Source organism: Struthio camelus, chromosome 1, assembly GCF_040807025.1.
Source record: "Struthio camelus isolate bStrCam1 chromosome 1, bStrCam1.hap1, whole genome shotgun sequence".
Classification (NCBI taxonomy): Eukaryota; Metazoa; Chordata; class Aves; order Struthioniformes; family Struthionidae; genus Struthio; species Struthio camelus.
The window spans coordinates 209137946-209282124 of record NC_090942.1 but is presented as its reverse complement, the minus strand read 5'-3'; the positions used below and the strand labels follow the sequence as shown (position 1 = coordinate 209282124).

Here is a 144179-nt window from a genome sequence, read left to right as displayed (position 1 = left end):
TGCTCGTCTGTATTTCACTGAGGTCCTGTAAAGCACTCCTCAAGAGGTAAAGAACGAAATCAGTGCCATACCTACTTCCACAGATTTTTTTAGAATTTGTTCAGATTTGATCACTGATATCAAAACCAGTATTATGAAGTCGATTATTCTTGCTTGGCTGCCTGTGGCTCTGATGTCAAGAATTAAGTGACCCTGTTGGATCTTCAGTTGGTAGATTCAGCTCTGTAAGGCACAAATTATGTAATATTTAACTTTATCTAAAAAAGTTCTTAGGCCATAGCTTAAATTTATGAATCTTATATCAGTTTAAAGGTAAGGCGATGTACATCGGTGAGCTATATGGCATTGTATAAGGAATAGGTATATTGTTTCTGAGCCCCATCCATACACAAATCCATGCATAACAGCTTTTTCATTCATTAAAACAGCAAAAATTGCCAGTTTTCCTGTAGCATTATTTAAGCCTTTCAAATTCCTATCTGAAGTTTGCAGTCATGAGAAAAGTCATGCCTCACAACCCACTTTTGTGGTTTCAAGTACTATACTGCTGTTTTTGTCAGTCTAACTTCTAAGAGCTTCCTAAGTATCTTTTATAGTAGCTGATCTGTACATATTTTTTTCTGATATTCAGAAACCATGTCAAGCTGACCTAATCAAGTATGAAGCTGGATTCTTCGCAATAGTACTCTGTTAAGAAGGTGTGCTAAAATTTTCAATAGATAGGGTTACAACCTCTTTTGCCCTCAAATAAATTAAAGTGCTTTTTAACATTTACGCAGTGTCCCATGCTATTGGGGCAGATCGCTATATAATATGTGCTCCTTCTATCTATCCATCTGTCAACTTTTATCTCCATTATCATAGTAACTGAGTTCTTCACAACCACTGAAGAGTGTATTGTTCCTCAGAACACTGTGTGGCTTTGAAGTATTCACTTCATTATTTCTGTGGGGAGTGAATGGACAAAGAGATTAAGGGCTAAATCCTTAAGGTACTTAAGACTTGCAACACTGAGATGAACAACACCCAGCAATGTTGAACCCAGCGTATTTTCCTCTCCAGTCAGTTGCCCATGGGAGATTAGGAGCCTGTGGAACTCATCCTGAAAAATCTGTCCTATCCAGGATTTAAAAACAGAAGAAGGAGGTAGAACTTAAGGGCCCCAGAGGGTCCTGCTGCTTCAAATCCTCAGCTTTGAATCCCTTCCTAAAAATGAAGGAAGTCTGCGTGAGTTACCTGCACAACTCATACCCAGGTGCGAGTTCCCACTCTGGTCGGTATCTATATTTGATGAGAAAAAAATAATGTAAGTGATTAGGAGAGCTTTGTCTCAAATACCTGAAAAATTAGACCATGCTTTATGGAGGGTGGAAATCTGGGTTTAAACTCAGACAGAGCAGGGATCAGACAGAGCAGGGATCTGAATCAGGTTTCCTACATACCACAGGTCTATCTTAGCTACAAGAAGACCCTTGTTTCTCCCCCACTGCTTGCTATGCAAGGCCTGTACTAGACCCTCTGCTTCTTAGGATTTTCAGTTAAATATTTCTAAAGCTCATAGTAGCTCATTGGCTGTAGGACTCCATCAGTGCAGCAGTGGCTTTGTACGATCTCAACTATGTGGATGCTCAGACAACTAAGCGGCTAGGGGACTAGCCTACAAGTGCTTCCTGAGATTATGAGTAGCTTCTGGGCTGTGGCTAAAAGAGATATCAGATGCTCCCTGGTCTACTGCTTATCAACTCGCTTCTAAATTATAATGGAAGTAATATAATGGCTAAATTATAATGGTCAGATGCAGTAACTGAGCCAAGTCCTGCCTTAAGCCTGAGCACATCTATCTAGTGATCAGTGCCAGCAAAGGTCATGAAACGGAGAATACCTTTTCCTTGAACTTCTAATAGTCTTTTCCAGTCTTCACTGGAGTCCCTTTCTAGTAAAATGGGGACTATACAGTTAAGGTCCTCCTAAGAAATGCAGGGATTTTTTTTAAATGAGACAGCTTTTGAATTATTTTTTTCTTTCTAGACAGCCAAGTAGTTTTCATTGATGCCAAGGATTTAATGGGGAAAGAACTCAAAATCCAAGAGATGTAATTGCAAGGCATGCCTGAACTTGAAGGAGAACAACCAGAGAAATAGGATAGTTAATTGTAGAATTAGTGACCAGAGAATTGATCGGAAAACTAGCAAAACAAAAATGACAAAGAGGTATATGGAAGGACCAGCTGGTTGCTCACTCCATTCTAACATTTCACAACATACAGGCTAATGGTGTGCCTTCAGCAAGAAATGTTCCCTTTACAATATTGCACACTTTACTTTTGCTGAGATGTATTATTGATGGAGTTGGCAAAAAAATGTAATTGGGAAATGAGAGAGGATAGAGAGAGGGTACTTTTGGAAACAGTGCTTACAACATTTGTGATACTCAGAGAAAAATGTATTGAAGTTGCTGATCTTTTATTCAAAGAAGCGCACAGGCTGTATGTTTAATAAATCTGATTTCAAACTAAACAATTTGTGCAATTTTCTTTAATCAGACAACTAGCTAAAGCATCCACCTAAAAGCTGGGTTTCACACATATCATTTCCCCAGGAAGTTATTCAAATGGAGACCATAAGAATCTTCTTGATTTTTCTCTGCTGTGTGGCAGTGGCCTTTTAAGTGAGTCAGAAACAGTAGCAGAAGCAGCAACAGCAGCACTGAATGTTCCTGAAGAACTTCGCATGTACATGCAAAGTCGCACAAGAAACTTCAGGTCTGCCAGTCATCTTTTGACTACTTGATCCTACAGCTTTAATCTTACTTTAACAGCAACTTTAGAGACCAAATAGGACAGTTGGAGCACATGGCAGAAATGAGAGCAGAGTGCCCAGCTGCGCTCAGGGTGCTGAGGTAGGACCTGAGTAGCCCCTCTAGCTGCTTCTCCAGGCACTCCAGCACAGGAGCACAAAGTCACTCTGATTCCCGACTCTCTTGGGTAAGAATACAAGGTAGGCAGCTCATTATGTTTGTGGGACTGATCTGCTAACACTTCTTTCAGCACATGCATTTTCAGCACAAAGTACAGCGCGGTCTGTTGCTAAACCTTCCACTGTAAAAGTTTTCTCCTGCCCTTTTCGCCAGACAAAGCAGGATTGGGTGTGATAACAGAGAATATAAAATGGATAAATAGCACAGAATGCAGGGTTTCTAGTATTACTGCAGGCCAGGACGCTAACATGAAATAACCTCTAAAATCTTATCCATATTTTTTTTTTTTTTTACAGCAAGGCTTTATGAGCCTGTTACCATTACAAGCTTCATTTACCTTCAACTTTCTCATTCATTTAACTGATTTCGGCCACCAGTGAAGTGACACATCATAAACAGAAGTTTCTGCTGAAACCAGACTCAGGTATGCGAGCAATAATTTATTTAATTTCTTTCAGAAAAGAAAGTAACAAAAAAAAAAGATGACTCCTGCACATCTTACAAGGTTTATTTGTGCTGGCTCGCCTGCCAACTTAAGCAGGGAAAGACCCTATTTTCAGCCTATTCCTTTTGCTTCTTCTGAGGCCTCATGGGAATGCTGTATAATAAACAGAAGGTTTCATCTGCAAGAAATCAGAAGAAACACCTATTTCTTTTATATGACTTCATGCAATGAAAAACACTGGGGTGAAACTTGGAAGGTTTTTCCATGTAAAGAGGATGTTTAATTGCTTATAAACTTGATTAAGCTAAATAATGTTTGCTGCCATTAGCACTTAATTTTACTTTCACTAAAATAATTTTACTTTCACTAATATTTTTACTTTAACTGATTTAGTCATATGACAATAGCAAATGCAGCTTTTGCAATACTTCCCCAGTCGGCTGACTAGACAGCTCTGTGGAGGGAATATTACCCTGAAAACTCCCTCTTTCTACTGAGAGCGCTTGGGTTAGGACACCCCCTGCTACCAGTAATACCAGAATTATGGAGGAATCTAGATGTTCTCAAGGAAGCTGCTAAACATGTACACCTTCTAGAGTCTAAGTTTATTCAGAAATACTAGTATTAAAGACCAAGCATAGGGAAACCTAGTTATCTCATAGAAAAACCTAGCTGTCTCCTACTTACAACCCTAAAGGCAAAACACCAGCTCCACTCCTGAAAGAACTGCACACTTTCTTTTGCCACACACGTGTCTAGCAGTTTTCCCAGTTACTTTGAAAAGATGTCAATTATGGGGAAGAATGAGAACAGAAACACAGATATCTGTGTCAATTTTCCTCCTCTGTAATTTATACAGCATTTACATGAGAATAGACATTTACATCTGTATTCATGTCACTTCATTACCTGATGATTCTCACATATGTTTCTGAGCAGTAAAGTATGACAGTGTTATGACCACTCTTAGTTCCCAGCCGATTCCAAATATGATACTTTTCCTGTTCACTCCCTCCTCTATTTTTGTGGAACAGTGCTTCAGCTGGCATCAGTCATGCCCATTTTGGCCAGCTGGTTGGTTCCTAAGAAAATTAAATGAACCTCTCAACTCAAAGATTATTATCATGTCTGGCTGGAGGAATCTCTAATCAAGCCCCTTAAATGAAATATTCATTGACAGCTAGGAAATGTTACATCCAGGACTTATTACTTGTAATAGTTATGCAAAATTTACACATCATCATGATCATTTACCAAAGCATTCATCTTTTTCAAAGAGGCAGATAGTTAAAGCTGAGTTACTTATAATCCATAAAAAATAAATGGAGAAAACACATATAACACATAGCGCTAACACTTAGCTCATGCAAAATCCATATCAAAAGTAACATACAAATCTCTAGAGAAACCCTGCCAAACCAACAAACTAAAGTAGAGAGGCCACAGAGACAAGTGTCAGGCTTCCGCTCTGATAATATAACCACTTCCCATCAAAATGAAGCATGAAAATCCTGAAGGACTTTCAACTCTGAGAGACTGCTGTAGGTCTCTCAGACAGCTGGAGAAACAGCATAAATTTATTAGAGATCATCTGTGCAACCACAATAACAGAAAAAGTGAACTATTTTAGAATTCTTTTTTTCAAAAAATATGAGAGAATGTGAGGAAAATGCTTCCTCGTGTCATCAGAACGATAACAAACATTTTTCAAGAAGAGTGAAGAAAACCAAGTCACAACCCTTGAACAAAGATAAAAAGATTCTTAGGTTCTTACATGGATCACTATCTGCTGCCAAATCAGGAGTCCTCAAAGATGGGTGAAAAAAATCCAGAATGGCTGCTAAGATTTTTCCTCAGTAAATGTATCAGTAGGCTATACTTAGCTCTTTTTGAGGGATATGATGACTTTAATCATCTTTTTATTTTCTGTAGCAATAGCAATGGTCTTATAGACCATTCTGCCAGTAAACTGTTGGGAATTAGAAAGAGTTACCCATACTAGAACTTTAATAACTTAATAGGGCTTCAGGCCTAAGTTCCGGACACGCAGAAGGGCAAAGCAGCTTAAAGAGCTGGTGAAAGAGATGAGCATCTTGTGCTAGTTCCCTTCAAGTCAAGTTGAATTGAGTGCACAGAGAAATAGTTTAGAAAATGGTGGAATAATGGCTCTAAATTTAGCTTCAAGGAGAGCCTAGACAATATTGAAGATTATGAAATGTATTTTAGCAAGAAAGCAGCTCAGTGATAGAGAATTCCGCAGAGATGGAGGGATGCATGCACCAGCCTTTATCACCCACTGTGAAAAGTCACTGTCGCACCAGGAAGAAGCCACTTACTGATGTCCATGTCGCTGTAAAATACAGACATTGCATTGCAGGAAAGCCACAAAGACCACAGAAGATGAGAAGGGAGGATACTACACACCACTAGACAAATATAAAGAGAGCTCACTTAAGCAATTTCTGGTGAGGAAATTGTTAAACTAACACTGATATCACTGTTTCTTTTTGGGAGAGGACATTTCAGCATTATTACTTCATCAGCAAACTATACTGTATGCTACATGCCCAACAGTGAAAGACACAAGGTATTACATTTTGTCATCTGCTGGCTGCACATGAAAATTGTCTCTCCTAGAGACCACAGGAAGATAAAGAAGATGACAGAGGCAGAGTCTAAAGCTATTTTGCAGCTGCAGTAAGCATCACTCCTGGGAAATCTCCTGCAGCCCTTCTTGTGGTCACCCAACCCACCTGGAGGAGGGCTTGGTGGCAGCAGGCAGCTGTCCTCCACAAAAGCCCTACAGTCCTTCCGCCTTTGCTTGGGCACTGAATACTCTAATTCAGACAAGAATCTGCATTCAAACTGTGCAAAAACTTTGCGTTGCCATTACCATCAGTATGAATTTCACAGCTGGTTAGCTCATCTGCTGCTGTTATAAGTGACCCCTAAAATAATTAGAATAGAAACGTATGAGTAGGACAAGAGCAAAACCTCACACTTTTGTTTATTTATAGATTTAGCAATAGTCTGACCTTCTTACTCCAGTCAAGATGGAATTAGTCACCAAAAAAATCAACAAAATCTAATTTCAGTAGAACTACTCCATGTGTAAATAACCACACGTCAATGAGATAACACAATCTAGCCTTGGACCACAGTCAGTCTCCCCAGGAACTTGTGTGCATTTCCGACACAGCAAGAAAGGCAGGAAAACATTCTCTTTGAAAGGAGCAAAAACTTGTGAAAACCTCAAGCAGCAGGCGTCAGCATTCAAAACCACGCAAAATCGTTATATCAATATATGCAAACTGCTGCTGTCCCTTTAACTTTGCACCAAATAATTCACCCATCTCAAATGCTGGATTAGGAGTGTGGCCAACAGCAGATCTTCCTTCAGATGGCTCGAACAACAGTGGCTTGCTCCAGCCTTGTAAGGGAACAGAGGAATTCCTTGGGCAAGTGGGAAGGGCTGTCATAAGACCTCTTACAAAACCTGATTTATATACAGCAAGCTGCAAGTCTGACAACATGAAGAACAGCAGGCCTCAGCTGAAGTTAGGGGTGTTACACAAAGGCAGAGCTTTACCCAGAGTCAAAACAGTCCTCAGACATAAACTCTCTAAAAAAGCAGAATGTTCAATTCGATGCAGTCCTCTCCAAGAGTTGGCAGTGATTGCAGGTATGTTGGAAGGCAGATTGAATACAAAACAATAGCGACAAATTGGAGAAATGATCTGGGGAAAACCCCATATAGAAGATAATTCAATGAAGATATGAGCAGAAATCTGCATTTATCTGCAGATTCAAGATGGGAAGTAGATAGGAATTCTGCAAAAAGGATCCAGAGTTTACAGTAGCTCAGGAATGAAAAGAAAGCCAACTGTGTCATGCTCTTACGAACAAGAAGAAGATAAGCTGAAGGTCAACTTGTAAGAAAAAGACAGATTACAAAACAGAGACAAGAAAAATCTGCTCATAGAGACAGCAAAGCATTAGTAGAGACTGTGGAGTCACCAGCATCTGAGATCTTTAAAATAGACAGAGATACCCATAAAGTTGATGCTGGTAGGAGGAGTCGACTTCTGAGTTCTATTTCAGGCTTATGAATATATGGGTTTCTGAAGGAGTAGGCTGACTCCCAGCTGCTTTTGTTGATACATCAATGGGGATAATATATTGAAATAGGTGCAAGTTCTTTTCTACCAGAAAGCACTATTTTAAAGCAAAACTGACCAGTACATAACAACTGGGTGAGAGCCTGTTTTGCAGGCAGTTTTTTTGAAAAAGCAGTTTTGCAGTTTTGCATTTCAGAGGTTTTACCAGTTGTATTCTCACTGAGCCCTGCAGGAGCTTGTGCATGCCTTGACAGATTTTACAAAAAAGGTAATGCTTATTTATATTCGTGTAGATAGAGGCAAGAACCGGTAAGGATTGTAACTGAAATCTAGGGTTCTGAAAAATAACATTTTATTTTAAACACGGACTTTTCAAATCTTCTCTTGTAAAGCCCAAAGGAAATACATGAACAGAAAGCAAATTACAGTCAGAAAAACAAACCTCCTTCCCTCTGGCTTATGAGTTATTTGACCAGGTCTTGACAAGAATTGCTAGTGCAGCTGTCAATGATTTCCTCATTCTAGCCCCAGCAAATAGTTTGGAAGACAAAAGATTACCAGAAAGGGAAAAACATTGAAGAAGTCTTTTTGGCCAGATCATTGACTTGTAACAGTGTTGTCCTTCATAACTATTACTACTTTTGTTGTTGTTGCTTGTGTTATGCCAGCCCTATAGACTTCCACTTGCGACAGACCTGTGAAAACACAAAATAAAACCTTCACCGATGAATTTATAAGCTAAAGAGATAAGACAGGGGAGAGAAACAAATTGCTTATCTCTCTCTTAGTGACAAGAATAGGCACAGAAACATTAAGGCTCTGCAATTTTCCACATGAAACACTCCTAGCACTTTCCTACGAGTAATCAGACGTCTGCAGTATGGAGGGGATCTACAGTGATATAACTTCATTTTAAGTTAATTGCAGCGTGAAGGCATTCACTGCTTGTGTGAGATACAACCACACCTACACCTGCAGGTGTACAAAGTTTAATTTTATGCTGCCTAGTTTGGAAACTGCTAATAGCACAGTTATAGCAAGTGGTATGGCGTGTAAAGCCCTCCCACAGAAGTATGGGAATTAGTCCATGGTAATGTCTGTGGCAGCCCCTCTGCCTTGAAATCTGTGTCTACATCAGCCAAATCAGCCCTAAACCTTAAGGCTGTGCTGCATCAGCTCCTCCGCGATGCAGATGTGGTCTAACATGACACAGGAAGTCTATGCTAGCACTGCATATAAACCTAGCTTTGTCTCCTCCACATCTTGCAGTGTAATCACAAGAGCCTCTCTGCCTTTTTTATTTTTGACTTTACTGTCCCATTAAATTATCTGTACTTTGAAAGCAATAAGAAATATAAAATATGATTGTAAGGCAATTTAAAAGAATCTTAAATAGCTAAAGAACTGAAATGTTCTTACCCACTCAGTCTATTTTCATTGCAAATATAATCAGAGCCCTTTCTTCTTCTTCTATTTTGAAAATAAGGTTTTTGAAACCATTTCCTTAAAAAAAACTAGAGGTACTTGTCAATAAATAATTTTTTTACCCTGTGCTGGGAGAAGTAAACTCCTTGCATGTTTTTGACCAAGATTTCTCTAAACACTTCCAACTTTGAGGGTAACTTGTAGAATTTCATTGGGTATGGCAAAGTGATGCCACTGTTTTCAGTCGGATCTGACTGGGGAAAGCTTTTTAAGACATTTTAACAGATTATAGAATTTAAGCTTCAGACCAGAAGAAAGTTTCAATGTTCAATAGTCAGTTGTAATTTACTACAGTTGTATTAAAGTGAGCTCAAAGTGTCACCTTTTTCTACCCAAAACATAGAAGCTATGTCTGTTTTTGAAAGGTTAAGGCCAATTTATCTGACGGCTTATACTATTTCACATCCTGTGGGTCAAAACAATTTTTACTAATACCTTCATCCAGAAAAAAATATGACTCATTTCAGCTGATGAGGAATCTTGGAATTTGTCTCTGGACTTGTGATTTATAGCGATGGACTGAAAAAATTCCAGAGTCCTGTAAGCCAGATATCTTGGTGACATTTCAGGTCTAAACGGGAGATAAATTTTGCCAAACGCCTTACTTAGGAAGATTGCACCCTTATTCATACTAAAACAGAAAATGCATTCTTTTCCTGGCTTTGGATTTATTATGAACTGAAAATTCTGCTAATTTGGCATTGAAAACCATTGAGACAAGTCCTGTGATTTTAAATCACACTATTATGCCCTAATATTTTAAGTGGTGTCGACATTTGTTTAAATTAAGTGTGTATGTACATGTGTGGAAGTACATATATGTATATAAAATGCACATCTTTTTTGCATTGCTTTTATAAATATATGGAGGTCTAAATATATAGACAAATACGTTGCATAGATACATATGTACATAGACTATATAGAGAGGGTATGTTATATGCTCACACTATATTACATATATATATATTGCATGTGTATGTTTCTGTATATACAGTGTATGGATAAGGGAAGGTTAAGAAGGTTTGGAAAAAAAGTAGATTTTATCCAATACGGAAAGAAAAGGTTTAATTAAGACTGTGCTGCCATTCAGAGGGACCTGGACAGGCTGGAGAGCTGGGTGGAGAGGAAACTCCTGAAGTTCAACAAAGCCAAGTGCAGGGTCCTGCACCTAGGCAGGAATAATCCCATGCACCAAGACAGGCTGGGGGTTGACCTGCTGGAAAGCAGCTCTGCAGAGAAGGACCTGGGAGTGCTGGTGGACAACAAGTGAAGCATGAGGCAGCAGTGTACCCTTGTGGCCAAGAAGGCCAATGGTCTCCTGGGCTGCATGAGGAAAAATATTGCCATCAGGTGGAGGGAGGTGATCCTGGTCCTCTCCTCAGCCCTGGGGAGGCCTCACCTGGAGGACCGTGTCCAGTTCTGGGCTCCCCAGTCCAAGAGAGACATGGCGCTCCTGGAGAGAGTCCAGCGGAGGGCTACAAAGAGGATGAGGGGACTGGAGCATCTCTCCTCTGAAGAAAGGCTGAGAGAGCTGGGCCTGTCCAGCCTGGAGAAGAGAAAACTGAGGAGGAGATCTCATCAATGTGTACAAGTATCTGAAGGGGAGGGTGTCGAGAGGATGGGGCTAGACTCTTCTCCGTGGTGCCCCGCGACAGGACAAGGGGCAAGGGGCAGAAACTGAACCACAGGAAGTTCCACCTGAACCGGAGAAAAAAACTTCTTCACTGTGAGGGTGACGCAGCATTGGAACAGGTTGCCCAGAGCGGTTGTGGAGTCTCCTTCGCTGGAGATATTCAAAACCCATCTGGATGTGATCCTGGGAAATATGCTCTAGAGGACCCTGCTTGAGCAGGGAGGTTGGACTAGATGATCTCCAGAGGTCCCTTCCAACCTAAATGATTCTGTGATTCTGTAATTCTGAAGAGAGAGAGAGAAGAAGCCTTTACTCTCCCATTTCAGTCTACTTTATCCACTTTCAGGGTAAAATCACCCTGAGTACTTCTGGAGCATTGGTAGCTTGACATTTCAACCCCAGCTTGTCATTTTGATGCTTTCTGAGGTCAAACCCCCCCAGAAAGTTTATGTAAAAGTCTGGTAAAACACCATGTAGTGAATAACAATAACATAGAGGATATTAGAAAATGTGAATGAACACTACGAGATTATAAGCGAGAGTAAATGATATTAAGTGTTACCATAAGAAAAGGTAGGACTGTGATATGTCTTTCTTTTTTTTTCCCCTGAATATATACCAATTTTTTGCCTTTATATCCTGCCCAGAACAAGAAAGTTTGGTGTGTCCAGGCATTTGAAATCCAGGGCCAGACTGGAGGCTCCTGTTGAGGTAGAGACTTGGGTCAGCGTCTTGGAGGAAGTGGCTGAAGATTGAGTGGAGAAATGCGGGTGCAAGTAAGAGCTGGATGTGTTAAAGATTCATGTGGAAGCAGCTACAAAGCCAGTTTAGGAACCAAGGCTGAGCAGGTGGTGGTACAAAGACAGGAGTTACAGGGTGGGAGAGAGTTTGAAGACAAGGGGTGGGATTTAGGACCTCTAGGTGGGGAAATGCATAGGGTCTGAGGGCAGGACATGGGAGGGGAAGCGGAGCTCTGAGGCAGACAGTATTGGGTGGCATTCCATGGACTTCTGTAACTGGGATCCTGTTTGGAGGTAGGGACACGCACAGACCCCTTCCCAATCCATCCCCAGCGCTCTTTTTGTTGCTGGAAATATGATTGCCATATATACACTAATTATGGTAGAGTTTTCTACTCTTCTGTTCCAAAGTAGAAAGCTATCTTTTGTGCCCTAGTGCCGACGCCTTTCCAGCATCCCTTATTGTGCTCATCATACAGTACTAACACTAAACACATACAAGTAGGCCCTATTTCTGAGTTAAAAGATAGAGATGCTATAGCGTTACTATTTTTAGCTGGGGAGTTGCTTTTGTTTTTTTCTGAATGAGCATTGGTGTTGTTCAGAACATACAGTAATGAGTAATTCACACCTTGTTCTATTTGATGCACATTGCAGAAGGTTTTTATGCCAAAACTCAATCAGATGAACTTTGGTCTTATTTTTTTGGTGGGAGCACAAATCCTTCATCATGTGTTCCATTAAGCCCCCAACCCCCTTTTTTGTGACTTGGAAAGCAACTGTGCAGACCTTTCAGAAAATATTATTGCGTACCCATCTTCCACAAATAACCCTGTCGAAACAACAGTTTCTGATCATAAATAGGGAATTGTATTTACTTAATTCTTCTGAGTCCTCTTTAGATTCTATATAATTTCACCAACCTTCTAGTCTGCAGCCAGATAAAAACTTCTGGGGAATAATATAAGCTATTTGTATATGTATATAAGCTATATATACAAAGTTTGCCAAAAGCCCACCTGGTTGAGTGAACAATTATCACTAAAACTGTGAAAAGTCCCTGTTCCTTCTTTTCTGAACTAGAGTGTGCAAACGGCACACTGGTTTTGTTGAAAATTACTTATAAAAAAAATGTAATATGGCAGTAAATTACCATGACTTTTCCAAGTAGCCAGAGATTTCACCTTAGCTTCTACAAGGCACAGAGAAATTGTGGTCAAATTTACCCACATCATTGCTTAGATTGTCAAGGCTTAAGAGCAAGGGAAGGAAGCACATAGGCACAAAGCCATGTCAGCTAAACACTTTCTGCAGAGTAAAACTCAGAGACTGAAGTAACTCAACCCTTATGACCCTTCTAGGATTGGAGTCATGCCAGCCCCAAAAGAAGAAATTAGACATGAGATCTATAAACATAAGTCATAAGGACTAGAAACCTTAAAATGAGAGTTCATATTTACAAGTGAGGCAATAGACAGTAAACTAGCAGATATGGAATTCCAGGGAAGAAAAATGTAAAAATACAGTGTGTCAGTGCTGCAGTTTTCAGCATTTGATATTGAAGCAAAACTCAAGGCAGTATACCTAGCCCAAAAACAGTCCATTTAAACTGTTCTAAAATGATCCTGGGAGCCATTAAAATAGGTCCATCGTAGGAGATCAAAAACAAAGGCACTTAGGGATATATTCTCACACATCTCTGCAGGTTCAGTCATGGTAAAATCAGAGCAGGTGGGAACCATGGTCAGGAGGAGCAGATGCTGGTGTGTACAGAACTAGAGTGAGCACGGCCTCATGCTCTCTCTTGGCCTGGAAACGCAGACGTATTGGCTGCATGAAGCTGAAGCCGGGGCTGAGTCCTGTCCCTGGGCTAGATTTGAAAGCCAGACCTGCAGGTGGAGATTCCATCCTCTGTTTTCCAAGCTAACGCTAGCCTGAGGGAGCCCATTTACTCAGGGGCATCCATGAGAGACCCGCCATTCTGTGCTTTTTATGTGAGAAAAAATAGCGCAAGACCTGTGTTGGTTTTTGTGCTACAAAATTGTCTGGCTGTTTGAATTTGGCAATATTTGCACTGATGAAGAAATAATGAATGAAAATAGAGATCTTACAGGCCTTTCTTCTTTTTGCAAAATCTAAATAAGTCTAGTACAGCTTCAGAGAGGAAGGAAGGAAAGAAAGGAGGAAGAAAGGAAGAGAAATATATTGCATATTTATTTATAGCCTATGAAAGCTGACCCATGGCATTTAAAATACAATAAAATCCAAATCAAAAATACAATAAATTCCACATCAGTTGACCTTCTACTGTAAATCCAGAGTGTTTCCTTTACTTCTCTGTCTCTTGATTCCTACATCCAGAAGTAGTTCCATCAGACTCCCACCTTCACCTAACTAATTCAGAATTTACATCAAACATTGATAAACAATATTTATTGCAAAATTCTGGCACAAGATAGAAAACAAGAGGAAAGAGTTTCAGAATCATGTTTCCAGAAGCAGAATATGAAAATAGCTGAAGTACGCTGAACACTGCATATTTCATGCTTGGAGTGTTAGCCTCAAGAGTGACAGCAGATATATTTTAAGATTTGAAAATTTCTGCGTTCAGAGATTTAAAATGTTTATATTGAGCTAAACTTAAGGTATAACTTCTTTTATAGAACTTCCTTTTGATGATACTATTGAGAAATGATATAATACTTTTCTAAAGAATTGTTAGACAATTTTCTAGGCAACTTTTAAACTCTGTTATATCAGGTTAGAATAATATTTTTACACTAGATATAAATGTTAGGTTCTGCATTCTTCAGCCTGCCCAAAAAGGGATGGGGCTCATGTTTGTTGGCCTCTATTGTTTTGTATTTTTCTGTCAGCTTTTGCTTGGCTACTTGTTCCCTGTTTATTTTCCTTTGCTAGGAAAATAAAGTAAATACTGAAAAACTTCTGTGCTTAGATGGGAGAGAAGTGGTTAATCATAGGTATGGAAGCCATGTATAAAAATTCATACATTTTCCAGACCCAATAAGGAACAAGTGAAATGTTGAAATCTCAGAAAATTTCTTACATCCCTTCTATTATCAGAATACAAACCAGAGTCTGACGAAGGGATGGATTAGGTCAGCTTTGCAAATCTGATGAGCCAGGATCACAAATAGTTATTCTAGATAAAAACAGATAACACACTAAGTCAATGATTATTCTAAATGTATATAAAGGTATCCAAAATATAATCAGAGAACTACAGAATCATAGAATAATTTAGTTTTGAAGGAATCTCAGCAGGTCATCTTGCTCATCCTCCTGGTTAAAGTAGATCCAGCCCTGATCAGGTTGCTCAGGGCCTTGTCCAGTCAAATTTTGTACATCACCAAGGACTGAGACTATACAGCCTCTGTGGATGACCTGTGCCAATGTTTGAGCATACTCAGTGGGAAAATTCATTTCCTAATACCTAATCAGAATTTCACTTGTTGCAAATGTTTGATCCAGGTCTGGTAGCTCATATGCAGTCTATTTTATGTCCTTTTGCCTATGACTGTAATTTCTCAAACTTAATATTTGAAAAGAAGGATTATTTATACGCCCCGTTTTGTCACTATACTACAATTGCTGTTCAATATCTGAATGTAGCTCATAAGATCCATAAAGGATTCATTATTACATAGCAGGTTCTCAGATCTGAGGAACCTGATATAATTCTGAGTTTGTGCAGAACGTCTTTAGAATTTCATTTGAATACAAAGAATCTTATTAAAATATACCCTTACCTTTTTCATTCTAGACTTTTGCTGAGGAAATGATTTTAAGTAGTGTTTAATCAGTTTTATATATATGTGTATATGAAATCAAAACTCTTCTATTTTCAGTCAAATCTACATAATGACACTCCTGTTAGCTAAAGGAAATTCAGTATTTTCTCATAGGATAAGGAGCCTTACCTTTTTTAGCATGAAAATCAGAATTTCATCCTTGCTGTCCATGCTACTAATAGCTATTCAGCTGTAGATTTCACATAGAAGTTCCATCTTTAACTATTACAAACATTTCACTACTCTGACACTGATTGATACATTTATTCATGGATTGCAGACTGATATTTTTTTCAGTAGAAGTTTTCTGCATTAGTGGCATTGTCAAACTGTAATGCCTGAAAGGCAGAGCTTGATTATGATGTGTGGTTAAATTTTAAACTTTTCTGTTTACGTTACATTTATCATCTTTGATTCTGACCAGAGCAAGGTCAATTGGATTATATTTCCAACCAACTTAAAATTCCTCCTTTATGTGTAACTGATATCCAAGATGGACTTTGACAATAGACTTGTTTGTTTACAAGTTATTAATAATGTTATTCCAGAACACTAATTTTGCTTACACATTGAATCTGGAAATCAATTGGCTAGAAGTAATTTGGCAACTTCTGGAAATTTTCCTTTCTCGTTTGGAGAAAGAGACTCAGTTTTCTGGATATCGAATTTTTCAATTGAAAAAGTATGAATATAGAAATGTGTCTTAAATAATGGACTAGATAAGCGGTCAGTGAAGATGGATTGAAAACTGACTCAACTGTCTTATCTCAGAGGGTTGTGATCGGTGGCGTGAACTTCAGGATCACAAATAGTTATTCTAGATAAAAATAGATAACACACTAAATCAATGATTATTCTAAATGTATATAAAGGTATCCAAAATATAATCAGAGAACTACAGAATCATAGAATAATTTAGTATTATTCCCCAGGTGGTCGATACTGGAGTCCATACTCTGACATCTTCATTAGTGACCTGGATGATGGGACAGTGTGCCCCCTCAGCACATTTGCAGACAACATAAAATTGGGAGGAGTGGTTACTACACCAAAGGGTTGTGCTGCTATTCAGAGGGATGTCGACAGAATGGAGAAATTCCTTGACAGGAACCTCCTGAAGTTCAACAAAGGGAAATGCCAAGTCCTGCCTCTGGGCAAGAGTAACCTCATGCACCAGTACAGGCTGGGGGCTGACCTGCTGGAAAGCAGCTCTGCAGAGAAGGAAGGACCTGGCAGTCCTGGTCGTCAACAGGTTGACCATGAGCCAGCAGTGTGCCCTTCTGGTCAAGAAGGCCAACAGTATCCTGTGCTGCATGAGGCAGAGTGTTGCCATCAGGTGGAGGGAGGTGATCCTGGTCCTCTCCTCAGCCCTGAGGAGGCCACATCTGGAGTACTGTGTCCAATTCTAGGCTCCTCAGTACAGGGGAGATATAGAGCTACTGGAGAAAGTCCAGCAAAGGGCCACAAAAATAATTTAGGAACTGGAGCATCTTTTATATGACTGTTGAGCCTGGAGAAGAGAAGGCTCAAGGGAATGTTTTGCCTGAACATAAGAAAAAACTTATTTTCCTGTGAAGGTGATTGAACACTGGAACAGGTTGCCCGGAGAAGTTGTAGAGTCTCCATCCTTGGAGATGTTTAGAACCCAACTGGGCATGACCCTGGGCAACCTGCTCCAGCTGACACTGCTGGGGCAGCGGGTTGGATTAGAGAATCTCCAGAGGTCTCTTCCCACCTCAGCAAATCCGTGATTGTGTGAAATTTAATCAATATAGTATTATAACAATAATTATTGTTTGCTGGAAGTATGTGTTATTGACAGAGTGCTATCTTTAACTTTTCCTGTTCCTGGTTTCATTTCTAAGGTTTTTATAGATGTATACTTCTGGGCATGTGTTGTTTGCTTCTTGGTACGTCTTGTATGTATATATGTACACACACACACACACACACACACACACAAAATACATATATGTATATATTACATATGTGCACATATGTTTTATTTATTTATGTATATATATTTTTTTTTATTTATTTATTCGTGTGTGTATATTGCAATCACTGGTCAATAAGACCAGATTTCAGATGTTTGAAAGGCTTATGTATGGTTAGCTGATTGCTTACTTTTTAAGTAATAATGGGGAATTACTGCCCCAATGTGGTCAATTTTGTTCTTGCACATTCCTTTAAAATTGCAGGTATTTAATTCACTAAGCTTTTTTGTCACTTTTATTTTTAAAGTATTTGCATATTGATACAGACTCAAATAAAGCCTTGGTTTCCTTTGTACTTGCAATTTACCAGACTCTTAGATAATAGGTTTTCCTTCTAGCTAATCCACAGGAAGCAGCTTCTACAGTGCCAAACTTCGCTTGTTTAAGAAGTCATGCAAATGGAAGTGTCAGTTTATACTGCAAATGAAATAGAAACAGCTCAACATAAATTTTCAGAAAGCTTGTTGGAACTGAAGTATTTATTTGTGATTTTCAGCAGTTTGACCATTCAGTCACTGTATGTCTGAGATATCTCACTGAGACATTATTTCCATTCAACACTGTATTGTTTTTTGTTGATTTTTTTGAAGTATGGTTCTCCTGAGTAACCAGTATCACAGAACATATCACTTAAAGCATGTGCATTGGCACATTCTGTGTATCATTACTGGCCTTATATGTCTATAGTCGTTACATCTCTGTAACTAATAAAACCTTGTTGCACGTAACTGAGGCTTTTTGCCCAGTTTATCTGCCCTGAGCCATGTGCAGTCAAATAAAGGCACTGTGGGCATTACAACAGTGAACTCAAGCCAAGGAAACAGCATTGCTACATCAGGTCCCTCCATGCTACAGCTAGAAACATTCTTCAGCTTACTCTGAAGGTATGTGCACCTGGCTTTTTCTTGACACCTGCATGCAGATAATCTGAATGAGAGGCAGGTTTGAGCTTGAGTTATGGCTCGTGTTCATGCTTGGAAGGCAGTCTACCTGTACGCTCGGATGCCTGGTCTTAGGAAAAGAGAGCTCATGGTTCAAGGGGTATAGAGACACCCATCAGTCCATCAGTGAATGATCTGTTGTGTTAACACTGATGCCTAGCCAAGTCATTCCATTGTTAGCATTGCTGTTACAGCCTAAGAATGCAAGTGAAATATGAACCTGGCTATTAGGTTTGATTTCTATAGAAGTGGAATTGTCAAAACGGAAGATGAGCAACCTAAAGAGCGAGCTTTGGTGTCCTCACAGTCCTGGGTGCTCCCAGCATTTAAAGAAACACCCCTTGAAAATTTGACTGTGGTGTGGGACCCTCTGTATTACAGTAGCATTTATGGACTTCTTCCCTTAAGTCCTTTTTACATTGTAAATAAGTACAAATAAGAATGAGCCCATTAGTTCAAGTTTCCAGAATTTAGTTTGCTCAGACAAACTTTTTTTTTTCCTTTTTTTATAGCAAGATTTCTGGAAAGCTGATGCACTTAAAGTATTTAGCCATGACCCTGATACTGTACTGCAGAAAGAGAAATAGATTTTACTATAATCATTACCCAAACAATACATCTATTTCCTAACTGGACTTGTTAATTTAGACCTCTGGCCATGGTATAATGATTTTATGTTGGCAGGGACAAGACACTGCTGTTGGAAATTATTGTTATTCAAATTCATTGTTACTTAGGAAAAGAATAGATGGAAGAACACAGAAATGCATTAGGGAAAATAAAATTGTTAAAATGTTTACTTTATTGGAAATAGAATAATATTTTATGTATTTATGTACCCAATTGTGACATTTATGGGGATGAGCTTAGCAGAAGATAGACTTTAGTGGAAATGAAGTAGAGAGTGTTAGAGCGCCTAACAATGGAGAACGTAATTCCCATCAACTGGAAAAAAAACATGTAATATTGTGGAAACCATATATGTTCCTAGGTTACTTCAAATCCTTTCTTTATTCCAGACAGAAAATACGTTTAGTTTGGATTACAGAACAAAAGAAAAAGTGTTGTTGAGGCTCCATAATTAACGGTGAGTCATCAATGCTTTCATTTCCTGTCATCCAATGCAGACACACACTGCCATATATTTTTTGGCAAAGAGGCAAATTATGCATCTATGTCTCTCCTGAGACGTCTCATGGCTCATATGCTTCTGAGAGGTTGTTTGAATTTGTCTTTCATTTGGACAGCCACTATTACTTCAGTCATAGCTGAACTATACTTAGTTTTTTCTTCATAATTTTTAGGACTAGAAATTTAAAATAGTCATTAAACCATGTCTTTAGAGATTCCAGAAACATTTAGTTCTGGGCTCTAAAAGCCTACCCATATAGCCCTGCAGAGACTTTGTCTTAATTCAACACGGATTTTAACATTTCCTCTGCATTCCTCTTACCCACAAAATCACCTGGATTGAGAAATATCTTCCCAATACCTGAGACTGCATTTGAAGACTACATTCCCAGGTTGCTTTCACATTTCCTATTAGACTGAATTTACTTTAGACAAACAACTAAAGGCTTGTGTGGCAGAGAACAGCACACACAAAGATCATTTTCAGTCCCATTAGAAAGCTTAATTTAAATTGTCTAGGTACACAGGAAGGCAAATTAATTCTTTGTATAATGCCATTGAAGTCACTGTGATGGATTAATTTGACTTATGGTCTGTGAAGTCTAGAGAAGTAAGAGTGCCCTAATGAATTTAATCATAATTTACCTACCTGAAAGTTCAGGCTGTCTTTGCTATGGCTCCATTAAATAAGATGGATCTCTACCACCATCTGTCTTCTTCTGGCATGCGTGCTGTGGTCTCCAGGTAGACAGAGGGCATTACCTATCATTATATGAACTTTGTGATGTTATTTATTGTTCATGGGAAAAGCTTAGTGTGACAAACTATTGGCCAGCAGCTGCTGGCTATGCTACTACAGCACTATAAAATTTATAGATAATGAAAATGAGGACTCAAAATATATTTATTTCAATCAAATGGAGTTGAATTCCTGCGTAAACCAAGTATGTAAACTAACAAAGCTAAAAATAAACAGGTGGGTTTAATGATTTATGTTTCAAAAGAAGTATAAGAATAATAGAAAAGGGTTTCAGCAGAAACAGTTTACTGGAGAGGCATATATATATCAACCTTGCTGTGCCCAAGACTACTTGTAAATTGTTCAAGTCTTTAGTTTGATAGAGTTAGGGCAGGGCTGGGATTATTTGTGGCAGAGCTCATGCAGTAGAACAACTGTAGGCCTTTGGCTTCGATCCAGTTCACTGTATAGAAAAAGTGAAAGAAATAGATGTATTTGAAGTAATTCCAAGTGAGCCTGATAGCAACAGTATTTGTAAAAATAAATATTCATTTATTTTAAATTACGTATAGTTTTCTTCTTTCCTATCCTTGAGCTCCTGAGGAAACTCCTGAAGACCATGACACACAGCCATTCTATGACATATTGTTAGGACACAGAGGTGAGGATACCTCACTGGGACTGACACACTTCACATTCCCTCCGCCATCTCCTTCAAATTAAATTTTGGCTAGTAACTAGAAATTTTACTCAGATGAAGAAAAAACATTTTAGCGCTTGGTTAGTGCAGCAATTGAATAATTGAGGTTGAATGACCAACTAGTAAGTCAACTGGAACTGCTGGCTTTTCTAGTGTAAAGCCAGTATAGTGGGGATTAATTTGTAAGAGATACAATCAATTACCTAATATAGGTATTTGAGTCTTTACTAAAGTGTGTTGTTTGAAGCTATGAAATCATCTACCCAGAAGAGTGCTCAGCATAACTCGATGTATAACTGCAAGTAATTCTTGTCTAGGCCATGCCTAGGCCAAAGCCCTGAGGTAGACCTCACTGGTGACTGAAAAAAAGTATTCCCGTTTTCACGAGATATTCATCTACAAATAGACTGGGCCAAAACTATGTCTCTGTAAAAGCAAGTGTAGGCCACCAGCACCTTCTATTTCAGGATCTTGACACAGATTTTTATAATCTGAATCATGCTTCAGAGGTAAACCTTGGCTTAGAACAGAGACATTCATAGTTAAGGTTTTGTGACAGTGGATAGGACTTAGCTGACCAGCAGAGAGAGATTTTGAAAGTACGATTTCTGGAATATTTTAGATATTTAAAATTGTGCCCTAGAATTTTTGTTTTCTTTTCAGAGACTAGAAGAGGAACCTAGACGGCTTGTTGAGATATAGATGTCTACACTGTGGATATCTAAAATAGAAAAGACAAAATCATCAGACATATGAAACATTCATTGGTGATTATAGGCAACTGCTGTTAGTAAAAGAACTTTAAGCTCTATGGGAATAATTTTCTCTTTGTTTTCTCCTACTTTGCTACCCAGAAACCTTTTATAATTACCAGCTGTCTTTTTTCATCCAATCAGGCTTTGGCTTTAACACTTTTGATGGTATTACAGTCACTGGGCCTCCTTTAGGGTCAGAGAGAAGTCACTACTAAAGTGATACAGCTGTATTAGTAAGCCTTGTCTCCTCAAGTAAAGTGCAAAGCAAAGTGTGAGATCCATTACAGAGGGAAGAAGCTCACAGCATTCTTAAATGATGCTGATATTTCTTAAATAATCTTACAGTTTCTGAATTAGAGCTAACAGTGCTGTCTGGGACAAATATTTTCATATGAAAAATATGTCACTCATTCTCCAGAGAAATCATAAGTGCTTTAGCATCCAAAGAAATCTTGAACACTTTTACTACCAAGATGATTTGATAGCTACATGATACAGACCTTATTTTCCATTCACCAGAAGGACTGCTGTTTCTGATAGATAACATTTTAAAATATTTACTGCATTAGTGATTTTTCTCCACTCAAAAGTGAGTATGTCATGAGCCAGCTGCAGAGCTCTAACCTTTGACGAGGAGGTGAGCCTTGAACACTTGGTCTACAAACTGGACAGAGTCAGTGAATATTTTAACTGGAATTTTTAGAGTTCTCATGAACATTTGCATAGGAATGGCTTGTGCCGTAAAGATATTTATTTCATTAAATTTTCTGTGTTTTTTTCTCTATTTCAGTGGATTAAATCATTCAGGTTCTGCGTATAGCTGTTCAAAGTGTTTTCTGAAAGCAAGAAGATAACTCCCTTTAAGAAAGTACTAGTTTTCTCTTTCATCAGTTCCTTAGACTATGTAGTCTAAGGAAGCATTCAAGCACGTTTGACAACAGAGAGAACAGTATTAAGCACTATACATCAGTTAGTATCATTCTATCCTGGCATGAATGGGGAAGCTGAGGAGCAGAGAGTTGAAATGGTTTGAACAAGGTCATGGGAAAATACATTTATTTGTATAAAACCATTCACTAGTTGAAAGTAAGTCGGCTTCTCCTACGATGGAAAAGGTTTGGGAATGATTACCCTTTTATTCGTGCCCTTTTTGATTGGCCGCCTTTTTGATAGCTCAGAGATGGCTCATCTCTTCTTTCCCTTCTGCTCCTGGCTGCTCACTTCATAGAAAAGCTTCATCTCAACTCAGTCTGTCCTCTTCATAGATCTTTTCTCCTATTTCATTAATAGTTTTAAATATCAGATATTAGCTATCATGTTTGTATACATTTGCTTCATGATAGTGTTAGAAATATAACTTTCCTGTGAATGTGACCACGATAATTTATTTGTGCCTCTTAAAGGAAGACATTAGCTGTTGAACTTGCAAACTGCTGCAGAAAGCTTGTTTAGGACTTTGTGAAGTTGGGGTCATGTTCCTGCACCTCAGCCAAGAGATGCCTCTAATAGCAGTGCCACACCTTCCCTGAGTTTATAACTCTTGCTAACCACACATATAGATCCTTCTCAGTAGTGATGTGTTCCACGTGGACCTAAAGACAGTTTTTAAAATATGCTTACTAGAAGTGGCCATGACAGGACTGCCCTATGTCGTCCCTCACATAAAGGAGAAGTAAAATCAGAGATGGGTATGAACCACTAAGTTTGGATAGAATTGTCCCAACCGGGGACAATGGAGGATTGAAACTTTAAAACTCAGATTATAAAATTTTTTTTTGCTAAGTCAGCATTGCAATAAAATGAATCTTTTGCTTTGTTTTGAAAAGATTTATACCTTTATGCCTATATACCACAATAGCTTATAAAGACATGTAAACATTAACTGTTTAGCGCTAGATTCCTTGTGATTTTGCCCACAGTAATAAGTCATTGTCCATGAGTAACCTCAGAGAAATCAGGAGAGACAGTTATTATTCACTGCGTGCAAGCCTAACACAATATACTCCTTGTTGTTTATAAAGCACAATGAAATATCAAAGCAGTATAACAGTGTTTATATGTAAAAGTGTATAAAAGTATTGCTGTTAATACTAAAATGATTCATGTCCTGAACTCTGCTTGCACACTATACAACCTGACCTTTTCCAATTACTTTGATTGGAGGTGCATTGATTAGAGGAGCAAAGAGTAAATGTCATGGAGCTGAATCACAGAATATTGAAAAGGTTAAAGCAAAACACGATGCTACTAAAATACAGTTGCCTGGACATAGAAAGCACTCCAAGATTGTACCTTGTGATCACTCCTACACTGTGACATTAAAGATGGTGACAAGAACAGAAAGAGGAGTCTGCTGGGTTTTTCAACAATGGAATCAAAAAAGCCCAAACCACATATTTTCAGCTGTTCAAGGCCCTGTACACCAGAGAAGAGCAATGTATCATATGGGATTCCTTACCCTTCTAAGATGGTGGAGCCTGGGGGTCATTCCTCACTTTCACCCTAACTTTTCTTTCGATTCAAGAACCCGGAGTGCAAGCATTTTTCCATATAGAAACTTTCTAATTTAAAAGTTCTATTTTCCACAGGCCAAATTAAAATTTAAGCAGGAACATGGGCACTTAGAAACAAGAAATATTATTCACACCAGGCATTTTCTAATGAGTTAAACAAAATTAAATATTTACATGAAAAATGAGCAATTTTCAACATAAGGAAGATTTATACTATTCTGCAAATGAGTACAGTTGCACATTATGTGGTCTATAGCGTGTTAATTACAATACTTAGCTACAAATTTCAAGCTTGAGGGTAATCTACGAGAGACAAATGCAAAACTTCATTGGACTAAACTGTGTTTTGGGACAATGCAGTCATGAGAACATGTTCTTAGCAAATTATTTGACACAGCTGCTACAGCTAAGGTACTGCCAAGATCAAACTGTATATTGTAAACCTTACTTGGAAGACTAAGTATTGAAAATACATGCTCACCACAATGTACTAAAGCATGGGATATGAATTTCACTTTTTCATAAAGCTCCTGGCTCTTCAATGAGCATTTAGTTGCCAAGTGCACAGTAAGTTACAGTTTTTCTCATGTTGGGGAAGATGCAGTATGGGTATTTTCATTTATACCTACCCCTAGTTACACTAATGAAGGAAGAAAAAATGTAATATTGCCTCAAAGTTAAGAAGAAACTTTCTTGTATATCATCCCTGGGGAATGGGTTGGATTCTTCTCGAGATGAGTGGGATCCTGCCCCTCTTAAGGACTAGCCTAGCTGGCTCTAGCTCTTCCAAGCAGATGTATATTTGTGATAATTCATGGCTCTGTAGCGTTTTGCAGTGCTAATTTCTGTCAGGTGTGGGGGATTTCTCACACTTCATTATAGATATCTGTAAGAGAGCTTCAGTGGCTTCTTTAGAGTAATTGGAGAGAATTGATCACTTCTGGCATATGACTTATCTGGCCTACTTTAGTTGCCTACCTTCAGATGAAACAAAATCATGCCTTCAGTTCTTTCTATCCACTGAATATAAACAAAGTATAGATGACCTCAGACATAAATGTGGTCAGCATGCTGCATGGTCAGCATTTAAAATAAGATGAGCCTGTAGATCTCACTTCCAAAATCAGTGGCTTTGCCTAGCAGTGCTCTGAAATAGGGTGAAATACAGCAGATTTTAACCTGGAATACCTGAATCTGCATGTGAAACCCTGTAGCTCTTGCCCGGGACCTGTTTCTGTAAATCTTAAGAACCTTAAACTTATATTGCAGTATTACTGTTTAGTATCTGCAGTACTCCATGATGCATAAGGCTCCTTCACAATAATGAGGCCTTATTTGGTTTCATCCAGAACATTGTGAGAAACCCTTGTGCAAAGCTTTGCTAGTTTGGGGATCTTCTTATTGCATTTTCTTCTATTCAGAATTTCTTAGGCCCTCCCATATTTTTAAGTGAAATACCTTAGTAAGAACAGAAGAGAATGGAGAGGGAGAATGGATCTCTGATCCTACCAGGGGTCAGTACTGGGTCTAGTCTTGTTCAATATATTCTTCAATGACCTGGAGGAAGGGACAGAGTGCACCCTCTGCAGGTTTGCTGATGATACAAAACTGGGAGGAATGGCTGACACTAGAGGGCTGGGCTGCCCTTCAGAGGGACCTGGACAGGCTGGAGAGCTGGCCAGAGAGGAACCTCCTGAAGTTCAACAAAGGCAAGTGCAGGGTCCTGCACCTAGGCAGGAATAATCCCAAGCACCAGGACAGGTTGGGGGTTGACCTGCTGGAAAGCAGCTCTGCCGAGAAGGACCTGGGAGTGCTGGTGGACAAGAAGTTAAGCATGAGGCAGCAGTGTGCCCTTGTGGCCAAGAAGGCCAATGGTTTCCTGGGCTGCATGAGGAAAAATATTGCCATCAGGTGGAGGGAGGTGATCCTGGTCCTCTCCTCAGCCCTGGGGAGGCCTCACCTGGAGGACCGTGTCCAGTTCTGGGCTCCCCAGTCCAAGAGAGACATGGCACTCCTGGAGAGAGTCCAGCGGAGGGCTACAAAGAGGATGAGGGGACTGGAGCATCTCTCCTCTGAAGAAAGGTTGAGAGAGCTGGGGCTGTTTAGGGTGGAGAAGAGAGGACTGAGAGGAGATCTCATCAATGTGTACAAGTATCTGAAGGGGAGGGTGTCGAGAGGATGGGGGCCAGCCTTGTCTCCGTGGTGCCCAGCGACAGGACAAGAGGCAAGGGGCACAAACTGAACCACAGGAAGTTCCACCTGGACCTGAGAAAAAACTTCTTCACTGTGAGGGTGACTGAGCATTGGACCAGGTTGCCCAGAGCGGTTGTGGAGTCTCCTTCGCTGGAGATATTCAAAACCCATCTGGATGTGATCCTGGGAAATATGCTCTAGGTGACCCTGCTTGAGCAGGGAGGTTGGACTAGATGATCTCCAGAGGTCCCTTCCAACCTTGGCCATTCTGTGATTCTATGATTCTGTGGCTGGGGAGAATGTCTAAGAGATGACTGGTTCTACTCACACTGTGATAATACAAGATTAAGAGATATTCAGAAAAAAATAATTGATAAAAACTAATAATTTTTCACACTAGGTCGTCTTTGGATGCTAAAGCTGCTACTGCAGAAACTCTGAATTGCTGAGAGCCCAAGAGTTTAACGAGATTTAAAGGAAAAGTTAAGTAAATAGCAAAATTATCTTATTATCCTAATAATTCACAAAAAAAATTCTAGAAACACTTCTTCATCAAGGCTAATGTGAACCTTTGTTATTAGAAACAAGTGGGAGATCTATGTAGAACACAAATTACCTTTTGCCTACTACAGGGTTCTTCAGACACATCAGACAAGATATTTGACCTTGAGTCTAATCTAATCTACATGTCTTACTGATACTTTTCAAGTAAGAGTAGCCAAAGTTTCCCAGGAGTGAAGGAAAAACATATTCATACAATGAATACAAGGTATTCTAAGTTTCATACATTTAATTTTTTATCAGAATAATATATTTGGTATAGTGCTCATTGTAAATACTACATTGTTTGTCACACTACATTTGGCATTAGACCTCTTCAAATATATTTAACAAATTGTTCCATAAGTAATAACTACATATAAAATATCTTCATTGAATTAAAAAAATCCATATGTATTATCTTCATGAAATACAATATATACATTACGATCCTATAGTTTTAAAGTAAGTCAAAATTGGGGCTAAAACAAATTCACAGTGTCCATTTTACCTCTGTAATAAAAATCTTAACTATAAAAGTTCCTGGATCCAAACTGTGTTTACTTACCTTGAGTGCTATTTCCTCACATTAGGCTTATGGAGATCTTTTACTCTGACCTAGCACTAGACTGTGTATCCAAATTGTACATTACAACGATCAAAAATAAAGACTTCCTTCTATAGAAAGCGAGTTTTGAGTATAATTTTTACCTTGAAATTCTGGCCAACAGATTTTCAAAAGAGCTTGTCAAAGCTGAACAACTAGTTTTGAGCAGTATGATCTGTTATGTGGTCTTTCACTGAGCTGTGGGTGCTCACTGCTTCAGAAAATCAGAGCCTAAATATTTCAAGAGGAAACTCAAAATCAGAGGCCAATTATGGCCTAGAGAGATAGGTGGGAACTTTCTAAGAGTCCAAAGTTAGCTTCACTTTGACCTCCAATGTGAGATAACCCCCAACTGCCTTCATTTTCTACGCTACGGCTAACACAAAAAGCAGAGAATTTCTGCTTTCTGCTAAGACCAACCAGTAAGGTCATCTCAGAGTCTGCAGTACTCCCTGTTTATCCCTATAGGAAATACTGCAGGTTATGAGGTAATGCTTTTTAATAATCAAAGGCAAGTTATTAAGTTGGCTAGTCTGTAGCCCACAGTTTTCCAGCCTAATACATTGTGGTTTTTAATAGACACTGTTCTAGTACCTTTGAAAATCTCTTTTTTTTCCTCCCTCAGAGGAAACGTCCTTAAAAGTTTCTAAACCCTGAGTTCATTATGCCTGAGGCCCACAGTACACGGATTGTCCCACATGCTCCATTAGTGGCTGAACTAATAGGCTAAGCATAAGGCTAAGAAGTTCCCCAGAATCATGACAAATATCTTCTGGGAAGGCCGACCTTCACAATAAATTAGACTGCACTCCAGGCAGGACAGAACCCCTCCCTTCTATCTATTTATACGTTATCGCGTTTCAAATAGAGTTTTAACAAACTTTTTTTTCCCTGAAAATATGCAATGCTTCACCAACAATTTTTAAAAAGGACCGTCAGTTAATTCTGCTAGAAACTAAACTAAATACTTTAAAAAATGATCTTCTTATACCTCTAGCCTAAAAGGGAGAGGTGGAAACATTCTGATACATTCCACAACAAATAAGTTTCACAAAGCTAATTTAAAAGCAAGTACTGACAAGCCATCTTTAGCCTTGTTTCCTACACATAAGGCTTTGACGCATGTGTTACACATCTTGAAGTTCCTGTTAAAAAACCTCAGAGCCTTTTCATTAATTTTAAGTAAATTTAAAGAAGAGGAGAGATCCCCAAAATAATATGTGCTAGGAAATACAGCAAAGACATTGAGACTTCTCTAAAAAAAGGTCAAGGACTGCAATTCAGTACAAGAGTAGCTTTCGTAGCTCCCACTGCTGTGGAACAACCTGTTTTCTTTTGCGAAGGACAGATTTGATCAAATTTCAACTATTTAAACAAGTTTTCTGTTTAATTGTCCCAAATGCACAATGTTCCTGGAATTTAGAGAAAGGGTTTCCATCTCACAGTTTAGTTTCTTTCAACTTCAGTAAAAAAATTAACAGATTTACGTTCAAAATTCCTTGCATCTTGAAGGTTTTAGTTCACAGCATAAAAGCTGGAGACATCTGGAATTCTGAAACAGATGAGAACTTCAAGGATAAATTATATTTGGATTAAAGGAGTTCTCTTCAGGCCTCAGCAAGAGCTTTTCAATAAACTTTGTGAAAAATATTTCTTTCTTAATGCACTACCTCCCAATATAAATTAGGTATCTGATAGGACAGTTCAGCGATGACAGAGAGAAGTAGGGAAGAGTATAACACAGTACTCTGAGTATCCAACTACCTATCTCTTCAAGGAAACATTCAAATAAGGTTTTTTTTTTTTTTTTTTTTTTTTGCTCATTGGGAATGATTTCTTTTGGAAAACTAAATTTTGATACAAATATCTAAAAGCCTGGAATTTTCCTCTTTTGCTTCATTAAACTAAATGTATGAATGTTTACAAAAGGAAATTTGCAAAAATGACAGGTTAATGCAGGAAAAGTTTAGTTTTATGCTTTTAATCTCTAATGACTGGGCTTGTTAAGATTCCACTGGCATTCTAAAAGAGGTAAGCTGAATATTAGAATGAGCTAAAACTAACTCTTCTTGAGCAGGTAAAGAACAAGTAGACACCTTTCCTCAAGTGATATTTCTTCTCTACCATAAACACAGAGGATTTGCCACTGTGGTTTTTCAATAAAGAGCTGGAATGATTTAATTTCTTAAATCGGTTGTAGAAATGTGAGCTAGACTTGAGAAAAACAGAAATATGGCTTTCAGTGAATTGTTAACATGTTGTTGCATTTCCTAAATGTTTAGGCTATCTCTTGCTTTCTTCTTCCTTAGAGTCAATCGACAGTTTTTCCCCAAGCTTCCTTATAAGCTCTGCCAGGTCTTCTGAATTTTGAGTTTTTTCTTCAAGGAGTTCATAACGGAGACTCGAGATGTCCTGTTTAATTTCCTTCAGTTCACCTGTAGGAGACATTAGGTCACACTGTTAAGGAACGAAAGTAAAAATAGCATATCCAGTCTCAGTTACCATAGGCTACTTCTGTATTTCTCTACTGAACCAGAAAAAGTGGGATGTTCTGTGGCCTGTTGGTGAATGGTGCCTTGTGGACTGGACTATGAAGATGCAATACAGGACATAGACATGTCTGAAGGCTTGGCCGAAGGTTCAAGATCACACCAGTTCACCAAGCTGCTTGTGAGAGGGTGAGGAGCCAGCCCACAGGTGCCTGAGCCCCTCTGGCCAACAGCAAGGCCTCGCATTGCTGGGAAGAGAGCTTTCCCCTCCTCTTTCTGCTGCACTCAGTGTTTCTCCAGCATTGGAAGGACGCAAACAAAAGAGAATATTTCTGTGAAGTGCATTCACCGGGGAACTGTGAATGGTACCATTCTGTGTTTCCAGCTGACAAATCACACCAAAAAGAAGCCTAAAGTATGTGAATGCTTCCCTTATAAGCACACCTGTCCACACAAGCGAGAATTCATTTGAGAGTGCCTCCAAAAAGCCCTCAAAAGCCAAAAAGACTGCAGTAAATATAGCTCTACTACAGGATATGCATGGGTATTACTTGAAGGGGCTACACTCTTGACATGTGGGCACTAGGCTGGTGATAGCATCTGCTGGGGCAGCAGAGATCCATAGCCATATATCTTCTTTAATTTCAGTTTCACATTAATTTTACATCTTATAATTACAAATATGTCAAGCATATTTACAATCAAGTATTTTGAAAGCATGTTTTCAGGCGGCATATGTAACCATTTTAAGTAGCTTGTTTTGATTCTCTGATTAGAGATAAACTTGCAATCATCAACAAACTCACCTTCATTGACTTCATCACTTTCTTTATCTATCTGAGCTTTCAGTACGTATCTTTTAATGAGACGCTTCATTATTTTCTGTGAAGAAGAAAGAGAAAAAAAAAGAAAGAAAAAGATTTTCTTAGCTGGACTTTATAGTATCGCTATGAAATTTCAATATATGAGCTCTGTAATCTTCTCTTGCATTCAGATATTTCAGTCTAGCATTTGCCCAGGGAAAGGGATATTGTCTAAAAATCTCTGCTTTCATCTACACTAGATATTTAAACTTTATTATCCAAAATATATACATGTAAATAAGCTAGAGAACTAAATATATCTTACGATGATTAGCATTCATAAGTTCAATTTAGACCACTACTGGAGTCTATGAAGATGATTAATATCAGTTGCAGCTTGGCTCTCCATGGAGGTGAAAATATCTAGTCTTTATTGTTAGCAGAGGATGATAATGACCTTCATCAGCGGTGCTAATTACTAAATCTTTTTGCAACCAGTTTATTTGAATTTTTTTATTCAATAAGTTATTTTTTCCCAACATGAGACACAGAGAAAATGGGACCCACATTCTAAGAGTCATTTAGGCACCTCAGCTGGGACTCATCTGACCAAATATAGATACTTTATAATGTAAATATCCAACTGCCTTTGAGGTTCTATCTCTGGTTTTAATAATTTCATATGATGTAACCCATAACAACACAATATTTTTTGTTTTTCACTACGAGATAGAAAATACGCATAGGTTTATGTGTCTGCTTTTGTCTCCACAGTAATAGACCTGACCAGAGGTCCTTGTGAGGTGAATCATCTTAGATTAGTGGTTCCAGAGCATCATTACAGTCGTGTTTGCAAGGTCAATAGCTGTGCTGTTTACTGTAATAATCTGACAGTGTTTCAAATACAAAGCCACATGTTCTCATGTTTATGGGATAACTCTGTAATCTTAATATCTATCACTGCACCATAAGGTAATTGCCTACAAAAAGGTCAGTTTTTGGAATAGACCTGTACAGACACCACAACGTAAGAGCGGTGCAGGGCTATCCTGCCCAAGGAGGCAAACTTTTTTTTTTATCCTAAAGTTAAAAAAGACATTGATACTTAAGTCCAGGCTTTTTTCTATAGCTTTCTGCAGGATTCAGATGGCCCTATTGTACTGACCAAGTAGCTCTTGCTTGTTCCTTCCTACCTGCTTTGTAGTACTGAGAGGAAGGACAGAAGTAGCCTCTGGGCCAGAGTAGCTGGCCTTTCTGCAGGCTGTGCTGGATCTCTTTACAAGCTCACGCATAACTGTGCAAAGGCACCTTGCAGTCATTTGTGAGTCAAAGAATAAGCAGAATGTACCAGTATCGTAAAGGACTGTAGAGAAACCAGGCTGCAAGTTAGCTGTAATTTGGGGCTGTTAGTACAGAAATGTGGCACAAGAAGCTAAGTGGCTTTACCAAACTGACCAGGAAAAGATTTTTCATCTGTTTTTGGTTTTCTTAATTTGCACTGTGCAGTTGAGGACTGAGCCTATGAAAGTAAAACACTTTTTTCAAGCTCTTTAAACACTGCATTATGAGGGTGGCATTTAGGAAACAATCAAGAAACAAAAAAACAAAATTACACTGTAAATACCTAAGTCGTTGCATTTATTTTTGACATACATAAGATCTGGGCATTCATTCTCAGTTCACATTGTTTAACATAAATTCAAAACTATCCTACTGCTGTCAGTCTGACCTGCCAGTTGTATTACTTCTTTATGTTGTTTAAAAACAAACTACATTTTACCTGATACTGTCTTGGAGGATTGTTTAAACTGTTTAAGTGGATTTCATCTGAGCTTCTTATACTTGACTGCTCCCTTTGACCAAGCTGAAATAGAAACATTACTCATAATAAGAAATAAATATAGGAATAATACATTTAAATTACCTCATGCAAATATCACAAATGTGATAAAACATTAACTTTTTTTTTTGAAGTATTCAATTATGGTTCTAAAGTTTTGTACCTTTGCAGTCAGAATTTCATCACATGAGCTCAAATGAACTCCTTCGAAGACTACGGTGTAGGAAAATCAGGAAACGGGAAGCTTTCTTGCTCTGCACGACACTCACTGCTGCTTGCATCCATGCCCAGAAGAGCAAGAGCGAGCCCTACCGCGCCTCGTGGCCATGCTGGCCATGCCACGCTCCTCCAGTGCTGCTGCGGCGCAGCCTGCTGCAGCTGCAGAAGACGGGGTCAGCACAGGGAGTGAGAGAAACCAGGAAAGAGAAGGAGAAGTGGCAAAATTGCCCCTTTACCTTCTTCCTTGGTACTTACCTGTAACTAATGAAACCTCCCCTACCACCAAATACATGAGCTAGCTTCTCCCCCTCACCTGCACTGATGACTGAAGGTTAGTGCAGTTCATGTCAGGAAGCGCCAAATCATCAGCAGATATTTTTGAACAGCATTTTCTTTACTAACCATGCTGAAAGAAGGGACATCACTCTGAGCTGGAGCACAGTGCTTGCAGTAGCTCGGACTCACATTACTGATTTATGCCTTTGAGAAGGACTACAGCACCATGAAATTATGAACTGACACTCAACTTGAATGGTTTGACTGCAATAAGAGTCAATAGTAACTGTCAAAATGAAATGCGTCATATTGCAAGAAATAAAAAAAAAAGATGAAATATAAATCATGACTGATCTAGATGAGGAATAAGTGGGACTGTTATCAAAAAGTCAGTTCTCTGCAATTGTACATGGTACAAGAAAATTATTACTTTTTAAAAAAATAAGGTTATCCTTGCAGTGTCTCAAATCCTGTGGAATCATCTTGTACTTCCAGTGAGATTTTCTATATTGATTATCTTTGTGTTTTACTGTATTGAGCACTTAGAGCCAAGCAAACTGAAGCACTTGAGAGCGTGGTAGGTAGTAGCAGGGATACACTAGGATATGGCTGGGAAGTGAAAGTAGGGGAGGGTGAGATCTTCATGCAGCTGTTCATGTCACACGATGTGGGAGCCAGCACTACAATCCCTAAAGTTAATGAAGTCTGAAGCTTCCCTGCAGCCATTCCTCCTACAACCCTACAATCATTATATCCTCCTGAGGTATAATGGGAATTTCTGGCTGTGGTTGAGCTTTGAGAAGAAATTGAAATAGGAATATGGAACATGCGATAAATATTCACCTGACGTCATTTAGAAAAGGATAAAAATAAATGCCTCAGCAGAGGACTTTATTAGGGCTTAGTTCTAACTTGCATTACGTGTACCAACACAAGCCAAAGCTAAAATCACAGATTTGAGAATTGTATAGGTCCAAAGCTGCTGAATGAGCCATCAGATGCAGTGGCTTAATCAGCAATGAGGACATAATTAAAATTCTCCGCTCTTCTAGGTCCTGTGGACAGTCCAGGTTAGAAGTTTTCTGGTTTTCTAGAATTCTAATGACTTTGGAAATTCTTGTTCATTAGAAAAAACATTTACAACTTCTATATAAATACACTTTAAAAAATATTATTTATCTATTCATGCTACATTTATTTGAAATATGCAAAAATAATAACTGAAGATATACACTACCTGATTAATATTTATTCCTGATATATTAAACTGAATTTGGATGAAAATTTAATTAAAGACGTATTAAAAGAGCAATTTATTATTGCTTTTTGTTGCTTGAATAAAGCTACCTTAAATGTTTTCAATCAGTACTGGAAAATATAATTTTATTTAAGCATGCTTTCTAACTTAAACTACGTTTCTGATTTATTTTAAAAAAAATAGTGAGTAGTGAGTTTACATGACTGTGTAACCACTAAGCCTTGCAGTATTTCACAACTAATAAATATCACTCTTTTGGGTCTCCTGCTTTTTTAAGCTCCTGGTGTCTTAACTGTAAGTGCTCTACTTTTGGAAATAACGTGGTAGAATAAAATTAAGACTACGCTTCCTCTGCAAAGGCAGAGGAAAATCTTCTTGTCCAAAGCTGCTCTAGGAGGTAAACTCTGACTCCAGCAGCACAGCCAGTGACCCAACTGGTCTGGAGCTCTAACTTTCTTTGCAACAGTGATACTGTTCAATAACACATTACTTATCAGTTTACACATAATCTGCAAATGCAAGTGTAATCTGTACTGCTGGTTACCAGTTTCAAATTTATTTTAAGTTAGATCATTTTAAAAGTTTAAGTTTAACTAATTTAAATCAGATGATGTTTGGTGGAATGAGTAAAATGAGAAATGGTAAACTCGCAAATGCATATTGTACCACAAAGACATATTGTAACACCCTTATCTTAACCCTGACACTTCAGAAGTCTGAATTTTTTTGAACCGCATAATGTACTTTTAGTTAACTAAGGAGACCGCAATTTGAAAGGAGGCAGGTAAATCGAAAGTGTGTTACTATATTAAATCTGCCTATGTATAACTATAAAAGGAGAGATCATTTATTGGACAGTACTGAATGACCACTTGGTGGCAGGAACTGCCAAGATTTCATTATAACTTTGTTTCTATATAGAATTTGTAAAATCTCTCTAAGCTTTGTGCCTATGGCTTTTCCTCTCCAGAAAACTACTACAGGACTAAACTAAGTTTGCTATATTAACGGCTGAACTAGTATTCATATTTTTAAGTTAATATCTATTGAAAATCAGCATATAAGAAACTGAAGGGGAAAAAAAGATAATTTAAATATTCTAGTGATATAAACCCCAACAAAAATAAATCTCCTTCAGGAGTACTGTGAGAAAGGAGAAATGCAGTATGCATGGACCATTGCTCGTAGAAAAAAGCTTTATTGTTTCAACTTGCTTCTTATTAGGTCAATCTCTAATACTACTCGAAAATCAATGCAATCACTTAGAACAGTCATCTGTAATTACTGTAGCCGTTTTGTGTTGCACTTTGTTAACATTTCAGATCCAATTGTCAGAAGCAGCTGCTGACTTCGAATGCCAGTAAATCGTATGGACTCAGACGAGAAGTGTGGATTCCCAGAAAATGACTCAGTTTGAACTCCCAGAACCAGAGGTCACTTGTGAAAATTTCAGCAATTGTGTTGTACATTAGGAAAGTAAGAATAACAATTTTTGCATTGTTTGAGTGAGGGTTTAGAGTGAGGATTTGAGTAAGGGATTTTTAATAATTAATTGTTCCTTATTTTTTTCTGAAGGGTGATGTTTCAAGAAAATGGCTTCTATAGAATATCTGCCACTGCTGATTTTTTGCTCAGGAGGATGAACAAGTTCTGCAACTCTCAGACCAAAAACCTTCTCCTTTACAAAGTTATTTTTCCATTTAGAATGAGACTCTAAATAGATTTCTTTAAATAAACTTTTCTTTCTTTCATTTATACCTCCTCTATTCTATTTTAGTTTCTTGTTCACTTGATGTGCAAAACAATAATTCTAGCACAAAAAAGAAGAAAGCTCAAGGTTTCAAAAATCAGCCTGTAAGAAAACATCTTCAAAATCTTTCTGCAGATACGTAGATATGTCTCCACAGACGAGATTCTGGTGAGTTACCTTCTGAGCCTAGCCGTGTAAATCGCTTGCCACTTGGCATTTTCAGCATCTGGCTTTGTTTTCTGCCTGTGGAAATCAGGGCAGATCTGGCTCCAGACGCAGAATTTCCACCATTCCTCCATTAACTTGACTTTTTACAGTCACGCCGGTGCTGCTGCTGCTTCTGCACTGAGGAGTTGCGGGCTCTGCAGCAGAGATGCTCACTGGCTGGGTCTGTGTCCGTGCATTAACATTTCTGGCACTGCAATGACATTACTTCTCCTGGTAAGCTGTTACAGGCATCCCGAGTATGACTTTGGCCAGAACAACCAGCTCCTTCACTAAATGCTCCTACACACTGTTTGGCAACTGGGATGCTCTGGAGACCACTGCATGCAGCAACCCTAATTTGGGGGTAAAACTGTTTGAATAGGGATGAGCCATTCCCAAGTTGGCCTCAGTGCCCAGAAATGCTCCCAAGAACTTTTAATTTACTAACACTGACAAAGCCACCAAGTCTTGGGTCTGATCTTGCCAGATCTTGTATGATCTTCACACAGGTCATTTTGCTTGGAGTCGCTCCTCACATGAGTATGGCCAACTCAGAAGTCACAGCAGGATCAATCCACTTAGCGCTGTGGTGAGCCCAAAGTCAAAAAACAGGAAGCCTGATAATGTCTTTGAGAAGATGTTATGAAAACCCCACAACAGCAATAAATCATCAATAGCAGGTCAAAATGTAACACAAAGAGATTTCATTTGTTTTTCAGAAGTGCAAAGGATTGCATATAATAGATTCAGGTAAGGTCAGCTTCACAGTGTGTGCCGCTCCAAAATGTAAATAAAAATGCAATCATCTGGTAACTCTGCTGGAAAAGCTGAGAAAAGAATAGATGTGAGTCCAGCTTCTTTTCTGATTTGCAAACTAAGAGTTTGTTTAATTTGATTTGGAATTTTACAGCTACTTTGGTTGGGAAGTAAACATATTTCATTTAGCGTTTGATATTCTAGAATCTGCAGCTAGCGGAAAGCATTAATATTTGAACTAAAAACTACTAAAAACTAATGCAGGGTTAGAAAAAAATCTGATAAACCAAGGCAGCATCCTCACAGCACTCTTCCCCAGATGCTCCTTCAAAACTAGACATAAACCTTACTTAGGGTACCATCTAGAATTGGTTATTATTGCAATTTGCACCTTTTTAGCCACCTGAATTGTTAGATTTGAATAAGTTTGGGGGAGGAATGATAATAACCCAGCTTCTTTTTTTAGGGTGCAAGAATGGAATCTCAAGAGTATCTCAGTTATGTAGGAACATAAGTTTTATTTAAAAGACTCATTAATAATGAGGTTCTTACTTATGTATGTCTTTAAAAAGTCATAAGTGAGATGAATAAGAAAAAGTAAATCCATTGATTTGTCATTTCTATCACCCAATTTGAAGTTTACATGTGTCTCCTTAAAGTCATGACTTTTCAGTGACATCCTTCTCACCCACTGAAGTTGTGAAATCAATTTACATCAAGCAGCTTGAAAAAAATGTTTTGCAAATGTTGCAGTCATTAAAAACTCGATGAAATGAAGCATCACCTCTGATGGGTATTAATACATTACTGGGATGAGATTTCACAAATAAAATGACGTGAGATTTGTGAAATGCTAGAAGAATTACCAGCAGCATACAAGAGACATCCGAAGTCAATAAAAAGCTTGATTTTGGTGGCAGTATTCATATTGTCTGTGTGTGTTTTTATAATCTATTAAGTATTTCACCAAAGGCAGAAGTCTGTAACAGGCACAGACTTCTACTGTTTTTCCATATAGCTCCATTTTTTTTTTCTTCTAAGATTACAACTACTTTTTTTTCTCTTTTAGTCTTCAACTGGGAACATTAATATACAACGTGATGAGGACAGGGAAGGCCAAACAGCAAGAATGTAGAGAAAACATAGAAAGAAAATGAGCAATGACAATGGAAGGAGGAGAGCTAAACAGAAGAGATATGGCAGGGAAGGGACAATCTGGACCATATCTGTCATGGAAAAACTTGTTTGTCACATTTGTAACAAAAAGCTGACGCAAGTGCCTAATTTCTTTACTGGCCCCCCAATCAAGTGCCTAGAGCCACAGAAACAAAAATTATTAACCTGGAACAGGACTTTGTTTAGTCTACTGGCTCTTTTAACAACTACCCGCTCAAAAAATTTCCAGAAATGACGTTTGATTCTGCCATCTGTTTGTTTTTTTGTTTTTTTTTGACAACTTGTAATTCTTTTTCTTGTGAATATTATGGTACCATATGCTCACTTATCTACTTACTAAGAATGATTAGTCAGTCAGCTTGTAAAACTTGTTTACATTCTTCCCCTATGTGTTATAATGCCAGTCTGCACACTTCTAAAATCACCTAATGCGATGTGCATTGCCCTATGTTCTCATAAAGTAATTAATTTAATTTATACCAAGACACTGCAAGGTAAAGACACTGAGTATAAACTCTTTAAATATGCCTATTAGATACAGTAATGAATCAACTCCAGTGCTTTTCACTGTACGTGTCATGTCAATAAAACAGATTACAGAATGCTCTAGAATAAAAGCTGCTGCATTCTTGGTGGAAACAGAGACGGCCTACAAGGGGGGAATTTACAGACATTCCCCAGGCAGGTAGGGGTGGTGGTAGAAAAACCAAAACTCACCTAAAGCTGACCTTTAGGAGGGATATGAGGGCAAAAAGAACTTTTACTGTTACACTAGTAGCAAACGACTGAACAAGGAAAATGCAGGCCCGCTGCTGAATGGGGCATTTAATGCAGTGACAGGTGACAGGTACAACTGAGGTACTCAATGACTTGTCTGTCTCAGTCTTCAGAGATAAAGCCTACCAGGCCTCTGTGCTTAGTGAAGGGGCTCAAGGAGGAGGATGTGGACCAGCAGTGGATGAGGGTTGAGTCAGGGGTTACTTGAGGAAACCTGACCCTTGCAAATCCATAGGACCCGACAGGCTGCATCCAAGGGTGCTAAGAGGGCTGCCTGATGTCCTCACAATACTGCCATCTATCATCTTTGAAAGATCATAGAGACTGGGAGATGTTCCCAATAGCTGAAGAATGATGAATGTCAATCTCATCTTCAAAAAAGGCCAAAATGATGAACTACAGGCTGCTCAACCTCACTTTGGTACCTTGGAAAATAATGGAATGATTCCTCTTGGAGCACACTTCTGGGGACATGGAGAAGAAGGTGACTAGGAACAGCTGGCATGGATTTACCAAGGGTAATCCTGCTTGACCACCTTGATTGCCTTCTTTGACAAAATGAGTGCATTGGTGGATGAGGGAGAGTAGGAGAAGTCATTTACTTTGATTTATCAGGGCTTTTAGCGCTATCTTGCACAATACTCATGTATCCACATTAGGTGGTTACAGTCTGGATGGGTGGACAACAACATGGGTAAAATACTGGCTGGACAGTTGGGCTCAGAGGGTAGCTGCTAATCAGTCATCTCTACCTAGAGGCTGGTAATATGGGGAACACCACAGGGGTCCATCCTGGGACCTGTCCTCTTTAACCTCAATGACTGGGAGAGGTGTCAAAGCTCCTGTCAAGTTTAGGGACAATATCAAATTGGCAGGGGATCAGCTGATAGGCTTGAGGGCAGGGCTGCCATCCAAACTGGAAGATGGGGCTGAAAGGAACCTTCTGAAATTCAACAAGAACCAATGCAAAGTCCTGCACTGCGGAAGGAAGAAATCCCTGCAACAACACTGACCGGAGACCGGCTGGCTGGGGAGCAGCTCTGCGACAAAGGCCCTGGGTGACTTGGGGGAGAGCAAGAAAGATGTTCAGAAACCGCAATGAGTTTAGTGGAGGGCCACCAAGATGGTTGGGGCTGGAGCACTTTCCCTGTGAGGAGAGGCTGTGGGAGCTGGACTTGCTCGAACTGGAGCAGAAGCAGCTTTGAGGGAACCTGACAGTAGCCTCCAGTGCCTACGGGAAGGTCATCAAGGAGAGGGAGCCAGGCTCTTCACAGCAGTGCATGGTGGGACAACAAGACACACCAGGCAGAAGTTGAAATACAAGAATCACACAGAATCACAGAATCACAGAATGGTTGAGGTTGGAAGGGACCTCTGGAGACCACCTAATCCAACCCCCCCTGCTCAAGCTGGGTCCTCTAGAGCACATTACCCAGGCAGGTATTGAATATCTCCAGAGAGGGAGACTCCACTACCTCTCTGAGCAACCTGTGTCAGTATACTGTTATCCTCACCGTAAGTTATTCCTCATGTTCAGATGGAACTTCCTGTGTTTCAGTTTGTGCCCGTTGCCTCTTGACCTGTCACTAGGCACCACGGAGAAGAGACTGGCCCCATCCTCTTGACACCCTCCCTTCAGATAATTATACACGTTGATAAGATCCTCTCTAAGTCTTCTCTTCTGCAGGCTAAACAGGCCCAGCTCCCTCAGCCTTTCCTCCAGTCCCTTCATCATTTTTGTAGCCCTCCACTGGACTCGGAGAAGTTGAGATTGGATATAAGGAGAAACTTTTCCCCATGAGGATGGTCCAGCAGTGGCATAGGTTGCCCAGAGAGGTTGTGCAGTCTCTGTCCTTGCAGGTTTTCAAGATCCAACTGGAAAAAACCCTGAGCAACCTCGTCAGATTTCAGAGCTGACTCTCTTGTGAGGAGGAGGTGGAACTAGACAACTCCAGCTTTAATTATTCTGTGATAGGAAGCAGGAAGAACTCTAAATTTAGAACAATTTTTTTTTAATTTAAGTGATTATAAATGTGGAAAAGTGGTCACATTAAAAAAAAAGTAAGAATTTCATTCTGTTTCTACTGACTGACTTCAGAAGTGTCACTTTGGACTGAGTAGATTGGGAAATTCATTAGAAAAACAGGTCAACATCAACAATGAAAAGTGAAAATTGTTTTTGTCTTTTAAAATCAGTATACACACTATAAAGTTACCTTGTTCATCTCTGCATCCTCCTGAAAACTTTTCTTTTGGCACAGAAATGGTTTAGAGATCCATTTTTTGATTCTTAGTAAGAGGTACAGCAAAGATTTTGGGCTTGGCACTAAGTTGAAGGGTACAGGAAGAGTCCTCCCTTCTTCGAAGTAAGAAAACCAAAGTTTAGCCCTTGCAAATTTCCACTCTACATCAGCATCATCCTGTAAAACCAAAATATTGCTATTAATACAATATTCATACCATTTTGACTATTGAAGAAGTTGCAGGTAAATTTTATGTGTGTTTTGAATGTAACTGGTTGAAGTTAATCTCAAAGAGATCAAGAGCTTGTTTATAATCTAGGAAAACCAAACTTCAAAGAATGGAACTTTTTTATTAATCCATATAAAGTATTGTAATTGCAGTAGAAAAAAGAGGTTTTGATGCAAACATCCGTAACTCCTCAGTGAGTGTTATTAGCCTGCAACACAGGGTCACAAAGTGAGACTTTTTGTTTAGTGCCCTTTGTAGGCAGACGGATAAGAACTAAGGCTCTAACTTAAAAGCACACAATTCAGTGCCTGATTTAAACCTTGATGGCAACACTCAAACACATTGTCTAGTGCTTGTCTGACAAGTCACTTGCTTGACAAGTCACTATCTTGTTCAGTAAAGAATATGGAACAATTATTTGTTAACATAACAAACATGTAAACAGCTCCTTGAGACTACAAGTTCTGATTTCTTATCTCTTCTCTTTCTTGTCTCTTCTGCCATAATTCATATCCTCCATTATCTTCTTTACGAAGAAGACACAGCATCAGAATTTAAATAAGAATTTTGATCTAATATTTTGAATATGAAGTAAAAAAAGAATGAAAAAAAATGATGATTCCTATCTAATTCTTTTCACTTGCTGAAATATATGATTAAACCAGGCATACTGTAATCACAGTGTTTTATCTTAGGCACTTACAATGGCCAAAACACTGATTTTATTCCTCTCTGTAAAGCTCAAGTGGGTTTTCTGAGGAAAGGCTTGAGGTCATGCTCAAGGACATGACTCAATATTAGTGCAACTGTTTTTAGAAGCCGTTTGTATTCAGTTATTAGATTTTTTGGCTAATAGCCTGGTTTTTAGAGCCCTGAACCTGGTTGCTTGTTCTGTGGCCTCCTTGGTCAGAAGAATCCGAATGTCCCTGCAGAACACGCTGCTCTTACTTAAGCTGGATGGCTCTGTGGTCCCGCACTGGAGCCCAGAAGCTGGGACCTGAGCTGTATCACCCAACCATAAACCCCATTCTGCTGCTGCGTGGTAAAGACATGTCCTAGGAAAGGCTGGGATGGCCTGAGGTTCTGGAGATCATGACAATGACATGATTTAGCCCTTTTTTTTCCCCATGGCATGCAAAAGTTCATGCTGATTACTACTTTGTTAGATAAAGTTTTATTTGCTGTAGAGGACCAGAGCAATAGTTGTTTAAGTGGAAAAAAAAAAAAAGAAAACACCATGTTTAAGATTTGCTTACAAGGTCAAGACATAAGAACAACATCATCCTTGTAGCAAGAAGGACATTACTCAAATAATAACTACAAATAACGTACAGGAAAGAGTCACAAAGTCATTACAGCATATACCTATCAGGAACATAATATAGTTCCACAGCAGTCTCTTACTCAAGTCTAGTTCTTTTGCAAGCATGTGCAGCTAAGTTTCCATTTAATTTACTATTCTAGAGCTTACTGACAGTTCCAGCTAGTTTTTGTATTTTGTAACAAAAATGGACAGAGGAATTAACATTTTTTGCTAATCTACTCCAAAAGCTTGTGGTGTTTTTCTCAAAAAGTACATTCATAAGACAACAATTAAAAATATTTTTTCCAGGAGATTTAGTCAATTAGATGTAATAGTAAGTGCCGTGTTATTTCATCACAAATGGAATTTTTACCTCAATTTCCTGGAATGAACTGTTGATCATTGCGATGAGCATGTTCAGTAAGACAATGACCATAGTAACATTATAGACTCCATAAAGGACATAACCGATATTTTCAATAAATTTGTGTTTATAATTGATGACAACTGATTTAACTTCTGAGAGTCCAAATATAGCCCAGAACAACGTCTTGAAACTTTCTTCAACACTAAATGGAGAAATTGAAAATATGCATATGTTACTGAGCAAAAGCTGCATATTATTATTGTATAAATTGCCAGTTACCATTTGTATATAGTATACAAATTTTTGTTGTATCATAATGTTGAACTTTATCACAATGATATTGTGCAGAGTGAGTATATTACTTTGCTTCACACATACTGGCTATTTCATGATATAAGACTCGAAACATTTAGAACAGACAATAAAAGCACCTCATTCAGTTTAGGAATTACACTGTACATCCTCAAAAGAACATTACAATGATTCACTTATTAATTACTTTAAACTGCATCCTACATGCTTACCTGCAATGTGAATGTAAATTACAAAAATAACTAACCTGTAAATACTTTATTATAATTGCACTATTAGCTTACTTAGTGTGAACTATTTTACCATTAGTATGAAATAACATTCTGAAATTGTGAAGGAGACAAGATTTCTGAGATTCAATAAGCATTTTGCAAAAAATCAATCTCCCAGAAACCAATCCTCTGGCTGAGTATTCACTATTCCCACATCAATCCAGGGTAAAGATAATGGGCCGTGGTGTGGTGATACTGATTTTTTTTCAGGTTATTTTCTTTAAATATATAAAAAAGAAATATGTATTTCTTCTTTATCATTTTATACAGATAACATCTGAGATATCTTTTCCAATTTCCACCCACTTGCAGGCATATTTTCTTTTGCTTTGATGAACAGGCCTCAATTCCCCATGATCCAAATGCAGTAGCATTGCAAAGTGCATTTTTGATTTTATTGCATTTATTACACTATTGCATTACTGCATTATTGTTAAAAAATATTAAAAGAAATTTGTCATTTTTCAGTTGTGAAGCTACCCCTTTGATTATAATTTATTCATAGTCCATCAATGAATTGCAGTTTTAGGTACTTTATATATTATAAGAACTAATAATAATAAAGAAAGCAATAATTATTTTTTTCCCTCTTGGCAAAGTTTATTTTCCTGGCTGACTATGCTTCATAAAAACTGCTGCTTGAACACCTTGACAGCCAGAAATTAAGCGGGTAAGGACTGTAGGGCATAGAACAGGGTGAGTTTCCGCTCAAATGATTTATCTTAAAATCACAGCTAAAAAGGCGAGGCATAACAAAATATACCAAATGACTGCTAATAGATAGAGAGAGTAGATTCAGAACTTCTGTTATGGTGGGAGAAGAAAGAACAATAAATGCAATTAAGAGTAAAAAAGTAAAAAAAAAGATAAAAAGGAAATACATTTTCTCCTCACAAGGTGTAACAGGTCCTTGTCATAGTAAATTATAGAGTCCCAGAGCTTAAAACAGGTCTTAGACATTTTTTTTGCTAGTAAGAATATACAGAGTTGTCTTAAATGAAACATTTTAAATGAGATTTTGTCCCTTATAATATGGTGTTTAAGCCTGCTTCAATTATATATAAAAATGGCACTTCATGAAGAAATCAGACTTGCTCCCACATGCTGCTGGGGAGCCAGTATGCTGCTGTGCTGTGCCCGATGCAGACTGCCCTCGCTGGCCGGATGCCATCCTGCAGGGCTTGACCCAGCCTATGTCTCCAAATCCCTGAACAGCTCCTTACCCATGGAGTGCTATATTACATTTAAAATTAAAATATGAAAAAAGTAAAATGTTTATGTTTCAGAGTCATCTGACATATGTACAGTGCTGTGCAAGCGTTTGGAAATATATCTTTTTTATAAGCCTCTCCAATACAAATATCTTGACATCAGACTGTGGTATCCTTTAGGAGCTGTAAAAAAAAAGTCTCCTTATTCCTCTGCCTAAAAAAAGCATAGCTTATAAATCTAACATTGAGACTTGAGTCTTACGAATCTCACTGGCTGCTTCTTCCCTATCCCACTGGAACTCCAGATTCTTTATAGAATCACTGAATTTTTGGCTTTATTTCTCCTAATCATGTCCTTTTACACTTGGACAATGTCTCTGTATTCTTCCATGGTCACCTGTCCCTGCTTCCACTTTTTATATGCTTCCTTTTCATACTTGAGTTTAGTTGGGAGCTTCTTACTCATCCATGCAGATATTCTGCCACCTTTGCTTGATTTCCTGCACATCAGGCTGGACCAATCTTGAGCTTGGAGAAGGCGGTTCTTGAAAATCAATCAGCTCTCTTGCATCCCCCTTTCCTCAGGTCCATATCTCATGGGATTTTTCCAAGCAGGTCCCTGAACAAGCCACAGTCTGTTCTGCTAAAGTCTAAGGTTGTGATCCTGCTATTTGCTTTGGTCTCTTCTCTCAGGATCCTGAACCCCATCTCATGGTCACTGCAGCCAAGAGTACCCCTCATCTTCACATCCCCAATTGGTTCTTCTTTGTTTGTAGATGTCATGTCTAGCAAAGCGCCTCTCCTTGTCAGCTCCTCAGTCACCTGTGTCAAGAAGTTATGAACTCCAGAAACCTCCTGGACTGCTTGTGCCCTGCTGTGTTGTCCCTCCAGCAGATACTGGGGTGGTTAACATTCGCCATGAGGACCAAGGCTTGTGACTGTGAGGCTTCTTCCAGTTGTCTGAAGAAGGCCTCACCCACTTCTTCCTGATCAGACGGTCTGTAGCAGACACCCACCACAAAATCACCAACATTGATCTGCCCTAGTCCCGACCCATAAGCTCTCAACTGGCTCATTGTCCATCCCAAGGCAGAGTTTCCTGCATTCCTGCTGCTCCTTCACATGAAGGGCAACTCCTTCTTGCCTTCCCAGCCCGTCCTTTCTGATTTATCAATGTTATTGGGATCAAGAGCTGATTCTCTGACTTCAAAAATATCTTGTCAGCACCAGACCAAGAGAGAAAATTACCACTCAGTCTAATAGGAGATTTTATAAAACATGCAAGCCTTATACAACAATTAGTAACTGAATACGTACAATGCAAGCAACCGACTTTCCATAAAAATAGCCCACAATCATTACAGTTGTACTTACGTTGTGAATGCTTCATTTTTTTTTGCTCCCAGATAGTAGGAATAGAGATTAAACATCCCTATCATGAAAGCCACAAATACCATGATAAATATGACCATGAACTTGAAGATGTCTTTCACAGTTCTGCCAAGCGATATCTGCAGGGGTCCAAAGCTTTCATTAGCTGGCAGGATGTAGGCTATTCTGGAGAAACTTAATACTACTGCAATTGCATACAGGCCTTCAGATATGATCTGAGGATCAGACGGATCCCAGTTTATTCTGGCTAGAAACAAAAGATGAGAATTTCTGTCAGATTTTCATGCCCACCTTAGGTTGCTCACTTAATTACTCCCTTTTGGTGAGTAACAGAAGAGTAAACCAGAGTCAGTGTAAATTGAAAGCGATGGAGCTATGGAAATTCGAAACAGTTGAGGTACCATCTTCACAGCTTTTCTTTTTTCCTTTAATTGCACTTTGCATTGTGTATTTTCAATAATTTTCACAAGAAGACAAATTATAAGGCTTTGCTGTCTAAAAGTAAGGAGAAGCTAGGCTTTACCCTTTGGAAGTTAAGAAACATAGAAAACCTACTTCCTCCTTTAAGTGAAATCACTAAGAGCTGTGAATACTCAGATTCTTATTAACTTGAGCTTCCATGTGCCAAGTATGACCGCTCAAACAGTGCCAGCAGTGAATGGCCACTGCTTCACAGTGCTCAGCAAATGTTTTACATGAAGATGCTGTCAGAAATATAGTGAGAGAAAGGAAGAGAATTTGATAAGACTGACACAAAAGTGATATGCTATTGCATCTACTGATGAGAGATGAGAGAGAGAGATGGGAGGGAAGGAGGGAAAAAGAGAAGCCTAGGGTATCTGAGATAGCTGAACAGGTCTGGATCTATGAGAGGTCTTTTTGGAGAAGCTGCTGGAGGCCAGGGAGAAGACCTTTGGCTACTCAAATGGCCCTAGTCACTTATCCTTGGCCAACTGAATTGAGCCACGGTATATCTAAATCCTTTTCACAGCTCCACTGACTGTATTGATTAGATCTCCACAGATTATAAAGGAAATGCAGACAACTAAAACATCCAGAAAGGCAGCTGAAGTAATTTTTTGGAGTTGAATCCTGACTAGTTTAAGTAAAATTCAGCTTATAGTGTCAAGTGAAGAAAAGTGAACAGAGCAAATTAGAAATATGTATCTAATTTGTTTATGTTATCCAGAATGAACTGTTTAGATGTAGGGAGCTGAAATCAAAAAGTGTCATTCACAAACTCAGAGGATGGTGGGAACTATGATGCTTCTCCAGTTTTTCCATCTATTCCATCTTTTATTTACAGTGAAATGATGGCAATCTTTTCCTGACCTACAACAAACACCCATTTCTATCACTCTTTCACGCATCAACATGTCCTTACATATAACAGAAAATGATATTCTTTGAGGAACTTAACTGCCAAGCCAATATTCATATGACATGACAAACAAATGAAAGACTATGTGATTTAAAGTGTAACAAAGGTTCAACTAGTATTTATGCATTGCCTTGTTAGCTGTTGTTCATTTCTTGCAGACGTGCATATTCTTTAGTTTATTGAGCCTGAGTTTGTCATACGTCTCACTGTAAAGCCTGCTACACACTGAATTCAAATGAGCAAAATGCTTATATAGCAAAATACTGTGTATTTTAGCATCACTAGACATGCCTACGCTAGGTTTATCTATCACATGGACAACTAAAAGCAAAGATGCGATGGCAGGTGTTTCAGTACGGGCTATGAGACACACGTCTTTCAGGTCTCCAGAAGAGCTGCACTGTGTTTACAAGCCTATGATAAAACCTAGCCACTAATTATTTGCTATGAATATTATCCATGCTAGTATTAACACACATAGATGTGCTACAAGCAGACTGTGATGTACATGCACACACTGAAAAAAAGCTCAAGTCTGCTTAACTGCAAAAGAGAGTCAGTACTCATGACTAATGCCAACAGAAACCGCCATGCTAGGTAATACAATATTGTGTCGCTTAAATGAGATAAAAGACTAGCGCTTGTCATGTCCAGAAACTGTGAACATAAACAGCAATCCCTGTTTGCAAGTTTTTCAAGGGAATATCATTTAAAACTGAACTAATATTTAACTAGATGCTTTATAACTTTCTATCTGTATTTTTTAACTGGAAAGAAAAATTTAGAAAATTACAATTTAATAGGCTTTGGAACATTTATTAATTGCTCTGCTTTTTCTACACTCTGGATAATGAATACTATCAGAAATAGTATTTGAGGTATTGATATACATCAATGTAATTCAATATCTAGAGAAAAATATCGGAAGAGAGATGTGTCCGTCTGAGCACATATAAACAGAGCTCAACCTTTTCTAATTTGGGCTATATAGCTTCTACTCATTTCTCCTATATGCCAAGCAAGTTTATTAACATTTTTTATCTCCTACTGGCACAGAGAATAGTTTGAGAAATATGAAAATAGTATAATGGAGTCTCTAAGTAAAGAATTAGGCTGTAGTTAAAAAATACATTGGCTCTGTTGGCAAAGACAGTTTACAATGTTTCTAAATTTCATTGTTTAGGTTTATCTCTGGATTACAGTACACCACGATCTCAGCTCTGCTAACACAAATGTTTGCAGGATAGGTTTGTGACTGAATCAATGAAATGACCTGGATTAAAATACCTTTAAAAGGGTATGGGGTGAGGATGGGGGTAATTTTAACCTACATCATTCCAGTGCTCTAGTCTCTAGAATAGCCCCCCAAAAGAAATGCATGAGCATAGAAAAGGGAACAGTGATCATATAATTGGGATGAGAAAGAGAAACAGGGGTGGGAATCTTCTAAGCAACACGTTACGGAAATAAACTGTTGGAGACTTACGAACAGCAGAGCAGCAGAGCAGTTTTTCTTGGTTCAAGAAGTAAATCTTAATTGTGTGCAATAAACTCACCCAAAGTGTAGTATTTTATGTTGGGCTCCAGTGTGGGACTTGTCAGATCTTTCATATTTGCATCAACAAAGTTCTGGGCTCTGGAAGCATGCCAAAACGCCATAAACCTTGCTATGAATGATGCTGCAAAAATTGCTAACATACCAAAATCAAGCATATTCCATAACTCAAAAAGGTATTCCTTTGGACCTTGAGACCAAATTTCTTTACATTCAGACCATATCATACCTGTGTAACACAGAACAGAGAAAACTGTGTGTTCTTTTTAGCTTCGCATTCATTTTATTTGATATTTTATTATTTATGGGGTACGCTCCTGGTTGCAGTCATGCTCAAAACCATTTTGATCAGTGGGAGTTCGAATGCACATTACAATCCTTGGACCAGCAAGTTCATATACATGCCAGTACTTCTTTCTCATGTGAGGAGTAATAACAATCTTTCATAGTGTTTTTTCCTGTATAACTCCAAAAGTTTTTGAATAGAAGAATGGCACGTCAGTATTCCCCATCCATTACAGACATGGAAAGAGACTGAAATGCTCTAGCATGGTCATATAACACTGGCAGAACAAATAGCAGAACCAGCATTTCTTCACTTGCAGCATACCGTGGCTATAGTCTGTCTTACTGAAATTGCAAGTATATGTGACAAATGAGCATGTAAGAATCAGACCCATTGCTTCTCCAATAAGGCAAAGGTTGCATTTGATTCCTAACTCTCTTGCGTTAATAATCAAATATAGGAATATAATATTTATTTATTATATCCTTTCTATTGAGCAAATAATTTTCCTTTTGAAGACAAAACTTTCTTAATCATGAACTGAATTCCTAGGATTCTAAAGAGAGTTAATAAAAAAAAAAAATGGAATAATGTCACCATTTTTTACAATACTTAAAGAAATTGTCTGGAGGCCCTTTTAGTCACTTTCCTGGTAAGACCAATTACAACATTAACTACAGTAATTAAAATGCAATGCTACATTAGCATGCACTGAGTCCCTTTTCCAAAAAACTCTACCTGCTTATGTATGACATTGAAACAAATATCAATTAAATCAGCAAGCTAAAACTCCTCAAGTTGAAAGATCATTATTTACTCCCTTATTAACAGATAAAATCATTGAAATTTATAGAATATTTGGAAATCTAAGGGCTACGTTATTCCCAAAATACACAACCATATTCATTTATATTCAGCCAAGTGATAAAATAAAGCCTGTCAATGTCTTTTAAAGCTATAAGAATCAGTTTATGTACAAATGGCTTCAATTTCAATCATAGAAAGTTCATAAATTAAAAGGTTTTATATGCATAAATTCTTGAATGGAAAAAGATGTTACTTAGCTTGTTTTTAACTCTCTCACTTAACTAATAATCAGAACTCAGGTCCTCAAAATATTTAGGTGCCTAAACCCTACTGGAATACATGGAATTAGACCTGTAAATAGCAATGAGATAGCTAAAACATTTCTGAGGGTCTGTGCTCAGGTTCTTACACTAATCAGCATTGAATGGGTCAATACTCTTCGCACCATTCATTTCATGCCTACTTTGGGATAGAAAAATCTAACAATGAATATTCAGGGACCTAGATTCTGCTTCTCTTTTGTCAAATAACAATGCTTTCACCTGTATTCTACTAATTCTGAGGGAATATCTATAAAACAAGGGAATCTTGGCAGAAAGGGACAACTGGACACAAAAAATCTTGGCCCATGATGTGGAAATCTTTCCCCTTGGGAACTGACACTCAGCCAGAATCATATTAACAAAGAAGTTGTAGACATTTCTCTTTTATATTCATAAAACTGTATTCATTCATATTCAGCTGTTGTAGATTTCACCTACGTCCTTGACCTGAACATATCTTATTAGCTAGGCACGCTTGAAGGTCTGCAGGAAGAAACTGTAGGCCAGGGAATGCAGCCAGTTGAACAAACCGCCTTTGTTGCAATTTTTACACATAATATCATTAACAGCAATGGATTAAATAGAACCCTGGTTTCACTGATATCATGGTAAGATAAATTTAAGTAAAAATTAATCTTTACCTATTACCCAAGAAATAATTAGCATCTCCATCCATGAGAAACAGGATGTTTTCATCCTAAATAGCTGTTTTACATTGCCTGTTGTTTCATTGGGTCGGAGTTTGGTGCCATCAAATCTGTCAGCTGCATTCATGACTAGTAGACCAAGAAAAATGGTGAAAGAGGCTGCATGGGCCACAAACTTCATAAATGGTCCACGCATGATCCTCCCCAGCTGCAACACAGGTTATAAAAACAAAGATATTGTATCACCTCCTTCCAAAATATGCAGGTATAAAAAGAGCAGTAACACAGAGAAATATATATTTAGAAGAAGTATGTGCACTATGATGCCATGCTGATAGTTACCTTTAAAATAAATATGCTAATTTCAGGAAGATATTTTTGTTACTCAGTTTCACCATATATTTTTTTAACTCAATGTTTTCAAATTATTCTATTATTCCTTTGGCACAACTTTATGTTTATTTTAGATAATGAAGAAAAATATTTCTTTTTATTGTTAAAATTCTTTTAATTTACATTCTAATGACCTTTGTGATGCAGCAAAGAAAATGGGATTTTGACACTTATTAAAAACATTAAATTACCACCAGCAGTAAATTATAACTGAAGTATTCTGCCTCCTAATTGACAGGATACACAGTTTAGTGCGTCTATTGTGCCGTTTTTCCAACCTGTCCTCACTTAAAGAAAACATCAGTAGGCCTCAAAAGGTTTTGTTTATAACTCTGTAGTATCTTGCATTCCTCTCTGAGTCTTTCAGTGGAAACGTCCTCAGCGTTGTGGTGACTAAATAGAACTTCGTGATGGTTTAGCGTGACGCTTAAAAACCCGCAACGTTCCATGTAAACTCACATGAGGCTGAACTTCTAGAAATTATTTACTACAGGGAATGTTTTGAGAATGCCTATATTTTTAGTAAAAATCTTAGCTAATTCACTTAGTTGGCAGCTGCAGAAAAATGTTCCTCTGTTATTTTAGATGAAGACAATAGCTGCATGTGACAAAAATGCCATGTAAAGAAGTCAAAGCAAGTGTCACGGATCCCCAGTAAAACAGAAAACAATTTGCGTTCTTTTGAAAAGGGAGGGGAAGGCAGAAAAATAATTTATTGCTGTAAATATTTTTGCTACAATTGTTTCAATATCAAAGTCAGAATTTTGTTGACTTTACAGACAGCTTTTACAGAAGCAAAGAGCAGGATGCAGCAGAGGATGCAGTAGTAAAGTCTTAAACACGGACAACATTAAAAAACCTAGACAAATACAAAAATAAATACTACTAAAGGAACACTGTCAAGGTTAGCAGGCCCAAAATTTGAGCTGCCTCCTCTTTTACATATTATTTTGCAAACCCATGCCATTCATCATATTTCCTCCATTTAATAAAATGAATGTTTTATTTTGTAAGAAAGAATTCCTTCAGCCTCATGAGATGATCTTTAATAACAAATTGTTGTGTGAACTACAAGGAGAACACGTGTTTGTCACGGGAGATTTTATTTCAAGCTAGCAATGGGTAGTCATAAACAACAGAAAATAAAGCAGAGCTGGAAAATGATACCTTGACACCTTGACAGTGTCCTTTTAAATGCGTTATGCTTGTGTTCATAAACGAAGATGGGTTAGAAGATAGATATCAGAAAGAGACACAGCCAGAAAAGAAGAAAATATACTGAAGGAAGAAATGTTAATATATCAGTTATAAAAAATATTAAATTTATAAGAATTAAATCCTACCCCCCACACCTCAAAAAAGACAGGAAAGTCTTTACTCTATATAATAAAAACTTCATAGAAACAGAACTGATTACAGCTGAACTGATTACACAGATGCTGGAAGTTATGATGACACCGATATATAAAAATGACCCAAGAAAATCTTAAAACGGCAGTTTTGTAATTTTGAACCTCTTTATGGAGAAGATAAAGGTCAGAAAATATGAAATCAGGGAAAGAAAGAGGAAAATGTAAAGATGAGGCATGATTTTGCAAGCTGTTGAGAGTTTTCTGTAAGCTAGAGTCCCTTTTTAATATGCTTTCAGTGCACATTTTGACATAATAAATTCCCTCCCGCTACAGAGACCAAGGACATGAAGTTCTGCATGTCCTCAACCTCTTTCTGTAACATGTTCTTTTTTTTATTTTTAAATTGTTTCTGATCTTTTGTGCTTTAGGTTGCTATAGAGTTTTGGGCAGTGTTTTATAAGTTGTGTTGTTAGGAAGGACAAGACACAGAACAGTTGTTCTGTGAATTATTTTATGTACATTAGTCTATTATAGGATCACCTGAAATTGCAGGGGACTGGAATCAGTGATTTACGTTATTGCCCCTCATGTGATTCTGCAGAAATATTCAGTACTGTAAAATTATGGAGAATTGTGTTGATATAAAATAGATAAAATATGACCCTAGGTGACACATCTGTCAAGAAGGTAAAAAAAGGCCTATTAACAAAATGGGTTAACGTACATACTTTTCAAGCAAGAACAGTTCCCCAGATCCTCACATATTGGACATCACGGTCAATCTCATTTCCTCTGTCACAGTGCAAAAGAGGAATGTATATAACCCCGAGAACACTGCTCCTGGAACTATGGAGGGACTGATCAAATTGTTTCTTTAGCAGTCCCAACCCCAATCCCCTGTTTGAAACAGGGAAAAAACACTGAATTTCAAATTCAGATTCCTTGTCTTGCCCATAAGCTGATCAAATTACTTAGAAGTTCAGAAAGCCCAAAAATCTGAATTCTATTACTAATTATAGCTAAACAGCTCTGCCAAAGGTATTAAAGATTCTCGGAGATAACAGAAAATAAATTTTACTCTTTCAAAATGCCATGTAACAAAACAGTATTCTAAATGTTTGGGATTAATTATGTTTGGAGTTACACTGAATTATCTTCTAGAAGAAAAAAGCAAAGAGTTGGCAATCGTCAGAGTGCCTCCAAGTGGAACGCTGGCCGAAACTCAAAGCAGGGGCAGCCTTTGGTCCTTCCAACATCCATCACTAGCAAATTCCTGCCAAATCGACTGGATTCTGCCCAGAGAATGCTACCAAATTTCTTCATGACGTGAAACTCCCCATTCAACATCTGTGGTCCAAGCTCAGATTGACTAACTTTTTCCTAAACAGGAAACTGTTTAGCTAAACAGGTAAATGACTGAGATGCTGCAAACGCTCTTGTGAAGACAATAAGGCTGCTCCTTGTTTGCCTTTTGTAGAGCCATAGCATGAGAATTTAAAGAGAGACGTCAGAATAATTCCACTGTTATTTTCACCATTAATACTTTCTCTCAATATTTTAGCTCTCCTCCACAACTGTGGCCTTTAGTGCCAAAGCTGGAAAAACAAAGGGCACTTTATCTCGGTAAGAGATAGAAATAATTACAAAATTCCACTAATTCATATATTGGTTGGCCTATGTTGCTCCAGAAAATGTTTTGCATTGGAGCCATGGAGCCATGGTTTCTTTAATTTTCGAGTCATATTAGATCCATCTTGATCAAACAGTGAACGTTTCTGTCTTCAAAAAACAAAAGAAACAGATTTTTAAGTATGAGTGAAGCACAAGATAACAAATTGTGACTGGTGAGGTAGATTAGTTTTCACATTTGCAGAATATAATGAAACAAAAAACATTTAACATATAGATCACAGGAAAAGAGGATTACACAGTAACAGATAATATGCCACCTTAAAGGATGCTGTCCACTGAACCTTAACAGCTTTTCCAGGATTTAAGATGTCTTTAAATGACTTTAAGATCTAATAAGTCATTGAAGAACAAAGACAAATAAATAATTCACTGCTGTATTTGAAAACCGGTAACTAAAGTATTGTGATTCTGAAGGCCTGTTTTAGACAAAAGTATTCATAAAACCCCTAGTCACCATACAGAAAAGTGAAAATGATATAACTTATTTTTATTGTCTAGATTGAAAAAAAAGAAAGAAAAATATGACCAAAAAATCCCCAACCCTAAGCCCTCTTTCTCCTCTCACAGAACAGTAAAAAGAAACACAAAGACCTCAGGTCTCTCTTTCGACTTTCCTCTTGCCCTGAACTCTGTATATGTACACAGGACTCTTCCACCTGCTTAACGCATGGAAGTTATACTGTGACCACTGACCAGTAGTACACAGAATCAGAGAATGGTTGAGGTTGGAAGGGACCTCTGGAGATCATCTAGTCCAATCCCCCTGCTCAAGTAGGGTCTTCTAGAGCACATTGCCCAGGATCGCGTCCAGGAGGGTTTTGAGCATCTCCAGGGAAGGATACTCCACAACCTCTCTGGGCACCTTTACATCCTTTATACCCTTTACAGCATCCCATTTTTTTACCTCTGATATACTCTCCAGGGAAAACTTTCATCAGTGTCCACTTAAAAAGGACAGTGACCAGCGAAAGCTGAGCTTCAATACAAAGTTCTGCAAGGTTCTCCCATCCTCAGCGGCAATGCGCTCTATTGCACATCGCTTCCAAACAGAGACACAGCGGTAGGATTCAAAACCAAGCAACAGTACATTATAAATGGATGCAGGCAAGGCTGCGTGACTGCTCCAAAAGCCTCGCGAACTATAATGAGCCTTACTGATTTTTGACAATCCAGCAGGTCATAGCTGTGAAAGATGAGATCAGATATTTGCTTTTGCATGGCTGCTAGGAACCTCATACATTGTATTTGCGGGAAATAAACAGTGTGAGTGATTTTTCTGCAGTCTTTAGAGAACTCAACAGCTGTTTTCTACTGAAGTTTTGGAAACAGACTTCAGAGAAAATAAGTTACCGAGTGGCTGCAGGGGGCAGAGTTTGCTAAAATCCAGAGCATCTAATGTTAACTTAAATTTAACTCATCGTTACTTCAGTGACTCCAGAACAACACAGTTCTCCTTGGTGGATGCATGACTTCTGGGAAACTGCTGATGATTATTTCAATTTCTGGTATTCGCATTTCAGCAACTTGTATCCATTTATTTTTAACCACCAAATAAAAGCACGGGGTCAGCTTTATTGTGTTGAAGTTTATAACCTGCCCTTTGAGCTAACCGGAATCAACTCATAGCTTACACTTAGTCTAGCTTGGAGTCAATGGGATACGAGGACTTTCAGCATTTGTTAGGATCCGGACCGGCTATCTTTCTGTTATTACTTTTCAGGTAGTAGGAGTACTCACAACAAAATACAGACCAGGGACATTCATTCAGCTTCATTATTCAGTAATAATACTGTAGGAATCCTCAAAAAGGCAATTTCTTACTTACTGGGAAACACTTACTTTTCATAATGTTCTTCCTTCAGATTTTGTGGAATTATTAATTGATTTCTTTTTGATTTAGTTAACATATATATCTTATTGATACAACAACAAAATGAGGAATAGACTAAACTCATTGTTTCCGAATTACGGTTTCTGCAAGGCAACAGTTGATAAGCCATTCATTGTATTCAATAATATTCATTGTATTTAACACAACACATTTACCTATACTAATTACAATTGCCGGAACATGTAATTCTGCAGCCGTTCCATCATCATACATCTAAAATAGCATGTATTATTGAAGAACATCAATAATTTGTACCCGTGCTTCGTCTTGGTGAGATAGGAACCTACATGCAGATGATGTAGCTGTTGTTAAAATGCCATTATGAGATTACACAGACTGACCTTACTGCAAGGAGCAATCCAGTAAGCCATTGACAGGAATGGCAGTCCCACAGCAACAGCAAGAACAACTAGAAACTTCACTGCCATCGTCTGTTGTCGTAAACCTGACAAATTCTCATACCAGATTGAGAGAAGTTGCTGCTGGCAATTTGGATGTGCCACAAACTATGACAAAGAAAAGGAAGACAACAAAAGAACATTATTATCAGAATATCACTTATTAAAATACTAGCTGTATGGAGTGCTTTAAGAATGTGGGAGTAACAACAGTTCAGCTAATATTCAAAACAGCATCAGCAAGGGTACAGGGAAAAGTTTTTTGATGAGAATAATCTCCCAGAGTACAGGCACCTTGCTATTAGCAGCAAAAAACCTTTAAGGTTAAAAAACGATGATTTCATTGACAGTGTTCCACCACAAACTAACAATTTCCAGCTAACAGTAATTACCCATCAGCTTGACTCTGGGCAAACTCCACTTGCTTCTGACACTTATAATTTTCGTGTTACTATGTCAGATGTTCTAAAACTTGAAGTCCTTCTGCTCTGCAGAGGATGCCATGTAGTCTTCAGCTACGAAAGAGAATATGCCTTGTTTTCACATGCTAACGTAGAAAATACCAGTTTTTCAGCTGACATAAGGATACAGCTGTCACTACTGCAGGAAATCAGCTGAAGGCTATTTATAACTCAGTACTTCTGGAATATTATGGACAAACACTGCAAAACTAAGAAGTCTGGCCTATAACCTCTTTTCTGTCAAAACCTCTAGAGAGTATAAGAAGCATGTTACAAAGGTAGATATTAATAGACAGTGGAATTCCTTTGCATCGCAAACTTTAAGTCTAAATCTGGAGTATTTAGACATTCCAAAATTTAACTGAAACCAGTAATTTTTTTCCAGAATAATTCCCTATGTTTTAAGGATGATTGGCTGAGGGTGAAAGAAATGTCCCTTTTACAGAACAGGCAGGAGAAAGCGTTCAAAGAAAGCTCACATTCATTAAGACTTAAACAAGGTCAATGTGATATTTTTCCTTTGAAAGTTGTTTCAGCTAATTTTAGCTTTCCAAACTTAGTTTTCCAAGTGTTTGCATTCAGTGCTGTAGCTGCTGATTCAAAATGGTTTTCTTCTTCTTTTCTTCCCCTCACAAATGCAGTAAATACTGTCCACATCTAAATATTTAATATTTCGCACAGAGATGTGAACAACTGGATTTTTGTAAAAAATCTGTAATTCTTCCCAGACAAACTGGATCTTCATATTCAGTCCACTCTGGATTTTTAAGAATTCCGATTCGCTTTGCCTCTTCTGGCTAAATACAAGCTTTTTTCTGCTTTGCTGGGAAACAGCTCAGCTCTGCATTAGGCTAATCTCCTTTTGATGTATATTCCTTTGCGGAACCCTCCTGTCCCTCATTTTTACACACTTCTTCATACAAACAATTTCTCTCTGGCTCGCTGATGCTTCACCTGCAACTCTGCAACCTCCCTTATCCAAGAGAAGCTTTCCAGGAAATTCAAACATCTTGGTGTAGCTACCAACTCAGCTAGATCCTACTCACCAAGGGCATTCCAGGTACAGACCAGAGCCTTAAACTGGCAATGGAAATATAAAGTAAATCAAAGAAGGACTAAACATAACTCATGCATTCAATGCTACCTGGAGCCCATTGCTCTTCAGACGCAAGAATCCCTGTATTGTTATATCTAGATTGTGTCTCTGGTCATTGTTGCCGAGAAATACACATTTCCTGTGAGCTAAGTTTTCTGAACTTTCTGAACAAGCCATAATAGCATGTCAAAAATGTGTGTTTATTATCATACAGTGCAGAGGACTGGTGCTCTGTCCTCTGTTTCTTATTGAATGCAGTTCTTTTCCAGGTTTCAGAAGTGGTGCAAATTTCTTCCATCTTCTTTAGAAGTAGTTTAATGCCACTAACAAGCAAATAGCTGCAAATTCTGCATCTAACTACATATTTTCTCAGAGCCATTAGCTTTCATACTCACTGCGTGCAGTAGCCTGCATGTCTGCTTCCTGTTTACATTGCAGGCTACGTGGGGCAAAAATTCTTTTGTTTGAAAAATACACTTTGCAGAAGGGCTGAAATGTTCATGCAGTGGCAGGGGCTACTGTACCATAAATGTTTAATAATGGTACAGTATAACACCCCCCTCACTACTTTACACTTCTGTTTGATCAACATATCGGCTTACTTTTTTCACTTCGTACTTAATGGCAAGTTTTAAGCGGCTAAGGCTGGGGCGGCCATGCTCTCCGTTATTATGATTCATCTCGACGTCACCATTCAAAATTGCTTCCACTTCTTCTGTGTTTCTGCACAAATCAAGGAGTCCAACCACAAAATCCTTGCATTGCATAGACAATTTCTTGTAATCATTCTAGAAAAGAAAAGAAAGAAGAAAATAACTTGCTGAGCTAACACAAGAGAAATAATTCTACATTTCCATTTTACATTTGTGAGCATCAATAGTTTTTTTGCATCTTCTTATGCTTTTGTCTGGTAAACTATCAGCACTTTGCTATCAGGCAGCTACTTCTCGTGAGTGTACACAAAGAGTAGGACTCATCTCACCTTGGTCACCTTGGACATCTGCACTGTCAACTTTTGCATGTGAGTTACTTCTCTAGACTTGCTTTATAGTCAATCAATAGCAACAAACACCTTTACTAAGATCACATGACATATTTTAACCTTTATTCCAAGTTGAGATGAACAGCACAGCAGAAGTGATTTATTTATTTGCTGACATTCACAGAAGTTTAGATAATTAGCTCAGCTATAGAAAGTTAAGCTGCAGATATCTAGAACTGTATAAGATGAATGTCTTACAGAGAGCATAACTGCACAGTTTCTTACTCTTCTTGTGAATTAGATAAACACATTGCATTTTCTTAGGCTTTGAATTATTCTTGCAGATCTTCTCTGAACTCCTTCTCATTTTCCAACATCTATTGTAGCTTGCAAACACAAGGATTTATTGCTGTTTTCCAGCAATGGAAACTAGCAATACAGATAGCATGGTAATATCACATCTCTAACTTCAAGCCAATGTTCTCATGCTCCATATCTCAGGACAGACTTTTCTGTGTTAGCCAAAATGTTGCCCTGGGACTGCAGGTTCAGTAGTTCATTGCTTTTACTACTTTCTCAGTCACTGCTTCCAAAAGGTGTGCCTCTGGCTCCTAAAGTGAGCCATATACCCCAACAAATTGAAAATACAAGTCCACATGGTCAGTTAGTATTAGACAGAGAATTGGTAAATCCTCTCCTGCTTTTTTATTATTAGATCATATGACTGAAATGTTATTAAGTGGTAAAGGATAAAACAAAAAAAAAAAGATTTTGATCGTCATAACCCATAGTTACTACACAGTTACCCACAGTAAGTACTCCTTACTTGAAGCTGTATGTGAGTCATAAAATATTTATACGGATAGACAGATGGATAGATACAGATAAGCTACAGGCTCAGATATATTGCCCCAGGCCTAGACCTTTTGAGAGAGTCACTCATACATGTATCAACCACTTTTAATATTCTTATCATCTAAATTAATTTTATTAAGTCCTAAAAGATTGATTTATTGTAAACTTTTTCCCAAACAAAAAGACGAAAAAAACAAAAAATAAACCACGCATGACTGCTTATGTAGTCTCTAAGCTCCTGTTCAAAGTAACTTTCTATGAATGCTTTTATTACAGTGACACATTTTCCCCTCATTCGGTCTGTTCTTCCAGCATTCTCCTTTCTCCCATTTTCCATCTTTGTTCAGTCCCTTCTTTTGATCACTTCCTTCCTGTCATCCAAAACACACTTTGGAAGACAAATCATTAACTTGAGTATACAGAATATACTAATTTATTTGCTGAGAGGATGCTTCATGCATGTTTGTTCTTTTTTAACCACAATAACACAGGACCAGTTTATTACCTGGACATATTAAAGGCTTGCATCTGAGTTCTACGTTTCACATCATTAGATGAATGCTAACTTTCATAGACAAATAGTTATACACAGCACAGTATGCCTACAGAAACCTGTGTGTGGTTTATTTTTTTAGTAACGTAATCTAAGTAAGCTATCTCAGAACTGTCATAAAAGCACAAGGAATTTTAATGTAGTTTCTCTACAAGGATGACACAAGCCAAATACTAAAATGAACAGTTTCATGACAAACTGAATCTTTATGTGAGTGCAAAGCACTTTCCCTGTCTTCAGAAGAATAGGTATAGAGCTAATCAAAATCCTAACTCCTTAGCACTGCAATAATTTTTTTTTTAGGTTAATATATCACCTTCTGTTTGACTTACAGTTTTGTATCGGTAGATAAGATTAGATTTAGAAATCAAGTATTTTAATACTGAAAAGTTCTCCTCAAAACTAAGGAAAACGAAGCCATTCGGGTCTTTCAGGCAAAGGAAAACAAAGAGTCAAGCTTGTACCCTTGTATAATTAAGCACTAGGAACTGTTCTAAGCTGATGTCTGACACTCAAATATTAAACAAAAAAGAAATATATTTAAATATTTCAAAGAACAAAATAATGTGGCCTTCATAAATAAGTCTTTTGTATCAGTATCAGTATATCCATATCTTCTGGTATGAGATACAGATACATGTATATATATGTGTGTGTGTGTGTGTGTGTGTGTGTGTGTGTGTGTTCATGTGTATATGTATACATATATACATGTATATATATGTATCTCATAGCAGAAGATATGAATATACTGATATCCATATATATATGCACACACATGCCTGCTCTTACACACAGTCTTTAGCACTATTTTTCAGCTCTTGTGATTGAAACATGGAATGGATTTTTAAAATAGTATATCAGGAGACTATTCATCCACAGTGGAGTCCCATGCCTTTGCGTAGTCTCAAAAAAAAAGTCAGATATGCTAATTTATTCCAGTGAAGAATATAATTTTTTCTGAGCATTCTTTTTTTCACCAACCCGAATACTGAATGGGCACTTTTAAAATTAGCCAGATACCCCTGTTCATACTTTGCAGAATCATCTCATTTGAACTTAGGCTCTGCACGTACTATCACAGTATATTTAAGCACCTAGGAAACTCATCAGTAAACTCCACCAGCTTATTTTCTCAATTGCAATCACAGTAAAAGGGCCTTCCCTCCCGCAAAAAGGGGCCGCAGCTGCGTTCTGCGGCGCAAGCGGAGCTGAAGTCCCTTCAGCAGAAGGCTTACAGCAGAGTAGCTGCGGGCAGCACCACTACCCACAGCCACAGCCTCGGTCAGAAAGGGGGCTCACCCTTTATTTTATTTATTATAGAGTCAGTAGGACACAACACACATCCTTGCTCTAGGTTACTGCTAGCTATCTTGAGCTATAGTCTGTTATGAAGAAATTATCCTCTTAGAGAAGGTCATGGAAGACAGATAGGACAGCCATGTCCTAAACCACTGCGGGAAGATTTGGCAGAGCACTAATACAGGGGAAGGCAGTGATATGGTCCAGCCTGGAAAATCAGCTTTGAAGAATGGAAGCCTCTTAGCTTGCAGACACTACTGCATGGGCCGCCTTTTGCCCTGTGTTTCCTTGGTCCACTTAAATGCACACGGATAGAAAAAATGATTAATTTTAACACACTCTTCTCGCTATCTCAGCGTCTTTCTCTCTTCCAGATAGCTTCCTCTCCTTCAGATTCCCGCGTGTCTCATCATTAAAGGGGATCAAGAGAAAATGACAGATTTGTTTGGCTTGGTATTTTTTTAAAAATTGCCAAAGGGTCACAGAAAATTGCAAGAGTTCTCTTTCACTGCAAGTTGTAAACTTCTGAATTAAAAAAAATCACTCCTAAGGGACTGGAGAAGGCAGTTTGTCATTGATACTTTCTCTGGGTGGTCTTAATTTGCTGTTTGGAAGCTCTGCAAAGAATCAGCCCTTAATTCTGCAAATAAATATTTGTGAGCTTTATATTATTCATGGGAAAAATTTGGTCCAGGGCTCCTCTGCAGTATAGGAAGAACTAAATTTTGCCATGCCAAAAATGAGGGGACAGTGCTGGCTGCTCCTGCCCTGCAAAGGGAAGTCGAGGATTTGAGGCAAGTGCTGCAGAGGATAAACAAGCAGAGGACCAAGACCTCAGTGCCAGGGGAGGGTGGAGGTGGCAGCAGTGGTTTCCGAGAGGGGTCACCTGTCCTTGGTGACAGCAATAGTGGCAGCTTGTCTCAGTGTCCCAACCAAGCTGACGATTTCTTTAATCAGCTTTTCGTCCTCCCTCCAACTGTGTCAGCTAAAGAGCTGAACCACACAGTCGAGCATGAGCAGTGCTCCAGTCATTGCCCGGCCTCTGACTAGTGAACTGCAAGGGTCAAAAGCGAAACCCGAGGTATCCATGTACGAGGATGTAGGATTTTCCTGGGCAAGATCTAAATATTGGACTTAGGCATCTTAATATGTAGGGACACACATTATTCCTCTTACAAATATCACCCTACTCCTTTCATGTCTCAGTTCTGCATCTCTAAAATGTGATGATAACTTTTCTCTAACAGAGGCAAGAATACACATAATGAAGATTTGGCCCTGATTTCTGTAATTGGGAATGTATGATAATTGCAAACAAACAGAAGAACAGAGATGATAATTCCGATTATGCTTTTCCTCACAAAAGCAAACTTGTAAGACTTACTTAGTGGTGTTAATTCACAGCAAACAGTAACATATCTACACTTATCTCTTTCCAACCCATCCCACTACGCAACAGAAGATCTGTTGCCATTAGAGCTGCAGAGGATTTGCACTAAATGCAAATCTTACGCGTTTTGGGAACAGGGCTGGGCCACAGCTGTCCCCCTCAAAACTCCAGGCCACATCTCTGCTGAACAACATTTGTCAGATGTCATCAAGATCGTTATTGACCTAGTAGAGATAATTAGCTCTAGGGTGCACAAACAGTTTAAATGAAAGAAAATATTGATGCAAGCCCAAAAAATAAAACTATTTTATACACTATCAAACCTTGCAAAATGCATATGTAGCCATGTGAAAAAAAGCTAAGACTGGCTTCCAGCAAGTCTTGCAAATTTCAAAATTATTCAACTCAGACTGAATTAGTTGTTTGATTGCTACAGAAATATTCCTATACTGTGCTTGACACATCAGCCTAGTTATTCTCCCTTCGTAAGTCATTCTCTACTTTTCCTGTATTTATTCCTAACAAAATGTCACTACCTCCAAAGCATTTATAATAAGAACAATACCTATAACCAAATGCAACAGCTATGTAATGCTAGATAACACTGCCACAGAATTTTGAAGCAAAGAAAAGTTTATTTCAGAGAACAGTGGTTTCTGCTGATTACAGTACTTTTTTCCTACTTTGCATGAAGCACAGTTTCATGCTCAGTGTTATTTCTAATATTAATTGCTGGTATAAGACAAGATAGATAAGTAATTTTTCCAGATAGTCATAATTCAACCAGAGCATAATTCAGCATCAACCCTTTTCATTGCCTCTGAGAAAGACCTGGAAATCTTCTGTATCACAGGTTGCTATATGCACTCACTAGCAAGCTCCCTTGCAATAATACTCTACCAGGACTATAACGTGTGTGTATTTTAAAACTGTATATTGTCAGCAAGTTCAGTCTTCATATAGGCAAGGCTATAAATACTTTAAATGGCTCAGGTAAACCCTAGGTGGAGCTAAAGGTTTACCATGCACCAGCCAACCTATGCATTAAAAATATCCTTTTTTTGATTACACTAACATGTGAAACATGTTTTAACCAAAACTATATTTTTACACAAGGACTACACTGTCTGCGTAATTGAAGCAAAATTCCGAAATAAGTTAAGGGTAACAATTTCCTAGATAAATTGCTGCAAGGAGGAATATGGGCTTGCAGGAGCAAAGACAAATCTGGACTCAGTAAAGACAACCATGGCCATTTCCTGCCGCCTGTAAACACAGCCTTTGTACTGCCTGCATTGAACCTAAGCCAGATATTTCTCAGTCAAGCCCCCATCCTGTCTAGACATTGTAAATGTTATCACTCATCAATAGTGTAAATGTTATCACTCGTCAACGCATATATAAATGTATGCCTGCTTTCGATATTTATCCAGAACCACCATATGTTTTTAGTGCCTACAAAAATGTTCAAGAAAAACCTTTAGGTTGTCAGCTGCATGCCCCTGATGAAATGTTAAATTAATGGAGACTTAAATTTCTGGCTATTTTTGCATTGCCGTGTGCTCCTGTTCCTCATTGTTCCTATTCAGTTTCGGTCTACTCTAAAGAGCATGTCCATCCCTAGCAGACCTTGGCTGATTTATGCTCAGTTATATGGAGCTGCCTGGTCTCTTGCCTAGTCCCCTATATCTGATGAGTGACAGTGTCTCAAAATCTCTGTTGCAATTCTTTTTATATTACTATCCTAGAAGCAGAGTTTCTAAGATAGAAGCTTCTAGGATAGAAGAAAGTAGAGATTTTAGACAAGAAAACTGAGATAAAAGAGGAACTAAAGGTCCCACAGGGATGAGCCAGCTTATGAGGGGTAAGGACTTCCTCACGGGTATGTAAGTGCAGGCTGGAGAAGCCTGTTTTCTAAGCCAGTCCATCTTTTCTCACATGTGCCCCATTTCCTATCCTGGTGACACCAGGGACAAACTACTGTGCTCCCAGTTCATCTACCCAACTGTGTACTGCAGCACACATTTGAAGGATACTTCTTGCTGACATTTGCAGTTGATGATTTTATTTATCCTTATCATAATCTTAACTTGTGTGGCTCCAATTGTGCTAAAAGGAGTTATACAGTCCCTACAGATCAGACATAGTATTTAACCCAACATTGCAGTGAACTTAACAGATTGCATTTATGAAATACAAAAAATGTTTTTCTGTTCTGTTCTATATTTACTTCCCTTTAAGTTAATCAAGTCCTTTTGTTTGTATCTTCAGCAGCTGCTAAAGAGAAGGAAACAGAATATGTGCTGTAAATACTCTTCTCTGAACTGTACATTCAAGCAGCGGATGAAATCTTGGTCTACGGAGGCCACAAGGATTTCTGCCAATGATTTCATGGTCCAGACAGCCCAAGCCTGGAGCAAGAAAGACTTAGCCTTGGTGAACTAGGATCAGATTAGGGAACTCTTTCACAAACTGGACATACGCAAGTCCGTGGGACCTGATGGGATGTACCTATGAGTGCTGAAGGAGCTGACCAATGACATCGTGAGGCCACTCTTGAATATCTTTGAAAGGTCATGGTGAGCAGAGGAGCTTCCTGAGGATTTGGAAGACAGTAAATGTCCCTCCCATCTTCAAGAAGGGCAAGAAGGAGGATCCAGAGAACTACAGGCCGGTCAGCTTCACCTTGATCCTTGGGAAGGTGATGGAGTAACTAAACCTGGATACTATTTCCAGATACATGAAGAAAAGGAAGGTGATCGGGAGTAGTTAGCACGGCTTTACGAAGGGGAAATCATGCTTAACCAATCTGCTAGCCTTCTGCAATGAGATATCTGCCTTGGTGATGAGGGGAAAACAGTGGATGTTGTTTGCCTCGACTTCAGTCGGCTTTTGACACTATTGCCCACAACTTCCTCATAGACAAGCTGATGGAGCACGGGCTAGATAAGTGGTCTGTGAGGTGGACTGAAAACTGGCTGAAATGCTGGGTTCAGATGGTTGTAGTCAGCAGCAGAAAGTCATGCTGGAGGCCAGTCACTAGTGATGTTCTAGGGATCAATACTGGTTCCAATACTGTCTTAACATCTTTGTTAACGACCTGGATAATGGTACTGAATGCAACCTCAGCAAGTTTGCAGATGATATAAAACTAGGAGGAGTGACTGATAAACTGGATAGTTGCGTTGCCGTTCAGAGGGACCTTGACAGGCTGGAGGGACCATTCAAAGGGACCTTCTGTCATTCAGTCCCATCACCAGGACTCAACAGGGACCTCATGAAGTTCAGCAAAGGGAAATGCCAAGTCCTGCACCTGGGAAGGAATAACCCCCTGCACCCGGACAGGCTGGGGGCCAACTGGCTGGGAAGCACCTTTGCAAAGAAGACACTGGGGGTGTTGGTGGACAACAAATTGACCATGAGCCAGCGGTGTGTCCTTGTGGCAAAGAAGGCCAATGGTATCCTGGATTTCATGAGGAAAAGCGTTTCTAGCAGACTGAGGGAGGTGATCCTTCCCCTCTCCTCAGCACTGACGACATTACCTGGAGTGCTGTGTCTAGTGCTGAGGTCTCCAGCACAACAGAGCTGGAGCAAGTACAGTGAAAGGCCACAAAGACAATTAATGGACTGGAGCGTCTCTCATATGAGGAAAAGCTGAGAGAGAGCTGAGATAGCCTGGAGAAGAGAAGGCTCAGGGGATATCTTATCAATGCATATAAATATCTGATGGGGGGAAGTAAAGAAGAGAGGGTCAGGCTCTTCTTGTGGTGCCCACTGACAGAATGAGAGACCATGGGCACACATTGAAACACAGGAAATTCCATATGAATGCAAGAAAACACTCTTCAGTCTGAGTGTGGTTGAACATTGGAACAGACTGTCTAGAGTGGTTGCAGAGTCTCCATTCTCAGAGATTCAAAACCTGACTGGACATGATCCTGGGCAACCTGTTCAAGCTAACTCTGCTTGAGCAAGGAAGTTGGACCAGATGATCTTCAGAGGTCACTTCCAACCCCAGTTATTCTGTGATTCTGTGAATTTGGCTTGCATAAGTGACCAAACTGTCTCACTTCAGTCTTCTCTGCTTCCCCCTTTGCTGAGCCAGCTTCTCCCCTAGCTGTTCAGATTGAGTTTCACTAGCCCTAGGGTTGAAATGCAAGTTCTGCGTCCTCTACTATACGGCCTGACAGGAAATGGAAAATGAATTCACTAGCACCTGCTACCTATGCAGCATGATTTACAATCAGCACACAGCACTAAGAAGTTCCTAGAGATTTAAATCCTTCGTTCATTAAGCAAATATACATTTACCCACATTATCCTCTTACCGTCCAGGGAACAGAAGAAAGACCTTTAACTGAACTTTATAACTGTGTGCCTGTCAGAGCTGGCATCCCTCTACTCACCTTAAATTCTTTTTCAATGTTGGCAAGCACCGCCAGCTCATTGCTGAGTTCTAAGGCAGTCATTACTGGGTCTTCACTGGACAAAGACAGATAAGCAGGGCTGGCCAGACCTTTGTAGGCATTGATTCTGGATCTAGAATGGCTGAAAGAGTCATGCTTTTGCTTCTGATTGCATTCACTGCACTTGCAGAAATAGTCATGTGGCCTATCGATCCGAGCCCCTTTCCTCAGCAGAGTGTGGACAATTTCGTACTCGTGGCAGTGAGCAGCTAGAATGATTGGTGTAACATCATGGGAAAATCGTGTTCCGTCTTCATCATATGCATAGAAGTCATCATGCTGGAGCTCCGACTGGCTAGGACTTAATGCAAGCCTCTTGCCTTCAGCAAATGCAGGGTGATTTAGGATGGCTTCTACTATCCGAACATAACCTTTGCTAATAGCCAAAAGCAAGGCATCCCCAACCCGAGACAGGTTCTCCTTCTTCAGCAGAAGTTCTGTGATCTCCAAGTGCTCGTTGGCAACTGCCAGCTGCAAGGCGTTCTGTCCCATATAGTCCACACAGTTTACGTTGAGTGAGGAGCATTCTTCCAGCATTTTACGAATCACTGGAATATTTCCATATTCTGCTGCATCCAAAAAGCGCTCCTCTTCAAGAGAAAGACTTGTTGAGCGGTCATTAAACATATAGGCTGGCCCTCGACTGGCCTGCCTCCTTCCCTTCTCCCGGAGAATGGTCTGTCGCCGTAGTGCTAGTCTGTTCTCATTGCCTCGGCTATGTGGAAATAGAAAATTTAGTAGAGAATTAATTTATTGTATGCAAGGGTATGTGCATTTTATATAATAATTAATAACAATATTTACAATAATTTATCTGCTGCAGATTTTTAATGTAGTACTGAGACCAGAAACCCTGAGTTTGCTGCACTTTAACTGCTGTCACTACACAGATCTGAACCAATAGTTAACTATATTTTATTTCATTAAAAAATGAGCTAAATCATAGGTTAAGACTACACTTTTTTCCTTACTTTCCTCTCTACAGCTTTTGCATAATTTGGTGAATTGAACTGGATTCTGCTTTATATTACACCAGGGTAAACAGGTTGAATAACAGTTTTAAGGGTAAGGTTCTTTCCCAGGTTTATACAGAGACCCTTCTCTATTTTTCTAGTACTCTTCTATTTATCTATACTTTTCATCTTCTTATCATCATTTCATAGCCCACACTTCCCTCTGATATGCACAGTCACTTCTTGAAAGAAGCAATTCTTACTACAACCTACAAAGGAAGATAACATTAGAAAAATGCTGAGATTGCACTTTCTGCTTAGAAAAAGAGTTATTTTAATCACAAATCACTCAGTAAAGTTTGAGAACTGCTTCAGGAACTGTGATACTACCTTTTTTTTCCGGATGAAGGTACTATTTTCTGAAAATATCTTTCCTAGATCTAACAAACATATTTTGGAGGATTTCACTGGAACAGCTGTGACATCAGATCTCAAGTTTATTTTCTAAATACAAGTTTTAAATACAAAGATGGCCTTGAAATTATGCAGTGACATGCAATGACTGCTTGGGCCAAAGACAGCCCATATCAACTGCACACAGCAATGAGAATAGCCCACATCCCCAGCTGGCAGGGGAATCTGTCTCAGTGACCCTACACTAGTGCAGCTGTCCTCAGGTGGCCCTTTTGCCCACCACCTCCTCAGGAAGTTCTTTAGTTGGTATAGTTTGGTGCTAAGTCCCTGGGATAAACCAAAGCTCAGACTGAAGACAAGTCATGGTGGGAAAGAGTCAGCATTACCTATGAGGGATGACAGATTGCACAACAGGCCACATGAACATGGAAATTCTTTAAATTCACATTTGTCTCAGGAAAGCAGGCCAGCTATTTGCTTGCTCATATCATTCTTATCACCATCACTATGCTAACCACTGTCTGACTTATGTTTTGGCTCATGTTTCTCCTCTTTCCCCTGCCGTTGTTTTTTGACATCTACAGCTAAATTTTCAGCCAGAAATTAAATCTGCACCATAAAAGCATATTTCCTACAATGGTACAACATTTGTTACCTCACCTCTCCATCACCCTTTTAATTATTACAGTTCACAGCCTTGATATCATATTAATCCTTCCACTTAGCGGCTTGCTACTAAATCTTGCCAATTCTTACTTTATGATAGCCCTGAAATGTGAACCATTCTCCTGTTTTTGCTACTGAACCCCCATTCACTTCTTACCTAACTCTTGCCTTGATTATTAAAACATAAAATGGAGCATTTCAAATAACTAAGGTTGTTCATACTAAATTTGCTGAGGACAGCTGAATTATCTACTGTGGTTTTTCAGTGTAAAATATACTACTTTCTCTTTAACAAGAAGAAAATCTAATTCATCACTCAGTCAGCTAAGATCTCAATCCTCAATAGAAACTCAATTGCAAATCATTTTCTCTCCTAGAATTACTCTGCTAAACTATGCAATATTCACTACAACTTCATCTTTTTTCTTTCTGAATGGTTGCTTAATGATTCTTTGCATACATATGCTCACATACACTTCAGTATTTTCAATATTTCCCACAAAATAATAACCAAAGGCAATATTTTATTCATTAAATAACACTTACTAATGAATATAAATTTAAGTACTTAAGTGACATTGTAAAAAAAAAAAAATAAATCCTTTGAACTGTGAATCAGAACATCTTTACAAAAAATAACAAAGTTGGTTCCCTAAACATAAATAGCTTAAATACTCAATGAAGTAAACCCTGTGGTCAAGGATTTTAATCAGGCTTCATGCTTCTTGTATCTTCCAGCTGCTTCAGAAAGAGGAGCCATGTAAAATCATAATATTTCAACAGAAAACATTTATCTAGTTGACCATCCCCAACATATTTTTCTCAACAACTTCTTTAAGCTTTCCTTATGCATAAACCACAGTCTTATGTGATCCCGGATGGAATTCTGTATACATGAGCTATGTTTCTTAACTCTTATTATAGTGAGTAGAAATTTTCTCAGAGTAGCCCTTTAGACAAAGATTCAGCTGATGAAGGTGTCTAGTTTAAAGTGAGCTGAAAAGTCCTCTTTAACCCTTTTGACTGCATTGACTTAATCTCTATTGACTATAATGGAGTTCAGATATCTGGGGTTGACTTAGGCAGCTTGAGCTTGCTAGGCTGTCACTACTGAGCTCCAGCTACTGTTCCACAAACACAGAATAATTCAGATTAGAAGAGACATCAGCAGATCTCCAGTCCAATCTCCTCACAGCAGGGTCATCCATGAGAGCAGACCAGGTTGCTCGGGGCTATATGCAGCTTCCAGGTCTTTCACAGGGCTCAGGGCTTTCAGGTCTTGAAAATCTCCAAGGACAGAGACTGCACAATCTCTCTGGGCAACCTGTGCCACTGGGGAAAATTTTTTTCCTTATATCCAGTTTCAGCTTCTCATGTTTCAGCTTATGCCTGGGGGTATCTTGTCCTTCCACTATGCATCTCTGTGAAGAACCTAGTTCTGTCTCCTCAATGACCTCCTTGTAGGCACCAGCAGGCTGCTGCTGTCAGGTGCCCCCGAAGCTATATGCGGTCCAGGATGAACAAGCCCCGCTTCCCCAGCTTCTCCTCACAGGGCAAGAGCTCCAGCCATGACCATCTTGGTGACTTTCTACTGAACTTGCTCCATTTTATCAATATCTTATATTGAGCGGATGCATTATTCCAGATGCACTCTAATGAAGACTAAACAAAGGGGGGGAAAAAAAATCACTTCCCTGGATTTACTGGCTACACTCCAGGTAATACAGGCCAGGACGTTGTTGGAAGAGCTTAAGTTTTCTGTAGATCTGGTCAGCCCTGCCTTGGATATTCCAGGGTATCTCAAATGTCAGCAAGTGTTTAGGCAATGAAATTCAGCCCCAGCTCCCCCCCACAACTGACACACTTACATGCAGATACTTACATTTAGATGTTTTAATCTAGAACAGAATATCATTCCCCATTGTCCTTGAATATTCAAATTCTACAATGCTTGAGAAAAAAAATACATTTTTTACAGTGAAATGAACTAGAGCTACTGAAAAAAAAATTCTAATTTTTTTTGTGGATCTTGGATCTTATTGGATTGGATCTTATACATCTAGTACATGTATGCTTCCATCAAATTTACTTAAACATGATTTGCTTTTAGAGTTTGATACAAATTTAAGGTTCTCTAGTGTAACAGAACAAATTTTCAAAAATCAGATATCAAAACTGAGACTGAGTGTACTGTTTTAAGACTTTTTACAAATGTGATGTTCTGACAGTTCACTGAATTGTCAATTGACACACCTTTTTAAGAGCTATTTAGAAAAGTGTACTTGGTTTAGACTTGTGAGAAAGATAATATATTAAGTAAGTTCTTTAATTATTATTTATTATTTTTGTATATAGCATTTTAATGACTGCTAATATGTTTTTTACCCTTTTCCATTCCATATTCAGCGTATAAACTCAAGAAGTTATTAAAAGCACTGTAAGAGGCAATCTTAAACAAATATGAATAATAAAGTGTGGTTTGGTCAAAAACAGCACTTCTAGATGAAATATAGACAAGAAATGTGACCATTAAAAGTGATTAAAAGGAATAGTTTTAATATCAGTTCAGACAAATATAACAAACTTTCAAGATTTAGCACTTGAATACAGGAAAATTAGGATATATATAACAATAAAGAACATACAGTTTTTTTCTGAGCTACAGTTTATAAGATCTATATGTATTGCTAATAAAATCAGCTTGCTTTCAAAATAAATTTACTCTTAAAGCTAAACACTGCCCTGCTGGCATTTTGTGTTATGTTTGACAGAAGAATAAAAGTTTCTCTGAAAACCATTTTAAAAAGCTATTTACTATAAAATAACAAATAATTAAACTTTTTACTATGTATTATAGTTACGAGTAGTTATAACTGTGCTGGCATTAGTTTTGCTTGCTTTGATATTATATAGTCAACAACTTATTTCCCATACTTCATTTTCCTACTTCTTTTGAAGTAGGAGATATAATGTCTTTTGAATTCCACAGAGCTAAGCAAGCCAGGGTAGGAAAGGGAGAAAACATCCACCTCTGTTTAGAAGTCACAGGGCAATTTGGCACTTAATGTGAATAAACTGTCTACCCAGTTTTTTTTCTGACTATCAGTTGCTCACTTTCATGTTAAATAAGTTATTTTGTATCAAATGTAAATATTACCTCAAAAACAGAATGAAAGTTTTATCACCCAAATTAAATTTATTTATTTTCCATGTTTAGCATGGAGTCATAGAATTTAGAAGTGAAACGTAAAAGCACTACAGGGATGCCTGGAGGAAGTGATGCTTCAATATTAACCAGCTCTCCTGGACCCCTCTTCCTTCTAGGGCCCTACCCCAGGAGATTCCCCTAAGTAGGTCCCTGAAGAGGCCAAAGTCAGCTCTCCTCAAGTCCAGCGTTGCAATCCTACTCATTGCCCTGCTCCCTCCTCGCAGGATCCTGAACTCCACCATCTCATGGTCTCTGCAGCCAATGCTGCCCCCAACCTTCACATCTCCAACTAGACCTTCTTTGTTTGTTACTACAAGGTCCAGCAGCACACCTCTCGTTGGCGTCTCCACCACCTGGGTCAAGAAATTATCATCAATCCTCTGCAGGAACCTCCTGGACTGTTTGTGCCTCTCTGTGCTCTCTTCCCAGCAGATGTCAGGGTGGTTGAAGTCTCCCATGAGAACCAGGGCCTGTGAGCGTGAGGCTACTTCCAGCTGTCTGTAGAAGGCCTCATTGACTACAACAGGGTCACCCATGTTAGCCTGCCCTTTAATCCTTACCCATAAGGTCTCAACTTGCTCTTCATCCACCCCGACGCAGAGCTGCATACATTCTAGTTGCTCCCTCACGTAAAGAGTAACTCCACCACCTCGCCTTCCTGGCCTGTCTATTAACTCCTTCCTTACTTCATTAAGAATTTACTCTGCTCAAATAAAAGCCATGGTAGGTGTCAATGTTTACTCAGTGTGAATTTTGCAACTGACTCAACTGGCAGCGGAAGTAGGCCATGATTAAGTTAACAAGCATCCATCATGAATTAATCTTTAATCCATTTCTTACTTTAAACAAAGGAAAGTTTTTGAGACATTATAGTTAACATCAACATATGCAGCATATAACGGCTACAAGCGCCTTATCTGTGTTTCTACTCACGCTCATCATGCTACTGCAACTTTCCTCTCGGTGGTCTCTTTAGTCTTCAAGATGTCATGACAACCACCTAATAAAAGTCACTGCAACATCTCTCACCTTCGAAATCCCCAGAGTATGCACACTCTCCATTCCCTGTGTCACCTTGATTCATTCTAAAGACCCAAACCACCCTATTTAAATAATGCTTGGTTTGCCCCAACTGGTATCATGGTCTTGTATTTGTCTCCTTCACTGCTCACTCCATCAGTTTCTCTACCCTTTTTTCCTCATGTGTTGCAGCTGTGTACATGAACGCTCTTCCTGCTAGTGTCTACTATATACAAAGCCATCTTGCATCTCCTACGTACCAAGGAAAGTTCACAAAGACTAAGTTCAGTTTAATGAGGTTAATTTCTCTAACCCCTACAGTCAGTAAAGGCAGACAGACACCATTAGGCAATGACTCAGAGCACGAACTTCATCACTTCATAGATTATATACCGACTATATGATGGTTATCATCATTAACATAACATTAGCCATTTTGTGTTTAAGTTAGACTAACATAAATAGCCTAAATTCCTTGCATCTTCCCAATTCTGGCTATAATAACACCTCTCTACTGCTTATCCATATCATTCCGATGCTGTCTTTCGGGAGCAACAGAGATGATGTCTGTGCCTGCAAGCATGGAGCTAGGTAAGTGAAAGTTCAGCTTGAGTTAAAAGTAGCGAAGGATGTGAAGGGCAGCAAGAGGGCTTCTAGCAATATACTATCAGCAAAAGGAAGTCTAAGGAAAATGTGGGCCCACTGCTCAACAGGCTAGGGGACATAGTAATCATGGGACATGGATAAGATTGAGGTACTCAGTGCTTGCTTTGTCTCGGTTTTTACTGGCAAAGCCTGTCCCTAGACCCCAAAGGTCCCCAAGCCAAGTAGCAGAGTAAACATTACCTACGTTAGAGGAGGACTAAGCCGGGCAACATGTAAGCCAACTGGATACACAGTCCCAAACCCTGCATCCAAGGTAGAGAGGGAGCTGGCAGATGTCACTGGGAGGCTGTTCTCAATCACCTTTGAAAGTGCACAGCAACTGGGAGAGGTTCCTGAAAACTACAAGAAAGGCAAATACAGCACCCATCTCCATCCCTAGGAAGGCTGTGAAGCAAATTCTCCTGGAAGACACGTCCAGTACATGAAGGACAAAAAGGCAACTGTGAACAGCCAGCATCGATTTACCCAGGGCAAATCATGCTTCACCAACCCGGTTGCCTTCTGTGAGGAGATGATGGGCTCACTGCGGTCAGAGAGAGCAGTCGATGTTCCTTACCTTGACTTTACCAAGACCTTCTGCCTGATCCCCCAAAGTGTAAGGATACGCAAATTGGCAGAATATGGTTTAGAGATGAACATGACAAGGTGGGTGGAAGATTGGCTGGAACCTTTGGGCTCAGAGGGCAGTGAGCAGTGCACAAAGTCCCACTGGCAGCCAATCACCAGTGGTGTTGCTCAGGGAACAGTACTGGGGCCAATATTGTTTAGCATCTTTATTAATGACCTGGATGATGGTTGAGCAAGTTTCCAGATATATCAACTAGGGAACAGCCGATACCACAGAAGCTGCTGTTCTGGGGACCATGGATCAGATGGGGAAATGGGCTGGTGAGAAATTCCTAAAGTCCAACAAAGTCAGATGCAAAGTCCTGAACTGGGCATGGATTAATCCAATTCAAGAGATTGAGCCGAATGGCTAGAAAGTATCTTTGCTGGCAGGGTCTGGGCATCCTCAGGTTGAACAGAAACCAGTATTGCACCCTTTCGGCAAAGGCATCCAGCCACATACTGGACTGCATTAGTCAGAGCGTTGCCAGCAGGTCGAGGGAGGTGATCCTGCCCCTCTCCTCAGCCCTGGTGAGATCACACCTGGAGTACTGTGTCCAGTTCTGGGCTCCCTAGTCCAAAAGAGACACAGAGCTACTGGAGTGTGTCCAGCAGAGGCCACCAAGCCAGTCAGGGGCTGGAGCACAGGATGTATGAGGAGGCTGAGAGAACTGGGCTTGCTCAGCCTGGAAAGCAAAGGGGAAACATTACTGTTTGCAACTGCCTGATCGGAGGGTACAGAGAAGACTAAGCCAGACTTTTCTCAAAGGTGCACGCACGGTGACAGGACGAGATGCAACAGACACAAGTTGGAACATGGGAAATTTCAAATATACTTTAAGAAAGAATCTCTTCTTCATGAAATGAAACTTTGGGCTAGCCTACCCAGAGAGGTTGTGAAAACTCTGCCGTTAAAGATTTTCAGAATTTGACTGGACAGGGACTCAGGTCACCTGATTTAAGCTGGCCCTTATGAATTTGGACCATCTGACCTACAGATGCCCCTTCCAACCTAGACTGCTCATTTAACTTGCTGATTCTAAAATCTCATTTAGCCCTAAAGAGCTGTTTTTGGTAACACTAAAGACTCTGATTTTGAATTAGGCATTTTTAGGTAGGATTGTTCTAAAAAGTGCTGAACAAGCACAATATAACAAGTTTTATTATCTCCCTAGTCAGAAAAGTAAGCACTGAACAACTGTACTGGAAAACTGCCAAGTTCAAAGGTTATATATGTATACACAACCTTCAAGTAGCATTTAAAAATGCTCACATCCATTATACTTATACTTGCAACCATTTACTTGATGTATAAAAATGATTATGATTAGTTAGTATAATACTCAGGTAAAAATCATTTAACTCAAATGATGCAAATAATCCATTTTAACTGTATTTTAAATCAATAAGTAGAAGAAAATCTTGTAGTTATAATAAGGTTTTCTTGAATGTTTTTAACGCATCTCTAAGAATCGTTCATTCTCAGTGGGGGGCAACCATCAAACCTTACTGATAAATAAGCTCAAACACTTTTTAGACTACTTAATATTTCTTTTTTTCATAAGGATTACTCTATTTGTATACCTCCGTAAGGGAAAGTTAATATACATAAACCTATTTAAAAACTAAAAATAAACAAATAAAAGTACCTGAACTACATCAGAGTCATTAAGGAATTAAAGAAGTTCATCTGAACTGGTTTGCACAGTAAATGCTTTAAACACATATATGTTGAAAGGGAATGTTATTCTTAGTTCTGGCTAAGATTTTATTCAAGGTTTTCGAGTTATTAGAACGTAGCCTCTTACAATTAATTTTAATTCACAGGAAACAGGGTTTCCCACATTTTTAGCTCCTCTTTGACCTTTCAATTTTGAATAAGCTAATCATTGAATTGCAGTAGCAGAATAATCTGAAATGCAGAAACCATCGTACTGATTAGCATTCCAAACAAACTCCAGATCCATGTATTTAGTCTTGAACTACTCCTTTCATTGCAACCTGTGCAGCAAGCATTCACTGCTAAATGTTATTTATATTTAAATATTTATATTTAAATCAAGTTATTTGAATACATAATCCATAGCAAAGTATTATAATAATTTCTAAAACTCTTTGAAAAAAAGATAGATACATTCAATATAGACCACCAGTTCTTATTTAAATTAAATAACAATAATGATATGATCAATTTAAAATACATATTGTTATCCATCCTGCAGAATTAACTCAGTATAAAATATGATTTTGCTAGCATTGGATCCTAATAAAGTAAAAGGAAAAGGAATCCTTTGAGTTCAACAGTAGCAAGGCCATTACTCTTGCCTGAGAGGCAAAGTTCAGTTTAAACTGACAAACCAGCTTTCCACAAACAAGCCAAAAACTGTAGTTCATTAAAATCTCCATCTTTCATCTTTCAAATAATATAGATCAAGTAAATTTCTATTCCACCAATGCATTCAGGATGATTTATGAAAACAAAAGAGTAATCACTGCCAGTAAAGAACAGTTAGAATTAGCTTGTTTGTCTAGTGGCATTTCCTCATTCCTTGCCTGTATTTAGAAAAAAATGATTGCTTATAATGGGAAATCAAGCTCATACATTCTCTAGACAGCAGCTCATCTTCTGGAGTAGAACTTATTACAGGCTGAAATAGAGCACTTTTGTATCGCTCGCTGGAGCGTAGCACGTCTCTGATGGAGAGCTCTAGATTTTCAATGTAATCCATTTCCAACGGATTTTCCCTGCATCGATGTATTTTATATGTGTAAAATAAATTCCCTGTTTTAATAGTTAGTTAAAGTTAAGATTCCATAATTAAAACTGATTCTTGTAGCAGAAGATTATAAATATATTTAATTGTAATAGAGGAAGCAAATTACACTGCTTTATTATTTCTACTTAATTAGGTACATGCAGTAAATATTAATTCAGGAGTTTGTTAAGCAGCATGTAAGATGTGGTTGCCTTCAAGAACAGGGAGATGAGTATGATGATCCAGAGTCCAACACTCTTAAGTTATTATTTTTATTTCACCATTAACTAAGGCCTGTTCGTTCAATTTTTTTTATCACAAAGATGCCCACGTTAGCATCTACCGACACAAATTCTGGCCATCCAATTCTTGATGTGTATTCATTCCTCTCAGGAAACATGATAAGACAGCACCATTCCCTAGAACTACTCCATGGCTATACACCAAAAAGTTTGATTTTCTGTCTTATATTTATCTGTAGTTACTTATGATGCAGACTACAAACTGAAAATAGAGACACTGTTCAGCTGTGATCAGAACATCACAGTTGTTGATAATGAAGCTATTTATGACAGATGGAACCACATTACCTATTACCTAAGAGCAGCAGGCCCCCGCCCAGCCTTGCGAGGTTACGAGGTGCAAGCCTTATAGGAGTATTAAAATTAAATCCTCCCAGAATGAAGATTTGAGTCCTTTCACACTTATAAGCATGGGAGATATGCAGAAATCATGAGATAAAATATAATTTTGCTCTCCAAAAATCTTGATTCAAGAAATAATATTTAAATCTGGATTACAGGCCTTCTTTATGAGATAAAGTCACTAGAAAAAGAGCACCTTAAAAATAATGAAGAGGACAATGAGAGTGGGGATTGGAGGGTAAATCTTCAGAAATCCTTGAAGGACATGAAGGGCCCAGAAAGGGTGATGAATGAATATGACGGACTCTCCGTAATCTATGAGAAAATAAATTCTAAGTAGCTGGATATTTCCCAGGATCATTTTTGAATGTAGTATTTCTCAAAATGGCTCATATGCTTCAGTTGAATGAGTATGATAGATTAAGTGGAACGTGGCTACAGATTTCTTCACATATGCAGTTCTCTGGAGATTCCTGAACAGTAAATACAGCATATTGTTTCTTGGGTATACTATAAATGCTGAAAGCAACAGTAGCATAAGTTTTCTTTCTTTTTGAAAATGCTCCTATCAGAGTTGCAGCATAAATGTAAAGGAAACACAACAGAAGCTATAAATTGCACGATTACTCATGGCTAACTCAGTATTGATACAAAAGAATGCTAGGTGAAACCCCAACCTTCCCTGACAAAGTGGATAAATTCATGTTGCAACAGATTATTAATGCACTTCTTTTGTGAATACAGTCTAAACAACTGTATTAGTGTCTTACTACAATCCAGTAACCAATCCAGTAAGACCAAGCCTGGAATATATGCATCATTTTGCATACCACGTTACAGGAAGGAGATCTACAAAGTAAGAAATGAAATGAAAGACAGCAGCGCGGGTTACACAGACTCCACTATATTTTTCTAATGCATATAATCATAATAACAACATATTGTAAGCAAAAGAACAGTAATAAGCATAATAATGGTAATTTTGCCAATTTTATAGGGTGGTATTCAACTCATCTCACTGCTGCCACAGGGACAGTAGGATTCTAATTGAAATTAGTCATCTTAGTTGACTCTGTGGATAGAGGAGAAGCAATTCTTCTGCCTACCATTAATATTTATTTTAGGATAGTATAACCTTTCATGTGGAGCATCTACTTTTTTCCTATTGTTTAAAAAGGACCCTAGCTGATTAAGTGAGATTAAGGCCTTGCTTTAATGTACATAATTTAGCAGGAACATAGAACAGAGAAGGATCATTGGGTCAAGCCCCTTACAAGTACAGATACCGTTTCAAATAATTCCTATAAAAATCTCAGGCTGCCTCTTAAAGGAAAAGGCTGTTGTGCTGGGATTTTATTTTGTCTCACTAATCCTACCGAAAGAGCAGTCCAGAATCTGATTGTGCTAGCAGCTAGAAACCCTTATTTAATTTTCAGACTAAATTTAATCATGGCCAGTTTATACTCATTTGTTTATGAACCAGAATTGCCTTTTAAATTAAGTAGCAGTTTCCCTGACAATGTTTACCTGCAACATGCATACAGATAGCAATCATATCCCCTCTCCACCTTCACTTTGCTGAGCTAAACGAAGCTCATCTCATTTCCTGCAGTGTCCACACAGCTAAGCGTGCTGCAGAATGAAACTCTCTCGATCAAGCATGTGTTCCTGATCTACAGAGCAATTCCCTGTGTCAATGCCTGCAGTAAGACCATTAGTAACCATTTGGTGTTAAAATGTACATCTCTGGCTATCTCACTGGCGTATTCACATCCAAGAAATCCTTTCAGCATTACTGATTCCTCTGCAAGCCCACAAAAAGTCTTTTGCCTTAGTTGACTTTCCTTAATCAGGTATCAGGAAGTCGGAGCCTGGTTTATAAGTGCGCTGTGCTTAAAGAACCTATTTGGACCCCTCACTACCTCTGAGGATACTGATTTTCACTGTGAAGAGAAGTAGAGCTGGAAAAGTTTGGGAGTGGGAAATAGCTGCGAGTTTCCATAGTGGCATAATTCAAACTCAAAAGCTTTTAGGAGAGTCTGCAATAGCAATCAGAGGCTGAATGAACCTCTATGGGGACACGACTGGCTCCTCCATTTTTTCCTTTACTCATGGAAAAGGGTTTACTATAGTCTAAACTTCAAATACTTGAAGTACTTATACTGTATAAGAGTACTCTGTTTATTCATTTAAACTTGAGGTCTGGCTTATCTTCAAATATTTATTACCTCTGGAGGAACACTAGGCAGCTTCTTAGGAAATTAGAACATATAAACTCACAAAATCAAATTACACCTCTGTCTTGGTGAGCATGCTTAAGGAAGAGAGAATCACGCTGAAGTTCTTTACTTAAGTATACTCATGCATAAACAGACATAACGTAGTTCTTCCTGGAAAAAAAAAAAAGTGCACTCAGCAATACAAATCTAGAGGCTGGAAGCAAGGCCTAGGAAAAAAGGGGGTTGAGGCTGCCAGCAGCATCTTAAAAGAAAAATACTGAAGTCATAGATACAAACGATCTCAGTGCAGTAAAGGAAACGGAGGAAGTAGAGTATGTGACCACACTGGCTTAATCACAAGCTCCTGAATGTCCTGAAGTTCAAGAAATTTGAAAATTGGCCAACTACAAAGCATGAGAATATTATAAGCATGCAAAAGAGACATCATGACAAAGGTACAAAATGAGACAGAAAATATAGGTACCAATGGTACCAAGAAAAACTTCACTGCTTGGTGAAACCCAAGTAACTGGTCAAAACAGTGCCAAAGCCATTAGTAAACACCCCTGAACATCTACACATGAAGTTACAGAAAATTTGAAAAGGTCATAGATCTTTCTTTAAAAAAAAGATAAAAGCCAGTGCAATTTAAAATAATCATTTTAAAATTAAATTTCCATAAGGTGTTGAAAAAAACATAAATTAGTAATTACCTAAGAGATCAGATAAGAAATAATACCCAATAAGACATTCAACATCAAACACCCAAGAACAAATTATCTTGAAACAATCTAATTTCCTTCTGTGACAGAATAAGAAACCTTGTGAACTTGACAAGATCTAGACATGTTATATGTCTTTAGTAAGGCAAAGGCAAAGGCAGAAGGACTACAAAGAGGGTATCAACCTCTGCTTTTGTATGTATGCCTTACTTAATGATAATGGAAGAGGTCTCTTAATAACATCCATTTTGCTCTAAAGAGTCGTGACTCCACCCTACCCTGAGAAGCCAGTGCTAAAATATAAGTGGGCTAGAGCTGAAGTGCTTCTGTAAATAACAAGTCAAAACTACCCATGGACATTCACAGAATTTTTTCTGAGTAACCAAAACCAGTGACTGCATTAGAAGTGAGAAAAGCCCATAATGAACATCCCTCAAGTGTTTCCTTTTGCACAAAAGAGTATTTCTACTTGCACAAGTCCTGGATAAACACGGTTTGTTGTCAGAAGATACACATCTGACATCAGGTATGAAATATGTTATCTTTAGGCCTGCTATTTGAAATTACGACAGAAACTGATGCGTCCTCTGGGACTGCTCTGGAGGCATTTCTGAGCGCTGGATTGTCACAGCTTTTTGTCTACGTACTGGTAGAATGAATTTTCTCCAAGCCAATTTTTTTTGTTGGGCAAATGGTTTTGTACAGAAACAGTTAAAAATGATCAAATTTTAGAGAGCATTTGCTTGTCTAAAGCTTCATGAAAGGCAGTATCTGCTGATGTGAACCTGGGTGGGATAATGGTCAAACAAACATCATCCTCAGGAAATAGCAAGATGTTTCTTTCTTCCCTGGAACATAGTTCAGGGGCTGTTTAATGGTTGGTGGAGAGAAAAAACCAATCATTTCCCAGGGTCCTCATTTCATTTATCATTCTCCCTACTTCCTACCCTGCTCTTTCTCTCCAGCAGTGAAACTTGTGGCTTGTTATTGATGAAGCAGTTGTCCACCACTGAAAAACGAATGAGATGATAGATATAAATTGAAAAGTTTAAGGAAATGATTAAGAAAATAGTATCTGCAGAAAAATGGCCCATTGAGAAAAGGCAGTCTGGAAAACCATAACTGGGTTTGCTTAAGGGGAATTTATCAGAAATAACAATAAATAAAAGGTTAGAGAACTTTGCCTGCTTGGAGCTTTTAAATAGAAAAAGGGGATTTACATTTCTCTCTAGGAGAAAAAGGAGAGAAGCAAGCACTTTTTACCAGCCCAGAATCCATTATATACAACACTTCCAAGCCAAAGAAAATGGAGCAGATTAAACAATATAGGATGGCAAGGCAAGACAGAAGTCAGTAAGAAATAGGTTGAGGCTACATAATATGGAGTGGCAAGAGACAGCTTTTTATTTGTACATTCTCTTATCTGGGGATCAGTGTATATTTTTATGATTTAGAAGACTACTATGGAACTGGGTTCTTGAGGAACTGGAGATTCTGTTGTACCTGAGTACGTACTCGATATCATGCTGGCTGCTGAAAACTTTTGAGATTAAGCCTGGACATTACATATAAGCTTAGAAGTCTAATTTTATAGCCCTTATTGAGAAACTAAATTGTTATGTTTCAGTACTTGACAACCTTGCTCAGCATGGTGTCTGTCTACATCTGCAAAATTAGGATCCTTTATATCTACACATATCTACTGAAACATTTTTTCCTCAACTGTAAAAACATGCTAAATGCATTCACTCCTTAAAACATAATATTAATTTAAGTTTTAATTGTCTAGTTTCACTGCCTATTTTGATCATCGTGATACCTTGGGGTTCCTCAGACCTGGGAAGCTGTTTCCTTCAGAAGGTGGGAAGGAACACTGGGCTGTGCCCACCAGAGGGAACTCCTCACTAAGCTTGGCACTTGGTACCACCAGTCCCCACACTATTCTTTTGCATCTTTTCAGCAAGCATTTCACAGCTCCGAAGCTCGCTAAGCGTGTTCAGGGAAGGACCTTTTGGTGCCCCAACACATAATTTTGTTAGATTCTCTGCCTCTCTGGAGACAGACCGTTCAAAGCTTATTGATTTCAGCAATACTAGAAAATAGGAAAACAAAGATTAAAATGTCTTAATTATTCAAATTAAATCTAGCATTTTAGCTATAAGACTGGAAAAAAAAAGATCAAAAGCAAATTAGATATAAAGCATGAATCTAGCTTCAATATAACAAATGGCTACTTTGCTAATTGATTTATATTTCTCACATGAAATACCTAAGGTATGTCACAGACTTCACTGCCAGGTGTTTATAGAGATTGCCACGTACAGGGGATATGCTAAATTCTGTATCTACTCCTATAGTCTTATGCATACCCATTTTTGGATGAAATATGTAACTCAGCCATTCAAAGGTGAACTATATGCCTTTGGGGGTGGGGCTTAAACAATTTGGATAGGTCTATCTGAGCTTAAAGGTTTTGCAAAATTAAATGTCCTATTCTTCATTGACTCCTAATTTTACCAGGCAGCATCTAGTTGTCTCTGTAGCTGATGGTTCTTGCTGAGATTCTTTCTGTAAGTGCTGAAAATGATTTCCCCATTGGTCCTATTCAGCATTTCGGTCAAGCACTTGCTGTCCATTTCAAACTGTGGCTTTTGCAGAGTTATCCATACTTTACAGTATGTATATGTGTATATGTATAGTTACATGCATGTGCATATACATGTTATACAGTATATATGTTATATAGTTATACAGCGTATATGTTATACAAGCACTTTGTTGTGCTTGCAAACTCTGGTGAGTTATCTGCTTCCATTACTCACCTCAAAACACATCGTGAGAAGATGACTATTAGTAGTTGTTATTAGTCTAGGTGTTAGTCTATTGAAGATATTAATTGGTAGATGCTTTGCTCCCTCAAGCAAGTTCCTTCTTTCCCTTAGCCCTTACTGGGTTTTCTGTGTTAATAAACTACTGAAGTTGTAGCTCTGCAAATTCCAAGTCTAACCTTATCTGAGATGATAATTTAGGGTCCATTTGCTTACCTAGACATGAGCACACTCAACAGTTCCACTTAGTTTGGGTTCAATCCCCCATTGAAATTCCCCAGACTCTCCTAATGTCACTTATTTATATTCCTCTTCTATTATTATTGCTATAATAATATTATTACCTATGAGTAGTAGAGTTTTGCATTAAAACTATGTAAGCGAACACGTTATGCTTCATTAAAATGAAGCTGAAGCATTATCCAATTAGAATGATCACAAATCAATATAATGGCTATAATTATTAACATAAACACGTTTTGGTTGTCTAGAAAAAAATATTTCTACAAACAGAACATTATTACATTAGTGATGAAGTAGCAGACATCAACAAGATGTCCCTTGTAATTTTCTTAGAGTTCCTTAAGAGCAAAGTGATAAGAGGTTCACTTAAATGTCTGCAACCATGTAGTATATGCGTTAGTACTAGGTCTCACTGGTTATAAATAAAAGCACTTAAAATAGAGCGTGGATACTGGTACCAATGCTAAAACTAGACACAAGTAAAGCAAACTTCTATTATATCCAAACAACTTGATCTTGGTATGTCTCTGTTGGAAACTTTTTTTTAGGAGACACAGATTATCAAAATATGAATTATGGACAAGGTTCTGTGTTTCATTTCTCCAGACAAAATCTGATACAACATAAAAAGGTGATCCCATGGAGATAGAGGAAAATATAGAATTTTTTTTTTAGCTTCAACAAGATTAAAACTGGTCTCTGTTCAACTAAAAAGGTTAATTCTTATACAGCTATAATTGATACGAAGCAGTAGTTTTTGCTAACTCCTTAGTGAATTTTGTCAGGGTGCAGTTTCACTTCCGTTCTTCCTGAAAGAAACCCTCCCACCCTCTGCTGTCCTTTGGCCACTCATTTCTACTTCCACATTAGGCCATTTGTCACGATGACCTAAGAAATGGGGCAACTCCGTGTCTATCCTAATGAAGGAACTTATCCAAATTAAAATTAATTTCAAAATAAGAATGGTTACTCTTAGTCCAGCTCCTCAATCCAGTTTATTATACAGACACAAACACTAGTGCTGACACACGGAAGGAGACAGTGTGAGGCTGGGAATACGTGGTGGGGAGTAAGGAGAGAGGGAGAACTGATTCTTTTTGTGAAAGAGGTTCTTAAAATCACCTTGAAGTTTAAGTGAATCTACAGAGTAGAGTAAGGGTAGTTAATGAAGATCTACAGTGATACTTTTCTGTGCCACTGGGACTGCTATCTATCATGCTTGGTAATGCAATTTTGTTGTTTCCGTGTACTCCCCCTCTGCTTGTTGCACCAGGTTTTTTTGGTTCATTTTGTTTACACTGTGAGCTCTATGAGCGGGCACAATGGGTTACAATGGGAAAAATTATTTTTGTTTTGTATTTGTATATCAACGTTTTGTATTGACTCATCAAATATGAGTCTGTATTGCTTGAAGACTAAGATATTCATTGCAAACTTTTCTTTATTAAGAATTATTTTTAAATAAGCTTTGTATTCTTATCATGCCTATCAGGGTGGTATCTAACAAAGGAGTTGGATGAAAAGCAGAACAGACAATGCAACATCATGTGGATTTTCTCTATCAGACTCTGTGCTGTGTTTGCCCCCATGTCACAGCTGCATTGACAGAACAGAAATATTATTCCTATTTAAATTAGTAATGATAGTTCCTTAGTTGACCTGCATTAAAATTTTGAAGGAATTACATCTAATTTTTGTACTCTTATTCAGGCCAGGACATTTCCTTAGCATTTAATGCTTTACTCTTAGATCACTTTCTGTAGTTCACAAATGGGAGATAACGCTAAAGTCCCCTTAATCAGCTCCCTGCCACCAGACCTGTTCATGCACAGTTATGCTGAAATCTCTGCTTCATCATATGGCAACTGCAGAAGTCCTGCTACTGAAAACCCAACCGAACAATCAGGAGAAGACTAGAAAGAGCAAAGTTCTGCCTACATACGTACACACATACGTTTCTTTTAGAGTGGACGTGCTGATGAACTGGCAGAACAACATACTTAAAGCCATCTGGTAACTCAACATTGTGCTCCTACAGTGTATATTTTTCTTTTGTAATGCCTTCTTTTATCCTGACCACACATAGGCATGTTTTTAAATAGCATTTGGAGTGAGCGCTGATGATGACTTATGCTGCCTGTTCTCTCTTTTTTCCAAGAACTAGTACAAGCAGAGCCTGCTGCTCTTCTCTGCTAAGGACATTCAAAAACATGGGGCAACAAGTGATAACACCAGATAGCCAGTTGAAAACAAGAAAAGGGGCACCTCCTGGTGACCCTTCCTACTGTGTCATTAACCTGTGGGATTTCTTGCAACAGCACACTGTGGATGCCAAGTTAACAACAGGTTCAAGGGGCAACGAGATAAATTCAGAGAACAGTAAGTCCCCACTGAGGGCTATTAAATATAAAGCTTCTGTAGTCTCTCAGCTGTTATTTGCAGGATGCTAGGAAAGTATGGTTGCTTTTCCTCACTATTCTTATAGTCTTTCCTAGATATCGACTTCTGGCCACTGTTGGAGGCACAGTACTGGGAGGGCTTTCATTCCTTTGCATAGCAAGCAGTCAATGAGCTACAGGATTAGGTGCCTGACTTAAAAGGTTTTCTTGAACCACAGGTAGAACTGAAGAGAGGTACTAGTCTGTCTTTTGAATCCTTTACGTTGGGCAAAAAGATTCGGTAAAGGTACTCCAAATGGACAGGGGAAAGGTAGTCCTGTAGCAGCAGATTTCTGGAGACCTCAGAGCAGATTCCAATAGTTTCTGATCCCCACAGCAGGACCGATGTTACAGTAGCAGCATGTTCTTTAGGACTCTGGGACAGTTTAGCTTACCTTGGGAGCAAATAAGCATTCCTTCGGATGCCTCATAGACAAGAAAAGCATAAGAACCTCTTCAAAACACTGTCTCTTTTCTCATTGTCTGAGCAGAACTCCAGGATAGCTTGGGATTTAGGCCACTAATGGTTGTATCATATATGATGTGTGCATGCTGTAATAACTTGGCAAAAATTCATCTGTGCATGAATATTTTTTAAAATGAACTTGAGTATGGATATAGATGAATAAATTAGGAAAGTATCAATAAAGTATCAATATATGAAATTAAATCAGAGTTTTAAAAGACATTAACATCTGGACACAATGTGTCAGCCAGACAGGAAGGTCAACCATTAATTGATTAACTCTGTAGCAGCCCAATATTCTTCATTATCAAATTCCGGAGTTAAAATGTCAAAGTTAAGTTAAATGGCATGAGCTCTTGGATGCTGCACCAACAGCCTCTAGGCTCTACAGTAACACTATTTACTTTATTGTCATCTACCATTCTCCATATCCAACCCTTCTTTCCTTCTCAAAACCATACACAGCTCATGCTCACAACTGGAGAAAAACACTGATGTAAGACTATCTGATGATTAACTTCTACAAGAGTAATTATCTGTAAAAAGTACAGCTGAGGAAGATTTTCCCCTGTGTTCTCCAAGAACGCCAGGTAGAAGTTCAAGCCTTGTAAAGTATTTGCTGGCACAGCTCAGAATTTTTTTCGAAAAGTAGTTCTTTTGAACTACTCTGAGTACTACATGTGATAACATTTGAAGCATAGTTTGCATAGCGCCTTTTGACCTTTAGAGAAAAATCACAAGATACAGCTACCTGGGGTTTCAGTGAGGTACATCTAATCCTATTTAATAGCTCTTTACTACTTGCAAGCCTTAACATTGCTTGGACTGGCTGACTTTGGAACAAAGGCAAAAAAACTTAGACATCCCATTTGGAACAACTGGGAAGTTCATATTTCTTGGAGCTATGGTTGCAGAACATCTGCAGTCAGGGAAGTGCCAGTGTATCAGTAGTCACTATTTCATACCTCCAAAGACAAAAGTAAGGGCTAAAGAGGGAGAATTCTAGCGTGCAATTATACAATTGTGATCTCCGGTAAAATCCCAGCTGTGGAACAGCAGCAGCCCTGAAGTTAGGTAACCTAAATGAACACTGTAGGCAGCTATACCATGTACAGGAGTGCCTGAACCTGTGAGATGACGGGTCAACCTTACTTAGCAGCCTTTAATAACGTCATAGTTACAGCAAAGGAAGGTTGCCTAGCATCTCACAGAGTATTCTGCTTTGCTTGCTAAGATAGGCAGATCTGTGTGAGATAGCACAGAGGGACAAGAAAAAGTAGTTGCTGATTTTTTCTGATAAAAATGGAAAGGAGAAAGAAGAGAAAACTCAAGCTATGCTGGGGAAAGATGTATTTTAAGTTATGCCTCAGATATGAGAAGATGTCCTATTATGGTCCTGAAGCATTAGTCTTCCGATAAGAGTGGAGCTGGTTGTTGAAAGATTAATTTCATTTCAGCTTGTAAAGTTGCCATATTCAGGAAGACATTTTAAGAGCAGAGAAACTTCATATTCTTGCAAATGTTGCTTCTCTTTAGGTTATTTTAATTGTACCCTTCTACTTTTTATTACAGTCCTTGCTCATTCTGCTTTGTTTTTTTTTTTTATAAACTGAACTCTGCTTATTGCGATATGTGATAATTAACCTCATTTACGAAATGCTTCTCCCCAAGCACCTTCTTACTTCTCCTTTATTAAGTTTTAAATCAACACTCATTTAGAGAGAATATTGTCACCTGCTCTTTCCACAGTCAAAACCTGCCAGCATATACTTATGGCTACTTGCAAATAATAATATACAACAAACTTTAAATACAGAATAAATATTGAAGAAAAATAATGCACTGCTCTTTGCAGTCCTCAGGGGTCTCTGTGTTTTGTTATGTGTAAAATGAATGCTCTTTAGGGCAGAGATTGGCTGCACTTCACATGGTCAGAGCTTAAAAGATAGCTGTTGATAACAAGCAACCAAACAAGAGCATAAAGAAAAGGCATCGCCAACTTCCCTATAGAATAAATACAGAGGAGAAGTTCCACAAACTTTCGATGGGAATACACCAGATTTTGGTATCCAATTATCCATTCAGATAATCTGGTCTAAAAATCCCTTGCCTTTTATTTCTAAGAAACAAATGCAAAGGTTTTATCCTCAAAATCATTTGACAATCCTAACCATATCAGATTTTCAGTAAAAAAAAAAAATGTCCATCTACTATTTGAATTTCTGATTCTTGGAAAGGCAGAGGGTATGCCTGCTTTCCCAGAGCACGTTGCATGACTTTTTTTCAAGACATAGGAGACTGTTTGTCTCCTCTCTCAGTTCTATTACCACTCTTCCAACTGTCTCTCACCTCCGAGACACAGAGAAGCCCGACATGATAATGAAACCCTCCTCCCACATGAACAGCCACCTGGCTCACTCCATTCTTAGCTCCTTTTCATTATGAAAAGATCTATCTATGACCGTTCTCTAGTTCCTGGGAATTAGCCAATATCCTGTTTCATCACTGCCTTACCACACTCCGTCATTTCCACTGAAGAATCTTGTATAATAGTTTTAGAAAATATAAATAAGCTATCTCCAATGAATATGACTTATTTGGTGCAACATTTTAATGATACTTTGAAAGGACTTTGGAAAATTTCAAGCTGCACTGAATTTTGATAGCTAAATCATTTATTTTCAGGGATCCCCAATTCCTCGCATTAAAGAAACTTCAGTTTTCATGTAACAAATAATTTATCAAATAAAAATATTATAGCTGTTCTTCCACAAGCCATTCTTTCACTTTGAATAATCCAGCAACAGAATGAAAGATGGCCACTAAAATTTAAGAACTGGAAATAACTGTAACACAGACCCAGCTTGTGCCCAGGCAATAACCTGATCCACAGCCATGCTGGCTGAAGCAGAGGGTCAGATGCCAAGCTGCAAGGCTTAAAGAAGATTTGCACAGCCATGCCTATAGGTGAGTCAGGCAGGAGCTGTTGGCAACTCAAGAATATATGGGCTTGATCTACAGTCAGTCAAACGCTTCTGAAACAACTGGACATCCTCCCATGCCAATTCAGGGATTGCAGACCCTCTGATCTGCCTGGGATGGGGATGCATGAGAGTGCAATTCTCCTTGGAGGCCCCCTCCCCCCAACCAAGAGTCTCCTTCTGTGGACAACTCACAGGACCTAGAAAGAGCCAGAAGAGCTTCTCTTAGCTCTTGATGCTGCTGCTCTGGGTGGGATTTCCAAGGCAGTGGCTGTCTGGTACCTCCCTTGTGTTCCCAGCAACCACCAGCTCCCAGCAACCACCTACCACACCTCTAACTGAGCCCAGCACTAACAGTCTGTTATTCTCTGTGGCTACTGCCCCAGTCAGCGCTTCTATAGAAAACGCCCCTTTTGGTTAACGTGTGTATATCTAAAAAGACTCCTTAAGAATGAATGTATTTTTTTTCCTACAAATATGGGATCTGCAGATAGCAAAAGGAAGAGAGAAGCAGAAGAAAAATAGATAAGAAAGAAAGGAAGCAGGTCCAAACCCAACACCAAGGAGCCTGACTCCACGCACCACGAAACTTAAGGATGAGTAGCTCCTCACTTTTCTCATAGAAGAAAGTGAAGCGCTCTGTCTCTCACATGTCCTCACACTCTTTCCTTCTCTTTTCCTGGAGCTCTCAGAGACTTCTGTCTCTCGTCAGTCATCCTTCCTGTAACTTTCTTTCCTCTAAATTGTAACTTGGTCATTTTCCAAAATCTGGGGGACCACATGGCAGAGGAATTCCTGGGGGTATAGCCCCTATTTGATAAAATTGAGAGTTGCTCAGTTAACAAAGGACTGACTGAAGATATGATTCTTTGCTCATAGTAAGAAAACTGGTTTTACCAGTGACTGTTTTTATGGAACCCTATAACAAAATATGCATACTTGTACATTCATGCTCCTGTATTTTATTTCTGTCAGTAAGACTCAAAATTTGAACCTCAGCTTCCACACCTGCTACCCTCAACCTTAGAGACCCCAAATGCGTAGGCACCATTTGAACTGATTTCCCCAAATCAGTTCCATTTTTGCACTCTGAGTGTACATGTGGCTCTTAGTCACCTGGAAAAGTCCTGCACATAACATAGCACAGAAGGAACAGACACTGTGTGTCTAGGTGGGCTTGCCATATGGAGCTTGTATTCACTTTCCAGTTTCAAGAACGTTAAATCTGCATTGATTTAGATTTACATTTAGCCTACTAACAATTTTTTTACCTAGTTAACAGGCGCAATACCATATCAAGACCAGTCAATCACTACCGTCTCTGCAGAATAAAAAGGAAGAAAAAGAAGAATCACAAACATTATTCTTCATCAGATTCCCTAATCATCTCAAGCAACTAGTTCTGAGGACTGATTTATTAAATCTATATTAAAAAAAAAAATCACTCAGACCTAGGGGTTTGGTGAATTTACCTGAAAGGAAATTAGAAGCTCGTGTCTGGGATGACTCTTGCCCTCTCCTCACCCTGCCACAAATCTCATTGCAGCTTGAATGTGGAGTGATATTTTTGGAAACACAGCCAGGAACTATATCTCCTTACCCACATTTCATGTATATTGTACCAAATTTCCCATTTCCTTTTTTTTTTTTTTTCTGGTGTGTGTGTGTGACCTAAATAAAGAACTCTCATAAGCAAAGAATGAGCTTTTTCTTTCTTCTAAAAAGAAGAAAACTTTACATTTTACCTATAAATAAGCATCTGGGCCAAGTTCACTATAAAAAAAAATTGTTTGGCTGCCCAAAACAGTAAATAGGTTCATTAATGCTAGCTTTACTTCCAGAATGGATGAATTTCTTCCTGAAGCACCTTTTGTCCTTTGTACACCTTAAAGCTGAACAATTCCTGGCATTAACAAAAATAAATAAGGCGGATGAACTCTGGTCTCTTTCTTTTTAACCTCTGCATGTTTTTGGATGTGGTGGGGTTTTTAACTTTGTTTTGTTTTGTCAAAGCATAACACAATAATGGAACAGATTATTGAGAAAGAAAGGACAGAAATTTTTAGAGAGTCTGAGAAGAAAAGAAGAGATATGCAGATAAGAAGAGACTTCTCTTATCCATTAAAAGTTGAAATAATTAAAGAATTAAGAGCAAAAAATATCACTTCAAGACTGAATAAAAGGAAAAGATGAAATAAAGAAGAAACGAGGGAAATAACAGAAACAAAGAGATGGATGCTCAGTGATCCTCATAAAAAGTAATTCCATTTTACCTTTCTCCTGCTTAACCTATTTTGTACTGAGAACAGTACGGTGCTCCCAAATTAGTCATAAATACAAAATTTAGGGACCTTGATCTCAGGCCTTCAGGCACAAGGGTACTATTTGTCCCTGCTTTCTACTCATCTGTTTCTACATCAATCTCCAACCCCGAGCCCTACAAATGTTCTGCCAACCAGGCCACAGATTTCAATTTAATTTGTTTTGTTTCATTTGAGTTTATTTCAATTTATAGACAGGCCAGTAAGGAGCAAAATATGCTTATATGCTGGGTCAACCTCATCTCTTCCAAGAAAATCATTGATATAACAGGGAGCAAATTAATATGTTACACTTCCTTTCTTCTCATCATCAGCCATAAGAGCCTGATTCATGTGGCCTAACTCTTCAATGTCTCTTTGTATAACTTCTAATGTATATTGTACCTTTGGTGGAAGTGTTGCTTACTATAATTGCTAGAGGAATGGTGACAGCTTGACAATAGCAATAATCTGAACAAAGTGATACCATTTCCAAATAACGAACTTTTTAAAAGGATGCTAAACCTATTCCAAATTAATTAGAGAAAGAAACAGTCCTAAGATAGAGACCATATATCTCCTTTCATTACTGCTGCCCCTCAGGTATTATTTTCAAGTTTTGATTTGACTGATTTCAGTTAAGAAAACCCAGAAGCTTACATTAAAATAAGGCAGGGAAGGGAAAAGTATTTTTACATCAATTAAAATTTGAAAAAAATAGCCAAAATAAATAATATCAAATATCAAAATATATAATCAAAATGACATCCACAATTTAAGTCTGGGCTGAAGATATTTTCTAAGAAAAAAAAAATCTGAATGAAGTCTGAGAGAGTATTCTGGGTAGGCCTTGCTGGACTGGCCCATAAAAAATTCGCTGAATGACCTAAAAGGGTTGTGTTATCATTCCATAGCTGTATCAGGAAACACTGTTGACAGAAAGGAAAATAATCTATGAAATGTGACTTCTAAACATACTTCTCATGCTGGCACCTGGATTATTTAAGGCACTTAAAAAATGACAAGATGGCAGTTGGTTGAGCCAAAGGGGGAAAATGTTTAAATAGGGGGGAGCATGAGAAAATTCATGGAAAAGTTAACAGTCAGGACCTCAGGTCAGGAAATTATTCAAGAATACAAACTCAGTTTCTTGAGGCAGTATATGATTTTGGATGTTTCCTTGCAAAACTAGAATCCACTTGAGTCAGAGATGGCCTGAATTCGGATCATATCTGCTCCAGGACAGTGCACCATCCGGCCCTTTCCGGCTGACCGTCCCCATTCTCCTTTGTGTCAATGAATTAACATTTTTCAACAAAGGAAAAAAAAGAAATAAAACTCTTCTGGCCTGCTCCGGCCTGAACCCATCTTTCTTGTGCTGCTTTAGGGATTCTGGTGCCCTGCAAAACATTTCAATGGATTTCAACGCCAGTGAAAGTGCCTTGCCCAAACTCCTCACATTTGCGCCTATTCAGAGCGCAGGGAACCCTCACACTATACCACCAACCAGCTACAGAGATAAGGAAAAAAAATCGTTATCCTTGTTTCCTCGGAGCTACAGGGATTAGTGAGGTGGCCTAAATGTGCTTCCCCACAAGAGGAAAAGATGTAAGGATCTGTTAATACACATCTTTGAAATGCCACTGCCCAACAGCCGTGCTGTACAACGTTGCACGAAGGAATCCTTGTGTGCATGAAATGGATTGCAATAAAATGAATACATAGCTCCTGTTGGAAACTTCAGCCCTCCCTCTTGCAGAACAGACTTACGCTGGGTCTGCTCTCAGCCATACTGATACCAACATGGGTGTCTGGTTACAGCACAAAAAAATAGATGAAACAGCAGGTGGTGAAGGATTTTTGCAATTATTTTCCCAAGAGATCATGGGCAACATCTATGGCAGATAGCAAAACAGTCTGAACTTGTCATTTGCTTGGATTTCAGAAATCCATATCACCTTGTACCCAGGAAAGGCTTGCTATACCTATTATCACCTCCAACTAAAATCCTGAAAACCTGCAAGTTAACTTCTCAGCTGAGTCAGTCCTTCAGAAAACAAAAATTAAAGAAAAGTAAATTGCAAGAGAGAAACTTGCAGATGTCTGCCCGGGTCTGACCTGGACACACAAGCAGCAGGTGGGCTTTGCATTTGTTAACTGATTCTGTTTCCCTCAAAACAGTAATGATTCTGGCTGATTCTATTTCCTCAAAACAGCAGCAACTCAAATCCAAAACCTATGGATAGCAGAAAAAAAAAATATCCCATTGATGTTAACAGACTTTTTATTGGATGAAAGGAAACTAAGGATGAAGAATGAAGCAGCAGTTCATTAGACAGGAAATGGAAGGTTTCAATGACTGCAGGCACTGTGCAAAACCTGAACATTAACTTGGGAATCTCCGCAGGCCCATCAGTGCAAAGTTTAAAAAAATCTTAAACGATTTGCTCAGGGTCAAAAGGAAAGTGTATGGGCGAGCACAGTCAAAATCCAGATCTGCAGGGTCCCCAGCCAGTTTCCAAATTGCCATCTCCAAGTACTGCTGTACATTAAAAGGAAAAATCAAGTCTTGTATTAGCACATCATACTACATATTAGGAACACTAAGATACAAAAGTCAATTTCTGTCTGCTTTCACTTCTGGAAACAACATTGTTGTGTAACCCAATTTCTGAGCAATAGCATGCTCGTCATCATTCTTTCCAAAGCAAAACTATTAGAGATTGAATAATTAATATCATAAAATAAATTGGGGGAAAATACAATCTCTTAAAGCCTATGTGGCAGCAGGCACTGCTATTTCCAGGGCAGGCTTTTGACTGAACACTGTCAGAAGCTAGATAATATTTCTAAATCACCTGCTTCAGAGCTAGGATAAAATAAGCGTGTACTAAATGCTGTCCTTGGCAAAGAAGTAATAAACTTCATATGTTTTGTAAAAGCGACTCTTCATGTTCTATTTCCTGTATTATTGTACAGCTTCTGAAGTCGCTTTCGTGATCGACAGGCATAGCTATCTGCATGACGTAGCCATATTTGGTTATGACTCTGTAGGCTGAAATCCTTTTTGACGCTAGGCCAGAATAAAAACTCATATTGATTTCATGTGCACTGAGTCCAACACCGTGATGAGTTATCTTAAAATACTACACATAACTAAATAAGTCTCACTCTTCTTCTCTGAGAAAGGCTTTCCCTTCTTCCTTTATTTATTGATGTAGCACCTAAAACGTCCTGCTTACTATTTTGCTTGGTGCTGCACAGGCACCCAGGAAGCCTCATGGGAGAAGGACTTACAAGTGAGTCTTGAATCTGGACCCTTATGATAACCATCTATCATGAAAATACTTTTTCAAACAACATGAAAACATGTTTTGTGGAATGCTCTCTCATTTTTTTACTCACAGTTTCAAAAATAAGTAGCTCAGTTTATGCCTTTTCTTTTAAGAGGGCCGAATTTATATTGCATATCTTAGCTATTACAAAATCTAGAAGGTGCTGACAGTGTGATGTAGTTTGCCTGGACCATATGCCTTGGCTCCTGAAACAGACTCTGCAAAGAGCGATTCAGAGTAGGTAGCACATAACCCTCTTTCTGCACCCAAATTTTCCTTTAATTTAACTCCATACTTCTTTTTTTATTATTATCCGGGAGATGTCCTTATTATTCTCTAATTTCAGAGAGTAAAAACTGTGTGAACACCTGCCAGCGCAGCATGCGACAGTGCCACAAATATCTCTATGCTTAAACTTCTCTAAATATCTTGTTGAGCTATTTATTAGATATTAAATGCTCCCTGTTAAAACTATCATATATTCATATTTTAGCCCACAAGAAAGCTCAGTTCACCAATATATTCCGTTAACCTCTATATTTAAACCTTTCCACTTTGCAGCGGGGAAAATGAGCAAGGGAGTGATGTGCGTGTATTTGTATGCTATGAGGGTGGGCAGGGAGTAAATCCCGGTGCGATAATTGATATCTAAGGAAAGAGTATTGTAAATGTTCCCAGGGCTGAAATTCAGACATGGGACAACACCTTGGTAGAAATATCTCAATACAATAAAATTCAAGCTATAATGTTAACCAAGCTTAGTATGGTTAATTTTATAAATTTAAAATGTATAAATTTTAATACATTTCATATTTTATACATATTATTTACAAATTACCATTTTATTTATTTGTAGTTTTACTTCTATAACTGAACGAACAACAAGTGTCTTACCATATCTTCTTTTCATTTTTTTAAATGTTCTTAAAAAGAATTATCCAACTATTCTTGAATCACATTTCTTTGAACAGCTGCAGAATTTTTCAGGGACTGTGCAGATGACAACAACTCGGTCTAAAAGGACCAAATTAGCCTTCGGTCCTCATACTGTTACCTAAACGATTTTAACACACCTGAGCAGAATGGCCCAGGCACTTCTGAGTACTCACCAAAATGGCTCAGGATGACACTTGCAGATGTCTACTTCTACAGGTGTCTGGGGGGAGATCTTTTGGGCAAGTATGCTCTTTATTGTCGCTTACAGTCTACTTTACTACAACAGATTTTTGTGACGTAAGCTGCATAAGAAATCTAATAGGAAATATACCACATGTCAGTATGGTATAGTAATGTTTTCATTAAAAAATTAAAATATCAGTCCCTCAGCACAGAAGAAAATGATCTGATGGATGTTAAGGGTGCGAAGACTGATCATACACTCTTGTTGACACCAGGACTGGCTTGGAAAATGAGATAATGCCTAATCATACCCTTTATGTATGACACAATCAGTTGGGATTGATCTGACTAAATATAGACATGCATAATGCAGACATCTGCAACTGAGCTAGGCACCCCAAGCCCCCACCACAGCCCATGGACAGAAATAAGCCCTTCCACAGCGTGATTCATCTCCTAAAGTAAATGTGTAAATTGAATTGCACATTAGAAGTGCCTTTTTATTTCCACTGATTATAAACCGAGCTAAGCATGTGTCTCGTTGAGATGTAGACATGTAAATCTACAGCACTGAAGTTATCTAAAACGAATAAAGCCCTTTTTCATGTCCTGATTCAGGTCTTCTGTTTCCGGCTATACTAATTGGTCCAATAAAAGAGATCACCTCTATGTATAAATCTTACCTTGCCAATGCCCTTAAATCGTTCTGACTATAATAACACTGCCACTGGAACCTGAACGATGCTCACTTTTCAAAGTACACATCTGTCTATCAGGTAGAATATAGAGAATTATATTTGAAGGGGTACCAGAAATTAGATTTAAAGCATGGATCCCAGAGGTTTAAACGAATCAACACCCTCCTCTTAGTGCAATTATTTTAAAACATAGCTTTCTGATATTTAATCATCTAAGCTATTGCAAAAGGTCAAATAATGCTGTGAAAATTCCCCAAGCAGTTGTATTTGTATCACGTCAGCATAAGCTACATAAAGCAAAACATCTCTCAGGCTCTGATCCAAGTATTACCAACTGGTGTGAGAACTGGTCTGGGCCTTTAATGGTCAAATGGGTCTGAAAAGTCCTGTGATAAGATGAAGTAATATTATCTGATTTAAAGGGATGAATCACTATTAAAACAAGTAGCCATCTTACTTCAGTTACCACACTGTACTAGAATGTTTATGCTAAAAAAAGGGCGGCGGGGATAAAACTCTCACTCCACCAAAGACAAAGTTCTGTGGCTCACTTTAACAACGCTGGGACTTCACTGCATGACTTTTACAATGATCACAATTACAACTCTCGAAAGATAAATGTGTTTTGCTTTGCTGAACTATGTAAAACAGAAGTCGGTTTGTGTAAATTTAGAAAAACTCTGTATATTGAATTTTTGGTAGAGATGCATGCTTGACTTTAACCCTATAATTAAAAGATAAATGTTCATGGATAATTGGCGTTTTGACAGTGTAATTGTGTTGTATTGCTTTATGACCACATAGTTTACTAGATCTCTACAAGGAAACAAAGACAAGAGAGAAATTCAAAGTGAATTCCTGAAACAAAAGTTAAAATTCCCAGTTTACTTATTACCAGTACTAACACACATTACTAGGAGAATAACCTTTGACAATGAAACAATCCATTAGTATAAAATATGTTTTGCAACATTTAAAATAACTGTATCCTATCACTGCTCTATTGTCTTCAACATTAAAAGACCTCCTTTTACAAACAAACTTCTTTCTAGCTCATTATTTAAATTTTAATTTACTTTTATTTCAAACTACAGTTATCAAAAGCTGCTTATTGTTTAGTTAACAATTTTCATAAGCATTTGTGGCTGACTATCCTAGGACTCTGGTTTCAGCAGATAAGTAATTCAGTCTAATTAGAAAGCTATTCAAGATTCACCTTTTAATATAAATATCTTATATGACAATAGGCTGGATTTGAATGGTTATGCCCAATATATATGAACGATTATGCCTAACACAGTGTTTCAGGCTAACGTAAGAACCAGTCCATGGGACAGAGATAATGAGAAGGATGATAAGCCTTTGCTCCTCCAGTAAATCTGAACCTGAAAAGACATTTTGTGAACCTTTCCCCAAACCATTCCCTGGGAATTACACAGCACTAGTGAGATTCTGTGGTGACAGGATATACAAATTTATATTTCTTCATGCCCAATTCAAATTTATTTTATGTTAGCAAAAAATGAGGGAAAGATCCCTGCCTAGCTAAAAATGTTATACTTCACGGAACTTAAAGAATCTACCTTCAAAAGTTATCACTGGTAGCTTCTTGCTCTACATTTGTAATAAGTTACCTGGCATTCAGTTTAGCAGGTACTACTGGCATATATGCACTAAATGTTTTTTTCCCTTGCTGGGAGTCTGCAGTATTAGAGATTTCACATGCACAGCACGGAGCCTGCTGCTCCCACACAGGACCTCTGCATGGGTAGATACACTTGGTGGATGTCCACCAGGCCTGAACACGCTCTTCCTCAGCAGGATGCACGCTAGTGGGGCAGCGGAGCACAGGGCTGATGCTGGCGCGGCACGACAGGGGCATTACAAACTCTGTTGCAAGGCAGTATAGCTCAGACTAAGCCCCAGGTGCCTCCCCCCCAGCTTTGCAATGGGGGGGCACCTAAGGCCAGCTTGGGAAGGCAGCAGAATGAATGCATGTCTGTGGGCAATGACTACACAGATGCAGGAGCGTCCTTTTGATGTCCCTTAATGAGCCTGTCCAGGAACTTTGATGTGGCTGTTTGTATCGTATGAAGGAAAAGGACAGTCTCCAGGACCTTGTAACTCCACAATACAAGGAACACAAGCTGCTCTTCTGTAGTTAGCTGTACTAACAGATAATGCACTGAACCACCATTTTTCTGTAACATGCTGACTACAGTCTTTTGCCCCTACCAAAACATTCCTTACCTTACAGTTTTGTTTTGTTTTTTATTTTACATCTAAGAACATTTTCAAAGCCTTGTTTATTCCTATCACTTTAAATTTTTACTCAGCTCAGTGCTTATCTTTACCAACACGTGAAAGATTGCAAGTTGTCCATATAGGAGGATTCGAAAGAGCCAAAGGATCTTGAAACGGCCATTAGTGACGATAAAATTGCAGTATCGTTCTTTTTGGATCAAGCTGTTCTTCCTCTCTGTTTCCTTTTCTATGAAGTATCTTAATAAATCATTTAATAATTGTAGACTTAATCATTGCTGGTTGATGCTTCAATTTCTTTTACTTGCTTCTAATTTTCCATTCTTTAAATGCCATTGTGTTTACAGAATCTAAATGTCTCACTTACCCATTAGTGCAGCCCTTCTTTTAGTAGGTTACTAACCACCTTTCAATTTTAAAATAATATTTACATTTTTTACATTGTAAACACCATGTATAGAAAAATTAGAAGGCCAATTTTGTTCTGGCAGGTATAAATCTGATATGATTAAAGAAGAATTCAATAAGACCAGAATAAAAGCTTCTTCCAGTTTTTGTAGAAAAGATTTTTTTTGCAGTTTTAGTAACATTATACATTCATAATTTGGCTCCGACACTTGGGGCTTTTTTGTCTCCTTCTCCTCTCAAGTCATCAATAACATCACAACATTCTTTCCTCCTCTTTGTTTCATTGCTTGTCTTTGCAAATATATGTGAAAAAAAACCCTTGTCATTCAGCTTGCCATGTTTCCTGGGATATGCAAGGTTTATTATTTGTTTTGGAAACACAGGAGCTCTATTAAGGTTATTCTTGGGCATCCTCTCTCTCTATGTTTTTCTTGCAGGACCCAATGTGCCTTTTCAACTTTTTTTGTGAGTACCCAGGAGTTTCACAAAGCATTTGCAAAAATCAGTAGGTATTAGGCATCAGAATGCCATTTATACTGTTGAAAACCAAGCTACTAGGTTTTCGTATGTGTCTGGCCAGCGTCTCACACAAAGGGGTTCTGTTCAATTACTACAATTCTTAGGCTACATCTGTACTAACAAATTCAGCAGTGCTAGGGAACGTTCCTGGTACTAGAGCTCAGTCATCTGTCCTGCTAAATTGTCAGAGAGGTCCCCGGCATGTTTTTGGGCTCAGCCAACAAGCACTCCCAAATATTCCCAGGCGCTGTTCAGGAGTTAGCACAGGCCACAGAAACTTTCCATTGGGTAGTGTGAATGCTGCCATCCCATTTGGGACACTAACAGAGCTTAATAAACGGACATGGGCTGTTCAGTGCCTGTTCACTTCAGTGGCCCCAGCACATTTAATTTATTAGCATAGATATAGCCTTAAAGCTATTCCCAGTTCCCAGATGAACATCCCAACGCTATTCTAACTCCACATCAGAACAAAACTCAAGAACTCCTTTTGTTCACATTTCACTCCCACGTCCTAGGGCTTCCAAAGAGAGAAACACGGAGCATGCCAGCTGGAAGTGTGCTCCAGATAGGTCCTCAGTCTGGACAGTGAAAAGACCAGGGCTGTGGAGTAGGCAGCGGAAAGTGCCTCTCATACGGTTTTCCTGTAGCCTTATATAACAGTATGTCCTAGTCTGAGTATAAAACATTTTTATTTCAACTCTGTTTCCTGCCTTCAAAGAGAGAAGTATTTACCTTCTTGGGAAATCGCTTGTACTGCAAGCGCTTACAGCCTATCATTCTCTCCAGGACCCCTTCCCTCCGATCCAGCAATTCACTGTACCTGACACATGAGATCAAGAAGTGCAAATGAACAAAACACAGTATGGTAGTACAACAACAGAGAAATGAACGAGCCTCAGAGCAGGGATCCTCTCCATATGGAGTCCCATTCTGAAAGGAGCTCCAACAGAAGACATGCTTTGCATCAGAGGCACGGCATCATGACCTCCATCCCTTCAATATGTTACTAGACCACAGGACATATGGGTTTTTGAAGAGGAAGGGTGTCTAATCTTGGGGCCTCGCAGGAGGAAGGAGTCTTCCTCAGAGAGTTATCCTCAAATCTAGGGTCCCTTCACTCACCATGCAGCAGTAGAGTCTTTCCTTCACTCCCGTCAGCCCACTCTGATCGCATGCAGGTCCTGCAGCCAGGTTAGGATTTGTGCCACGTTCACCATCAGCACAAAGACCAGGAAAAAGGCAAGAGGAGGGAGGAAGCCATGAGTGTGGGAGGAACGGTCAGCTCTAGGCTCTGTGAAAGGGGCATTTTTGCTTGCCAGGGCCCGAACTAGCTCTCAAAAACCTCGCTTTGTCTACAGAATCTCATATATTTGGGTGGCAAAAACTGAGAAGCCTTAGTAATAATGGCAGCCACATTTATCTCACTCTGTCTTTGTACCCCTTGGTGTTCTTAAAGTAGATTTTATCTCAGCCAATTCTTCCTTTTCTCCTCTTGACCTGTAGCTCAATGACCTCCCTACTTCCTTTATAGAATACTGTTTATCTGCTGCATAGCTTTTATTAGATACTCGCAATTATTATTTTCAATTTATCTTCCCATATTTCCTTCAAGTAAATTTGCAATTTAAGTTCTATGTTTTCCTTTTTCTCTTTTATGCTTCTATTACCGGTCTGAATTTTGGTAGTGACGTTGGAAGCTAGTGATTCAGCAATCTGATAGCTTTCACTGCAGCACTTATTTTCTGGTTATAGCAGTAGCCATCAGCTCCCCACTTGTCAGATAAATAATCTGGCAACTTTCGTATTTCAGTTGATTTAATTTGGTGTTGTAAAGGGACTTTTCAAGACTCATAATTCATTTAGCAAGCTTTAACAAGCTTTTCTATTTTCCAGGATCAATTAAACCTTAGACTGACAAGCCTTGCTACTGTTATCATTTGCAGACTCTAGCTGTGACCTGTCTTGACATCCCCTTATTGGAATACTTTCAGTTTTATCTGTTTTTATCAAGGGGAACCTCTATACTACTCATAACAGTAACAAATTAATCTGTGCTTAACAACCAAAAGTCCCATGTGAAACTTTTGCACAGCACAAAGAAATAGAGGGTAGATGAACCCCCACATGGCCCTTCAGTTGTGGATGGTACTTATTTCAGTCACGATGTGGCTGCTGCTTAAATGTTCAGGAAATCGTGTTTTACAATTGTTTGCACAACAGTTCTTTTCATTTTCTGCAAATCAATACTTCTACACCATTATGGGCTAGATGAGCAGACAGGGAGGTGGACTGAGAGCTGGCGGAATGGCAGAGCTCAGAGGGTTTTGATTAGCAACGTGAAGTCTAGTTGGAGGCCAGTAACTAGTAGTGTCCCCCAGGAGTCAATACTGTGTCCAGTCCTGTTCAACTTATTCATCAGTGACCTGGATGATAAGACAGAGTGCATCTCAGCATGTTTGCTGACGATACAAAACTGGGAGGAGTAGCTGATACCGCAGAGGGCTGTGCTGCCATTCAGAGGGACCTGGACAGGCTGGAGAGCTGGCCAGAGAGGAACCTCCTGAAGGTCAACAAAGGCAAGTGCAGGGTCCTGCCCCATGAACAAGTACAGGCTGGGGGCTGAGTTGCTGGAAAGCAGCTCTGCGGAGAAGGACCTGGGAGTGCTGGTGGACAACAAGTGAAGCATGAGGCAGCAATGTGCCCTTGTGGCCAAGAAGACCAGTGGTCTGCTGGGTTGCATGAGGCAGAGCGTTGCCAGCAGGTCAAGGGAGGTGATCAGCCCTTCCCTCAGCCCTGAGCAGACAACATCTGGAGTACTGTGCCCAATTCTGGGCTCCTCACTACAAGAGAGACATGACACTACTGGAGAGAGTCCAGCAAAGGGCTTAGTAAGATGAGGAGGGGATTGGAGCATCTCTCCTATGAAGAAAGGCTGAGAGAGCTGGGCCTGTTCAGCCTGGAGAAGAGAAGACTAAGGGGGGATCTCATTAATGTGTTTGGAATTGTGTATAAATATCTGAAGGGTGGGTGTCAAGAAGATGAGGCCAGATTCTTTTCAGCAGTGCCCAGCAACAGGACGAGAGCCAACGGGCACAAACTGAAACACAGGAAGTTCCATCTGAACCTGAGGGAAAAAAAACTCTTTCCTGTGAGGGTGACAGAGCACTAGAACAGGTTTCCCAGAGAGACTGTGGAGTCTCCTTCCCTGGAGATACTCAAAAGTCGTCTGGACATGGTCCTGAGCAATGTGCTCTAGGTGACCCTGTGTAGTGAGAGCACCTGTGGAAGATCTGGAGAGCTAGTTCGGGCCCTGGCAAGATCTGGCAAGGAGTCAGGTGACTGGCAGAGTACGTGATCTCAGTCCCAGAGCATGCTCTCTACGCACTGACTGAATTCCCCATCAAGGCCAGACATGCATATGCTATTTTGTCAACAGTGTATAGCTGCTTCACAGCCAGTAGCTACTCTAGATTAGCACAGCTGAGATAAGGAAATAGTTCTAATAGATTTAAGGAGCCCTTAGGATATGATGAGGTGAGTCCCACCTGGGCGTCCAAACTGTGTGTCCAGCAGCCTCCCACCAGTGTCCCCTCCACACAGATCCTGGGGCTCCTCGTACAGTTTGGAGTGTAAGTCCTCATTCAGTTTACCTTGTTTAACTCCTCGTGAACCTTAATTGTCTCTCTACACCAGTGTCTGACCCATTCTTTCCCGCCTTGCAGTTACACCCTGCTTGAGCAGGAGGGTTGCACTAGATGATCTTTAAAGGTCCTTTCCAATCTCAATTGTTCTGTGATTTTTACATCTACCCTTCAATTATCACCGTGACAGAGTGCTGGGATTCAGATGGATAATGGAAAAGCTGTGACAACACATACAGTCGGAGCGCGGTGCAGAGACATAGAGGTGGCACCGCGCAAAGCCAGCCTCGTGCTACCACACTGGCATGAAACTGAAGTTTCCGAGTCCATAGGACTCCTGCAATGTTCCAGCATTCTGGGATACACCATAAATGACTGGTTTCAGCAATGGAGCAAGCATGGTCCAATGCATACATATCAAGGGGCATCCAGCTACTATGTCCCTCCAGCACTGCAGATAGCGAGATGCTCAGCCTGCAGGAGGCAGCTTCGACCTGGCCTGGCTAATGAGCTCCAGTTCAGTACTAGCCACGGCAGCATAGGATAGCTCCACACAGATTGAGGTGGGTGTCACTGCCAAACTACATCAACATATGGATTTAAAACTCAGGATTACAAATGTAAAAACTTCATAGTTTCCATAAACTTAAGAGAGTGTGTACCATACACAGACAAACTGTATAAGGTGTATCATATAGAGGAGTTCATGGAGGTATAATGCCCACTGGAAAGAATGCAAATGGTATAAAATTTCATAAATTCTACTTACAACACTGTGAATAACTTTTCAATGAAATACTATCATGCAATAAAACCGTAAATGTTCCTCAGGCAAATTTCTCCTTTTTGTTACCGTGACATATTTTGGTTTTATTACAAGGTTCCAGAACACATTTAAACTTCTGTAGTACAACTATAAATACATTCCTATAAATACATTCCCATTCAGTGTATTGTCAGAGATGATTTTTTACTGTGGCTATACCACGCAGCTCAATGAAAGTGTCACAGGAGGTGTAGTTATTGAGTCAAAACTCAGCACTGAGTAAACTCTAAAGAGTTATAGCTCCCTCCCCACCTCTATATAGGTTTCTTCCCCATAAAATAAAGAAGGTGGGGAAGGTGGAGGGAGAGAAGGACGCCACGTATCACCCAGTACAGGAATTTGTTAGATCCAGGACTTTGGAATTGTTCCTGAACCAGTTCAGACCAGTATTCAGGCTTTCCTTCTTGATTCAGCACGATGGAATAAAGTCCAATGGAAAACTTTTGGAAGATATAAAACTATTTAAAAAAGAGGTATTAGGATATCATACACATCACTTTGCTCTTACTAAATTAGCAACAGACTCTGTATTTACAACTTTCCCAGGTCAGTCAGGACTGGCAAACTATACATGGGGGAACATGCAAAAACACACACAAAAATTTCTCTCACTCATTTTGTATCTTTCCTCTTTTTAAAAAAAGTCAACTTTTGCAAAACAAAGTGCATGTGTTCTACTGTTCTATTGGCACTAGCTGGTACAATGTATTTCACAACTGTAGTCAATTAATTGTTTGCAACACTGGCCTGTAAGACTACTCCTCGGCTATGTCTATGCTAGTGAAAATGCCCAGGAATGTTTCAGACCCCTAAGGTCAACTGGGATCTAATAGCTTACAATTATAACAACTATGCCCAGCTCCAGTAAACTCTCTTACTGTTGAAAACAGAGTGGTTGCACAAAAACTGATTGCTGGGAATAGTCCCAAGAGCACTCTAACTCCCGAAGTGTGACAGGGAATTGTTTGGGAGAGTGTAGTTGGCTCAGGCAAAAAGCATGCCAGGGGACTTTCCAACTTGTCAATCTCAAATAAAGAACTGGTTCAAGATATGAAAGTCAAGGGCAGCCCTGTCTGCAGGGACCATGAGACTGTGGAGTTTAAAATCTTGAGGGAAGAAAGACAAATAGTAGAATTACAGTCTGAGGCTTCAGGAGAGTAAATGTCAGCTTGCTCAGAGATCTGCTTAGCAGGATCCTGTAGGAAGGAAAATAAGGAGAGCTAGTTGATCTACAAGGACACCCTCCTCAAAACATAAAAACAGTCCTTTCCCATGTGCATGAAGTCAAGTAAACATGGCCAAAAGCCAGCATGGATGAATGAGGAACTCTTGACTGACCTCAGGTGCAAAACCAAAGCACACAGATGGCAGAAAAAGGCATGAGCTATTCAGGTGCAATAGAGACTGAATGTGCAGGGATGGGGTTAGGAAAACTAGAACTCAGTTAAATTAGCAAGGGATGCGAAGGGTGTCAAGAAAGGCTTCCAAAAATAAACCAGCAGCAAAAGGAATGCTAAGGAGAATGCAGGCCCATTGCTCAGTGGGGCAGTGGACCAAGTGACTTTTCCATGTCCTTACAGAGAAAAGACTTAGGTACTCAATGCATCCTTTACCTTTGTGAGCTTTGCCATCAAGCCCTTCAGATTCCTAGCCAACTAGAAGAGCCTGGGGGAGTAAAACACTACGCACATCACAGGAAGACTGCGCTGAGCAACATGTAGGCCAACTGGATATAAAGAAGTCCATGGGACCAGACCAGATGCAAAAAAAGTTGCTGAGGAAGCTGGCCAATGCCATTACCAGGTTTCCTTTGAAATCTTGTTTGAAAGGTTTTGGCATTCTGGAAAGGTTCTGGATTCCCAGTGACTGAAAAAAGGAGAATGTCACACCCAACTTCAAAGTAGGGCTTGCCCAGAAGTAGGATGTGGGAAGCCACAGGCCAGTCAGTCCACCCTCAGTCCCTAGGAAGGCTGTGGAGCAAATTCTCCTGGAAGACACATCCGGTACATGAAGGACAAAAAGGCAACTGTGAACAGCCAGCATCGATTTACCCAGGGCAAATCATGCTTCACCAACCCGGTTGCCTTCTGTGAGGAGATGATGGGCTCACTGCGGTCAGAGAGAGCAGTCGATGTTCCTTACCTTGACTTTACCAAGACCTTCTGCCTGATCCCCCAAAGTGTAAGGACACGCAAATTGGCAGAATACGGTTTGGAGATGAACATGACAAGGTGGATGGAAGATTGGCTGGACCTTTGGGCTCAGAGGGCAGTGAGCAGTGCACAAAGTCCCACTGGCAGCCAATTACCAGTGGTGTTGCTCAGGGAACAATACTGGGGCTAATATTGTTTAACATACAACCTGGATGACAGGACAGAGCGCACCTTCAGTTAGTACCTGGATGATACCAAGTCACATTGTTCTACAATCTGATAACTAGGAACAGCTTACTAGTATAGACAACTACTTTCCAGTACCCAGGAATGTTTCCAGGCACTGTCACTTACCAAGAAAGTAGAGGTAGCCTCCCATTCCACCTAAAAATGAACAAACAATTACATTTTGGAAACACAGAAATGTAAGGAATAGGAGATGTGAGAGATTACTTACTCTGCAAATGACTGAGCAGGGACCCCAATCATCATAAGCGAACATGTTGATAGTTTATTAGAGGTCAAGAAAAGATGATGCATGAGAAAAGACTGGAGGAACTGGATTGTTTATTCTCAATACAGGAAGATTTACACTACACTAAAAAGTTTTCAGATAGGTAATGCTTCAGAGGAAGGAAATAACTATTCTCTTTGGATTACACAAGAAGCAGTTATACAAAGAAAAACTGAAGTTAGACATTTTGAAATCAGAACTCAAAACTTTATTGCCTTCTATTAAACCAGTTTCCTCAATTACACTAATCTTCGTCAACTTAGCAAATAATTTTCCATGTGGAATTACATCAAATGTTTTACTGAATTCAGACAAATTAACTCTATTGTCTGTCCTATTCATATACAATTAGTTTTGTACTAGCCTATGTTGCATTTTGTTTCATTTTTTCTAATCATTCTTTCCTTCAAAATTTGTTCTAAAACTCTGCACTGTTCCACTATACCTTTCTGAAACAGGATTAGTACATCGATCATTCATCAGTCATGATGAAATACCACCCCTATCTAATAGTTCTACTAAAAACTGAAATGGCAAAGGAAAGTACCTTTAAAAAACGGAAAGCTTCTGTTAACCTTGGAAAAGATGAGGCAAATATTTTCTCCTATTCCTTTTATAACATGTTTTGAATCAGCTATACCTACCTGAAATTTAATGAGAAGAGATAGCCTTGTAACACTTGTGCTGCGCTTGTATCTGATTGAAATATAGCTGTTTTTTATTGTATTTCACAAATTCATTTTATTAATGTATCCAGTTTTGTTTACAAATCAGTTGAAAGGTAATAGAAAACTAATTTTAAATATTTCAGATTAAATTGCCTAAGTAAAGAAAAATGAGTACCATGGCAATGAATAAAAAGGGAAATGGGTATAATACAGGACGGAAGAATAATGGCAAAACAAATATAATGGATTACAGCAAGGCATTATTTCAAGAAGTGGAAGATCTTGGAAGAATATCTAAAAGGAAAAGAATTTAAAAGAGTTAGCAGTTGATTTAAAAAGAAATACAATCTTATGGGGATAAATATAAACCTTCCTACTATGGAAGAAAGACAAGAAGGTTAATAGAAGACCATCTTGACCAAATTATGGGCCTTTCTGGATACATGAGAGGAACGTACTGGAAGTAGAAATTACAACAAGTTGTTAAGAAAGAATAAAAAATACAAATAAAATGAGAATGAAACAGAAGCAAAAAGCAAGGGGACAAAATGCAATTCAAATAGCAAGGTGCCTGAAGAGTAGCAAAAAATTACTCCATAAAAACATCCATATAGAAAGAAAGCAATCAAGGCACTTCTTGTTCCACTACTCTATCACGAGTAGAAGCTATCAATGGAGGATTCTAAGAAGTCCCAAACAGTGAATATACTGTTTGAATCAATCTTCATTTATCTTCAGCTAGAAAAGATTGAAAAGAATGAATTGCAGTTGGGATTCTATAGCAATTAATAGCATTAGAAAAGAGACGAGACAAAAGACAGCAAGCAATTGTGATAAATATGCAAAGCTGAATTAAAAAAAAAAAAGATTGTGAAGGGTGTATTGGAGCTAATACTGTTCTGTACGTCCACTTTTGACCTGCCTGATGGAGTAAAAAATGGCAGAGCTGAGCCACTGCAGGTCGTGTTGTTCTACCTGTTGGACATATTTAAGATGTTCAAGCTTGTTTCAAGGTGAAAGATAACTTCTAATTTTCACAGATTCCCCGGTTCACTGTTCTGCATGATCCTTTGACATTTCAATATCCATGAGAAAATGCATCACAGAGCCTTTCTATTGTGAACTGAAAATAATTTTATGCAAGTTCAGATATCCCATTTAATTTGCCTGAAAGATGAGTTTAAACATGATTAATGTACACATTTGAGTGTTGCATGACCATGGAGATATGCGGTATTCTCCCATTTTTACAGAGCTATCTAAATAATATTGTACGGGTAAATGCAGAAACATGTCGAGGAGAGAGGCGAAGGAAGCTAGCCAGACCATTCCGTGGGAAAAGGAGCGTCCTGCTGGGCAGGCTGACCCATAGTCACACGACTGAGCCCATGCCAGCGTCGTGGTACACCTGGGCTTTGAATTGAGATTAGCAATGAGCTCAATATGCTTACTGTGCATGCATGCAGTCCATAAAAACTTCATGTAGTGTCCTCCCCCCGGTATTCCTCACCATGGACCAACGCTCAGTGGTGCCAGGGGTGCCAGGGACTCTCCTGCTCCCTTATTGCCTCGACTGGGAAACTGCTGGGGAACCCCCGCGCAGACACAGAGGTAATAAACACTCAATATCGACCATACCGTGCCTTGTGTCTGTCTATCTGTCCCTGCCAGGAGCCCAGGCATTGCCTGAACCTTACCCTTACAAATATACATAAAATAAGTATGACGTGGATGGGGGCACCTGAGCTAGATCACATTGCTCACATCGTAATTGTCAGAGAGACGTAGGAACTATAGTGGTACAGCTCACCTAACTTATTTTTGACTATTTTAGACATCGTTCTACATTTAGGCTTACATGAACTGCACATTAAAAATGACTGTTTTTCTCCACTCACTGTAAAAGGATCTTCTGCAGTCATTACATGAATTGTACCCTGGGTATCAGTGATCAAGTGTATTATGTACAACACACTGCCAGCTTTTTCTTTTTAAGGAAAGTGATGATGAACCTATGTCCAGTGATGATGAAAGGTCAAATCAGAGAACTGTTCTGTAAGGACACACATGACTGGCTGTACAATAATTTAGGTCTGCTAATCATTGCTGCATTAACATTTCAACCAGTGTAACTCGGCAATGTTTTCAGAAATGTTTTTCCTCACTATAGCGCTTGAGCATCTTCCAGCATATAATTAATACAATTAACATTGCCATATACCCTTCCCTCTCTTTCACCCTTGTTTATACATATGAGTTATCTGACATGATCACCATGTCGTGACTCCACTCTCGGGATTTTCCCAGGCACTGGGAGATCAGGTCGCTGACCTAAGGATTATCTGCTCTTTCTGCCTCTTCCAAACTAAAAGTCCCTGAAATGTCAGCTGTATTTCTGATACTTTCAAGGAGCTTCTTTAGAAATAGCTGACAGAACAAACTTTTTCCCCTAAGGGTTACATTCAGCAGAGCTATATGTTAGGTCTGGGTCTTCCTACCATAAGTAAAAGGATCAGAATCAGCCTTGTAAACAAGAAGTAGCATCTACTTTAATTGAGAGTATGCAAATACAGAAAGATACCTCTGCACAGCATACCGTTCACTGCTCCACTCGAATTATTGTTTCTAGTGAGATGATACCTTTGGTCCCTAAATAAGAATTTTGGTCACCTGGAATGGACATTTTCAAATGAGGAAAACGTAGGTTACATCTACCTCACAAAGCTCACCCTCTGATAAGGGTATAAAAAGCATCTATGTGCTCAGAGTTGAAAAAAGTCAACTGTAGTGAAAAATTAAATAATCTCTACCTATAAAAAGTTTTTTCAAACACGGTTCTCTTCCTCCAGTCAATGCCATAATTAAGGCAGACCTTCAGATAGTGTAAGCCGTTCCGAATCCACTGATCTTTTCCACCTATTTTGACTTAAATATACCCCCAGTATCACCATAATATTTATCTGTGCCTCAATTGCATTTATGGCATCCCCTGTTCCACTGCCCTAAGGAATTGTTTCTGAAAATTGATAGGAACTGCAAAGATAACTGTAAAGTTGTCTGAACTGTGTTAAGAAAAGTGGATCACAGCAACGCTAATTATTGGTAGTTTTCCAAGTAATCGAATTACAAATCATTCTGCTATACTTCATTGCTGAAAATTCAGATTGAGGAAGCTATTTAAGGTTCTCAAGTCTAAAAATCAACAAGAAAAACAGCCTTCACCTCCCTACACACACAACGAGGCACTTCACTAAATGAGAGTGAAACAATCCCCAAGGTAATCAGGAATCTACTCAGACTTTCCACAGACACAATGACAAGACGACTGGTAAATATCTGGAGGAAGTGCCTTTACATCTAGAAACACACTACACGCGTTATATTTGGAAAAGAAATAGTCTTACATAAGGACAGAGTAAAAAGATAGAAAAGATGTTAGATGGCTAAACTGAGCTTAGGCTTACTTCTCAATAATATAAAACACTAATTTCAAGAGAGCAATAAAAATACAGGTCTGGTGTTTTCATCTTCAGCTGTTCGTACAGAACCCAGAGGGTGAAGTTCTGGCAGGAGATCCTTCAACAACTGACTGCGGCCAAGATATGTTTTAAACAGTTCCTCGGATATATTTAGGCTCTTCTTCTTTTGGGGGGTTCAAGTAGTCTCATTTGGGCTTTTAAATTAAATGAGTGGTCGATTTTTCAAGTACTCAGCAGTCCTCGTTTTCAAAATTTTTTTCTTAAACTAGGTTCAAAACAATGCAATTGTGTCCATTGACTCTGCTGTCAGTTAAAACTACTACCACACAGAGCTGATTATGTTTAAACTGCCTCAGACAGCAAAAAAATGCATGTGTCTTAAATGAATTCTCATTCTAATACGTTATAGTCAATAGAAGCTCTCAGCAGGTCAGTCCTATTACTCAGCTACACCCCAAAGACTCTTTCAGTCTATGTTTACCCAAATTAACTCATAAGTGTTTATATCCCCTTTTAAATTTGCAAAACTGACAAACACTTTGTAGCATTTGAACGTGCTCTGTAAATGCTACATATAGAAACAAGTTGGCTCTACATAAATATAGGGAGAGCATCTCTTTGCCTACCTCTCCCTCTAACACATTGTATGAACACTGTTTATTGACATTAAATACTGATACTCGAAGTTTTGTCTGCCAATTTCTAACCCATACTATTAGGTACTAGAATAAATGATTGATTAATGTTCAAATAAATACTACAGAAGACTTAATTTGTTAGCTATCAATGTAATATGATAGCTATAAGAAAAGAAATATCACTATGATATAATGATTAAAATATGGGCAATGCCAGAATCATATTCGAGAATGTGATGTAAAATAGACGCTAGCAAAACTAAAGTGTGTTTGTTTTATTACATTTAAAACTATCTTTTGTTTAAAATCTGTACAATGAAAATACCACACAGATATGAAACTAGCACAAAAATATCCTTACAGGAGCAAAAAAGTGGTAAAATATAACAACAGGTTCTTCTCATTTCCTTTGCTTCAGCTAAAGCCTAGCTTCAGAAATAAAGCCCTGTGGCTTTCAGTTAAGACTACACTTTAGTTCCACTAATACCACTAAGATTTAATCACATGCTCAAGTGCTTCCTGAATTGGAGGGGTCCTAAATACATGGTTAACCTTAAGATAATTGGCTTAGATAATTTACATTATCATATAACTTCTCCTATTGCTCCCTGCCCCCTTTGGGCATGGATGAATTCAAAGGTAGAGGTTTTATAAAGCTATGTGATTTAAGGATGTATAATCAAATCTATCAAAACAAACTAATAGCTGTTTTACATTTTAGATAAATATTTTAAATAAATATAAGTAGCCTTCATATATTTTTAAGCTACTAACAATAATCCTTTTGTGTTTTCCTAGGCAAAAGTCACTTGTTTTCTTGAAGTGAGCCCCCGTACTCAGGGGTGACCTCAGAAGAGGTAGAAGCCTCTGCAGCGCTGTCTGCCCACCTCCCAGAAGGGTTTCTCTGCAAGCAAAGATATCTCTGGCTGGATCCCGAGATTAAACAAACTACAGCCCCAGTGGGCAGGCCAGATGGCTACCTGCAGCACTCTTTTTTTTTTTTTTTTTTTTTTTAAACTTTAACATTATAAAGCTACTGTTGCTTTTGTCAAACTAGATTGTATCACATGCTTCTGGACTGCACCTTCAACACTACACTTCCATATTTAGTATGTTTTGTCCTAATAAATTCACAAGCTGTACCTATTGCATGTGTCAGCTTCTCCACCACATTCATTTTCCAGTATTTAAACAGTATTCCATTTTGCTTTCCTTATTAATGTCATGACCTACCAAGGTTAGGTCTCTAGAGCCCTGTCTCTCCGTAGTCTTCATAACCTGGGCGGTTACACAGATAACATCTTGTGTCAAGCAATGGAAAAAAAGTATTAAAAAAATTAGCCAACATGCACTGAAACAGTGGAAGTTAAACTGATTTCAGGCTTGCAAACAAGAGCCGCCTGTCACCGACACTTGCTCAAGCTTCCCCTTTCCCAGCTTCATGCGCGGTCACCATAAAAGCTTCGGGAGCCTTCTCCTCTTTCCAAACAACGGGCTTAAACTCCCGCAGTAAATATTTGTGTCTTTGGCGCTGGAGGGCTTGGTCTGAAAATGCCAGGCTCAGACGCTTTGCTTATGTTCGCAGCCCCTTGCCAAACGTCGGAGCGTGGCGCTCGGCCACAGCGCCGCAGTAACAGCGGGGGGCTCCGCGGCGACTTGCTGCCGCGGCCTTCGGCGGGCCGCGTTTGAAAGGTGCCGGCGCTGGCTCAGCCTGCCCAAGCTTTCAGAAGAGGTGAATTGGCACCTGCTGGCTGGCATCGCATTTCAACCTCCGTCCTCCGTGTCGTCCCCCCGCCCCGGCCCGGGGGGCTCCTGGCAGCACCCCCCTGCGCTCAGAAACCCTCGCTCCCCTGGGGAACAGGCGTCGCGCGCCCGTTAATCCCATTTAATACAGGTTACTTAAAAAAAAAAAAAAAAAGGCGGAGGGAAGGAAGGGAAAGGAATGTGTCTGAATGCGCATGTAAGCATACATGCACAGGTATCCCACGGGACAGTTTAACGAACGAGTTTGCCGCAGGGAGCTGGCGTGAAAGCGTCGCGGCTCAGCTGTAGCACCAGACCGCAGCAAGTCAGCAAGCAGGAGCCGCAAGCGCGCGGGGGAGCGCTGGTGCACAGCTCAGACCTCTCTCGCGCGCTGCCGTGTCTTCCTTCGGCCCGCTCTTGCCGGGGCGTGAATTACCCCTGGTGTGAATCAGGCACCATTTTCACAGCTGACCCTGCAGCACGGTTTATTATACAGAATTGTGGCTGCGGGCACTGGGGTAGGCTATCAACAAAAAGGTCAGAGAAACACAAAAATCATCTAGATCCAGTGCTAGAAGGGCTGGAGAGGATAAAAGAAACTTAAAACGCCTTAATAAGGTGTGTGATCAGCACAGCGTTTCAGCTAGCTGCTTCCTGTGCTGCTTGGTCAGAGAAATCAGGCCAAAGATAAGCCGTATAAATAAGATACATTTATTTTATTTTTGCACCTTTTTCTTTTTTTTTTAATTCCAGCTGTTAACATCTTTCTATTGCTTGTCCCAAGCTGAGGCTACGTGACAACTTCTAAGACACATACATAAAAACTAAGATCTTCAGTCGAACAATTCTTACCTTGCACAGCACAGAGCTGACAGCAAAAGAGAGGAAGTTGCAGAGCGTGAATCCTAGACAGGAAACAGCGTGAGGACTAAAACGGTCCCAATATTTCCACCCACAATAGAGGTAAAGATAGAAGAGTGGAAGAAAATCAAGCGGTGATGAGCTGAACGAGGGGAAACGCACAGGCATGTGGTTTACCCAGAAACCTGTGGTGGGTAACACAAAATAGCCATCCCTTCACACGGAGGTGGCAGAGCATCAGCGTGGCTTGCAGTCAGCACTGAGCTAACACTCCAGTTTAAGGCTAAATTGTGCTTTATTCCCATTTGTCAATTTCTAGATTGTTACCAAAAACTGAATAATTCTTTTACCTTCAAGAGATCTATTTGGTCTCTATTTATTTCTTGAAAAACTGTCCCTTAACGTGGGCTGTAACTGAAATCGATCCAGCCAGCTCATCACTACTACAGTGACAAGTTAGTCTGATATTTCAGTCTACTGTGGATATGAAATAAAACAATCCCAAATATTATTAAGTAGTACTAGAACATACGTATGGTCTATAAATTCAGGGCTCTTCAGTCTCAAATATCATTCAAATCCTATCCTTTTAAAAATATATAATATCTTTCTGGATATGCTCCTTTCAGTGATCTTGACCTGTCATGGGTGAGGGCCACAAACTCAGGAAAGTTGCCAAGAAAAGAAGGATGAGGAAAAAAATGCTGAGTACATGCGTCCCATAGGATTAAAGGTGAACTAGACTAACATGTTAGTTATGAGTGAAGACTAAGAAATGTAAATTGTGGACAAAAAAGGACTATAATATGTAGGCCATGTAAACAACTGATTGGAAAATGACAACAGACAACTTCAGGATTATTCAGGGTAAGCATTAAAGCTCTTTTAAATGTCTGAAAGGCAAATATCAGTAAGAGAACTAGCTGAAATTTAACAAGTGACTGGAATTGGATAATACATAACTTCATTCGGCAGAAGCAGGACATAAGTGTTCTGCTTAGTAGGTGAAGCAGAATGGATAGTAAAAGTCAACTTCATATTTGGCAAAAAAAAAAACATACACAGAGGAGGATATAATCATACTGAAGACAGCAATTAGCATACCACTACCTGTGTTTTCCATAAAACAGATATGTAATACTATGTCAAACAGAATCCCCCCAAAAGTGGCAGGTATGATTATTCTAGTATTTGACTGATTAAGGATTTTAATACATTTATTCACTTATTCATTCATTATGGTCAATAACACAATTGAATGTGTCCATCACCTGACATGAATATCTTTGTCTAATACAGCATTTCTACAAAATGAAAATCCCTCAGAAAAGCTTCATCTGTAACACAACCAGTGATGAAACACTGAAACAAACTAGCAATCCTATTTTAATGCAGATCTTTCGTTAAAAAAATATATAAGGAACACTGCACAAGTTGAGAGGAAACAATAAGTATAAACTAGTTCTTTATTGGATAAAAAAAGTTTTCCACAATTATTCAAGTTCCAGGGCATTAGATGTTTTTTTGCCTCTTCTGCTAGTGGTAAAAGAATTAAAGGCATTCTATCTATATTCTTCCTGCATCTGTGCTAGGAAGAAGTCATTTTCATTATGCAAATATGATGTATAGTTAATTAAACTGAAATAGTAGCAAGGCATTATGATAAAGTCTACCTTATAAGTGCTCAAAAACAAAACGGTATTCAACAGAAAGGACAACTGACTGGTCTTACCACAAAGAAAAATTAAAAAAAAGAAAGATGAAACTAAATTTCATAAGAGAAAGAAAGAAAGAAAGAATTATTTCTGCAATGTTACCAACTATCTGCTGCAAAGCAGAAATACCCATTCTGTACAAAAAAACAAGAACGTCACTAAAAATGGAGTGTAGTGTAACGTTCACATAAAGAAAAGTTATGCAGAAATGTTTTGCATTTCAATGTGTGCTTACAAAAGGGGGAAAATAAAAAATAAAAAAAAATAACTTTGTTTTACTTTTAATTATTGCAATTACTGGGATTAAAAAGTAATTATTTTATAAGACTAAAGACACAGTACTGATGTTTATTGTTCCCTGCTGTGCATAAATAAAGTACTTTACTATCCTGACCTCAGCAATAATTTTAGTGAAAACAAAATTGTAGTAAGTTACATAAAGAATTCCAGCATGGAAATATTGTTTGTCCTTTGTGGACATGAGAGACAATAAGGATTCCCATAAATGGCATAATTAAAAAAGAAAATAACAAAAAAATCCACCAGATTTGATGCTTCAAAGAAATAAAGAGAGCAAAATGAGCCCTTTAACAGCTTTGTTTCACTTCCTAATTCCAAAATACTGTCCAGTGACATTTATAAAAATTAAAGAAATTCCTTATCAAAAAGAAAGAGAGGGAAGGAGGGAAGGAGGGAAGGAGGGAAGGAGGGAAGGAGGGAAGGAGGGAAGGAGGGAAGGAGGGAAGGAGGGAAGGAGGGAAGGAGGGAAGGAGGGAAGGAGGGAAGGAGGCCCTGACATCCACCAAATAAGGTGTTTTTACTTTGATCCCGTAGAACGGAAGAAATCCCTGAACCACTATAGTTGAGGATATCATTAGCTGTTAGCAGTCCATAGTTCGGTAATAATGATATACTAACACAGGTAGGTATTTACAACCAGTTGACAAAGACTTTTATTAAATGGAAACCAAAAGGTTCCATTTCACAGTAGGGAAAAAAAAGTTTCAAAATACACTGAGAAAATCTCAGGCCTTCACCTATCTTGCTGAAGAAACCTGAGGAATAGACAGAAACACGGCTCCGAGCTGCTGGCATTTTTCTGGGAAGAGACAATTTTGGTTTGAGCTTTCTGCTTCGCCTGAGTTGAAACAAGTCTTGCACCTCCGACACCTCAAGTACGTATCTTAACACTGGTTACCTGGCTATCCTGAAAGAGAGAAACTAGAAGTCTTCCTAAGGGGTACTTATTCAAACTGATACATTTACACGCTTGTACAGCTTTTGGAGCAGTGACAGCGTGGTACAATGGTAAATACCTACAGAAAACATCTCGTGATTACTTCTCCTTGTTGCTCTCAAGAGAAATTATGTTCCTATTTTGCAATGCACTCTAGAGAAGAATCATAATGTAATTAAAAGTTTAATTACATAGAAACATCATCCTTTATCACTTAATACTAACAGCCAGACAATTTGTGGTGAATCAAGGCAGGATGAGAATTTAAGGCACTTTTTCTCTGAAAACCCATATACCCTCACAGGTCATTCTTTGGAACGGAAGGAAACTCTTCTGCAGGAGGAATAAACTGAGCCAGGAGGAAGGGTAAGAGGTCTTTTTGTTTGGCCAGTGGCAAATATGGGTTCCTCAAAGCAACAATTTTCCATGGGATTTTTCTTGCGTGTTTAGCTGCCTAACCAGGTTTACTCGCTTTTACTCAGGTATATTCAAACGAAGAGGGGCAAGAGGGAGGTGGTGTCGCTTGGATCCAAACCATAGTTCTGTGGAGAAGAAAGTGGCATTTCTGCTGTTGCTTTATAACTGAGCTGAAGCATTTTACTTTGCATCAGCTCCACAGAACATTTAACTACATTTTCCTAAAGAAAGTAGATAGACAGAATTGAATTTTTGGTCACTACTGTCTCATGGGCTGGGATCCCTAGGGAGCCCCAGCAGCCATACGCAGACACACTGACATCCCCCAGCCTGTATCCTGCAGTCTGTCAAGGGAGACATGTCACACACACTTAATGGGGGAGCATTTGCAGCAAGCTGAAACACAGTCCTTTACACAACGAGTCATGAGAGACGGGGCGAAATAGTTAATTTCGAATTGACTTAAAACAAACATAATTTGTAAGTGGTTTCAATAAACCAAAATTAAACATTTTTATTTCAATCATTTTGAAATTTGTGACCAAAAAGTAAACAGTGAACGCTTCTGAAAACAGCATTAAGATTTCTAGTTGGAAAAAAAGTTGAAATTTTAGCTTCTTTAACCATTCTAGGGTGGAAACGGACATCTGCCCATGGTAACATGTCTCATGAACAGAAATTCCAAATTTCACTCAGCTTTCACTTTTACATAGGATTTGGGAAAATGAGAAAATTGTATTTGTAGATATTCTCTATTGGAAAAAACAAATCGTTTTGTTCTGTCAAGTCCACAAGGTGGTATCCCAGAATGCAAGAGAAAAAAGGATTTGCAGAGCTTTACTTACAATTTTTGTTTAATTACAAGTTTATTCTCCCCATGATAGTCCTCAAGTAGTACATATGCTCTCTGGAGTAGCAGTAAGCGTAGAAGAGTGGGGAATTCAGGCTCTCTCTCATGCAGAAATAATCTCTAGGATGTGAGGCTAGCCTAGTCGACGTACCACTTCTCTGGATGTTGCACATGGGAATCAATGAAAATGGTTTCACTGTCCCTTCCCTCCTGCCCCCACTCTGTAAAACCAAACTACAGGGCACAAGACCATACAAGCTGAAGAGTATCTTCAACTGGCTTCGCTGTTTTCTGGCATCTATCTTGAATTTTTAGGGAGATGTCAATGATTTGAGATAGACAGTTATAAAAGGTTTTTTTTTTTTTATTGTCTTCTACCTCCCTGGCTTTCTATATCCCTTTGAAACATTCCTTCAAATTATTATACTATTTTTAAAAACTTGCATTTTTTTTTCATAAGGTACTTAGCAATCATAATTTGGTCCTCTGGGATTTACTGCCTTTTATGTTCTCAGAACTGATGGTTTTTGGTATACAAAGCAGCAGTAGATGCTTTCCTGTTTGCTTCCAACTTGTGCCTCAATCTTAAGCTCAGGGGTTACTGAACAGAGCAAGAGGCAACATGATCATACCAGTCACTGACCTTTCTGCTAAGACTATGAGGAGATTTCCAGGTTGTGCCAAAGGGGATCATCTATTTAGTCCATTCAGACTTTAGTGGGATTTCTAATTTTCCATTTCCCATAGGATAATAAATGCTGAAATATCAGCCTTCTGCATTTATGCTGACAGTTTAGAAGTAAAAATCATATTGCAACTCAAGCCCTCAAATCATTCTCAAGGGTAAAGTCTGCTCAGCTATATTGCTAAAATGTATTATCCCATTTATTGCAAATAAATACTGCAGCGGTTTTCACTAAACACACTTTATCAATGACCCGCTGACTATGCTTGAGACAAACACTATTAATACCGCTAAGCATGAACATGCCTAAGGAATATGACATAAAAATGTGCCTAAGGAATATAACATAACAATGTTCTTACCTAGTACAAAGCAAGTGGGATATATTACACCGATAAAGCTACAACACCCTTGACTGCTTGCTATCGCCATGTAGCAGGGCAGTACAAACTCAGCAGGCACGGAGGCTACTTCCGCTCTTTCCCCACCACCCCAACTGCTGGAGGAGGACGCGCCTGAATCTTCAGGTGACATTTACTGCTCCAAATGTTGTTCCGCATTTCCTGCGGCAAAAAGGCAGCCAGCCATCATGCGTCAGGATGGGTCAGTTCTGGGGCTGCCTGCTTGGTAAATCTTAAATAAGACAACAGTCCCCACCTCTCCCAATACAATGTTGATATATTTCAAAGAACTATTCCAGGTAAAACAACATACATTCGGAAATGACCATTCACTCCAAAAAGATGCTTTGCTCCTGTCTGTCCCAAGCAGTTCTGATTCTCCAAAACCATACTCCTGTCTCTAAATGAGACTTCTATCTTTGGGGAAGAAAATGGCAGGCTCTTCTATGATTAATAAAGGGCAAGATCCTTCCTTCAATTCCTGCAAGGGCAGTTGCTAGCCACTTGAAATAAAATCTATACATTGAAATAATTTGTGAATGGAAAAAATAATAATCGATCAATGCTGAGGTCACTGAGATATTAAAAATACACATTTTCATTCATTCTTGAACAGCAACCGTGCATGTTTTCTGTGTAGGTGTCATGCAAACTGCAGGCAATTAACTCTTTTACAATTTAAAAAAATTACAGAGCAAAACCTTGGTTCTAACGGAGGTACATTCTGGACCTGAGTGTGTACAAGCCTGCGGGCAGCAGGCAGAAGCTTTAAATTGACTAAAGGTGATGTCAATGAGCCATGTGTATAATTCAGTGGGAAGAATGTGATCTGACATCACAGAATGTCACAGGAAACACAGCCTTAGCTGTATGACAATCTGTTTCGAAACTAGGTGATGTGACCAGTAACAATTCTACTTTATCCATGCTGACCAACTCGTGAAGGCAGTAAATAGAAGAACTGAAATTCTGCAAAATCTTTTGTGCCACTTCTATAGAATCCTCCATTACAATTTATTTAAAAATTAATCAGACTTGATACTTCTGCATACTATAAGTGAAATTTTTAATGAACACACAAGAATACACTCTAATTGTTTGGCTCAAGTTTGAATTTAAGATCAGAAACAAAATTAGTTTTGTTATAAGATAAAGTCATTAATGTCTACCTGCAATATGTCTTTCTTCCTTCCTCTGTTCTCTAATGCAGGGCAGATTACTAACATGCAAAATACTCCTCTTAATTCTCCCTTCCCCAGAAAAAGTAAGTCAATCTAAATGTTCAGTAGCCAAGAGCTAGAATCTCTCACAAGTCAGTCTTAGTCAAAGAACTATATGCTATTTCACAGAATCACAGAACAATTGAGGTCAGAAGGAACCTCAGGAGATCATCTAGTCCAACCCCCTTGCTCCTGTAGGGCCACCTAGAGCACGTCGCCCAGGATTGTGTCCAGACAGCTTTTGAATATCTCCAAGGATGGATACTCCATAACCTCTCTGGGCAACCTGTTTACTGTGTATCATGGATTTCTCATTGCTATAGTCTGTTGCAGAAATACATCATCTTTTCTTCCATATTTAAATTATTAATCACCAAGATATACCGCAGAACATACAGGGAATCCCAATACAAAATATACATTCACGGATCTTAAAGACTGAGGATAATACTCTTCACCCAGGCATACAAATGGAAATCCCATTGAAGTCAGTGGCAGTGCATCTGCACATTGTGAAACACAAAGCTGACATTCAGCCACAATCATTCCCCAGGACTTTAGTTACTAGGACAGCTGTCTGTTTTTAAAATTCAGAGAAGTTAAGTAAAATGGGCTATAACTGCCTCTGATATTTCAGTCTTCTGTCCTGTCAGTAGACTGAGGGATAGACTGTTGTGTCCCTGCAGAGCTCCATTAACACTAGTTAATCACATTGTGTGAAGGTTTCAGGCAAAAGCAAGATTACAGGACTGACACCTTAATCAGTGACATGTTGTGTCCAGGATGTTTTACTTCATCCTTTTCAAATTATCCAGCTTGCCTGGCAATCTTACCCATTCAAACTCAACGGAGAAAAAAAAAAAAAAAAAATCAAAAGAACACACCATTTATGACAAAATTCAGAACAGTTTTAAGAATATGGATTTAAATGTGTAATTTACTATCTCATTCTATGCATTTTACACTTCAAAATTTATGTTTAAACATTCTCACTGCCAGTGGCATTTTCATATCCGCAATTCAGTTTTGTAGTAATATATGGCATATATATACCTGCATCTTTTAACTAATTACAAGCCTGAAGCCTAACCCACAATGGTTGCTAAATCTCCTTCTAGAGTCAATAGAGAAGGAAACTTCTCAAATGTGATTCACACGGTTCCTGAAATGGGTCTGATGAACTACCCTTTGAAGGGGTCTATCTCTTTGCATGCACTGAAGAGAGGGCCAGAGAATGGGCCAGGCTGGATGCTTCGTTTTGGACAAGTCCCTCCCCGACACGTGCTGCTGCTCCTGCTGTTCAAGCAGCAGCCTCAAATGCAGGGGAAAAAGCTTGAAGAGCACCACGGAGAAGCAAGCAGGTACCAGCAGCTTTCCCAACTTTCAAATTCAAATCCTACGTCTTAATCAAAAGCAAAAGAAGAAGGTAGTGTTCCTGACATTTGTACTAAAGGATATAGGATTTGAAACCAAATCATGGCAAGTCTGCAGGGTGAGAGACTTCTGCCACTCCTAACATAGGGAAAAAAGCTTGAAGAGCACCACAGAGAAGAAAGCAGGTCCCAGCAAGTTTCCCACCTTTGCACACACAACCTTAGGGGTGCCAGCATGCTGTCTTTGGGATGACACCTGGGCATGCACTAGCCCTCCCAGCCCTTACTCCAGTCGTGATCAAAAGGAAATCTGGATAGGAACTGCACTGTGCCCCAAAAAGCCTCCCTACTGCCCCTCTTCCTCACTACGTACCTCATGCCTTTTCTGACCCCCTGGTTTATCAAGGTTTGCTTGCTGGGAGTAAGAAGTACGTCTCATCACAGGCAGAGGTCAGAAAAGGCACCCAGATACACCATAGCGCTGCTACTCCTGCACCAAGGGCTCCTCCATTGGCTCAGGGAGACAGGCCAGAAATCCTGAAGGTGGTTAATCCACAAAAGATACTCTTTCCCTCTGAACTGCTAGTGAATGCTCTCCCCGATAATTAAGGACATTTCTACTGTTTTTCAGATCTGATGTAAAAAACAAACAGAAACCTCAGGCCATTAAAGATCCTCAGCCAGTGTCATAAGACTAGAGCCATTAGCTTCGTTATCTCTGTTAATCTCTGCTTAGATTCTTCTTTATATTTCCCTTCTTTTTATAGATTATTTTTCAACTATGCTACAGTGTTGCTGTATTTTAGCCTAGAGGTGGCTGTGGATAAGAAATCCCAGGGTATAATTAATATATCAACTTGTTAGGTAAGATCATTATTATTTTATTATACAACACAGTGCTGAAATTTCACTATCACATCAGTGGCTGTTTATCCACCAATGTGTTCACATGAGACTGTTGCTAAATGATTAAACAGCTTTCTGATCTAACCCTCTAAAATTCCTTCCTGAATAAAAATGGAAAACATTCACTTCTACTGCTTTGTACAGTAAGTAGTACCCTAGTTCATTCTGCAGACCTTCTGGAGATATTGCTACTGCTGACTTTTTTGTCAGCAACGCTCTCCACGATGTTTTAAATAATACAAATCTTTTCTTCATATACTTATATACCTCTTCCACTCATTCTCTTGCTTGTTTTTCACACATAGATACCTGTTCAAGACACTTACTGCTCATCCTGCACACAGTAAATGCCACGTTGCCATAATTCCTAAATATGTGCAGAATATCCACAGAACGATACTGACGGTCACAGCTTCACTGACTTCAATGCGACTCACAAAACAGTAATACGGACTGTGGCCCAAACCTTCCAGTAATTTCGATGTTGTATGGTTTTAGTTTTTAAGACCCTGAAGTGAGAAGACTAGTTAGGGCACCCAAATTATCTACTGTCCATGGAAATGTTCACCCCATTTCCTTTATAACTAATAATTAAGTTATAACTTTTGTAGGCATCATTGCACTTAAGACTCAGTTTTTCTGAACAGTTACTGCATTTCTGAATTGAGATTTCTACACTTAACAGTCAGAAAGAAACATGAAATATTACATTGTAGGGAAAGATCCTAGAATTAACTCAAGAAAGCTACAGAACCTTAAGTCTTCATAAGCCATCTTGAGAAATTAATAAAAATATTGTGCTAAGAGATAAAGAGGAGCTAGAGAGAGGAAAAGCAAGTGCAGCAATCCAGCAACTGGCTTTTTGCAGTTGATTTGTCACATAATTTAGTCAGAGTAAGACTTAAATGTATCTAAGGATTTTTTGGAAGTTCTACTACAAACATCCTCATGTCTCCCAGTGCACTGGAAGTAATTTAATTTCTCCAGCCTGGCACAGTGGAGCATACTGACCCTGCGCACAGCCTGAACCTCCTGAGTAACTGCACTAGCCTCCATGCTCCTATGAGGACAAATCCACAGCCAAATGCACAGAGAAAATTAAAAGCAAAGCAGACACGATGCAGAGAGATCCATAAGCACATCGTTTCATCCCTCATTTCCAAGCTAAGAGAAACGTTGGAGTTCTAAGTGTGCTGGATTACTCTTTTAATAAATACCATTAGTATTGTACAGACTTACATTAACTTACAAAAGGCCTGCTCTCCCTTACGTGTCCAGAATAAAACCGTCCCAACCTTTAAAATCCCATTTCAAAATCCTTCTCCACTTCATGTACTTGGATCATATTAGGTTTACTGCAATTAACTGTAAAGTAATAATTCTAGCAAGGAAAAAAAAAAAAAAAAAGAAAAGAAGTATGTCTTCAACTCATGTATAATCCAATAAACTTTGCCCATGCAGATCATGAACAAGAAAATGCCAGTACTTGTGATATTTCCTTAACAAATAATAAAAAATCCTTAAAATTGAAAGTAATTCAAAATTAGCTTAAGGAAATAACGCATAAAGAAGATTAGCAGAGAAGAACTAAGCTAATGCAGAAAATCAATTGTTGCATTGCAAAAGGGAAGCGAAAATTGATTTATACCCTTTGATCGCGAAAAATAAATTGTTAGGAATAATATTCAAAAAGGTTCATGTGTTTTCTAAGAGGATATCAAAATGAAGAGATCAATGTAAGTCATCCGATCCCACATAAAACACCAAATATGCTTAGAAACCACCAGAAAGTAACTAAATGATGGTGCATATGAATAATGAGGTACTACAGCAAATGATTAGGAAAAAAGCCTACAATCAACTATTTCAACTAGCGTCCAAATCCTCCCTAGCACTAAGGTCCCTATCTAGGGGGGCTTGTGAGTTAACATATACCTCAGTGGTGCTAAGCACTGCATCCTTGCTCATGCCACCGTGAGGGATGGATGAAAGATCTCCTGTCCCAGTGACCATACACAGCAGATATCTTCCCACCACCAGACCCAGCTCATGCGCTCCTGCTTCGCATGTCTCAGTGTGTGTATAGGGCAAGGGGGTGAGAGCTGGCCTGTCTACTACATGTCTGTTTGCAATGCATTTCGAGAGCCTTAGAAAAAGTGCCAAATATTGGATCATTACCACTTGGCAGGCCTAAGACAGAGGTACACAGAACAGGCCTGACAACGTTTAGCACTCTGATCTGGCTGTGGCATTTTCTATTTTAAAAAAAGAGGAAAAACAACATGTATTAACCTGTTGACATATGTACTGCACAGTCAAAATCTTACACAAGAAAAAGAAAACATGAGGTACTCAGACTCTAACATGAGGGAATCACCTATTTTAAAAGGATTCTAAGCGATCAGCCCAAATTCTTAAATTCAGTCAAAATACAGGACAGACGAAACCCAGTTCATTGTCACTGAGAATCCAGACGAGGCCCAAGAGGAAGATCAGACCCGAGTGTCCATTGGCTGGCAAAAGAAGACGGGAGGTACCCGATCAGCACTGCAGTCCACCCAAGCAACCAGCCTGCCAGGCACACACCTATTTCCTAGTTATGCCAGGCCAGATGTGATAAAAGAAACAGTTCAGGAGGAAGCAGGACAGCTGTGTGGCCACTAATAGCCCTTCCTGCCCTGGGTCTCAGGGTATTTCCTGTTCCTATCTGAGTCAAAAACTGCCTATTTGCATGTCATAGTTAAATCAAAGGTTTTTCAAAGTAACAGTTCAACTGGCTCAACAGGAGTAGTTTGTCCTTACCAGCAGGGATTAGCCAGGGTCAGATTAGAAATATATGAGGTCCTATACAGCTGAGGGACTTCAACTTGCGGTATGCACAAATACCCGTGTGCTGCAACAAAGCCGAGCGTACATCTGCTCTCACAGCTAATCATGGAGGTGGTCAGGAGGAGCTCCTGTCGCTGTTCATTTACAGCGGAACTAAATCTGCAATAAAAGTCTGTCAGACATCCAGGCTACCCAGAAAACTCCCACTAACTTCAGTGGGACCAGAACGTAACACACGTGATGCCATTTGTAAGAGATGCACTGTTTCTTTCAAAATTTGGTAACAAAGCAGTACACAAATTATATGAAATTTCTCAGTCTGATATTCTGTAAAACTGCTAGCGCTGGATCACCTAACCTTGTGCTCTGTACTTTGTTCCTTTTTTTTGTTTTTTAATCCCACTTGCATCAACCACAACCTTTTGGTTTCTGGATTTCCTGATCCTTCCTTCTACCTATAATGGGAAGATCTCACAGCTTTGTAAAAAAGAAAATAGAACGTCTCACTTCTTTACTTTCTTCACCAAGGTAAGTACTGACACCATAACCAGTATCTAATCAATCTCTAAGGACAAAAAAAAGCACCTCAGTCACGTTCTTCTCAGCTGGCAGGGGGCAAGTTCAGGTTGCTTTTGCTTCTCATTAATGATACATGAGAGAGAAACAGTAACAGCGGTGTGACTAGGGGCATGACCAAAGGCATATTCGAGCAGAGAGGCGGGTGTCACAGCTACTTCTGAGCGATTCGAGATTACTACTACTACTGTTTATCTCATTCCATCACTGCAATTCCACATCAAAAGAAAGTGGGACATCCGCAACAAAGGCTTCACACAACAAATCCACATTCGCAATACATTCGCCATTTTATTTGAGTTAGTGATTTTTTTAAATGAGAGGAAATTGCATTCAACAGCTGTACAAAGCAAGCTATTTGCACTTCCCGCACAGCTTTGAGAATGCACCCAAGACGACAATTCTTCATCTGCAGCTCCTCTACTATTCCACTTACTTGGGTTTTTTTGTACCTAAGCTCACACCTCCTTCCTTGTGCCAAAGCTCTTTTTTTGATATTCATAAATGCCTACTTCAATATGTTAGGTTGAGGGGAGAATAAGGCTGTACTGTCCATTGTATTAATGGTATGAAAAAGTGTGGTTGTCTAGAAACGGATATAGAAAATACACCCAGACTTTAGTCATCCTCACATTAGATTCCATATTTTCTAGTATGTTAAAAATAGTATACTTGATTACGTATTTAAATTGTCACTGCTTAACAAATAATAACTGTTCTACTGCAAGATAAAAATGTTAATCCATTCCAAAGAAAACTGCATGTAGTTTAATTATCAATAAGCCTTCTGTCCACATTTAATTATCAAAACTTATATTTAAATATAGCTTATCATCCCAAATCCTTTAAGCCTGCTGTTGACTAGATTATTTGTATGGGTCTGTGTTAACGAGTGTGTACGCATGCGTGCACGTGTGTGTGCAGGTTAACATGTACGTAAGGCTCTTTTTGTGCTCTGCCAAATTGCAGCCCTCTGTTAAATCACTGCCTTGCACTGCATCGCAGTCCGAGGTAAGAAATCAAGATTGCTCTATCCCAGGAAAATTATAAAAAATTTGATGAATGCAGTAACTGATAACTGCCCACATTTTCTTTTGCTCACATTCGCTGAGCTGAAAAGCCTAGCGAAAGCGGGATGAGGCAGACTCTGATACTGATACTTTGCAGGGATTCTTCAAGTAGCCAGTTAAAACTTGCAGCTTCTGCAGTGGTCCAGTGCTGCTGGGAAGGCGGTAACAAAAAATTATGCCATACACAAACCACACATTTCTTCCTCTATTCCTATTTCTCTACTCCACCTTCCTCATGCAAATTTAACAAATGACTTATATTTACAAGGCAGCCTTCAAGTTTTACAGATTTAAGTCCTTAAGACAGACAACTTTCAATTGTTCAGTCACTACGTGACAGTGGTCTGCATAGGTACCCTTTTCCTTACGAAGGAGTATAAATAACTCTACAGAATTATAAATAAATAAATCTCAGATCAGCCAAAATCATGAAATCCTATCCCAGGATACTGCACGGGCAAGATAGTTAACCAAAGGAAGTTCACTGCTACATTACTGAACATATACAGTGACTATGCCAAGGTTTAACTAAATATAACAAATCACATCAGTCTTCACCAAAATGCACGTATATGGTTTGACTCACCTTTGAGATGTAATTTGCAGCCTTGTACCAGTTTCACAGAAGCTCACTGTTTTTCCAACAGCTTCAAAAGCATGAAGAGATCCTGTAGAAACGTGATCTAGGCAATACTCAGGCTGCTCAAGGACTGTACTGGAACAGACTGTTTCCAAAAAGAGCAAACTGGCTCCTATCCCTGGCCAGCATCATTCACTTTATGGACTGAGCTGCACAGTTGTGCTTCAACAGTACTCACTAGCCATGGGTCTCAGCTCTCCAAGATGAAATAAACACTGCTAGTCTGTTCTGCTGCTCTTTTAAAAGAAATCTTTATTGAAGGTCAAAGCCCCCCAAAACACAGTTATGGTTTATTTTTTCTCACTTCTGATGACACAGGAAACATCAGATAAAGTGACTTTTTTTGGGGGGGACTAATTAACCTGTCAGGTTGAAATATCAAAAATAAATTATTTTTGATTTTGAAGCAAAATATGTATTTGCTGTTCTTCATTCACACAAAAGCGTACTTAAGAAATAAAAGTGGAAGTCAACACAAAGCATGTCTTAAGTTGAAAGTGAAAATTTCTCTTATAGATACTTGAAGGAAATGCAGAAGGAATTAAAAGCTAGATTTTCTGGAACTTGGTAAGAAGAGTGATGATCTTCTTTTATGCAAGACTTCAGGGATTAAATTCAGGCACCCAAAATATGAGAGCTGCAGATTTGACTTGTTCCTCTGCCCAGTGGGAAGTGGATCCATTAGTCCTAATTCATAGGAAAGTGTTATAGCCACTAGGCTATAAAAGGAAATCTTCCCGCCACCAATTCTTCCACCTTTTTGTTGTCAACCAAGTTATTGCAACATATTTTCAGAGGGTATAACATCTCAGTAAAGGGACTGGCAATCTGAAACACAGCTGCCACATTGCACAGTGCTCCCTGAAGAGATTATGTCTAATGAGGAGTCTGGAAGATAATTTTACAGGTCATTTCAAGCAAGATAGTTGAGGCTGAAGATAAAAATGGTGCTCTGTCAATAGCAGAAACTGCTATAATGCATGCAGGAAATAAAGTATTAAACATATTATTTAACAAAGAAAGGGATTAAAAGTATGTATTGAGCTTGATAATACCAAGAAACGCTTGTTTTGAAAACTGCAGAAGCTGAGAAATAATCCACGCCTCAAGGCAGTTATGCAGTTCAGAGCCCTTTTTTCCCCTGTTATCATCTGATATTGTGTGCCTCATTTACTTTACAACTGACACTTTAACGCACAATTGTCCTTCCACACATGTATGAGAAAGTACATTGTTTTTCACAATGCAAATTGTTTCAAAGTATAAATAGGCAATATAACCAGATGTCTGACCGAATTAGTGTAGTCTCGCTAAGTCAATATGCTGACAATCTGTTCTTCAATGACAAATTTTCAGCAGGGACGTTTACATACATGTACTACCACTTCCAAACCCCACCGTATATCAGCACTCATATTTCGGGTTCGACCTTAAATCGCACGTTCAATCCTCTCTTTTAACTATAAAACCAGGCTCTTTGCCACTGAAATACTTGTACAAGAAGAATAATATGCCCAAATGTTTGTATTTCAGCAGGCAACGCATCTTTTGATATACAAGTGGAAATGTATTTTTTGATACATTAAGGGACAGACTAGAAGACTAGATAAAAGAGGATCACTAGAAAGAGTCTTTATGTATACACGGTTTCTAATTTACAGCTATTGAATTCCTATGAAAATAGCACCGTCTTTTGCAAACGTTTTATCTACAACTTTTGGAGAGAGTCTGATGTGTGTTTTTTCTACCAAAGAGTCTGAATTCAAAGAAAAGTAAGACATGTCTGCACGAAATCCCATTACAATTTGGTTTTGCCACATACTGCAAATAAAGGTAAGATTATTCTACCCACTTACTGACAAATAAACTGCATGATCCTATTCAGCAGGGCAGCTGAGCCCAGGCTATCTTTCTTGCAAGAAAAGTAGCAGCTGCCTCAGACGCAGTAAAGCTGTTCTCCAGAAAAAAAGTGGTACTGAACTCTTACTGATGCAGTGTGATGCACAGTAGTCACTACGATGCACGCTGTGAAGTGAAAGTACTGAAACTCAATGTAAGCCTCAGATATCTAAGTTAAGTCTGCCAAGTGATGCTCTTCATACCCACAGAGCCCATTAACATATTGACAGGTCAGTGTTTTGAATATTTTTCCAGTTCATATGTACTTCCATAATAAAGCGCACTACGCTGTCTCAGCTTACCATAACCAAGAATAACCCAATGCTGCTGAACTCACTGACACAAAAGCAGTCCAGTTTGGATGATCACTGAGCTATTCTGATTTTCATTTTCTGCATTTTCTGCATTTTCAACCATGCTATTTTACAATTAATGAAACATCTGAAAAATCATCTGCAATCATTTGCTGTCATAAAGGAACTGTCTATTAAAGCTCAGGAGTAACATCAATGAATTAAAAGTTTTAAAGTAGTACTATCTGAAGAATTGGGGCTTTATTTACAAATACAAGAAATAGTTTTCTTAAAAGTCATTTTATAATCCAGCCACTAGACTACTTCAAGGCAGTCACAAAGCAGCATATGAAAAAAAAAAAAAAGGTCTAAAAACAACACCTGCAATAAAGTCAGCATATGCACTAAATTACCACTGGCGGAAAACAGTTTTCATATTCGGAGTGACAGTTGTATTACACCACATTACACCATTAAGTGTGCTACTCCTACAGTGCTGTGTAAAAGGAGGTATGCTTCAGATCCTCTGGGCCTCAGCTGGACTCCGCATTACTGTTCTGCGTTAACCACCACCACACAGGATGCTCTTAAGGCATTTTTGCATGTGTAAATGATCTATGTAATTTTCAAATTAGTTTGACAAAATGTCAAGAAATGTTCTGATTGAAATTTAAACAGCTTTAGTTAAAACCTTTTAATATACCAGCCAGAGGGTTATTTTAATTATCTAACTTAACCAAAAGCATGTTGTTGTGTTTGCACTTCAGCACACACATACCATTTACTCTCAAGGGCTACACAGTTTCATCTCAAGAGACAGGCCCACAGACCCCAAGGTTTTTATTTTCCAAAAACTGCCAAAGATTCACACTCGGACTTTAATGGAAAAATGGCACTTTACAGCATAACCAACACCATAAGCTGCCACATTTCTGGAGAAGTAGCTAAAGAATAAGCACAAATGGAGAGGCTTGGTAAGGCATGTGCACTGTGTCCAGATGGACTCACAGCACATGAACTACTGATTTTGCATAATTTATCTGTCTAGATAATACAGGCCCTCAATCAGTAGTACGCTCAGGATCTCCAAAGACCTTATGATTCACACAGTGCTCTCTACCATAACAACATCATAAATGCTGGTCATTTGAGGATTTTCAAAGAAAGTAGAGAAAAGTATTTCTTCTGCACACAGATTACAAAGCCTCTACCCAGTATTGCCTTAAAACGGGCCATCTGATCCTGTTCACATACAGGAGTCACGAGTAAAACTAACGGCTTCTGGCTGAAAGAGCCAGATTCACAGGAGGTACCTAAAATATGATACAGGTGGACTTTAGGCGGCAAAATTCAGAACGTGCTCTGTGACCACCACATCCTGAGGGAGCCCAGACTGACTGCGTTCACCCAGCTCGCCAGGCAGTTCTCACCCAGGCTCTGCAGAGGGTGCCTGCAAGGTGGCTCCTTTCCATATCCGGAGAAGCTCCACGTAGCAGCTCCCCTATGCCTATTCTGCATCAAAAAAAAAAAAAAAAAAACAGCTAGGTTTCTTAAAGCACTCTTTTCAGTCGTTATTACATAAAAACTGAGAAGGGGTTCATCCCTCGACTTTATACCTGTCACTCAAACCGGGGAACTCTTGTCTGAGAATAGACAAAGATTTACGGAAACACCTTCCCTCCAAGAAGGACTCCAGGGCCCTGAGGAGGGACCTGTCTGGACCACAGACTCAGTCATCTAAGCCCCTGATATGGCATGACTTCTAATAAATTCCTGTATTTAGTGTTAGTCTAGTTCTACAAAGCATCTTGATCTGGATATGGGCTTTCCCTCATTGCCACACTGAGATGATGTGAGGTGATCTCCATACTTGTGCTGCTGGCACAGATTCATACTGCTGAAATGAAAATATTAGCACTCTACAGCTCTTGCAGATTTTGTTTTAAAATATAATTTAAATCATGCAAAATATATCCTCTTCTAGCTGCACAACCATCCTGAACTAATAGTTTACAACAAAGGGACTTAGGAACTGAAGAGATGACATCCATCTAGGCAGCTCTCCCGAACCTAATCAACATTAGATTTTCCTTAGGAAAGCATTCATAGGACAGATGCACTCATATATTTTGAGATGATAGTCCAGTGCACAATAATACATGCTTTTATAGCTACACAGTCTTACCGAAATAGTATTCTAAGTAAAGGCACATAGGAACAGCAATACAATAGCGAATTCAAACAACTCTGGTTTTTCTTAACTGAGTTCCTAAATACCCAAACAGTCTCAATATTGCCAGTTTCCCTGCTATTATTCCTTTTCTATATCCATCTAGTCCATATGTGGCTGACAAATCCCTCAGAGATAAAACAGCATAGACTACTGAGGCTGATAGCTAGAGTTAACAGTCAAGCAGCAAAACCCAATTCGTACGAAAGAAAGTGCACATCTTACGGCAATCATCTGAGACTTTAGCACTCTTCTCGGGTTGCTTAATACGCATTTTCCCCCTCTGTGGGATGTCTTTTTCCACAGAAACATTAACAAGTGATAATTATAGAACTCATGCTGATAAAACCTAACCGGAGGGACATGGTAAGCAGTGAATGTCAACTGACCTGGTTTTTAAAAACCGCAGCTCCTGGAACCTTTGTAATTTATATGTTTCATTTATTTTCAGTTGCAAATATTCTTACACCTAGCTGATTTAAATAACTATTCAGCAGAACTTTCAAAAAATCAAGTTACCCAAAACTATACGATTTTGACAAAATGTAGTAATGAAAGGATTATGGTTTCATGAACTAGAATATAACGTGCAGTAACTGGGAACGACTGACCATAGAAGTCAAGACTTCTATAACGTCTTTAAACCCGCAGTGCCGATTTTAAATGAAAACGAAGTTGTTCATATCATGCTCCGCATCCAGCCGGAAACCGACCGGCTCCCTTTCCCACCTGTGTTACAAGAGACTCGGTACCACTTGCCCGTACCTTTGAAGGCGAATTCTGGATTCCGGATAGGGAGGCACGGCTGGCGTTTCTTTACTTTTTAAAAACCAAACTGCCCAGCTCCCCTGCGGGCGAGACCGAGGAGAGAGCCGAGGCCGCGGGCACACGCGGTGACAGCAGGGTCCCGCCGCCAGCTCTGCGCCGCCGAGGCGCAGCGCGCCGCGGACGGCCCCGTCCCGCGCCGCCCCGCGCCCCCTCCCCGCTCTGCGCCGCCAGCGGCCCGGCCGCGGCGGCCCCAGCGCGCAGCCCCGCGCAGCGCGGCGCACTCACGCGGGGTAGACGCCGTAGGGCGGCAGCGCGCCCTCCTCGCTCGGCTCCGCGTCGAGGAGCAGGTAGTCCTGGCTGTCGTTGCGCCGGGTGCCCGGCGCCGGCGAGCTGCTCCTGCGCGGCGCGTAAGGCTGCGCCTGGCTCATGGTGCCCCGCCGCCGCCGCGCTGCCCCGCGGCCGAGCCCGCTCCAGCCGCCGCCGCCGCCGCCGGGGCAGCCGCGCCGCTCCGCGACGCCGCCGGGAGCCCGCGGCCGCACAGCGGCGCCTTCCGGAGCGCCGGGGAAGCGGCGCGGGGGCCGGCGCAGCGCCGCGCAGCGCCGCGCCGCGCCTCGCTGCCTCTCCGCGCCCCGCCGCCGCGGTGAGAGTCACGGTGTCCGCCGAGCCCGACCTCCCGCCGCCGCCGCCGCTCTGCGGGCGAGACGCGGCTGTGCGCGGAGGCGGAAAAGTTTGTATAGCCTCAGTTGGGGTCCCGCGGCCAGGCGCGGCGCGGGGCGGGAGGCGGCGGGCCCTCCCCGTCCGCCCCACGACGGGCTGCGGCGGCGGGGGGCCCTGCGCGCCGCGCCGCCCGGCCCCGGGGCTCCCCCCGCGCGGGCCCGAGCTCCGCCGGCAGCGGCGCTGCGGGCTGCCCGGCCGAGGCGCCCCCGCAGCCAGCCCTGCCCTGGCGCCGTGACTGCAACAGGCGAGCTGCGTCTGCGGGGGCTGCCTGCCCGAGCCCGCCTTGGAAGGTTTAACCGCCTGGATAGGGGTATAAATAACCAGCCAGCCAACCAGACAAACAAACAAACCGCAGAGGGATGGTATTCATCTATCTCGATGCGGAAAGGTGCTTCATTTTCAACTACTTTTTATAATACATGGCCTAAGATGATCTGAAGAGATCATACTTAACGAACCCTTCAGTTTTCCAGGAGTCCTAGCGCACGCGTACTTGTTAACTCCGACTTTTACGAAGTACGAGCTCATCTTTTTTTTTTTTTTTTTAATCTTAGAAATACACTGGTTATAGTGCTTGTATTCTTTTACAGATACAGGTTATTCTTCCGCTCCACAACAAAACTAGTTTTTATCATCTCTAGTAACGTCAGATAAGAACAGGGGTAATATATTGCCATGTTTAGCAAAAAATTATCCTTGCAGTAATGATATTTAAGCAAAACTCATTCCACTTAATATTACTTTCTTCTTTTTCAATGATAGCACTTCAGCTGTTTTGACGATGTTCTTAATTTACATATGTACACCATAATAGCTTAAATGTACTGAACTAATTGCAAATTATCTTTTCTGAAAAAATGGAAGGTACTGAAGAAATAGTATACTCTGATCCATAGGCACCTTTGATGTTCTTATAATAGGCTAACCCTTTCATAAGGCAATATTTATAACCAAATGTTGTAAATGTATAGTTAAAACAAATGTATTCTAATAAAATCTCTCCCTCATCCCCTACTGTCTTTGCCTATCAAAGGCATTGCCAGTATTTGAATAGCATATAGTCTTTTCCTCCTCACACAGACACACCTTTTCCTAATTTGGTGATATACTGAGAAACTAACTGGGCAAAATCCAGCACCCTCCTTTACAAACTATACGGGCAGGTTGACACTGCCAGCATTTGCCAGATCATGGTTTTAATGACTAGGCAGCGAGCCCCTGAGATTCACCTCACCTGCGACCTGTAAGAGGAGGAGGTCTATGAAAAGGTCCAAAGCTTACCGAAGCTGTGACAGCATTTGAGTGGCCTTTAGATCAGGTTCTGCGAGACTTGCAGTTAAAGGTAATTGCACAGTTGCTCAAAGTTTTCTTTTGTCCTGCTCTTAAAATTAGACTCTAAGAGGTTTTACAAATGTTCCTTTCTTTTTCCCTTTTTTTTTTGTGAAAGAGCATTTTATTTTAAATTGAAGGTTTAGTAGCAGTGTTACCAGTGGGTTATATAGTTCTCATGCTAATTCTTATTTCATGTTACTATAAAAAGAGATGTTATAGAGCTATGTGCAGCCTCTCCATTTGAGAAATATGCTGTTGAAAATACTTTACATTTTTACTGTAAGAATTGGAGAGGATTTCAAGGTGTCCCACTGCACTTGTCCGTTCAATTTTCCTTTCTCCTGTCCTACCCTACTATAAGGTTCTTCTTCTTTTAGTTTTTTCATGTCTCTCTACAATGTTTAGAGTTATTTTTTATATCTCTGTTGTCTTTCAGTTGCTCTATTTGATACGAGGCTGCTGTCTCTCAGACCCTCTCTTCTAGGTCTTTTTTATTTCACTTCTTCCTTGCTCACCCTCTTGTATACTTATTTCCTTTTTTAAAACAAATACAATCCTACTTTTTTTTACAACCCTCTGGTTTATCAGATCCTTTGATTTCAGAGCCTGCTCAGCTACTTTCTCTGTTTTCTTCTGCTATTTCCTTCAACCTTCTACTTACTGTTTGATTGCCCCGGGATGGTTTCCCAACTCCCCTTGATACTTTTATGTCCTTCTCAGCTTCCGTCTTACATTTCTCATTTCCCTTGGTGCTTCCCAGGTCCCTAGCTTTCCTCAGTCTTCATTCACATTTCCCCAGTGGCCATCTCATAAGCTTCAGCATCACCCCAGGCTCTTTTGCTTTCTCTCAGGTAACCCAAACCTTCTACAAATTCTCAAGTCGCACTCATAGGTCGCAGTGGTGACTTTCATGGTTTCTTTCAGGTCTTATTGCACCAGTGGCCTTGCTCAAAAGTGAATGAAAACAATATGATGTTTTTATTCGTGCGAGTGGAAGAACTGATATACTGTGAGAATATCAACCGACGTAATAGGGAAGCTTGCATTATTTTTGGGGATAGGTTACTGAGGGTTAATCACAAACAGCCTTTGCTGGTATTTGATAGCTCAGAAACTTGTTGACAGTGTTGTGAACTCTCCCAGATCTAGGAAATCTCAGTTCAGGCCTTTTGATTGTTTTTATTGAGTGTGTGATGGTCGTAGGGTGACATTTGGGCTACAGATTGTTTGTTTTGGCCCATCTGTTCATAGCACTGCTACCAAAATGAAGTATAAAAAGGATTCTTTATAGAGAGACAACTAAATCGGCGTTGGACCTTACATCTGCAGAACAGAAGCAGTACCTGTTGTCTTGGGAACAGTGAAGAAGCTTGTATTATACTGTCTTTTCTGTATGTGCTCTGGTGATAAATATAATCTTCAGCACCCTTGCAAACCAGCATGCTTTGCAGGTACTAATTACCCCTAGGCAACCACCTCTGGATGGTGCAATTTTATTTCACTTAATTGAATATCATCTTGAAGGTAGGAATAACCCAGCTAAACAATTGTAAGATGGGTCATGATTTTCAGAAACATTGGCCAGAACAACTCCTAGGAACAACAAATGTTCAGCGTCTTTGCAGGGCAAAAAGGATTTGTTATCATGATCCACCATCACAGAAATATGAAGGAACTTCCGAAACTGAAACTCTGAATCTTTACAACTTGATGCAAGAATAGGCTGTCTTTCTACATGCTGTCTAGGCATCATCGACTGGCTACAGAGTGACTGGCTACATGCGGTACTGTGGCCGTGGGAAATACTTCTGCTGAAGGGTCCATAAGCACATATCTTCTGAGGTCAGCCAATGTTACCAGGGTCACTAACAAGAAGACGGAAACCTTGTCTGAAGTTGATGTGTCCTGTTGCACTTGTAGTCCTTCAGATCCAGTTAAAAACTAGACTACTGTTTTGAGAGTAGTTCCGCCTATGTACTAGTAAACTCATATAGCTGGCACAACGCTCTTTTCAAGGAAAAGGAATATTTTTCTTGTGGAGTGAAATGTGGCATATGGTAGAAGAACCAGTGCTCCTCACAGAATAAAAGAAAATATTAAGAATAGCTGAGAAGCTGGGCTTTTAGTTCATTTAATATTGTTACATCAGTATTAGGTTCTATTTGACATGCGTCTGAAAAGTTCAGGATGTAGGAGAAGTGAATTTACATTTATTTCTAAACTTGGATAATGGTCTAGGGTTGATGATCCATTCCATGAGTATCTGAAAACGAGTGAAGTTCAGAGAATTTTGTTCCATATGAGGAATGGCAAGATGCTGGGATGAAGAAGCAAGAAATGGTCCTTTCTGCTGTAAGAGACAAGAAAGAGCTGTCAGAGCATGTCAGAGAATATGACTTTAGCTGTTTGCTAGACTTCTTGCAGGTCTTTCCGACAACAAAATGAAATTTATTTATTATTCTAGTTTTGCCATTGCTAATGACTTGGTGTTGCCGTTACAAAGATAAAACAACATATGCTATTTTTCAGTGAATTACCCATTATTGATATTTATGCAGTGTTTCATTAGACATTTAAATTGCAAAACAAATTAAAATGAAATTGCTGTAAGTGTTCTAGAAAAGGTTATCAGATTTTCCCTGCAGTCTTTCCTATACAGACATATATTCTAAATCAGGATGAATATAGAACTAAGGCAAAAAGATGTATTTCTTCTGAGCCTGTATCTATGACTTGTACACATATTAACTTTTTATTTTTTAATATAAAAAGTCTGTAGCCCTAATTGATGATGCTAAAAAATTGCAATATTTCCCTGCTTAACTATTTGCACCTTTTTTTTTTTTTTTTACATAATCTGAAAATACACCTATCTTCTCAGATAAAGTGCACTGATGTATTTATTGTGAAATGGAAGTGTTTGTTTAGAGCTGGCTTAATTGGTTTTATTGCAAATAGAAGGTTACAAGCTAGTCCATCATCATCCACTCAGCAGAATAAAGTGACTGAGACATTTCACTCACAAAGGAAAAAAAACAGAAACTGATAGCTCCTGATCCCTATAGAGAGGAAAGGCTGAGAGGCAGAATGAACCCCCATGACAAGTGACAGGCACATCGCTTAATGCGCTACTGGAAGTCACCCGGGTGCCATGGCAATGAAAGCTGTAAAAGAACCAGTGTAGAGCAGAACAGTGCCATGATTCAGCCTCACTGAATAATTTATATAAAGGTTATCTCCATACTGCAAAAATAAAGGTGCAATCATATCACTTGCCTGCAGACTTGTGCAGGGTTCATCTCAGCCTGCTCGGTAACAAAAGGAAGTGGCAGCATGAGCCTGTGCTTGTAAACAGGAATCGTTCATGGACTCGGGGAGTGATGTCTGTGTTTATCGAACCCTTATTGGGTGACCAGGCCAGACTGCAGTAAGAACAATATGCCAGCATATGCCACAACCAGAGGGTCCTGCCTCGAGACTGGGAACAGTGTGGAGATACACTGGTGTAACTGGGAGAAAGGCAATCAGTATAACTGGCCATGGGTGAAGGTAATATTGCATCACTGCTACGGGTGAGAGCATCCATTGGAAACAAAAGGGGTATGCTATACAGGAAAAGCACACTGAGAATGGTGTGGAAGATGTGCTACCTGCCTGCTGGTCCTTTATATTGCAAAGTACAGGGCACAAGAGTTGCTTTTAAAAAGCCAGCACAGCCAACCATTGTTGGCTCAGGAGTTCTGTTAGTCCTCTCCATAAAATTGAAATAAGCATCAGCAACTACTAATTCTAATCACAGCTAATCTCTGCCTTTGTCTAAATATGAATGAGGACAGAATCATGTTTTGCCACCAAGAAACCTTTTCCATGTCCAAAAATTTTCCTTAATATAGATTCTTCTAGCCATAATCCAGCCTATTGCTTCACATAAGGTTCTCATATGTCTTGTCTTTCCAAACCTGTACCTCTTTTCTTCCCACACAGTGCTGACTTGACACGTATATGAGGCTGAAGTGCTATTTATTTAGCTGCAAATTTTAATCCCTGTCAGAAATGACAACAGGACCTTTTTTTCTGCAAGAAGAGCTGTATGAGGAGGTAGGCTCAGGTGGCTAGTGGGTATCAGCACCCTAGTGAGAGCATCCTGGGAAAGGATGAATCACAGAAACAGAAGAAACCTTTTCAAAAACTGTCCAAAATGCCTTGGCTAAGAAGACTGTGGGGCATGTAGGTGCAGGAGATCCCAAACCACTTTTGCACTGTCAGACAGAGGGAAGAGAAGAGTTATCTGAGTAAGAAGGATTGCATTTACTAAGGACGTGTTCCTGCCTGGACACCTATAAGCAAGGCTCTAGTTCAGGGAGAGGAATCCCTAGAAGAGTCCCTCTCACTGGACTGCCAGGGATGCTCCTGCCATGTACACGTGCACACACACACGGCTTGCAGGATCTCACCCAGCCATTAGCCTTTTTTTTTTGCTGCCGTGAATATGCAAGTCTTCTCTATGCATTTTCACACAAGGTCTATCATGCTACGTTTGGCTTGTCTCACACAGGATAGTTGTCGTCAATCAGTTTTAAGAACTTGAAACACACACCAACAGCCACCTGTGCTGTATCTACATTAGCAAAGTCAATACAACTGAAATATTATTATTAAATCAATTGCAGTTCCGTTACACATTATTTGGTGGCTTTGGGGTAAATACTGTATTCCCAGCCCAGCAGTCTTCAACATGCTGCTCGAAGATAAAGAACACTACTGTTCGTCAAGTCCTTTTCCCATTACAGATAATGAGATGCTCCTTCTGTATCATAAGTGAGTAATAGGATATTTGAAGTTAACACTGGATAGAATTAAGTGGAAAATATCTTGCTAGTTTCTAAGGAATTAGAAAAGTATTAACCTTCCAAAAAGAGTGTATGTGTAAAGGGATGTTGGATCAGTCGGTGCACTCATGTCCACCATGATAAGTGAGAATAATGTGACAGAAATCAATAGAGTAACATTATGCAATGGGTATAAGTGAGATCAAAATCAGATCTATTGATTTTTTTTCTGTATCCACTTTCTGTCTTTACTCACATAAAGAAACATGGTATTTTCAATAATCCTGAGTCCTTTTAATGACTTGCATGACAGCTTTTCTGTATGTATTCCATGTTCACTCAAGATAATATCCTAACTTCTGTGTTCCGCTCAAGTAGTTCAAAGCATCTCAATTTGTTATCTAATTTGATCACAAAAGTTAGGAATGTGATATATTGAAGCCTTGACCGGTATGTGGTACTGATCTTAGAGGTTTGATATTGAACCATACCAATGTAAAAACAAATAAATAAGTGTCATAAATAGTGAAAAATAAATTAAAGCTTTGATGAAGAGAAATTCCTCAAATTCAAAGGAGCATTGCTAATAGTTAACCTTTACTGGCAAAGAAACGTGTTTGTACAAAACAGTTGTTTAGCCTGACATGATCACATACTTCCTTGAGTGTGGTGGTTCGTAACTGCTGCAAGACTTCCTATTGCCCTTTCTTTTCAGTTGCCGTGATCTGAATAGGTATGACTCTTCTAATATTGAGAAAAGAATGATCATTTTTATCTGATGAATACTAGAAAACCTGCCTTAGCCCTGTTGGAGTAACTTTCAAGTACGTCTGCATGTAGTATTAAGAGATGACACCAGTAGTAACGCTAATCTCAAACCGAGTATCATGCGTAGAGATATTATCTTATGATTTTAGTTTATTTTTATGCCTTGCCTATTAATGATACTAGTGTAAGAGTTATCAGTTATCTGTTCAATCCCCACCAGCAGAACACTGTAGAAATTTCCTGAGTCGTCTGAGAAACAGATAGCATATTCTTCACATTTTCTATTTTTGACAGGAAATAGCTATAGAAGAGATTTGTTATATATAAAATCAGACTAACTGTAATGAGTGCCTCCTAAATATGTCTCACTGACTGCTACCTCAGCTTTGTCATTTAAAGATTTTAACGTGATGGATGTTAGTGTTATGATGCTGCTTTCAGAACAGAATTTATAACTTTTGATATTCCCCTGATTTCATCCCAGTGTATTAAAAATAATAACGCAGAATACTTTATCTGTCAACGATATCTGCCTATCTTTTCTGAGTTAACCACAAATGATCTCTTATTTATGTTTTCTCTGAAGTACCTGTGTGCGTTGTGCGCCTTTATAGTAAATCAATTTCTACCTCAAACCTCTTGTTAACACATCTCTAAGAAATGAAATAATCTGATCTCAAGTTCTTTCCATTTTGCAGTTCTGTTTCTTTCACTTGCGGTAGATACTGCACCAGTCCTAGCAGCACCATCTTACTTAGGGACTTCAGTGGTAGAGTGGGGCTTTAATCCTTCTCAGCATTAATTTTTTTCAGGGGATTCCACCTTCCAGAATGTAAGATGCTGATGTTTTTTCTGATAAATCTAAGGTCTGAGAAAGTCAATGTTACAGAGAAAGCATGATGCAATTTCAAGTGGCACCAAGGTGAGAATGCCTTTGAACTCAGACATGTCATTTTATTTGTTTGTTGACATTATATGTCTCCCAGCTACCAAAAAGATTTTCATGGCTGGCTCCTGAAAGTAGACTTGCATTTCAAATATTTGCAGTGTCACTGCAGAACACTGTCACTGTTCTCTCCCTCCATCTCCTCTGTTTTCTTGCTTCAGATGACATGTTTTATTTTGAAATGAGGGAAAAATGAGCTAGGAGGAGAAAGCTGTATTGCGTGCAGGAGTTGCCACCTACAGTGCCTCCATAATCAGTTGTTTCTCCCCAGACAACGTTCTGGGTGTGCCTTAGGCCCCTGGGCTCTCCTCTGTTACGTGGTGCACCTTCAGCCGTCCCGTCAAGTGAGATAACACGTTGCTAGTTCACGCACTGGAGAAGTTACTTGAAAATGCTGAGCTGAAGATTTTCTACTAAATGAAACTCAGCAAACTCAACTAAAT

The 144179-nt window shown here is 39.2% G+C and overlaps 1 protein-coding gene across 2 annotated transcripts; it reads right to left on the bottom strand.

Annotated features, from left to right (window-relative positions):
- Positions 1-27018: 27018 nt before the first annotated feature.
- TRPC6 (transient receptor potential cation channel subfamily C member 6) lies at positions 27019-135596 on the bottom strand. Of its 2 annotated transcripts, none has more exons than XM_068930397.1 (12): positions 135430-135596; positions 67979-68753; positions 59093-59278; positions 56877-57041; positions 51202-51415; positions 49146-49397; positions 46191-46455; positions 43028-43223; positions 41096-41299; positions 32401-32484; positions 30624-30699; positions 27019-29763 (listed from the first exon to the last, which is right to left on the bottom strand). In XM_068930397.1, exons 1-12 carry the CDS (start codon positions 135570-135572, stop codon positions 29612-29614), a joined length of 2712 nt encoding a protein of 903 aa, XP_068786498.1. In that variant the 5' UTR covers positions 135573-135596; the 3' UTR covers positions 27019-29611. The 2 variants fall into 2 exon arrangements, with proteins under 2 accessions (XP_068786498.1, XP_068786499.1); XM_068930398.1 differs by having other exon boundaries at positions 49146-49373.
- Between the last annotated feature and the right edge of the window lie 8583 nt (positions 135597-144179).

Excerpts from the sequence above, each read along its gene's own strand:
- TRPC6 (XM_068930397.1), bottom strand. The coding sequence starts at position 135,572 with ATGAGCCAGGCGCAGCCTTACGCGCCGCGCAGGAGCAGCTCGCCGGCG. Across the intron at positions 32,485-41,095 it reads AGGATGCAGAGATGAACAAG|CTTGGTCAAAGGGAGCAGTC; the intron begins GTAACTTTATAG and ends TTTCTATTTCAG. Across the intron at positions 30,700-32,400 it reads ATCCTCCAAGACAGTATCAG|AAAATAATGAAGCGTCTCAT; the intron begins GTAAAATGTAGT and ends TCTTCTTCACAG.